The following is a 142,384-nucleotide window of genomic DNA, read 5'->3' as shown; positions in this document are numbered from 1 at the left end:
TGTAGTGGAAAATCTTTAGTAGTTGGACATTTTTGTAGCTTTGCAGCCTATTGAAGCCTGAGACTGGATTTGAGATATCCTTGGGTGAAATCTAAACATTTATTATACGAGACATTTGCTCAAGTGCGGTAATAACCTTTACCAGCACAGTCCATTTTCTACAAAGTGGTGGTTCTGCACTGTTTTCCTCCTGAACCTGACTGTTTCCTCTTATGAAAACACCCCTTTTCATTTTTTCGTGTCTTAAAGAAACTCCTTGTTTAATTAACCACATGTTGGACGAGCTGTCCCAAACTCTGGCCTTTTTGGCTTACGCCAAAGCATTTTCGTTTTTGTGTTAAACATGGTGGAAGGCCACACTCCGAGTTGCTGCCGCTTAGACAGTCACCTCATTTGCACTGTGGGTGGAGTAGCTCTTCTGTCTGGTGTGGTGGTAATAAGTGGGTTGAGATGGATGTTGCCCCTGGACATGTGGCCCCTGGACATGTGGCCCCTGGACATGTGGCCCCTGTCCTGCTCCCCCTCCAGTTCCTCCATACATCCCTCCATAGGGTTGAGTATAGAGATCTGGGACATTCTCTGTGCTCTGCTGCCTCCGGGTTGAGTAGTTGTGTCTCCGGGTGGAGCTGTGCAGAGAGGTGGAAGTATGCGCTGGGGCGGAGGTCTGCCTGTGGACATGCCGGGCGTTTGGCTCCCATGCTTTGAAGGCCGAGTTGGAGAGAAACGGGTGTGTGGTTGTCTTAGAGAGGCGTGATTGTTCGAGGTGGCTGGGGGGGATGGAGATTGAAAGAGGGGAGTGGATGTCGTGGTGTGCTGGCAGGGGTTGGTGATGGATGTATGACTTCTCTTTAGGTGGAATGGGCACAGGCTGGAAGGCAGGCGGGGCTACAGGCTGGTATTGGGAGAAATCCATGAGAGGGAAGCTCTTGTAGTAGCTCCGAGATGCAGTTTCAGCTGCAGAGAGACAGGGTGGAGACAGTCTGTGAGACAAAGACAACCATAACCGTAAAACCTTTAAATACCCGAGAAGTCTCCCCACCCTCCAGGCTTTCAGTTTGATGGGCATCGAGAAAGATCGGAGCTTTAGCCCAACATTAATCTTGTCGAATCTGTTTTTTATTTTCAGACAGATGTGACCATGAACAAAGGTCTAGTTCTATTTTTAAACTTTACACTTCTCCACCACCGTGCTTGACAAGGTTTGGCTGATGTTTGGCTGATATGCTGTGCTAGGTTGTCACTAATCATGGCGCTGTGCATTTTGCCCAAGTATTTCCAGTTTAGTCTTGTCTGTCCAAAGGACACTGTTCCAGACGTCTTGTGGCTTGTTTAGACGCAACTTGGCAAACCTAAGTCGTGCTGCTTTGTTCTGTGTAGAGACAAGAGGCTTAGTTTCTGACCAAATAAGCCATGCTTGTTCAGTCTTTTTCTAATTGGATTACTAAACTGATGCAGGGCATGAGGGATACTATATTAACAAACACCTGAATGCTCAAGACCAGCACCTGGCTGCTTCTGACCCTCTTAATTTCTATGGAAGCAGTGAGGTTGTATTAAATTTTTCAAAGGATTGCATAGAGTCCTTTTCACATGACTGTTAGTGTTGTTATTTTCTATAAACTGTTCAGCATAAACTGTTCAGACTAGTTCCATCAGGCAGGAGGTTCTGCAGTATCCACTCCCGAACCAGCAGACTGAGAGACAGCGTTTTCCATCAGGCCATCAGACTGCTGACACCTCACCGTCACTTACCAGAACTTCAACATTATGCACTCCATACTGTACATAAATACCACTTGTTTTGCGCAATATCCAACTGCTGACCTCTGTATATCCTATTTTGCATCTGCTGTACCAGTGTACCTGCACATGCAATGTGACAATAAAAGTAGTAAATGACCTTTCCTCAAATCTTAGTCTTTATAGAATTTGTCCCAAATATAAAGTTGCCAAATTTATTTAGAGGAAAAAATAAGCACAAATGGCTATTATTACTCTACTCTTTTTAATTCTATTTTATTCCTTTAACCAATGGCAACGCGTGTGTAGACTGTGGGATTTATGTACCAAATTTGGCTACACTCATTCATAGTGTTAATAAATATACCTTTCTGCTCACTTCTTGCTCTGTCACAGTGCAGTGTTACAGTAGAAGTTAAAAAGTTGGGTCGGTAGCGCAAACATGCTATATTTGGCCTCTTTAAACTTGTTTACACTTTGAAATCATTTTCAATTTATCACAGTCTGATGCAGTTCTGAGTCACATGCAGAAGCAGGCTAAGAAATTAACTGTCAATTCACAAACACATGATCTGTCATCATAGGAGGAGGGCTCAAGTCTGAATCACGGTTAATCCATGATGCATTTCTGGCCTCCTGGCTCCAACCTGTCATCAATGTCACTATTGTTTGAATATATCAGAAAGCTTTTATGCAACTCCTGTAGGCAGAATTTAAAAAAAAGATCTCCTCACAAATGGACCGTGTTAGCATGAAAATGCCCTTTTTTATATATGCGTAAAAGCTTTAAAAAGTACATTTAAAGGAGTGGAAAGGAGGGAATCAGAGGAAGGTGAAGAGAGGATCTGAAAAAGATCAAAGGGCAGGCTGGTTGTTTAAGTATTTCCAACTGGCATGCCCTTGAGGTGAGTGAATATTAGTGGTGTTAATCTTTTCTTGAGATACTGGAGGGCAGGAGGAGCAGGAGAAACTGAAGAGTGCAATGGAGATGATGGAGGTAAAGGTATGTGTGTCAGGAAGAGGGGACACAGCGATGGAGGTTTATAAATACCCTCGCCCTGAGTCTGACTCTGCTTGTGCATGTGTGTGCGCGTGTCATCGGCACACACTGCATAAACTAAACACTGAGGTTATCGCCGCTAGCTTCCTGGTTACATGAACAGTAACCTTGTCTCTGAGTGTGCTTTCATTGTTTTTGCTGGAAAATCAGAGTACACCGACAAAGGTTGTTTCCGCTCTTTTCAAAAGCAAATGGATTTAATCTCAACAATGTCATTTTATTGTATTATTTCATAGAAAAGCATAAAATAACTTTGAGAACAAGTGAACTCCTATCATGATTCAGTCTGATATTTTGTTGAGCAAATGGTAACAGTTCCCTGCTTCTGTAATGGAAAACAAGCACAAGTAAAAATGTAATTACACTATGCCTTTAATCTTAACTGCGAATGTTAGCATATCCTGGCAACTAGCTTCAGAGCCAGCTGAGGCATAAGGAGACTAAGGTGCCGCTTGGGGCCCTTATACCAGGAGGGGCCTCCAAGAGCACACGAGACAGGTGACAAATACATGTTTTGTGCTTGTGATATATCAGTAGTTATCATAGAAGAGAGAGCAAGTTATTTAGATAAATGCGTTAACAGCCACTATAAAGGTTGTGCTACATGCATAAGTAACAAATGAACAAGCATGTACAACAAGCATATAACGGCCCTAAAATAAATACAGCCCTGTCCCAACTTCTTTGAGAACTGTTGCTGTCATTAAATTCTAAAATGTGCTAATATTTATCTTAAAATGACATATTTTCTCAGTTTAAAAATTGTAATGTTTGATGTCTTCTACTATGAATAAATGTGGTCTCTGTTTTGCCTTCAGAACAGCCTGAATTCTTTATGTCATAGATTCAACAAGGTGCTGAAAACATTGCTCAGAGGTTTTGGTTTGGATGGATCCATCCTTTCATGTTGTTTCTAAAAAATTCTGACAGTACCATTCAAATGTTGCTGCAGAATGCAATTGCTTTGAAGATGAGGAGCAGGTCTTCAACCATCTGCGGTCTTCAAAGTGACTTTGGTGTCAAAATGGTGATAGAAAAGCAATAAGTCAGAGTCAGTCTGCTATGAGTTTCTGATTAAATGGGGTCAAGTGGTCGATTATGTCCAATTTATTTTTCTGAAAATGGTGCGATTAACTGTGATTAACTTAAATCAGAGAAAAATCACATTCAGTTACTTGCATTCAGAGTCCAGCAATAACTTCACAGATCTGAGGTTCCAACACAGCTGGTGTCGTAGTTGCTGCAGCACGGCAATTTAACTGCAGATGACATAGGAACTCAGCAACCTTGCTTTTATGTAGGAATAGAACAATAATATAACCAGATGGCAGCTAGAAGTCAGCTGCAGTTTTGTAATAAGCAGTGTTGGGACTAACGCGTTATTAAGTAACGCGTTACAGTAACTACGTTATTATTGTGGTAACGAGCACGGTAACTAGTTATTGTGCCAAAATCAGGAACGCGTTAGTCGTTACTGGGATTTAGATAGGGTCGTTACTCGTTACTTCGTGTGGTGGCTATCGCGGAGCTTCCACCACAGATTCTGTAACATTGGCAGTGGTGGAGGCAGCAGGTGGATGAGGGAAAGGGGACGCAGAAGGAAAAGAGACCCGAGGCGGCCGCCGGTCCAAGTGTGAACTGAACTTCAGGTAAGAAGTTATGACCTGCAGTCTATCTGGGTCAGATATAAACCAAGTTTAGGTGGAGTTTATTTTCGTTATTCTGACTTTTTCCATACTGCGTACTAGCTAGCATAACGGAGTTTCTATACAGCTGGGTGGGTGCTATGAAGTTAATGATGTTGAACTTTATTTTGTTCATAAGTTATTAGAGTTGCCAACCGTCCCGTCTGGTATTCAGAGAAAATATTACGCATTTCTTATTGAGGCGAAAAGGAACAGTTTGTCCCGTAATTCAGCTACAATGAAAAAGGCACAAAGCCGGAGTTATTCTGTCTTTACGCTGCACAGCTGCCTCTTCTTCTTTCATTCTCCCCCCTCCCTCTCCCGTTTCTACTTCAATCATGAAAACTGATCAATGATCAGCTGATCGGCTCTCTTGTTTGTTTATCGCCCACTTTGCGCCAGAAAGAGGAAACCAGCCGATGTCGCGCTAAACAACAGCAGCACTTTTAAGCTTGATCAGCTGTTGTTAGAATTGATTTAATATTAATTTCTAGTATCAGCTGATGTTTGCTGGAGCCACAGCTGCAAAAAAGCTGCTGGTCATGATATCGGTTTGGTTATCTGGTGAGAGGGAAACATGAAGATGAAACCAGGAGACGTCCTTACTGAATCATCAGAGCTGAACAGGTGATGGAGAAACAGGTTTACCTTTTAGGTGACATAAATGAGTTGAAGGGAAGTTATGAACTGTTTCTGAGAGACAGATAACCCCAGGATCCTTTTTAGGTAGCTGACAGCTGGTAACTGTGCAGGTGCGGATCTAGCAAAGTTTTGCCAGGGGGGCCAGGTAGGGCCCCCCTGGCAGGGAGAGGGGGGCACAAAGAAATACTTTTCTTTCTTATTCTCATTTAAAATGTCTAGCTTTTAAAAAATAATTATCTCAATCTTACAACAAACGATTGATGCATATATACCATCAAAACAGTGTACATCACTGTCACAACAGCGTTTGTTTTCATTCAAAGGCTTTATGATTTTTCCTATAATGGTGGGCCAGTCTCTAGTCAAAATGCCCGGGCCGATTTTTTGTCCCCGTCCAGCCCTGTATGCAGCTCATCTGCAGTCTGGTGTTACCTACATCTTCCTATTCAGAAGGCAGAATTTCCGAGTTACAGTACAGTAAGTTGAGTACAATCAAAGCATCACGACTGCAGTTTTTGTGTTGGATGTAAAAGGCGCACATGACGCTGTGACGTAGGCTAGAATCATGGCAGCGGTCAATGACGGTCCAGGCGTGGGATTTCTCTCGTGGAAATATGCACATTATCTTTTCCTTTCTATTGGTAGGTGGCACAGTGCACTTGTGGCAAGTAAGCAAGCTAGAAGACTGGCAAAGTTATGGAAGCAACACATTAACAAGAGAATTCTGAGTAAAACCAAAGTTACTTTCCCTAGTAACTAGTTACTTTGAAAGTAACGAGTAACTTGAAGTAACTGAGTTACTTTTGATAGAAGTAACTAGTAATGTAACTAAGTTACTATTTTAAAGTATCTTACCCAACACTGGTAATAAGAGATTTGCAGATGTGGAAAAAAGTGAGGTAAGGTGGTGCAACTAAAAAAAAAAGAGTCTATCATTAAAGCACTGTGTTCTTAGTCTGATATGAAGGAATCTATTGGATCAGAATATCTCATTTTTTAACCGAAAACCTTTTGTGCCAGTCTTGGTAATCGGGGATCAGTCCGCCAGGACCTCTGCTCCTGGCCGCCGCCCGGCTCACAATACAGCCAACCCCTACGGTGCCTCCTGCGGGTGGTGGGCCAGCAGGAAGATGGGCCGATGTCCCTTTTTCGGGCTGTGCCCAGCCAGGCCCCATGGACTTAGGCCTAGCCACCAGATGCTCCGCAAACAGTCTTAGTTGATTAATGTGCCCATTTGTGATACTGAAAACTATTTTGACTCACAGGGAGGTAGTACACTTTAGCTTCAGACTACTTTAACCTATCTTTTACAAATATAGGCTTCAGATTTTACGTGTTTGGATTTTGTATTTGAGGTCAATATAAAATTTAGACATTATACAGTAAGTTAAGAAACTGTATGTGCGCTATAAGTATTTACTTGTCTGCCTTAACACGCATATGAATTTTAGTGACATTCCATTCGTAATCCATAGGGTTTAATATGATGTATGGACACTCTTTGCAGCTACAACAACTGCAACTCTTCTGGGAATGTTTCCAGCAAGGTTTAGCAGTGTGTTTATGGGAATTTTTGATCATTCATCCAGAAACACATTTGTACGACGAGAAACTGATGTCGGATGAGAAGGTCTGGCTTGCAGTCTCCGCTCTAATTCATCCCAAAGGTGTTCTGTCTTGGTATGCTGACCCGAGCCCAACTCGTCCAAAATGTCTTTCCTCCTGAAAACAACCCCACACCGTAATCCCTCCTCCACCAAACGTTACACTTGACACAGTGCAGTTAGACAAGTCCCGTTCTCCTGCAAACTGCCAAACCTAGACTCATCCATTGGATTTCCAGACTGAGAAGTGTGATTTGTCACTCCAGTGACCATGTCTGCACTGCTCCTGAGTCCAGTAGTGGCGTGCTTTACACCACTGCATCCAATACTTGGCATTGCACTTGGTGACATAAGTTGCTCGGCCACAAAAACCTCTCAACGCACTGTTCTTGAGCTTGGCCGCATGAAATTTGGAGGACCTTGGCGACTGACTATGAAGAAAGTTGGTGACTTCTGCCCACTATACTCCTCAGCATTCGCTGACACTGCTCTGTGATTTTACATGGCCTGTCACTTTATGACTGAATTGCTGTCATTCCCATTTGCTTCCACTTTATTATAATACCAGTAACGAGTTACTGTGGAATATTTAGTAGCAAAGAAATGTCATGACTGGATATTATTAGCTGAAATCCTATCATGGTACCATGCTGGAACTCACTGACCTCCTGGGAGCGATCGATTACTTGTTCGTAGAAGCAGTCAGCATGCCTAGGTGATTGATTTTATACACCTGTGCCCATTCAAGTCATTGGAAGACCTGAATTCAATGATTTGAATGGAAGACTTTATACTTTTGGTTATAAAGTGAATCATGGAATAAAAAGATGTAAAGTACTGTGCAACTTTTTAGTGTACATGCGAGTAAGCTAGCTGCACATTTTATGTTGAAATAAAAATCATCATATCTGTATTACTTGCACTCCATATATCATAGAGCTCTGTGCTTAGCAATGACTAGGTCTGTGGGGTCGGATCTTCCTAAAATATTTGTGTACAGTGAGGTTTGTGTGAATCAAATCACACAAAGGCCTCACTGCAATAGCTCATGCTTGTCTGCATGACGTGGTACCATGGGGAAGTAAATCTCCTGTGAAGTCCAGTTTACGTCAATCACTTAGTAACATTTAGATGATTAATGTTACTTAAATGGGAACATGGTGGGGGGCCTCTCTTTAAGATGAAATCTGTTTTCCACGAAGTAAAGGGACCCTTCATCATCTGACAGCTCCTGTACTCTTAACTTGTACTGTAAAGGTTGCAATGTCAGTTGAAATAAGCATCATTTAGCATGTATTTGTGTCAGACTTACCCACAGCTTTGAGGGAGGTGTATTTGTTCAGTCCCACTGTGCTGTGGTTGCTGTGAGGCTGTGGAAGCCCTTGTCCAAATGGTCCATAAGCAGAGTTATTCAGCTGGTACTGTTCTGGTAAGAGATAGACAAAGAGTCAGTTGTAAGTACATGCATGCTTTACCTTTAAAAACAGTCTCACAACATATTCTTGTCTCGTTCAGACAACTTCAGCTTTTTAGTGTTTTAAATTGATTGTAACTGTGCTGCAGTTACCAAATGCAGGCACTAAATACATTTACGAGTCATGGCTTTGGGCCATGCGACTTTTTTTAACTGTGAAGTACAAATTTGCCGGGAGCAAGAATGGCTGACGCATCCTTACAATAGCCTGTCAACTTGAAGCACTGCCAGTGCAAAGTGCCTATACTGTAGCACAGTACATGCGGCAACTTCTTTATTATTTGCCCACAGATTTGTTTAATAGTAATATAAAGTGAAATAATAAAGGTCTGCGTGTGCTGCCTGAAGGTTTTTACAGTTTCAGTTCAGATTATACTAATATTTCTAAACCAACATAATGAATTGTGGCTATAGGGACGCTCTATGGTCTGCAGCAGTATATACCTTTGCCTCATCAGAGGCAATATTGCATAAAAGACTCTGTACAGACCCATTGCATGTTCATCCAGTAAGCACTTCATTAAAGATGTTACACCATAAATGTACATTCAGAACACAGACAGCTACATAATTGTGAAAAATAAAATAAAATTTAATTTGTTGATTTGTGAATTTAAAACCTCATCAGATGCCAAAACAGCATTTTCAAGCTCTGGAAAGTTACTGTATTTTAAAATCTTTGATCATGAGAGTTGCAGGGTAGAAAGGAGAAATACCTCTTTGTGTACACTGCAAAGGAATGTGTCTTGTGTGAACTCATTTGATTGACCAACGGAGGGCCTTGCTGGATGATACTGCAGCCTAAGGGTTATGACACACCCAGCCAAAGCAACAGGCCACAGCATGCTGCTGGGCTGTCATTAATCGCTGATGAATGTAACTTCATAATGGAGAGATTTCACTCATTTAGAGGAGTTTATTATTGTTTTAGCCTCCAGCTTTTCTCACTTTTAACACATGCAATAGATTTCCAAGTAATTGCTTTTTCCCTTGTTATAAAAAGCATTTTTCCTTGTCCATTGTTGTATTTAATGTTAGATATCCATCCATCCACGCATCCATCCATCCATTATGTTATGGGGCAACAGTCTAAGCAGCAATGTCCAGACCAGCATCTCCCTACGCCTCTTCCTCCACCATTTCCATGGTGTTCCAGCCAGCGGTCCCCAACCTTTTTTGCGCCACGGACCGGTTTAAGTCCGACAATATTTTTAAAGGACCGGCCTTTAAGGAGTCGCAGATAAATACAAGAAAATAAAACCAGTACCAGTACCCTTCCAAAAAATGATTTATTCATAACGCACAGGAAACCGAGTTAACGATTAAAAAATAACGATAAAAAGCAATTAAAAACCCTGAAAACTATAAAAGAGTGGTCTAATATTTATGCCACAAGCTTTTTTTTTTCTTTTTTTTTATACCAAAAGCAGCTGGTCATGGTGAAACTTCTTAAGGGACATTTAATCAAATGTTAGTATAGGGGTATGTATATATTTGAGTCTGCATGTATACTTTGGACCCAGATTAGAGAAAATCCAAAATAAATTTAGAGCTTATTGAGCTTTATATTTAAGATGTACCAGCCTGGAAAAAGAACAGTTTAAAAAAACACCAAAATGATAAGTGATTTATTCTCATGATGAGTGCATGTAAACTTCAGAGGAGAACTGTAAATGCAGGATTAACATGAGTTTAAAAAACAAACAAAAAAATATGCCCTTTTACTTTGAGACTGGTGACTTTGGGTGAAACAGCTCCATCCCTGACAGGCAGTCGGTCCAAAGCTAAATGAACCGAGGTTAATGAACAATGGAACAAACTAGGAGTAAACGAGTAAATCCCTGGCTATTAGCAATAATGAAGTCCACTGATGCAGCCAGTGCACTTGATGTGAGCCCCAGGGATGGATGGATACACACGAATGTTCACTCTGACACACACATACCTAAACATCCTTCATGAGGTCATCTGAAAGAGAAAGACAAAATTGGTGGAATATAGTGCTTGTATAGAGTGTCACAGTGTTGGAAGCAGAAAACATGTGAGAGAGGTACAGATGTGTACACTGTATAGCTTTTAAATGTTATTCACTAGTGAGAGAGACAGAGACACAGAGAGTATTACAGAAAATGGTCGGATGTACTAGTCGAATAAATTAGAACATTTTTCAGAAACGGCGCGATGGAGAAATGTCAAGAGTTAGTCATTATGGTAACAACATTAACACAACTCTGAGACTACACACACACACACACACAAGTAAATAACCTGGTGGTACTGATATTCCAGCATTTGCCAGATTAGTGGGGAAAAAAGTCCTTTTTATGCCATCATCGTCGTTATCATCATTATCAATACCTCCATCTTCCTGTCATGAAGCTATTGGACCAATAAATGACCAAGCGATCACAACACACTGGCTATTAATTCAACACTTGATTAACATTTGGTTGTAAAATGGTTTTGATCAGACAGCCACCTGACCTCCAATGGTGAGCGTATTTATAGGATCCACTAAATGTGTGCAATGCTAGCTTCCTTATTCCAAGTCACTGTGATGGACCTGTGATGTGTTGTACAGATTAGAGACTAGCCAATAATCATCCAGTGAACATTTATCCCCAAAACAGAAGTATTTCCAGTAAAAGAATGCATCTGGCACAGATAAAATTGCCTTCTGTTGTGTGCTACATGTGAGAACAGGGAACTTTAGACAATGTCTCGACCTGATTCTCCAAACATTGTCCATAGTTCTTGTGTAGAAATGGCTTCTGTTTGCCATGATTTCCAGATATACTTTCGATCTAAACCTAATGAATCGGTTTAGAGAAGGGCAAGTAACATTATTGTGTTACAAATTGATGGTAAATGTATAGAGTCAAACGTGAGACTGTAGTTCCTGGTGTGGCCATGGCTCTGAAACCAAGTCCGTCTCCATGACCAACTTAACAGTAGAAAAGAACATGTGTACAGCCTGGCACATTTTTTTGTCTTTAAAGCAGTGGCATAGGGTGAGTTTATAGAAAGGCAAGCAGGAGCTCATTTGAAACTTCTCAGCTTGCCTGTTTTATGAAAGTAGAGATGGCAGTATACCGCTCCATTATCCAGACTTTCCTTTCTAACATGCTTAAGAGGTTATTAAAAAACGTTTTCAGACTACGCTCTAATAGCTCTGCATCACACATCGCCAAGGTGGTTATTAAAAGAAAATGTGTATGTTAGGATGACGGAGGGCTTGTTTACTTGTTAATGAAAGCTTTATTTCCACACAACACAGCTCCTAAATAATCTCAGTGAGATTGTCTCTGCAGCTTGTCTTGAATGATAAACATTATAAGTTTAGTCAAGCCTGCTTCCAGAGGCAATAGCCAACAATGGCAACAAGATGGGAAACTTCTCTCGCAGGCAGTGAGAGAAGCTCATGAGACACATGGCTGTTTGAGATGGAAGGAGAGAGATTACTTCATGTTTGTTTTAATTGATGTCTGTATTTAGATTACACTGGGCAAGCAGTGCTGTTTGCCTTGCTTGCCACAACAGAACAACACTGCTCTAAGAACTGATGCTCTCTTTCATAACAACTCCAGTTGGTGGATTTTTTTTAACTTACCTGCTGGGTTTTGTGAAGGTTTAACTTTAGGGCCGGGGTCACTTTGACAGACAATAGTGCCAAGACATGCAACTGTAGCCAGCAGTGTGTCCCTGTACTGTACTTCTCTACAGTCCACATTTGTAGTATTGGTGCCATTTAATGAAATTATCTGTCTAATAATAAACCTGCTGTGTGGTAGCACATCCAAGATGTCTTAAATAAAGATTATTGTTTTGTTATTTAGCATGAACTACTACCTCTGCTTCTACAGAGGTAGTAGTTCATGCTGATGATCAATTAAACAAGTGCATTTAAATAGCAGCACCTCAGTTCTACTTACCCTCTTAATTCCTATTGGTTTAAGGGGTTTACTTATTTCTACAAAGGACTACATAGAACCTTGTGAAAATTGTCTTTTACACATGACTTTAGAGGCATTATGTTAACTGTTGTCTGTATTTTTGCTTACAGAGCTTTGCAATTTGGAACATTTTAGAACCTAATAAGGAACCCCAAAAAACCTAGAGGGCAAAAAAAACATAGCGTTGGTGGCAAATGTTTGTTAGATTTTTCCCAACAATATTGGAGATTTAGATTTGAGGGGTTTTCAGCTAATCTTCTTTTTAAAAAAAACCTTTAGAGCATTTGAGAGTAACTTCAGTAAACTGCTGAGGAGAACAGCACATTGATTTAAATGGTAAAATAACTGGTGCTGGTAATTGGCCATCATTTTAGGTTCAGATGAAGTCTCGTCTGATTTAAATAACCGAGACATTGATTATTAATAACACAGACATTTTCTGATTTGCAGCTTTTTATGATGAAAAGGACGATATGTTTCTCTCGCAACATGAAAAATACTAGGCTATCAATAAATTAACAAGCACGGGATCATAGTTTGCCAGATATCTTCACTTTCCAGAGTGTCTAACTATTTAGCAGAGTTTTAGAAGGCTAATGATGCAGCAACAGGAGCTTCAAATTCATTTTCAGGTCACAAACTTAAAAGCAGTTAGAGTTTTCAAGAAGTTTAAGTGCTTTTTAATGCAAATGCATTCACACTTCTTCAGTTTCTCTCACTCTCCCTCCCTCAATAACTTCCACACACACATTCACACGCACCAATCATCTTCCTGCTGTTTGCACCAGCCTGCAATTGTGAATGCTCGAGACCACGAAACACTGTTTCTGTGCATTGAGCGTGTTTGTGCATCTCTGAGTGTGCGTTGGCATGATACAAATGATGCATAAAAGGAGTCTTATGTGCCGTGGGGAAAGAGATAAAGGAGAGAGTGCATTGCATGGCGTCTCTCATCTCCAAGATAACACAGGAGCATCTTTGTGTGTCCGTGAACAGCAAAACTGCAGTGGCAAGAATAAGGAGACATAAGTGCTGGGAATAAAGCGAGTAAGGAGGGTGGGTACAATGTCTAATAACAGTACAAGAGAACGTGAAAGTCCGTGTGCATCATCACTGAGTGTAGTAGAAGCAGTGTGAACAAAAACAACCTTCTCCCACATCCACTTACTTTATAACCCTCGCTCTGTGCGACTGGCTGAGTCAGGCGTACACGTGCCTTTTGTGAGAATAATAAACATGACAAGAACACGGGAGTACAGATTCGCACTAAGATCATTAAGTAGTTTGCCTCTAATTGACCCCAGGGAAGAGTTGAGAGGGCAGGAAAACATTTTGGATGACACAAGCACTCAGAGTCACTCTTCTGACAGCTGGGGTAACAGGGAAAAAAGAGATGTGGGAGGAGAAGAGGTGAAATTTGTGTTTGGAGTGATTTGTTACTGGGTCACCCTACTTCTGCAGTCGACTTTGATAAATAGGTCATCGCTTTTTGCTTCAAGCTTTCTATCTGCAATGACTCATATTTGTTAGAGACCAAATATTTGCCTCCCGTCTCCAGCTAACATCACGGATGGTTCATGTACATCTCAAAGTTTGTGACTTTAAAGGCTTGTGACTTCTTGACGTTTCTAACCTATAAAGTCAGAGTGAAGCAGAATTCAGAGCTTCTGTAGTGTGACATATTTCCAGATGAAATGTAACGTGGGCGCATGGATTTAAACACAAAAGCTAACCTACACATACTGGTTACTCTGCCAGAACCACATTTAAAAATATTTATATATTAAAATATGCTTGCTGAAAGTTATTGGTTTGCTTGCTACCCAAGAGCTTAATGGCCAAGTGCACTTTTACCACAATCAGAATCAGCTTGATTGGCAAAGTATGTGGACACATGTATGGAATTGGGCTCCGGACATCTTTGCAATGGTGCAAAGAAGTTGGAATAAATGATGGAGTCAGTAAACGATGGATAAGATATTTTATAGACAATGGATAGATGGCAACTGCCAAGATAACAAACTTAAGGCTTTATGTGGGAGTCCAAAATTCAATGAGTGACATCAGGGTGGTAATATGTGTCTCTTACATCAGTGGTCCCCAACCCCCGGGCCACAGACCGGTACCGGTCCATGAGTCGTTTGGTAACGGGCCGCGAGATTTGAGGCTCGGGTGTGAAATTCATGGTTTTTATCGGTTTTTAGCGTTATTATTTTTAATCGTTTTTATCGTTAAATCGGTTACCCTGGGTCTTTTCCCATGTGTTATGAATAAATCTTATTTTTTTTTGGTACTGGTGGTGGTTTTATTTTGTTGTATTTATCCGTAACACCTCAAAGGCCAGTCCATGAAAATATTGTTGGACATAAACCTGTCTGTGGGGAAAAAAAGGCTGGGGACCGCTGTTTTAGATACAATCTGTGGCTTGTGTACTAGAGCAACAGGCTGTAAAGAAGAAGGAGCACAAAATCACAGATCTGCAGAACATCTCATGTTCAGTGGAACCAAGTGGATACTTCAAACTTTTTTAACAGCGTCCTATAGGGCAGGTCCAACGGCAGCAACAATCCCAAAGGTATTTTCTGCCTGGTATAGGTTACACAGCAAAAGAGTGCTGTGTAACCTATATTTAGATTCATTTTCATGTTACCTAATAAGCTATAGTTTAGGATCTATCTGCACTCTCATATAAAAGAATAAAGTCCACATGCTTTTTTAAGTGAATGTCAGCACAAGAGAAAATGGCAGCAGTCCTCTCAACAACCCTCCAATTAGTTCAAATGTGTTCAATTACTCTGTGTGTAATGAGTTTTACTTTTTTCCAAAGCCACCTCTGCTTTCTTGTCTACAGTGGAAAAACCAATAATGTTCATCTGTTTCCTACCCCAGCAATCTATGCAGTGCTCCACTTTGTCCTGTGGCTCAATAACGGAACAGTTTGGATGGTGAATACATGTACATACAGTGTCTGTCAGTTTAGATTCAGTACAAATAGCCTGAAAAGTTAAAAAAAAAAAGAAAAATAAAAAAAAATCCTTGAAACAGATGAAGATGAAGAGCTCAGAAACGAGCGAAGAGCAAATGAATATCTGGGACAGAGGGAGGTGATTCATGGTGCACTGACCCTTAAATGTCATGCTGTGAGTTTGCTTAAAACCATTTTATAACCATATATATATATATAAAAATATATATACACTAGGGGTGCAACGATACTCGTATCGATATTGAACCGTTCGATACAGTGCTTTCGGTTCGGTACGCATATGTATCGAACAATACAACATTTTTAATTTATTTTATCAACTTTCCTTCTGACGGTGCTGTCTGTGTTGAGCGCTCAGTGGATCTGCGCTCGACAGTGCAGCCTAGGCGGAGTAGTCGAACGCAGATTCACTGAGCGCAGGGCAAGCTAGCTAGACAGAAGCTAAGCTCGTTGCAACATGGCAAATTGAACCTCCCCCACCCTCATTCAGATCTGGCGTCTGGAACTATTTTGGTCTTCATGTGACGTATGACCCTGAAGGTAAGCGAGTCATGGACTAAAGTAAAACAGTATGTCAGATGTGCCAAGCAATGCTCAATTACATGAGTGGGAACTAGTGTGTTAGCGCAGTTAGCTCGTTAATGTGTTGACGCTGTCCAGCCCCACACACGGGGCAATCCGCGGTAGCTCGTTAATGGAGATTTGCCATGTTGTGGCGTTAACCTAATTTCAGATTAAGGCTGACAGCACTAGTGGGAACACAACGAATATGACTGCACATTTACCCGATAGCATCCTAGTGCAAAGACAAGTGGAAGCAGACAAAAACAACAAGCACGCATACAAACTTTACCGAGTCATTTAGACAGCCGTTAGCACATGATTCTTCTTATGGGGACCTGATATGTTTAATATGCTGCTGAGAATATAGCCCAGAAGAAGCGTATAGTATAGCTTTTATTTTGGAAAGAGACATTTCTCTGTAATAAACTCTCTTTTCCAAAGATGAGTGATTACTCGATCAGATACAGGGCTCGCAAAATCGCTAGCGATTTTTCCAGTCGGGCTGCCCTGCTCTGCTCGTCGGCCTATCGTAGGAAGGAAAATATATGTCAATGCTTTTGCATTCTTTCGGAAATGTAGCTGGGTAATTATGTCATTGGCATCGGTGAGCCACTGTCAATATGTGACATATTGAAATAGCGTTTGAATTTGCGCTTGTTTTTTGCGTTCACTTTGCAATCGCGCGAACTGTGTATAGAGAGCGACAGCACTGATTGGTGAGTGATGATAATTTGCGCACCAATTCCTCTGGCATCGTCTTATCAATCGTTAGCTTACTATGCAAACATGACAAGTGAAATCTCCCGCAGCAAGCTTAAACATGTGAGAGGTTGATCTCGCAGAGAATCGCTGAGCGTTATGTGAATGTGTGTGTAAAAGCAGCAGGATATATATTTTAGTTCTGCTGAGCCAAACAAGACAGGTCAGGCTGAAGAAGTGACAGCCAAAGAAAAGCTTACCACAAAACGGAAAAGTTATGACAACTCAGACTATAAGGCAAAAAGAAAGAGCAGCTTTATGGTTTCATGGACAAAAGAATTTCTGTGGCTGCAATATGACGAGCTAAATAACCAGGTCTACACATAAGTGGTCCGCAGGTGCGCATTCGCTGTCAAAATAAAAAACGCGCACAAGATAAGAAGTTGCAACGCGTGTTTGCATACATAAGATTTTCAGGAGGAGGACAGACATTTGTTTAGAACTCATAAAGATGTCGAAGAAGCTCCTTTAAGCAATTACTTTGGTGTTCCTCCACCTCCAAAGAAATGGCAGAAGGAGTCCGAACCACAAAAGAAGCGCGTATTCTCGGAAAAGTGGTTGCAGGAGGTGAGCTGGCTTCAAACAAATGATGAACGCACAGAGAGGTGGTGCAGAATGTGCCGTGAAAATTTAATAAATGACAAATTAATAAAAAGGCATGAACATTTTTTTTGTATCGAAAAAATATCGAACCGTGACACCAAAGTATCGAACCGAACCGAACCGTGAATTTTGTGTATCGTTGCACCCCTAATATATACACATATATATATTTGTAGATGGTAGACAAGGCAGTCTTAAGGCAAAGTCCGTATCTCAGACTATCTCAAACAGCCACTGGACATTTTTTGGACTACTATGTACATAAATATGAAACACACTCCTCACTCACACCTTGCCAGAGGTGGAATGGGGCACTGTCTTACAGAAGTTTCACACCTTGGCCCAGGCGATAGTAACCACCTGCACTTTTTGTCACAACTTGGCTAATGTGAAGACTCAAATGATTAATAGTAGGTCAATGACTTTCAGGATCGCCTGCAAGGGGACAGTTGCCACTTGAGGATAAATGCCTACTTAAGACTCTTGAATGGAGAGTAGAAATGTTTTCATGAACGCAAAGAAGTCCAGTTGCCTTCTTTTCAAGCACATGAGACAACAAAGAACCCCACACCTGGACAGTATGGGCCCCTGAAATGACCTCTGACTGTCTAATTGAAGTACAATAAAGAGCAAAAAAATCTGAACACAAGAGGTCTGAACACCTTGGAGATCCACATACATTATATTTCTAAAAGTATTCATTCATCTGCCTTCACACTTATATGAACTCGACTGACATCCCGTTATTAATCAATAGGATTTAATATTATGTTGGTCCACCCTTTGCAGCTTTAACAGCTTCAACTCTTTCAAGATGACTTTCCACAAAGGTTAGTGATGTATAGGAGTGTGTGTGTGGGAGTTTGGGGCCATTCGTCCACAAGCACATTTGTAAAGTGAGACACTGATGTTGGATGAGAAGGCCTGGTTTACAGTCTCCACTCTTATTCACCTGCCTTTATAGACCTTGCTTTGTAGACTGGTAGTCATGTTGGAACCGTTCCCCCAGCAACCACCAAACCCAGACTCATCTATTGGACTTCTAGACAGAGAAGCGTGATTTAGTAGTGATGAAATTTCACCAGTGGACTGGCACGAGTTTCATCCTATCGCTTTACCATGATCCATTCTTTCACAAATATTTTCACATGCAGTCTGCATGCCTAGGTGCTTGAGTTTAGTTTGGCCATGGACGCGATTGGAGCACCTGAATTCAATGACTGGGATAGTTGAGTGACTACAGATGTTTTTTGTACAAAATCAACGGAATAATGAACAACTTTTTGTCTTTCTTCCCCTTTCTTTAAATCTAAATTAATTTGCATTTTCACTTTTACCCCGTTTCTGTCCACACTGTCCAATTCTTATACTTCCATAAACTCACTGAAAATATAAAAACCCAACATCCATTGAGCTGCTTTCAGACAAACTTGACTAGCAAACCGGACACAAAGTTGATATATTGATGCAGCACTATGTAAAATAATTTTAGGTGCACTATTCTCTTTGTTTTCGGTCCTGCATCATAGAAGTGGGTGTTGGGTTGATGGTCGGGCCATGCTAATGGGCATTTCGAGTTCCTGAGGGGGTAAAGAGTGGGCCTAGAACTTGTTAAAACATAACCATTCTTTTTTGTACCCTACATGTTAAAACTAAAATGTGAGATGTGGGTGTGCTGGTTTTGGAGTTGTTTAAAAAAGCTGTGCTGAGTCATACTTTTAGCAATGTAATTTGCAGATGACACAACTCTGCTGGGGCTCATTTCTGGGGGGGGGGGGGGATGAGTCTGCCTACAGGGATGAAGTAGAGTGACTGACAGCATGGTGCACAGACTACCTGATCCTGAACACAACTAAGACCAATGAGCTCACTGTGGATTTCAGGAACATGGCAGAGCTGGCAAAGAAGACCCAGCAGAGACTCTATTTCCTGAGTGTCATCAGGAAAAATAACATCTCTCAAAAACTGTGGGTGTCCTTCTACCAATACTCTATTGAGAGCATCCTTTACTACTGCCTCTGTGTGTGGTTTTCAGCTCCACAGCAGCACAGAGAAAAACACTCCAGTGAATCATTAAGACTGCCCAGGAAACCATCGACTGTCCTCTACCCTCGCTTGAAGAACTGTACAGGTCCCACTGCCGTAGGAAAGCCAAGAACATTAAAAAAAAATGTTCTTGGCTGAACAGGAGTCATAACAGGAGCATTAAAGCAAGTAGCCATCAGGGCATTATACACCACCTAGCACCATGTGTAAAAGACGTGCAATATTGCCACACATGTGATGGTGTTCCCATGCAATTGTGTTACCGCCACCGTAAGGAAGGCACCTAATCTCCCTATATTTCATGTATTTATAATGACAATAAAGATATAGAATGTAACAGCATTCAATGACAAATATATTTTGTTCTTAAGTATATTCTCAAACAATAGGGGGGTTAACCTGTTAATTCTGTTTATGATGAATGTTCTCTGCTTGACTTTGACTCTTCACATGATTATATTATCATCTGGGCTTTTCTTTAGTGATCTCACTTGCAGTTACTGTTTGTATAAAACTAATAGTTTTCTTACTGCTGTCTTAGTTTCCTTGTTTTCCTGTCAGTTTATCTTCATCGTCTCCTGTGTTTTACTTGGCTGTGTCGTTATCCTAACTGGCTTCACCTGTGCTTCACTCCTCAGCTGTGTCTAATTCCCTTGTCCTTTGTCAGAGCATCTATTTCCCTCTTGGTGTTTTCCTATTTTGGATTCTTTTATTTTCTTTGCTTGTGGACCTTTGCACTCTGTGGATTTTTTACCAGCTGTAATAAAATGCTTCTAGTTCATCTACCTCTCTCAGAATCCTGCATTTTGCATTTATGCCCTAATCCAGCAACTTTTGACCTTTGAAAGTGTATAAAAACCTCCCTGGTTACTTTCACTGTCAAAATACTAAATGGCAACGGTGAAAATGCTGAACTCAAGGCTTCATAGCAGACGTTCAGAAAGAGAGAGACAAAAGTCACACTGCAACAATCGTCCTCTTAGATTTCGTTCCAGCCAGCATATTTGTTGCCCTTTTCAAGTCCATATGATCAATGACTGGATTAAAGTGTCTGCCACATACTGCATGTGGCATCATGTCATTAGCGGGGTGTGAAATTCCACGCAGTGAGAGATGCGAGATAGAAGCTGCAGGGTCTCTCATACGAGACGCCTGCCCTCTCCCACCCTTCCACACCATCAGATGCAGAGTACACACCATCACATCGCTAATCAATGTACATGCACCATCAGTTACTGGTATGCACAAACCGAAACAATCCAGGCACACAAGAGGTGGTTTGCTCTGAGTAAAACATGGTTAAAATAGGTGTTTAAATTCCACGTTGCTGTATCTGCGGATGGAAATGTAGGAAAAAGGCACATGCTGCCTTCAGGGTTCAGGCCTGCTTACATTAACATATTAATTAAACAGTGCATGTGTGTGCATATTGAGCACGAGTCACACGTATAACAAGCATGTGTTCTGCCTTTTATTGTTTTCACTTTGTCCTATCCTGTAAATACATCTCATCAACCAGTGCCAGTAATACGTGGCGGTTTAGGACATTCAGTTTTACCGGTAAACAGGCTAACCTACTGTTAGATTTATATTGTTTATTGTCATTTATGCTTAGAAATATTTAACCATATATGCTTAGAGGTGAATAATCGATTGTGTAGTGATAGGATGTGTGATCCTTAATAGTCTGCAAAGGATTTGTGCGCATTCCAGAGTGTTCTGGCATTCACACCCACACTCTGGGAGCATGGGAGAGGGCATAGCTTCTCTTATTGTTTTATGGTAGGATAAACGTGTCTATATCTGTTTTAGGCTAAGTGTTTTGTTTAGATGAACTGTTGGACTTCCAAACCAGCAGGGTTAGGGAAGGTGTTTATGGGGTCACACTCTGACGCCCCCCACCACCACCACCACACACACACACAACGCACAGGCAAGGTACTCTTTGTGTGTATGTATACGTCGTATGTTGATGCACCTATGCATATTCATGTAACCTCAATAAAAGAGCAGTGTTACGGAGGAGCAGACGAGAGCAACTGGGGTCAAGCGAAGGAACGGCGTTTGTCCAGTTCTCTCCCGTGCATGAGAAACATGAAGAACTTTGCCTACTCGTGTCTTGCTTTGCTGTGTAATTAAATTGTCCTTAACGTTCCAGCGAATAGGTTTATGCTACAAACCTATCACCTACCAAATGTCACGATAGTGTCTGAGTAGATGGGAACACATTACTTCACCAAACTTGAGGTTGACAATGGGGTTGGCGTACAGTGGTGCATGTAGCTAATTTGCTTTGATCAGCTTCAAGCTGCAAGACAGATGACTGGCAGTTCCCTGCTTATTGAAAAGGTTCTTAACCTAATAAACTTTCTTTAGTCCAGTTTCAAGTGTTTTGTAGACACAAACAAGCAAAAAGCATCCAATGTGCTCCCGCTGCTGCAGATTGTTCTTAGTTCTGTGACTCTTTTTGTTCTCCTACCTGTCTCCCTGTTAGTCTCCATTCAGTGCATTCATTTTTGCTGGTGGATGAATTTTGTAATTCCACTCCAACCCTGTATGTTTTGGCCAGTACCTACACTTTCAGTAAGTCTTTCATATCTAATATGGTCAGTCTTGATGTTTCTGAGGTCAATAAGACATTTTAAAAAATTGAAAGTTTTAATAAGATTGTATGAAAAATGGTTTCAATTTCATGTCATTGAAATATCTCTCAAAGAAGGATAATGAATATAACAGGAAGTTCAAAGCAACTGGGTGTTGTTGAGCAAGAGGCTTCCTGGTTCAAACCAATGACTGTAGAAAAATACTACTTTTCTGCAGTCATTGGTTTGAACCAGCTGGCTGGTTGGGGCTTTTCTGTGTGTAGTCTCCATGTTTTCCTTGAACATGCATGTGATATCTCCTCACACAGTCCAAACGTGCTTTTTAGGTTAACTGGTGATTCTAAATTATTCATAGGATTTAGTGTGAATTGTTGTCTGTCTCTCTGTGATAGGCCTGCAATAGATGGACAAGCGGTCCAGAGTGTACCCTGCCTCTCACCCTATGACACTAGAGACCGAAACTAGTTATCAATTCAATAAGTTAATGCAGGATATTTCCTGTACGTTCACATGACACGTGAGACTTTACTATTAGAAAAATCTGAAGCGATTAAACACAAAATAGAGATGAAAAACAACACAGCTGCTGCAAGCAAATCAGTGGCATGAGTGCGTGTGAGAGGAAAAACATTGTACAGGAGTCTAGCATTAAAATACCCTCTCATAAGTTACCATGGCGATATGCTCCATAACAAGTGAACTATCTTCATAGTACAGGAAACTCAGGCTTAACCCTGAAATTATCAGGGTAAGATGAAATCTTGCTTCATAGTACAGGGACAGTACTGTTAGTTGGTGAGCCTATAGTCTTGCAGTCTTTGACAGCAGTAAACAAATCTTTTACTGCATTACCTTTTACATGTGCAGGTGTGTTTACATGTGTTTTTGTATGTGCACAATCTTTCTTTGCACTTACCACTCCTGCTGCGCAGCATCCTGGCTGAGACGCCGTTGACTCTCCCTGCACTGGGCGGACTGGCCATGGCATTTTCCACCGAGCTCACCTCATTCCCCTGCTGTTTCAGCAGGTCTGTCAGCGTCCTGGAGACCAACACACACACACACACACACACACACACACACACACACACACACACACACACACACACACACACACAGGTTAAAAACGGTGCTCAACTTATTTTATTTGATAAACCAAGTTAGAGTACAATAGATATTAAATGTATGTGACTTTTTTGTGATATTTTATTAATGAAATGCTTATTTTTCTTTTAAATTTGACTACTCATCCAGTCAATTACCCTGATGAAATCATAACAGAATTCTCAATAAAATATATTGATTATAAAAACTGGGGGCTTGTGTTTCATTACGATGGGTTTTTTTTTTTTACAGGAAACAAAGACAAGCAATACTGTAAGAAAATTTAAGTACTGCGTAAGTAATTTAAAGGAAAGTTTACGTAAATAAATGTGTGTATTTCACAACTTCATGTATTTTACAGAAAAGAAGAAATAATGATATTGTAAGTGGTGCCTAAATTATGGAAATTATACAGCAAAGGAGACACAAATTATACTATGAGTAATTGTAAGCATTGTGTAATTTCATGGTAATATTTAATGTGCGATGTAAGTGGAAAAATATTTTGAAATATAATATAATAATGTTTTTCTGCAAAATGACCATGAAATTGTACACCACCTAAAATTACATATGCAGTATTTCTAGGTAAATATAATTTCATGGTAATTTCATTGAAAATACACTGAAATTCCATTTAATTACAGAGGAATTACACACTTGGTTGTGGGCTGTATTATGAAGTGTGACCAACAAACAATTTGAACCAAGCCACAAACATAGTGTTAAGTACATGTGTGCACAAATGACCATGGAAAAAACATTTTTCCCACTTTGTGTCAGGTCTCTCTGCATGTACATTATATAGCTAAAGATTTGTGTCAGATTGGGAGACATTTGATGCTGCTGCCTGTATTCTGACAAAGTTAACTGTTTGCATCTTGTTACATTTACTGTAGGAAATATGCTTATGTAATTGAGCCTGAGCAACATATTTTTATTTTCAGGCTAAATCTCAGCCAGCTGTATTGACTGGCGGCCTTTTTGCTGCTTGTCGTTTTTGCAATATGTTCACATTGAGACTTGGCTTGAGTTTGAGTGCAAGAAATGCTTCCAAACAAGTGTGAGTGCAAATGTTCATGGACACACACACACACACACACACACACACACACACACACACACACACACACACACACACAGACACACACACACACACACGTTTTCATATCTTAGTGAGGACATCTAATTGACATAAAGGGACAGGCATTTTGTCCCTATGAGTGACTGTTTGTCTCCAAAAGTAAAGTGTCGTGCCAATTTTTTGTCCTCAGAAAGATGTCTAAACACGTACACTTTACACATACACACACACTTTACACACAGATGTATGTTTATGCACAGTTTGGGGGACTTTCCCTTCATCCAACACATATCTGCTGCCTGTGTATTTCCCAAATACAACCACTATTGACTCAAAACACTTGTAGTTAAGCTTTACAAAAGGAAGTCCACAGCACCACTCATACACACACATACACATAAATGCACAGGTATACAAGACACAGTGTTGCCAGGGGCCTCTCGTTCACACCCAGATACCGACTAGAAAAGCATGTCCCTTTGGCCACTTCTCTGATAATCTGTAGGTGTGATGATGGTGTGTGAGTAACCGTGACACAGATGTCAAAAAGTGGCTTCTGCAGGGACTATGTTGTTGCAATGAAACTCTTTTGATGTACATATAATCCCATCTGTCATCACCCACAAGTGTCTGTTATAGATAACAGACACTAGTCCCTAAGGACCCCAAAGCACTTTACACAACCAGTCATCTACACATTCACACACTGGTGATGGCAGCTACATTGTAGTCACAGCCGCCCTGGGGCGCACTGACCACTCATACACAGGTATACAAGACACAGTGTTGCGAGGCTGCCGGACACTGGCGCCACCGGGCCCTCTGACCACCACCAGGCAACGGGTGAAGTGTCTTGCCCAAGGACACAACGACCGAGACTGTCCAAGCCGGGGCTCGAACCGGCAACCTTCCGATTACAAGGCGAACCCCCAACTCTTGAGCCACGATCACCCAAATAGTGCATGTTTGCTTGTCTTTGTGACCCACATTTGACTCCCAGCACTCGAAATGGTGCTGAATGATGAAGCCACTACAAAATATATATGGATGAAACACGTGGACAATGATTTAACAATAATTTCACTGAATGACTGGAACTACAGTACTGTGCAAAAGTCTTGAGTCACCCCTTATTTCTTTATAATTGGCTTCCAAGAAGCCAGACCTTCCTGTCGTTTTCAAAGAGGTCTTAAGCAATAGTTCTCCAGGCTTCCTGAATTGCTTTTCCAATTTCATTGTCAGTCCAGACCTGTACATGACCATTTTCAGATGGACTTTTTTCTGTTTGTTTGCATTTTTCATCCCTTTTTTAAAAGAATTTTGTACCAGCAAGTGGATTCTCAGAGCTGAAAACTTGGGATGTGCAGTGTGTCTTAAATAGTTTGAGAACATTGGACAAGGAGGACAAAACTAATGGCACACCTTAAAAAACTGTCTCCTGCCTCTGAAAGAAAAAAACCCCAGCAAAGATCTGACACAGCACCTGGAATATATACGATCCTTCAGTTAATTCATCTAATATTTGCTGAAGCTTCACTAGAAATGGTCTCTGTGGAAGAGAAGCTGACAATAAGCTGTTCTTAAAAAATGGGGAAAGTTCACAAGAACTGGACTGAAAATCAGGTCTTATGGAGTGATGAATGTAAATTTTACATTTTGAGTTCAAATCATCATCAATATATAAAAGGGGGTCAGGAGAGAGCTACAACAATGAGCATCTACAGCCATCTGTAAAACATGGTGGAGGCTCTGTCACCGTTTGGGGCTGAATTTCAGCCAGTGGTGTTGAGGATCCTGTCAAAGCACACAGAAAAGCACAGTCAGATGTTGATCCACCTTCCACAACTACCCAAAAGCATATGATTGGTTTCATTTTAGCATGATAATGATTCCAGACAGTAAATGGAACATACCAGTGTTGTGTCTACTTAGCAAAGAACCAATTTTAGATTATATTTTGGCTGTGTTGAAGAATAAAGGTGATCATACCACGCTGTAAAACGCTCGACCTATTTCCTTCAGTTCTTCATAGTGAAATATAAAGATATGAGGGGTGATCCATGGCTTTTGCACAGTACTGTAAATGTTTGCACCGGAGTCCAGACACGACTCATCTTCAGTTTTTCATGTTGAAAGCTAAAATGTTAAGGTTAAGACTAAACACACTAGTTCCAACATTAATAAGACCCTTAAAAGACTCATTAATGAGTCTTCCATTCTTGGTTTCTCACTCTGAACTCAACATTTCTCAACATTTGACACACGAGGAAAAAACCCAAACGTCTTGAATCCTTTTCTCTCATCTTCTTTCATTTCTTTATTCAGTTTTCTTTGAGTCTCGTTCTTTCTCTCTCATCCCCCTCCTTTCCTAAACTCAGTCCTAAATCTGACTCTTTGTCTTTTCCCTCCACTTCAAACCATACTGTTTGTCTTCCTCCCTCACCCTCTCTCTGCTCCTCATCCCTTCTGTGACTCACTACCACACAGTGCCTCGGGCCTCTGCGCACGCTTCTCTTGGCTCGCTGCTCAAACAACTTGCTGATTTGGACTTTTAATCTGCAACAAAAACTGCACCTGTCTTCAGGCTATGTGGTGTTTATGGAGCGTTGGCTGAGCTTCATGAGAGTTTCTGTGGGTGCCTTTAAATAATGAAGACGTCTTTGTCGCTGGTTAAGAGGTTAATACTGGAGTGTGGGCTAGATTGACAAGAAAAGTCTGTAGTATCTGCAAAAACAACCCAGATGTGAACATTAAGAGGAACACATTCATTAATGAACCAGAATCAGTTGAAGTCCAGCTAGTGACTACTCTTGGACTTCATGTTTGTTTATTGGTTTACAACGGGAGTGTCAAATTCATTTTACATCCCGGGCCACATACAGCCCACTGAAACCAGGCCAGACCAGTGAAACTCCCCTTTCTACCAGTGTAAAGAAGTTACATATTTAGCTGTTTTTCTACATGATAAAGAAAAAGCTGCTGTGACAAAGACATAAATCTGTCAGCACGACTCTTTCGACTTAAATCTTAAGAAATAAATATGTAAAATTATAATTACAAAAACAGTTACAGAGGTTTTATTAGGGACATAGCTAAGCATTTTGGAATTTGGCATAATTTGTGAAAGTTGAAATTTCTTCGGTATTGAATAGCAGAAACTACGCTTTCTTGTCAGAGGTAATTTTTTGGGAGCGGAGAACCAGCGGCTGACAACACTGTACAAAACGGTAGATTGTTGCGTAATAAGCAAGCGAATAACCCAGAAAATAAAGATTTTTGATGGAAAACTGGTCTCAAAGCTCACTGATGAGAGAACTGTGCAGGAAGTGGGATTTGAATGGAATTCATTACAATGTTATTCAAACATGACGCGTAGTTTTGTCTTCTTTTGGTTTTGGTTCAGTGAATTTTGGTCGGAGAGTGACGAAACAGTGGACTCATCTCTGTGCTTGTCCTTCTTGACCTTAGTGCAGCATTCGATACTGTTGACCATAATATCCTATTAGAGCGATTAGAACATGCTGTAGGTATTACAGGTATTGCACTGCAGTGGTTTGTATCATATCTATCTAATAGACTCCAATTTGTGCATGTAAATGGAGAGTCCTCTTCACACACTGAGGTTAATTATGGAGTTCCACAGGGTTCAGTGCTAGGACCAATTCTGTTTACATTATACATGCTTCCCCTAGGCAGCATCATTAGAAGACATAGCATACATTTTCACTGCTATGCAGATGACACCCAGCTCTATCTGTCCATGAAGCCAGATAACACACGCCAATTAGTTAAACTGCAGGAATGTCTTAAAGACATAAAGACTTGGATGGCCACTAACTTTCTGCTTCTTAACTCAGATAAAACTGAGGTTATTGTACTCGGCGCTGAAAAGCTTAGAAATATGGTATCTAACCAGATTCTTACTCTGGATGGCATTACCTTGGCCTCCAGTAACACTGTGAGGAACCTTGGAGTCATTTTTGACCAGGATATGTCCTTCAACGCACATATTAAACAAATATGTAAGACTGCGTTCTTCCATTTGCGCAACATCTCTAAAATTAGAAATATCCTGTCTCAGTGACGCTGAAAAACTAGTTCATGCATTTATTACTTCCAGGCTGGACTACTGCAATTCATTATTATCAGGATGTCCAAAAAACTCACTGAAAAGCCTTCAGTTAATCCAAAATACTGCAGCAAGAGTACTGACAGGGACTAGAAAGAGAGAGCATATTTCTCCTGTTTTGGCTTCCCTTCATTGGCTTCCTGTTAAATCCAGAATTGAATTCAAAATCCTGCTCCTCACATACAAGGTCTTAAATAATCAGGCCCCATCTTATCTTAATGACCTTGTAGTACCATATTACCCTATTGGAGCACTTCGCTCCCGCTCTGCAGGCCTACTTGTTGTTCCTAGAGTATTTAAAAGTAGAATGGGAGGGAGAGCCTTCAGTTTTCAGGCCCCTCTTCTGTGGAACCAGCTTCCAGTTTGGATTCGGGAGACAGACACTATCTCTACTTTTAAGATTAGGCTTAAAACTTTCCTTTTTGCTAAAGCATATAGTTAGGGCTGGACCAGGTGACCCTGAATCCTCCCTTAGTTATGCTGCAATAGATGTAGGCTGCCGGGGGATTCCCATGATGCATTGAGTTTTTCCTTTCCAGTCACCTTTCTCACTCACTATGTGTTAATAGACCTCTCTGTATTGAATCATATCTGTTATTAACCTCTGTCTCTCTTCCACAGCATGTCTTTATCCTGTCTTCCTTCTCTCACCCCAACCGGTCGCAGCAGATGGCCGCCCCTCCCTGAGCCTGGTTCTGCCGGAGGTTTCTTCCTGTTAAAAGGGAGTTTTTCCTTCCCACTGTCGCCAAAGTGCTTGCTCATAGGGGGTCATATGATTGTTGGGTTTTTCTCTGTATCTATGAAGCGCCTTGAGGTGACTTTTGTTGTGATTTGGCGCTATAAAAAGAAAATTTAATTAAATTGAATTGAATTGAAACCTGCAGTTTTGGAATCTATGAGATGTCTACTTTCAGCACTTGCATGTCCATGCACGCGCTGTCGGGTGAACAGTGTTTTGAGTTTACATCTTTTCATAGAATCTGGCCCTCTGACCACCACCAGGCAACGGGTGAAGTGTCTTGCCCATGGACACAACGACCGAGACTGTCGGAGCCGGGGCTCGAACCAGCAACCTTCCGATTGAGCCACGATCGCCCCACTTTAGCCATTGTTCCAGAGGTTTTGTAGTTTGTAGTTTGTAGTTTGCAGGATCTGACCTTAGGTTGAACTTTCTGATCTGTTCCCTCCTGGGAAGATTGGCAACCACCTTTGTTACACTACTTTTTGTATTTACCCAACAAACTCACATCTAGAAAGCTAATAAAAAAAACATGCAAAAGTATCCAGACTCCCAATGTCTCTATGATATGAAAGGGCGGGCCAAAGCTCAGAAGAGTAGCTTTTACTTTCACTGGATTAAAGTTCCCTCAACAGTGTTCCCTGTGAAAATGATTGTTTCTGATATCTACTCTTGGAGAAACCTTATGGAACCTATATGTGTATTATACTTATATATTCTGTAAGCTTCTGCCCTCACTGCGCTTATTATCCTTTAACATATTATATAAAAGTATTGTGCCTGAGATCGGAGAGCTCATCAGTTCTTCCATCCTATCTCATCACATTAAAGCCACAGTGAAATGAGACTTCACTAATGTCCTGTAACAATCAATTAGTCCTCTCAGGTCACCCAGATTAGAGCTTGCACAGTGAGTCGTTCCAACAAATATTAACAGTAACTCTCGAAATGTGAAATCCTCTCTGCTGTATGACTGCACTGATTGAATGTAAGATGTTCTCAGTGAGTACATTACACCATTTCTGTACACTGCACCTACAAGCAGTAAATATCTACTATGTAAACATTTTTATAAGCTCTTGGTGATTTTGGTTTTACGGCTTTCCCTAAAAAGCTGTGGAGTCTGAGTGATAAACATAATGACAGATAAAAATTCCTTCCAACCAGGTTAGCCGTTGATGAGTAGTGTTTGTCTCTGACCTTTTCCTGAAGACAGCGGTTAAGCTTCATGCACATGGTAACCACATTGTAACAGATGTCATTCCAGTCTGAGTCTTTCTTCCTCCTGCATATGTTCAACACTTGTCTTCTGTTCAAAACCACTTTCTAAAGTCTGGAATTCTGCATGCAGTGCAACAAAATACCTATAACATCGGACCAGAGCTCTTCTCGCAACCTTAGCTGTCACCCCTCCATTCCCATTAAAAAGAATGCATGTTTACAGCACTACCATGCTTTCTGCACTTTTCAAACCTACATCCAAAGCTGAAAGCTACATCCATCTTTACACTGTCTATAATTTTTTTTCCCTTTCAGGCAAGAAGACCTTCTTTTTTTGGTTGCTTTTTTCCGCCTACTACTTTTAAAACAATTAAGCACGGCTCTGTGGAGATGTGTCAGTTTTCCTTTTGTCAGTGTATCTGGTCGCACCCCTGCCACTTAGGCTGGTGCATATGCAAATCAGAGAAGCTGAGGGCACAATAAGCAGGTCAGTATCTGCAGACATCTCTACAATATTTCAATGCAGGAGCACAGATTTTCACAGAAGGCACAGAACTGCTTGAATAGTTAAGACTTTCTGCAAAAAAACTCTTCATTCAGGCTTCCTACAAGTGAATGTTCCCTTCTGTTGCCATTCCGGCAGCATATTTTTCCAACAGCAACATCAGTCATTTAGAAGTGAATATCAGGAAGTCACGAGAGCGCTTTAAGCTTTTGTGTGTAATGACCAATACACTGAGCGATTCTACAGGACTGTAGAATCGCAGGACTTACCCACCTCTTGTGGGTAAGTCCTGCTTAGTGCTCAGTGCTTTTGCACTGAGCACTGATAACAAGCTGGAGTGTCATCATCATCGCTTTAGTCTGGAGAATGCAATGTCTGTGTTTTCTGCAAAGAATTTCAAATTCCGATTTGTCTGACCACAGAGCAGTTTTCCACTTTGCCTCAGTCCATTTGGACATTTTGCTTCCTTTCTGCATGATAGAGCTTTAACCTGCATTAGTGGATGGCACTGCAAACTGTGGGAGTGTTTGTAATTTTTTTCTTTGACACGCTGCCTGTCTAAGATATCGTTTTATACCCAATCATGTTACTGACCTGTTGCAATATTTTTCATGACACTGATACTTTTTCTATGATCTATTGTGAATAAAATACAAGATTATGTGATTTGGATATCATTGCTTTCTATTTTTAGTTGCATTTTACACGGTGTAACAACTTTTATTGAAATTGAAGTTGAAGTATAACAACAACAAGCAAAGGAAAACTTACAAGAAGCTGTGCCAGTGTCTAGACAAGCACACTTCATGCAGTATTGTTTTTGACTGCTTCTCCTTTTTGGCCTGTTACCTGTCAGTCAACTTATGCATAAGGACAAGAACACCTTTCAATTTAGGAAATTCAACATGTTCCTTTATCAACATTAAACCTGCGGAAGTATTACTAATGGACAGACAGCATTTCTGCTTCATAACCCTTTTCAGTTCAAATTTTTCAAAAAATGATCCAAATGTAATAAAATAAAACTTTAACAGACAAACAGACAAAACTCTCATTGTTACGACTCAATATTTTTTGAAATGCCTTGTTCCAGACATGAGAGATGTAAGGATGGCTATCTTTGATATTTTCAATTCCCAGCACCTTTACTCAAAAAAAGGGGGGGCGACCACAAACACAGAAAGAACACAGTGCCAAACCCTTAAGTCAGTGTGCGTTGACCCACATTTAAGTGCGTGTGGGCCCAGTGAAACCCGGCAGCGGTGAGGAGGAGGAGGAGAGAGGAAGGTAAAGTAGCTGCAGGGTGAAAATTGTCACTTTTGATGGAGCCAGGAATCTGTCAGCTTATATGTTCTTTCACTTGGGGAGGAACTACGACGAGTGATGACGCAGGCACATGCATATGCACACTTTATCGCATTTGTTTGCAAGCATGCATGCATGCAGACATGCTCACGCAAACAGTGGCGACAGGTGATAGAGAGTGACAGCTCAACCCTGGAGGTACTGAAAAAGTAGGAGAAATTTTGGAAGGTGGGGTTATGGAAGTGTAGGAGAGAGCGGAGGAAACTTAGTAGTAGTAGATATTTACAGCTTGTAGTGGCTTCACTTGCTTCCTGTCTGCAGTTCGTGTACGGGGCAGGCTGCAGGGATAACTTCACATCTATCTTTTCTAGTATACCTGTTAAGCTGTGAACCATGATGCTGTTCATGCAGGTTTCAGGGTGCTTTTCCTTCACAGATTAAGCACCTCCAGTATCAGTTCCAGAGAATCCAATCAAGATCCTTTTATTAAAAGCTAATTAAGAGAGAGATCCCTTATATCGTTGAGCCCCTCAGAGGACAAGCTTGTTTAAATTGTTATTTACATTATAAAACTGCAGATAGCTGTAACGTTATTACTAGTTTCTTGATTTGGAGCCCAAAAATGTGAGCTAAAGTACTGTTGGGTCACTCTCTTGTGTCTTTTGACCATTGAGCGTAGAGCCGTCTTTGTGATGGAGTTATTTATAACACTGGGTTAGCAGGGCTCTGTTAGAGATCGCTTTCAGCCAAACGATGGCCAGGATTCTCCAAAGGCTTTTGGTGTGAAAGGTTGAAAGTTTGTTGAGGTCGCTGTCTGTCACCTCCCATTACTCTGAGCCGCAGAGCAAAGAGAACGGCACACAGTGGGGATTTAACTTCATTTGGTGTGGTTGTTGTACTCTGATGACCTTAAGACTCTGTTCATCCTTGATCTTTTTCGTTGGCCCTTCTCTGTCCAGTTATGTGAAATTCTCACTGGTGAGACCTCTCAGTTCACCGGGATTAATGCTGAGCTGTTAATAATCAAGGGCATCTCCTCAAGTTTGGTCTGGTTCAGGTGTGCACAGCATTGTGGATGCAGACGTCTTTCAAATGCCAATATCTATTGATTGGATTGAGTTAAAAAGTATGAGACACATCTCATCCCCCTCTTTTGTCCATCCATCCTTTTTCTTCTGGTAATCCAAAATATTTCAAATAAAAGATAAGGAGCAACTGGGTCTGAAAAGTGAAATCATGAGGTACCTGCGTTCTTTGTAATGGCCAGCAGAGAGCAATAACTCTGGTTGTAAAAAGAGCAGAGAGAGTTCTCTCTCATTGTAGGATCTCATTAAAAACATTTGTGATGAGCAGATGTTCTCAGTTGCTAATTTCAAGTCCTCATTAATATGCCTTAATGTTCATTTTGTACACTTTTATCCCATTTAGAGTTGAATCCATGATAAAGCAGGGCATGCTTTAAGGTGTGGGTATTTTGCATGTTCCTGAGGTACCAGCTTGTCAATCACAGTCTCCTGTTAGCAGTTTATCAGTAACATCTTCACCTCCCTTGTGACATCTGGCTTAAAAACCAAAAAAAACAACAACAAAGAAGTGTCCATAATGCTTATCTCAAGGCTTTAAAATAACTTGAGGTACAGCTCTTCTCTCGCTCCTCTGCTTGACCTAAGAGGTCAAACACACTGTAACTTAAAAAAAACACTAGCAAATAGAAAGAAAATGCTGCAAAACCACACAAATCACAGCAGAAGTAATTTAGTGAGTCAATAACATGATTTAACAGAAGTATTGAATAGTGAACATGTAGCTGGAGCTGGAGCCCCCTGTTGAAGTACTGCAGGTTGGTCACAATAATAACAGAAACTCAGTCTGACATTAGTAACAAATATATATGCTTAGATATTAATAAAAATATATTAATTTATATGAAAAGGGAATTGAAACTGGTAATAGGAGGCGAGTCGTCCCCTAAATCACTTCCGTTGCGTAGTTTTTTTCTTTTGTTTGCTTCTTTTTTAAATTCCGTTTTTCTTCTCTCTGCTTTTTGCATTTCCTATGTTTTCTCAGATCGTGTTTTTGACCTCTCAGGGCCACTGTACATTTTATTTTAAAAAGTTTACATCAACGTGTCAGTAGTGCCCTTGAGCTACAAAATGTGACTCAATATTTTCTATTTGGAAGCGAGAGAAAGGGTTAATAGAAAAGTGATTCTATGTGCTTTGTGTGCGTGGTGATGGACCCATATATATGCCCATGCTATATTGAGTATCACTTATTTGTGGATCTTAATACAGGGCAGAGCAGTCAAACCATTTAAGCAATGGCGTCCTTCGTTATGTAATGCAAGGACTAAAAAAGCAGCTGGCTTAAAAACACACCGGATAAAGATGACATGCCAGAGCAGTCAAAGATGTAGCTTTGATGCTGGAAGGAAACCTCAAGAACAGAAAGGATAATGTTGTGGAAAAAGAATTCCAACAGAAGCGTCCTTTGATGTAGGAAGGGTTTTTGTTTGAGGTTTCTCCACCAGAAAAAGTTTTCAATCTTTTAGGGGCACAATTGTCCCCACATGGGTTCACTCTGAGTACTGCCTCTGTTCACGCACACTTGTTAGCATTAATCAGCGATTATAAACTGGTCACAATTGTGAATGAGAGCATGAATGGCTGTCAGTCACTCTGTATTAGCCCTGCAGCGGCAGTCTGTCCAGGGTGTACGCAGCCGCTTGCCTGAAGTCAGATGGGCAAGGTTCCAGTCCCTGTGACCCTGAACTGGACAAGCAGTTCAAAAATACATGAATGAATAAATGGGTCTCTGATGAATGGATCTTTAAATGAACAACTCTGTGTATGTGTGTATCTTGTGACTGTTCCCCTGATTGTTTCAGTCTTGGCAGTGTGTTGGGACAAGAGTAGGTGCAGTGCTGTATTTGACACATTATCTCTGATCAATGACGCCAGAGAGACATCACGAAACTAGCATTTTTGGCCACTGCTATTATTTAAGACTAAATGAATATTTTATAATCACTTTGGCAACAAAAAGTCACTCATACGTTAAATTAAAAATTCCTGTCATTATTGTTGTGCCTTGACACATAGATTAATTAACAGTGGTCACAGCTGTCTTGTCTTCGAAACATGCTAGCTGCTAGAAATTAGTAGAATATAAATAGATTTCGGAAGCGAGGCTTTTTCTATCCACCCAATCTTTTCCTTTCTTTTCTGAGAGCACCCGGAGCGCTGTGTCACACACACTCATTAATGTACTTACTTGTGCAAAAACACAGCCCTCCATCCCAACCATGTGACCTCCACCATGTTGTTTCCAGGTTTCTCCCACTTTGCTAGCTGGACGCTATGTTGCAACGCATCTCGCCTCATGGCTGTTCTGACCTCTCACTGTGGTGATCTGACCCATGCACATGTAACCCAAATGCCACCGCTATTATTCTTGTTGTTAATTGAACTATAAATCCAGACGAGTGTGAGTGTATGTGTGCGTGTACACGTAAAATCATGAAGGTCATTTGTGTTTGTTTACGGTGTACAACCGGCCCCGCTCCAGTTGAAGCCTTTCATTAAACACGACACGCGTGACCTAAGGCGCTCTCCATTGTTGGCTGGGGATTAGTGCGGCTTGCAAATACCCCGAACCTTGTGCGGCTGGAACGAGTCGAGGGGTATTAGAAGGTGTGTGTCTATGTCCTTGTTTATATATCTTTGTGGTGACCAGAAATTGGAAGTTTACGATGCTACGGGGACAAAATCCCGGTCCCCACAAGTTTGAAGGCATTTTTCAAACTCGAAATGTGGTTTTAGTGTGTGTGTGTGCATGTAAGGAGAGGGGAAGGAAGTCTGCGAGGAGGATCACTCTGGATTTTAACTTTCAAAGGTGATTTGGGAAAACTGTTAGGATTTTAGCCCGCTAATCACCCTCTGCTTGCAGGATGTTAAGAGAAAGAGAAACCTGTGGTGGGAAGCAGGTGCACAGCACGAGTTTGAGAGCTGCAACAGCACACGTGCAGATTGCAAAAGTCCTGCTTCGTGCTTGGCTGCTCTAACATCCGTCTCTAAAGCGCATGCAGAATTTGTGCATCTCACCTCATGAAGTGTGTGCGCTGTATATGAAGTCCTGGATTGCACGTACACTTTTATAGCAGGGATTTATGTCAGCAGGCTAATAACTAAACAAGCAAGCAGGCAGAGCAACCCAAAAACGGTAAAGCTGTAATCTCAGTGAAATTTGTTTAATCTCAAAGGGGAGCAGTAATCTGTCAAGATGGGCTCACGGAGGGAGGATGTTTATGCAGCCACAGTGTTTCTATTTCAGTTTAGGTGCTACCCTGCAGAAAACGTTAATCCTAGTGGTTCGGAATCTGCAGAATGAGTTTTGCAGTTTGAGTTAATTGGAGACACACAAAGACGACTGATGGTCAATGGAGGTTTTGGTGGCACCAGTGCAGCTGTCCTCATGTTTAGCTTCTCAATAAAAATTCAAGTGAGAAAAATGATGTGGGAGAGATGGGATGTTTGCAAAGTGAAAATGGAAAAGGGGGGAGGAATGCATGAAGATCAGAGTGACTGAAAGTAGCTGCTGGTTTCACTTCTTATCCTTTCGAGTGAAAGGGGGGATAAAAAGCAAGAGAGGTTGATAGAAGGACATTTGACCTGGTAAAGAAGGAACAGAGGAGATGTGGAAGAAGGCTGAAGGAGAGGACTCTTACGAACCAAAACAAAGTGATTTGTGGTGAAGAAATTCAGGATGAGAGGGACAAATAGCGTGTGATGAAACAGATTTTCAAGCAAGAAAATGAGATCAAAAACAATAAGCCTGGAGAGATAAGAAGAACAAACTCTATGGAGAAAAGAATGAGAAGAGGCAGCTAGAGAGTTGGTTCAGGATGAAAGCAGAGAGATGTGAGCCCATGCTGCGCTGTAATGATTTCCTGAGGCGAATAGACTGAACTTTGAACCATGTATTTAACTCTATACTCCAGCTGGAGTGTATGCACGAATGCATTTGTATCAGGAGAAAAGCTAAAACTCTAGGTTGTGTTTCAGTAACTCAGTTTAAAAGCATCACATTCACAGTGTAAAATGTGACTTCATGTGCTCTTTCTGAAACCCTGACACATTTGTACACATGAGACATTCTAACACAGACGCACAAAGTTAAAAGTGCTTAGCTGCAAAAAAGAAACCCCTCAAAAACTAGAAAGTTGATTTCTCTGTTTCATGCTTACAAGAAAAGCAAACAGTACGCAAAGAGCTGAAATATAAAAGAAAAACTGAAAAAGAAACAAATAAATGAACCCTGAGAATAGACAAGAGAATAAACAAGAATAAATATGTAAAGTTTTAGGTGTGTACACTGATGAAGCACTAGCTCAAAGCTTAGTTAACACAGGTGAAAATAAACTAGTTCACATCCATAGCTGACACTTTAGACTTTAAACTGAAAATTAAGCCTCACCCACATATAAAGCAATTTGCTCACAGCACATTACTTTGTAGCTGACAGCTGGTCACTATTTTTGACATTCCACCCTCATGTTTGTTTACCAACCCCCAGTTATGTCAATCAACAATTCGCTTCACTCCCATTGGTGGTTGCCTCAAAGCCGAGATAAGTTTAACACTGTGTGTGCCCATTTTGTGTTGTTGCGATGTTGTTTACGCTATTTCACCTCTCAAATAATACTGACATTGTATTTCTGCAATTGCAAGCGTCTTTCTGTGCTATTCTCTTTCAGCAGAACTGTCATTTTCAGTAGTGCCATCCATGGAGGCCCAGTTCAGTGCCAATTCTAATCTAAACACATCCCTGTAAACCTCTGTAGGATCCTACATCAGCATCTCTAAAAACCAAGAAATAAAAAGTGCTTTTACTGCACAAAATGTAATCACTTAAATAATGAGATGCGTCATTAAGTAGATTCAGATTCAAAACTGATGAGTTAACGAATGTTAAAATGTTCTTTGGGAACTTTTGTTGATGTTCGCTTATGTCATTAAGCTTTGGTAATATTTGCAAGTGAACTTCATTCATGTGCAGATATTTCCCAGGACATGCCATACTCATTATAGCTTTTCAGACATGTCAATAATGTGCCTGATGTTTGGACTGAGAAGATCAAGTTTTTACTGAATTTGTTCAAATTTGCACTCATAAAACTCAACTTCAGGTTAAAGCTACATCGTCTATTGGATGTTTGAGGAAAAATATTTGGTGATTTAAAAATACAGTATTTAGTTACTTTAAAAAAAAAAAGGATAAACACATTTTCTTAAAACGTATCAAGTGCATTTGTTCTGTTTATCTACTCTCTTACCCTCTGCCTGACTCTGCTCAGATCAGCTGGTTGTGATGCTTGTGGGGAAGTTGCCCTCTGGTGGACAGATGACCCAAGTTTGTAGTTGGAGGGCATTTCTCCATTTCTTTACTTTTAAATTTTAATTTTTCATCATAACATTATATATGTTGATACCAGTAAATTGCCAAATAGCTAATATTACTCTCCTAATTAATAAGTCAGACTCAGTTTCAAATGGTCAGATGGACTTTCTTCAGCAGCGCCTAGCCTAGTATAGCGATTTTGCACATCATGTGATACACACATTGCTTGACTCACGTCCACCATATTGGACATTATGCAACCAATGGTTGGGTTCATAGAAGTTTCTGGCTGTCTGTTGATGAAATCAGTGGCAAAGGGGTATTATACTAATAGATATCCTAATGTTTCCTTTAAAGGCAGGTTTTAGTTGCACTTTTCAGTTTTATGCTGCTTGAAGAATACTAGTGTTTGCAGACAGACATGCTCCATGCAAAGTATGGGTGACCATAACAATTTGATAGCAACCAAAGCAAATGGGGAGTCCCATATTTTTGCCTGGAGACCAGTAATTACCAGGGGGTCACAGACCAGTCTCAAAGGTCTGTGTGATGGGGGCCTTATTCATTTGACCCTACATTATTGCCATCATTGCCACAAGTGGAAAATTTTGGACAACTTAATATTATGTATTTAACATTCATGTCTGCCGGGGTTTGAAATTTAATTTGAGCACATTCACATATTATAAGGCCTCCAGTAAAAAAATCAAAGTCTGACACTGAGACACAAAATGCTATCTTGGAATTAACAATCTGCTAAATAAATAAATGCAAATCTGCATTTTGTCTATTTTGAGTTTTCTGCTCAATATGCTAAGGTAAGCCAGAGCAAACTCACACATAAGCAGCATTTATTAATTTCAGGATGTTTGTGTCATTTGTCTGAGGAAGTGACCTGCTCAAATGTACATTTAAATTCAAAAATGCTTATATTCAAAATGTGCATTTGTTAACCCTTGACTGTAACTGAATGGTTTTTGCACGCGTCTGTGTTTTGAGAGGATTTTTAGGTATAAAGTATAAGGGCTGGGAACATTGTCTTCATTTATTAGCAATCTAACAATAACCTCTGTAAGCTGGAAAAATGAATCCTCACGAATAACCTTCCTCCTCCTTTTCCCTCATGACTACTGCTTGGTTATTAACCTGCTGGTGTGCACAGAGTGCCAAAGGAGAGGAGTACCTCTCCTGTGTCTGTGTTTGGGCTTACTCCAATACAACAAACGATCTGTATTCATATACAACAAGAAAAAAAGACCCATCGATAAAGAATAAACATGTCTTTTGTCATATGTTTTAATTAGGGGATAAATTTGCGTTTTCTAGAAATTTGGAAACCCGTGGATCTCTCTCTCTCTCTCACACACACACACACACACACGCTTCTTCACCTGGAGTTGAGGTCGGCCTGTGCTGCCCCTCCTACTCCTCCTCCGCTTCCCCCACGGCTCTTCTCCAGGCCCAGTTTAGTAAAGATGCCCACCAGTACCATGATGGCCACCACCCCACAGATGATGTACACGATAAGTTGCGTGCGGTCCCGGTCCAGGTCTCCCTGTCCCTCAGTAATGGTGGCGACTGGTTTGCCAGTGTTTGCCCAGATGGGAGTGTCATAGTTGGAGCAGATGCTCTGGTCCAAGCTCTGCTGACGGAACTGGCAGCAGAAACGGTAGAAGCAGGTACCGCAGCAGTACAGGAAGACACCGGCGTTACAGTTGAAAGGTGGGTCCCACTGACCCATGACATCATAGTAACCCTGGCAACGTGTCCCACCAACAGGAGGGAGATCCTCATCATCTGTATCTCCACCACTGTTGGGAGTGGAAAGTCCTGTCTCTGGAGGAGTGTTTTGGGTGGTCTCTGTATAGCTGGTAGTTGTCTGGTTAGTCAGTGTGGTAGGTGAATCCTCATATACTCCTTCAGCTGTAACTGATGGACCCTGGGTGAAGGCTGGCCGGATAACAGAGAATAAAAAGAGGAAGGAGAGAAAAAAGGGGCAGGAGAAAGGGTTGGTCGCTGCCATGTTTCCTGGAGAACCCAACGTCCCACCTACAGGCTTTGAACAGGAGGGAAGCAGAGTGTTAGCAACAGAGAAACAGCACAGACATCAAATAAGGTAGAAGTAGTTTTACTGAGAAAAGCAAACCAAAAAATCCCCACAGTCTAAAAAAAATTCCCAGAAGTATCTCAAAGCATGTTCCTGTTAAAACACATGACTTATCTATTGATCTGACACATTTATGAAATCAATAATGAAAAGAGGGCAGAGTACATTTTTAAATAGGTCACTATCGGAGACTTTTGTCATAAAATGCGATGTGATACACACTCGCTGCTCTCTCCTACTCCCTGGGTGTTTGGTATGCAGGGGAAACAACAGGAAGGCTACGCAAAGGCTAATTAACACTACCCCCCAAAAAACCATTGGCTGCCCTCTGCTATCACTTGAGCCCATCACCAGATCCTCCTGTCTCAGTAAAACCAGGGCCATCACAGGTGACCCCTTGCACCCCGCTCACCACCTGTTTGACCCACTGCCACTCCGGATGTTGCCTCAGGTCAATCAGGTTCCACACCTGCAGACTCACAAACAGCATCTTTCCCTGGGCCATTGCCACTGTTAACATACAATATTCTGTCCTAATCACACACCGACTCCACTCAGACCAAGTGCATTACACTACTTCCAAGCACTTTGCAACCTGTTCTTCTATTGTGTTTCTTCCTCCTAAATTCCTCGTGATTATTGATATTTTTCATGTTTGTTATTTACTCATGCTGTCTTACTATTTAATATTTTATTCCAGCACAGTTGGTGTAGAGCATTCACAATTTTGTTGTACATGTACAATGACAATAAAGGGCTATTCTATTCTATTCTATTCAATAATCAGCTGGGAGAATCAGTTTAAGGTGACTTCTCAACTTACTTCTCAAAAATATAAAAAAAATGCAGAAAAGCAAGTGACAGTTCAATTTTGTTTAGTTTTGAAAGAGCTAAATAGGCAAGTCATTTCATGCTTGAAAATCATTGACTGGGTTCTCACCTTCTTCGCAGTCCTCCGTCGACCCTGTGCGTTTCTTCCTCAAAGTTCAAGGGCAAAAAAACAAAATCCCTCTAGAAATATCCACAAACTTTAGCCAGCAGCATTTTTGCCCCAAGTTTACCCTCGCTCCTCTTTCCCTCACGTGTTCTCCATTTTCCGCTGTTGATTTAATTGAACGACTTAAACAAACCCAAAGCGATGCACTCCTTTGACCGTCTTTACACTCTTCTTTACAGTCCTCTCTATCACCTCTTGCTCTTCTTCTCTTCTTCAAACGCTGTGCAGACAAAGGCGGTCAATGACTTTTAGGCTCCTCTACTGCCAAGATCCCCTTTGCGCTGTGTGTGTGTGTGTGTGTATTTGTCCATATGTGTGAGAGAGAAATCAAAAGAGTGTGTGTGGTGGTTGCACCGAGCCCTGAAACAGTTCAGGAACCAAATGCGATCTCCTCCTCTGTTTACTTCCACTCAGTGCCAGACGTGAGAGAGGAGAGATAGGAGAGAGCGTGTGTGTGGGGGGTGGGTGGGGGAGGGCAGAGGGGCGCTATATCCAGCTGCATTTCCCATCATTCCCAGAGGGAAAAAGGACTGGAGGGAGAGAGATGGGGAAAATATAAAGAAGAGGAGAGGAAAAAAAACTCAAATGTTTGTGTGTGTGTGTTTACTATATGTTGAAATCTTGGCCCCTATCATACTCCCCCCCCCCCCCCCCCCCCACACACACACACACACACACACACACAAGCCCCACCTCGTCGTCCACCCACCCTGCCTCCCCATCCTTATCCCTTATCCGTCTTGTCATGTCTCTTCCCCGCCCTCCTCTCCTGCCGCAGGCTTAGGTAACACACTTGTTTGTGGATTTCTGTGTCGAGTGTGTGCATGTAGGTGTGTGCGTGTGTGTCTTGTAAGCATCTGTTTGTGTCAGATTCAGGAGTCAGGAAGGTCCAACTCTAGCTTTGCCTACTCCTGTGTTTCAGTACCAACCTGCGCAGGAAATACCAAAACTGGGAGCTGAGACTGGCACACACAGCTGAAGACTAACACACAAACGCACGCACACGCACTCGTATATGCTCTGATGGACACATGCATGAGAAAAATATGTAAAGGTTCATGTGTCTCGCTCAAACCTTTGCACTTACTGTGCATGTATGGCTTTGACGCGCACTCACACACATATTCACATGCCTCCACTGAGGCCAATTATAGGAGCTTTTCTCAAAGTAAACTACCAAATTTACAGATTTTAATGGAATTATAAGCCAGATTGACAAGGGGCTTTTTGTTTTGCTTCCCGCTAATCGCCTGTTCCAAAAATCCCCCTCTTTATGTCCTGTCATTCCAGACTCAATGCTTCCCTCATTTTCCTCCGATTCTCACTCTATTGCGTGCTGGATATCAGAGGGAGAGGGCGAGAGAGAGAAAGAGAGAGGGGAGAGAAAGTGTAACAGAGGGAATGAAAAGAAGAGAGTCAATGTAGGGCAGTGGAGAGGAGGCTGATTGAAAAGAAAGAAAGGAAAGAGAGAGAAAGGAAGGAAAGGGGGGATGGAGAGGTGGAGTAGCGGAGCGGGGAAACGACCGGCTGAAGATGAGAGGCGAAACACTGAGAAAAGGAAGCGAAAGAAGGTTTTAGAGTAAGGAGTTGGGTGGGGGGTGTAGAGGTGAGAGTTTTGAGAACAAGGGAGCAGAGAGGTGACAGGTACAGGATGCAGGACTGAGAGGGGGGAGGATTAGAAAGGACTTTCTTTTCTGGATGAAGTCCATTTCTTCATCATTTTCAGACTCATGATGGTGACAAACTCAGATGCCTGTTATGTGAGAATAGGACTATAGCGCCGATGGGACAGTGATTTGCAGGTCATCGAGCTGGGAACAGCAAACTTTTAAAGCAAGACGCTTTAAAAGAGAACCAGGATGGAAAAGAAAACCTTTGAATACTGTAAAATTTAATTTGTGTGCTGGGGATGTAAAAGCCCAACCAGGGACAAGTGTTGGAAACTGGCAGTGGCTATAAACTCTCTGCAACATCATCAGTTTCATGCTCTGCACTGGAACTGTGTTAAACTCTCTCATCCCTCTATTATGTCATAAAAATGTAATAAATTAACCCCATAAAGCCCAAACCATGAAATAATTGTCAGATTTTCTTTTTCATTTTTCAAACTGGAGTCTTTATTGAACCATGTGACCATTTTTTAAAGGAACTAAATAATAATTTGCATATATGAGTTTTAATTTAAATCATTTTTGCTATATTTGCTGTTCAGTTTGTTCATGTTCACACTGATGATAAAGAGATCTTATCAAATGTGTTGTATTTGGCATTATTTCTTTATTTCTCTGTTTGCAAATTTGCATCATCCTCAGAATATCATTGTCATGGTTCTGGCTTACTTTGATCCAGCTTTCTTAGGTCTGTCATGTTTCCACATCTTTGTGTCTAGTGTGCATCTTTGTTAATTGTCTATTGTTTCCTGTTTTATTTTGACAGTTCTGCCCTATGTTCAGCCTCTGTTCCCCGTCTCGTTTGTGTCATTAGTACCAGCTGTATTTTAGTCCTGTATTGTCCCCTGCTTGTTGTCCCTCTTCCATGGCTGTGTGTCTCTTTGTGTGCCTCTCTGTGTGTTTAGTTCATATTTTCCCCTTGTAGTTTGTTGTAGTTTTCCCTGCCAAAAATAAACATGTTTTTGAGTTTACATTTCCGACTCCGTGAAGTCTGCTTATGGTTCCTTTTCCTGCCTGCACACAGCTGCTTCATGACAGACATTCCCAACATGAGTAATCAAAAAATAACATCAGACTTTGTGGATGACTATCAATCACTATGTGATGTTAAAGCTGGGTGACACTTAAAATACCAGACTATACACCCAGCTGACGAACTAGTGCCGCCTTAATCTTTCTGCATAATCCTGGCTTGCTTTTACACTAAATAGTGAATTTTGACAAGGCAGTACTGTCTTTGACCCAGTGTTTTGTGTTTTTGGATTGTTATTAATTAGTGTTTTGATCTTAAAGAGTGTTCAAAACAATAACCTGGCTTGAAAATGCTCTACAGGACTGCTTCACACAGACAGACTGGGACATATTTGAACACCAGGACCAGAAACCTTCACAGGATCAGTACTGGACTATATCAAGTTCTGTATTGGAAATGTGACTGTGGACAAAAGCATTCGGGTTTTCCCAAACCAAATGTGCCTGGATAAAGGACTTTCTCACAAACTCTCATCTCTCCTCCACTCGCACACTGAGCACCGGCTCCCCACAGGGCTATGTGCTGAGCTCCCTCCTGTATTCTCTCTACACCCACGACTGCAGTTCGACCCACAACAACAATATCATCATCAAGTTTGCTGATGACACTGCAGTAGTCGGACTTATCTCAAAGGGAGACGAGGCAGAGAGTTCTCAGGAAGTACAAGCTGAACTCCAACCTGCTCCTAACCTTCTACTGCTCGTCCATTGAGAGCCTGCTAACTTATTGCATCACGGTATGGTACGGCAGCTGCACTACGGCGGATACAGCGAGGCTTCAGAGTGTAGTCAAGACAGCACAAAAGATCATCGGCTGCCCTATCCCCTCCCTGATGGACATTTATTCCTCCCGCTGCCTCAGCAGAGCAGCAAACATCATCAAGGACAGCTCCCACCCTGATTTCAACATGTTCAGCCTGCTTCCCTCAGGGAAGTGCTACAGGTGCATCAGCACAAAACCCACAGACTCAAAAACAGTTTCTTCCCAAAGGCCATAACCACCCTGAACTCACACATGCACCGATAACACAGCTCAGATGTCTCTCTGAGTGATGTATATATAGTTACAGAAAATCACCACTTTGCAGATGTTTATAGCTTATACGTGCCAACTGCATTTTCATCCCGAGTGCAAAAGTGCAAAAGCAGCTCGCATCCCAGTTGGTGTTTCTACTATCGTAAAACCTTTTAGGAAAATTGAGGTCAAAATGAGAACTCTCTTAGCTTTTGTTAAGCGGTGAATGGAAATATAAAAATGTGTGTGTGCGTGTGTCATACAGTTAAAACACAGAAGGGCTGTTGTTGAATACTAAATTATCTTGTTTAATTAAAGTTCATTTAGAGATGTGCAAAGTGGCTGCAGGTCTCTCATTTAATGCAGCAACATTGCCCAGATGTGTTGAATATTTAATGTGATGACTTCCCAGAATCTATGAATATTTGCATTTTAGCTCTATGTGCCTCTACTGACAAGTGTTACTCTTAATTCACATCCATACTACTATACAATATTCTATACCCCAAACACATACGCCTAGAGACCGATTGATAACCACCAGTCACCAGAGAAAAATGTGTGGAAAATGCTTGTTTGAGATCGCTGGCAGTCACTAGGAGAAATCAGTCACACAGACGTATACAGTGCTGCAGCAGTAACCTCCTTTCAATAACTTTGATCACTACTATAGCTGTCTGTAGTTTGTACACTCACTGTAAATCCACCACTTTGAAGGCAAATATTCTCTGGATCACATTTTTTAGTGTTGTCTTTACTGTTTGATGTCAGTTTTTATCACTTGGACAGAAAAAAATGAATGAACTGGCGCTGAAGCTCCATGTAGGGAAGAGATGAGAAGAAGTAACAACACGGCAAGTGTAACCGAGTCACAAATCACATATTGTTATACTTACACAAAATGTGTTCTAGACCCCAAACCGTTCCTTTTATACCTGACTTTTAGGACTTCCAGGCCTGTAGTTATGTTCATTATCAGTTAGAGCACCTCCTCATTCTTCTTCTTCTTCTTTGGTGCAAGCCTATAAATATTGGGTAATCCTTTGGCCTTTCCCCTTTTCTACAATTCTCCTGTGGAGGAGGTTGGTGTCATTTCTTTTCCAACACTGTAAAACACACATATACTGTATATTTAGCCACCCTGATGTTTCTGATTGTGTGTTTTCTACTTCAATTATTGTCATCATTGTGCCTGTCTTTGCTAGATGCTGTAAATATGTAGTATGTGTGTGTCGCATATGTGTTCTAGGCACCGTTAATGCATTTGGTTGTAGGAGCTGGAGCAGGCAAGTTCATGACTTTGAGGTCTTTCTTTCTTTTACCTTTCATTGTCAGACACAATGCAGGAACACACTGGTAACACAAGCTACTCCAGATATCTTAGCTAACCATAGATGGATGCATGAATGGATGGATGTACAATATATGCTGTTGAGTCACTTAGTCCAGTGATGGGTTGAATTGATTTTATGGTGGATATCTTTTTTTGCTTTAACCCTCTCAGGCTCAAATTAAGTTTTAGTTGCTAATGCACAACCAAGTCCTGCAGCGGTACATCTGAGTAAAACTCATAAAATATGTATGTGTGGTAATCAGGTTGTTAGTTTTTAACTGTTGCAAATCGGCAACGCCTGCCTCGAGAGGGTTAATCAGGAAAAAACAAAGTGGATAACTGAAGAGTCATCACTAAACATGCTAATCCTTATATTATAAATAGTTTTTTAATATGCAGTGAATGCAGTTTGAAAATAGTACTACTGCCAGTACTACTGATAGTTGCCTGCTACCCCAATGTCGCAACAACCCTGATTGTGTCGATCTTGTCTGCACATATCAAAGCTTTAGAGTGCTTCTGTTGTCTTCTGTTTCAGGCTATAGGTCAGTCCGTGTGTGTGTGTCTCTCTGTGACCAGCACTTGTTTCTAGCTTTCCAGCTTTAATTGCATGAGAAATGATTGTGCATCTTGATGTTTGACTAAAACAACTGAATCTAAATGTGTGTGCATCAACACAGCCTTAAGAGTAAAGGTTCTTGAGAGAGTTCGCCAGAATTGTGCCACAATCATTGATTTTTCAAGCCATCAAATTTTGTTTCATGCGCTGTTATAAATAAAGTTTTTGTAAAGGTCTGTGACAAGTTGGCTTTTTCTACAGTGTGGCTCCATAAACAGCACTGCAGTATTCCATACATAATATCTGAGAGTCCATTTTCACGATGTTTTTAAAGGTTAGGTAACCTTTACAGGGTTTAGCTGTTGTGGAGCTAAAGCAAACATTAGTTTCGCTAATGTTTTATCATAGAAATGTATATACATTACATATATATAGTTATATATAGATATAGCATTCTAGCTGCTCAGATATTCCGGCTTTTTGATGTGCCAAATGTTTTCAACAGTGCTGAAATATGCAAGGCCTACCTTGAAGAACAATTTCAAATTTCCTTTGTCTGACCAAAGAACAGTTTCTCACTCTGTCTCAGTCCATCTTTCCAGAAAAGATACAATTGTTTTTAGATCTTGCTCACATATCGGTTTTCTTTATTAGCTTTAACCGGCATTGGGTGGCAGTGAACTGTGTTCAGAGACACGTCCTCTGAAAGTGTTCCTGAACTCATGCACAGATTTCCACGGCAGAATCCTACCTGTTTATAATGCAGTGCTGCCTAAGGCCTTGAAGATCACAGATATCTAATATTTATTATCAGATATATCCCTTCCGCACAGAGATTTCTCACGGTTTTTAAGATTATTTTGATGATATTTATGTACTGTAAATGATGATATATTCAGTCTTCTCAACTTCATATTGAGGGACATTCATTTTGCAATTGTTCCTCGGCTTCGAGAGAGTGGTCAAGCTCTGCTCGTCCTTACTTCTGAGAAACTCTGCCTCTCTAAGTTGCATTAATGACCTGTTGAAAGTTAAACTAATTAGTTGCAAAATTTTCCTCAAGTTGCTTCTATTTTGCACCACTTGCTTTTCCAGCCTTTTGTTATACCAGTCCCAACATTTTTGAGATGTGTAGCTGCCATTATATTAAAAATTATTTATTATTAGCAATTAACAGTTTAACAATTTGCTATGTTTTATGTGTTCTATTATGAATAAAATATAGGTGTGTGTGACTTTTCATTGACTTTCATATATATATATATATATATATATATATATACACACACACACACACACACACACACACACACACACACATACATATTGCTTGCGAATGAATGTGCTACATAAAAATTATTTTACTTTATTTTCATGACTAATTACATTGTAGATTCTCACTGAAGGCATCAAATCTATGGATGAACATTTCTGATTATGTAGTATTTTAAAAAGTGTGAAATAAGTCTCAACATGTTTTATATTTCATATTCTTCAAAATAGCCACCCTTTGCTTTGATTACTGCTTTGCACACTCTTGGCATCTTTGCTCAATGAGCTTCATGATGTAGTTACCTGAGCCCTTACACAGCCTGGAGGTGTGTTTGGGGTCACTGTCCTGTTGAAAAATAAATGATGGTCCAACTAAACACAAACTGGATGGAATGGCATGTCTTTGCAGGATGCTGGTTCAGTGTGCCTATAATTTTGAATAAACCACAACAGTGTCACCAGCAAAGCACAGAAACACCATCACATCTCGTCCTCCATGCTTCATGATGAGAACGATGCATGTAGAAACCATCAATTCACCTTTTCTGTGTCGCACAAAGACACGGCGGGTGGAACCAAAGATCTCATATTTGGACTCAAACCAAAGCACAGATTTCCACTGGTCTAATGTCCATTCCTTGTGTTTCTTGGCCCAAACAAATCTCTTCTACTTGTTGCTTTTCCTTAGTAGTGATTTCTTAACAGTTATTTGACCATAAAGGCCTGACATGCGCAGTCCCCTCTGAACAGTAGATGTAGAAATGTGTCTGCTACTCTGTCTATATGGGCTCTAATCTGATGTGCTGTTAACTTGCGATTTCTCAGGCTGGTGACTCGGATTAATTTATCCTCAGCAGCAGAGGTGAGTCTTGGTCTTCCTTTCCTCGGGCGATCCTCATGTATGCCAGTTTCGTTGTAGCGTTTGATGGTTTTTGTGACTGCACTTGGGTACAGATTCACAGTTTTAGCAATTTTCCGGACTGACTGACCATCAGTTTTTAAGATGGACTGTCATTTCTCTTTACTTACCTCACTGGTTCTTGCCATAATATGAATTCTAACAGTTGTCAAATAGGGCTGCCAGCTGACTTCTGCACAACACAACTGATGGTCCTAACCTCATTAAGAAGGCAAGAAATTCGACAAATGAACCCTGACAAGGCACACCTGTGAAGTGAAAACCATTTCAGGTGACTACATCATGAAGCTCATTAAAAGAAGGCCAAGTGTTTGCAGCGCTGTCAACAAAGCAAAGGGTGGCTTCTTTGAGGATTCTAAAATAAAAAAACGGCTTCCGGTTCCGGGTCGCTGGTCGTGCGGTTGAACAACCAGTCAGCTGAGCAGTTTTGCGTTCTTTTTCTAACTTTAATGCTCTTTTCGTTGTTGTATTTCGCCATCTACCACAGGGGACCTCCACTCAGCCTGGGCATCAAAACCATGGCCTCTGTGAATACTGCGGTCACCGCCCCCAGAACCATCCAGGTGGAGGGCAGCAACCCCTCCTCCCCCCTGACAACCTCAACGCTTTCTAAATCAAATCAAATCACTTTTATTGTCACATCACATGTGCAGGTACACTGGTACAGTACATGTGACTGAAATTCTTGTGTGCGAGCTTCACAAGCAACAGAGTTGTGCAAAAATACAATAACGTAAAACTAGCAAAATATAAAAATGGCTAAATCTGAGACTAATAAATATATGTACAATATATAATGCAAAACAGTGGCATTAATGTACAGTATGTAGTGCATAATGTTGAAGTTCCAGTAGTGGAGGTGAGGTGTCTTATGAAGTGTTCAGCAGTCTGATGGCCTGATGGAAAAAGCTGTCTCTCAGTCTGCTGGTTCAGGACCGGATGCTGCAGAACCTCCTTCCTGATGGAAGTAGTCTGAACAGTTTATGGCTGGGGTGACTGGAGTCCTTGATGATCCTCCCCGCTTTCCTCAGGCACCGCTTCCTGTAGATGTCTTGGAGGGAGGGAAGCTCACCTCCAATTATCCGTTCAGAGCACCGCACTACTCTCTGGAGAGCTTTGCGGTTGTAAGCGGTGCTGTTGCCATACCAGGTGGTGATGCATCCAGTGAGGATGTTCTCAATGGCACAGTGATAGAAGGTCCTGAGGATGCGGGGGCTCATGCCGAATCTTTTCAGTCTCCTGAGAAAGAAGAGGCGCTGCTGCGCCTTCTTCACTGTTTTGTTTATGTGTACTGACCACGTAAGATCCTCAGCCAGATGTACACCAAGGAAGCGGAAGCTGCTCACTCTCTCCACAGCAGCGCCGTTGATGGTGATGGGGGTGTGTACTTCTCTGCACCTCCGGAAGTCCACTATCAACTCCTTTGTCTTTGCGACGTTGAGGGTGAGATGGTTGTCTTGACACCAGTGGGTCAGGGCGCTGACCTCCTCCCTGTAAGCCGTCTCATCACCGTTGGTGATAAGACCCACCACTCTAGTGTCGTCCGCAAACTTCACAATGATGTTGGAGTTTCTAGTGGCCGTGCAGTCGTAGGTGTAGAGTGAGTACAGGAGAGGGCTCAGTACACACCCCTGTGGTGCACCAGTGTTCAGTGTGATGGGGGATGAGGTGATGCTGCCCAGTCTGACCACTTGGAGTCTGTCAGACAGGAAGTTAAGGATCCAGCTGCAGAGGGAGCTGCTCAGTCCTAGATCCTGCAGTTTCCTGTCCAGCTTCAAGGGAACGATGGTATTGAATGCTGAGCTGTAGTCTACAAACAGCATTCTCACATACGTGTCTCTCTTCTCCAGGTGTGACAGGGCAGTATGTAGTGTCAGGGCTATGGCATCATCAGTGGACCTGTTGTGGCGGTGTGCGAACTGTAGAGGGTCCAGTGAGTCGGGTAGTGCAGAGCAGATGAAGTCCCTGACAAGCTTCTTGAAGCATTTGCTTACGATTGGGGTCAAGGCTACAGGTCGCCAGTCGTTTAATGAGGAGATGGTGGAGGATTTGGGTACAGGGACGATGGTGGCCATTTTGAAGCAGGCTGGGACTACAGACAGAGACAGGGAAAGGTTGAAGATGTGTGTAAACACTCCAGCCAGCTGAGCCGCGCATGACTTAAGGACTCGGCCGGGAATCCCGTCTGGACCAGTAGCTTTGCGCGCGTTCACCTTCCTGAAGCACCTCCGCACATCCTCCTCAGACACAGTGTGCGCACTGACGTCATCCGCGGTGCGCACACTGTCGAGTCTCATGGTTTTCGCTGTGTCGAATCTAGCGTAGAATACGTTTAGATCCTCACACAGAGAGGCCGTGGTCTGCGGTGTGCTGGTTTTCCCTCTAAAGTCTGTGATTGTGTTTAGTCCCTGCCACATACTCCGAGGGTTGTCACACTGTTGTTCTACCCTGTCCCTGTACTCACGTTTGGCTGCTTTGATCGTCTTCCGGAGTTGGTAATGTGTGTGTTTGTAGTCCGATGTGTTCGGAGGCAAAAGCGGTGCTCCGTGCCGCCAGTGCCGTGCGAACAGGCGGCACCAGGTTTGAGACGGACAACATGGCCCAGCTTGAGGAGTCCGGATCCTCACTCAAACCTGGCAGCTCTGCTCTCACCTTCAGGACTGAGGACGTGGTGAGAGTCCTCAGGAGGACCAGGGAGAGGAGCTCACCCAGCCCTGACAACATCAGCAGTCAAGTTCTGAGGCACTGTGCAGGGCAACTAGGACGTGTGTTCTGGACTCTATTTCAACACTCAATTGACAGTCACCACCACCATCCACGGGAAGCCAGTGGAGGTAGTTGAGGAGTACAAATACCTGGGAACCATCTTTGACAACCTCCTGAAATTCTCTGTCAACACAGAGGAGATTCTCAGGAGGTGCCACCAACGGCTACACCTCCTTAGGAAACTCAACTCCTTTGGAGTCAGCACACCCATCGTGATGACTTTCTACTATGCCTTCCTGGAAAGCATCATGACCTTCTCCATCGCCTGCACCCTTCCACTCCCTCAGCCTTCAGAACAGGAACAGACTGCATCAGTGTGCCCTAAAGTCATTGGCCTGCCTGTCAGATCTCTTGCACAGGTTTTCAGCCAACAGGCCCTTAGACAGGCAGCCAAAATCATCAACGACCCCACTCACATTCTTCACCCGCAATTCAATGGCTCCCCTCTGGGCGACGCCTCTGCTGCATTTCCTGCAGGACTGAGAGCAGGAGAGCCACCTTTGTCCCCAAAGCCACTCTGCTTTTTAACTCCAGCCAATAAGAACATTTCCCACACCCATAAACATAAACTACACTCTTCCTACACCACTGACACTTTATTCACTTTTAGTCACTTTTGCAGTTATTTATTCACTTTCAGTCACTTTAATTTTAAAACTGTATATACTGTATATTCTGTGTATTTATTATTTCACTCCTATTGCCTGTTCTTATTGTCCTTATCTTCAACGTATGCTGCTTGATTGTTTGTTAATTGCCTCTTGGGGATAAATAAAGTCTTCTGATTCTGATATTTATCTTTTTTTTTTCTTTATTACATAATTCCACATATCTTGCTTCATATATTTGATGTCTTCAGTATGTAGACACGACAGTGTAGAAAGTTATGTGTGTACAAACTTTTGACTGGTAGTTTAAATGCAGAGTAAACTCTTTTGAAATTAGACTGAAACACTTCTCAATGGATTTAAAAAGGTCCAAATGTCAAAGTAGGCTTTTTTTTTATGTTCGCTGAGAGTAAAGTTAGAGGTTTGTTAGTCACATGCTAATAAGGTATATTTTTGGCAGGGATTATTCAGAAAACCAAAGTGATCTAAATAAAGACTTAGTCCTTAAGGTCATGGACCATTCTCTGATTGTCACAGTATTTCAGAAGGTCTTTTTCAGCTACATCATCTTCAGAAATTTTATGTTCTGATGAGACAGAAGTCTGGTTTTCCAGCATGGAAATAACAGCATCCCAGAAGAGACAGAAAAAGGTGTTTATTGAGGGACAGTGAGTGAGAGAGCAAGAGAGCCAAGTTATTAGAGTCAACTAGGTGAATGATTAGTGACATTTCTCTGAATGTTCAGCTCTACACAGTCGGCCAATTAGAAAAAGCAAAGACAAAGAGGGCAGCAGAGCCCACAGGGCCTGAATCGGCCCGCGTGACCACAACATCCCCAATACGCACACAAATGACTTTAGTTATTGTAAATAGACTTTGCGGCCCCCCCCTCACTAAGATATATTCACAAAAATTTTAAAACTACTCTAAATTTTAATTTTTTATGTATTTTATTGCTGCTTATCATCATTATTATTATTATTATTATTATTATTATTATTTGATTTGTCTATTTATTGACTTTAAAATAATAAAAAACGATGGTTATGGAGATTTTTGTGCTTTGGGATGCAGAAAGGATGAGATGTAAAAAGCTGTCTGGAATGAACACAAAGGAGCGGCGATTTCACAAAAGGTAAAAAGAAAGACTTGAGGCTAAATAAGTACTAAATATGTAAAAGATAAGTGTGTGCAGTTTAAAGAGACTGTATGCTAATTGAAAAGGAAAGGCACAAGAGGTCCAAAAGAAAAATAAAACGATGCAGTGGCTCCTTTTGGATGATTTAGACACAAAGCAGGGGCAGCAAAGAGAGTGAGAGTATTGGGTCCAATCAGGGTACTGTGTACATCTCTCTCCTCAGTACCCCCCTGGACCTCCCTGTCAGCAGTGACCTTTACTAAATCAAAGGAGATGCTAATATCCAGCTTCATTTGGGCCTATTACAACTGCACATACAGAAACGTATAGAAGTGAATGAGCTCTGTGCAGACGCCCTGTGAGAATAGCTGTCAGTCTTCACGGCCTGCTTTGATTAGCAATTTGAAGGGCCTCGGCCCCCAGCCCTCGACTCTCCTCAACAGACACAAATCAGCCCTGACGCTGCCGCGTCCATTACTGGCATCATTTCTGGAGGGAATTGTAATGAATCTCATTTCCCCACAGCATTCACGTCTCCCTCCGCTGCTTCTCTCTCCTCTCATATAGTTTTAACACCATTATTTGCTACATTTTTACTTTACACATTCATAAACAACTGTGTTCATTCTGTTTAAGTTTGTATATCCAACAAAGTGCATTTAATTTGTGGGTGGCATGCACCTTTGACGCAGAATATCAGTCATGACACATAGACAAATGGACAAAAGCTGGTAAAACTGAATAGATAGGTGGGTGAAAAAATGGATGCAATAGATCAGCAAATGCCCAGGTACCTGGAAGGAAGGGCATGAAATAAAGTTTAGTAAATTGCTGCCATTCTTCTTAAATAGGGTAAATACTCAAATGCTCTGCAATGTTACTAACACAATATTTAAGCCATACTTACCAGTCCGTCTACTTCACATAGTACACACAAAGACAGAAATGTTGAGGCATTTTTACAATAAGGGTTCAAATACTGTAGTTACAAAATAAGGTTTGTTTTTCAGATTGTTCCAGTTCTGCAATGCAGAGCTCAAAGACTAATGGGACTGTCAGAGGCCACTAGTGATGGGATTTCCGGCTCTTTTTAGAGATCCGGCTCTTTCGGTTCGGCTCACTAAAAAGAGCCGGCTCTTTCGGCTCCGAACCGGCTCTTCAGGTTGTTTTTTTGCTTTAATTAATTTATTATTAACAATAATATAAAATTATGCACAAAAGGAATTACTAACGTTAAAAAAAAAGTGGTTTTATTCATATATGTTTATATATAAATATATGCGGTGGCCCCTAGAGACAAAACACGTACAAACTCCAAAACACATTTCTAGCATGAACTGAACTTCCAAAGCAGAGCTACTAGATCACTTAAATTACACAATTGAAAGCATGAAAGCATGTGTGTATTGTTTGTGTATTTATACACAGGCACTCATATATATTCAAATAATTAAAAAAAAAAAAAGTTCATTTACCTGTTACTACCACACACCAAATCCGGTCGTTGGTACTTGCTGGCTTGTGTAGCCATTAGGTAACAAAAGCTCAACACTGCGCCCTAGCATCCTGGAGCACTTCTGTTGTCTTTTGTACGTGTTTTGAGTTTTTACATGCTTCTGAGTTTTTACGTGCTTTTGAGTTTTTACGTGCTTTGGAGTTTTTACGTGCTTCGGAGTTTGTACGTGCTTCGGAGTTTGTACGTGTTTTTACGTGCTTCGGAGTTTGTACGTGTTTTTGAGTTTGTACGTGATTTGAAGTTTGTATGTGCTTTGTCTGTAGGGGCCACCGTAAATATACTTTTATTTATTCACTCCACATAAAATGTAATAAGTAAATCATATAATACAAAAATCAACTATTCACATTTCAAATTTTAACTATTTAAATTTTCAGCTTTTTCCTTTTACAAATTTAAAGTGAAACAACACAAAACACTGCAAACCACAACACAATTAAATATAAATTAAAATATGAAAACAAAAAGAAGATGCATATTCTCTGTCATATGGACCTGCATGAATAAACTTTCTGAATCCTTTATCATCTGCAACCGAAAATAGTTGTGGATGATTACTATACCTTTCTAATGTGATGTTGTTGTTCCTGGCTCTCTTTTTCTTTCTCTCCCTCTGGCTCTGTTCCTGTGCTACTGAGTGTAACTACCGCCCCTCCCCCCTCTGCCCAGCGTAAAGCACAAGGCTCGCGTGCAGAGTGAAGCGGAAAAAAAGTGCGAGAGAGAGAGAGAGAGGGTGAGAGAAAGAAAAAAAAACCCCACGTGACGGCTCGCGATAAGGAGCCGGCTCGCGTCGTTCACGTCAAAGAGCCGGCTCTAAGAGCCATTTCGTTCGTGAACGACCCATCACTAGAGGCCACCAACAGGCCACAATAACATGTAAGTGTAGCATAACCTCTAGCCCTATCAAAATAACTACACAAAACACCAAGAACAAGGCTTTCGATATATAGATGGAGAACCTTATAAACTGTATTTTTTCACTGTGCAAAGTGATGCTGGAGTGACGTCTTTTATAAGTCATTTTTGGACCCCCAGTTTTGGTTTACTGAAGGGGTTGTTTTGTAACTCACGTTACCACTGTTGCCTCACAGCAAGAAGATCCCAAGTTCAGTTCCACCACCTGGCCAGGGGCTTTTTATGTGGAATTTGCATGTTCTTGCTGTGTTTGCGTGGGTTCTCTCCGGGTACTCCAGCTTCCTCCCACAGTCCAAAGACATGCCGTTTGTGGGGTTAGGTTAATTGGTCGTTCTAAATTGCCTTTAGATGTGAGTTGAGTGCATGTCTGTCTGTCTCTCTGTGTTAGCCCTACGACAGACTGGCAACCTGTCCAGGGTGCACCCTGCCTCTCACTGTATGGTAGCTGGGATAGGCTCCAGTCCCCCTGAGAGCCTGACAAGGATAAGCGGAAGATGATGGATAGAAGAAGGCAATGGTTTGTGTTGCCATGGGATGTCTTTTTTTCAACGTCTGCTAAACGTCTTGGATTGACGTTGGTAGGACCTCCGTGTATGTGCTGTGTATAGTCCAAATAAATAGCGAGTGGCTGGCTGTGGCTCAGGAGGGAATGCAGACTACTTGCTATTTGGAAGATTGGTGGTTTGAGTCCTGGCTATCCCAATCTGCATGCCAAGTATCCTTGGGCAAGATACTAATCCCAAGTATGAATGTGTGTAAATGCTTATGTAGAAAGCACTTAAAGCATAGAAGAAAGTGAGTGTGGCATGTTGTATAGATTGCTCTGGGAGAGTAGAAAAGTGCTAAATAAGAATCCTTCCATTTATCAAATGTGGTTGTTGGGGATGTCTTTCAAAGTTCGACTCATCTTAGATGTCATTTTTATAATGCTTCTACACGTATAGGCTCTGTAATGTTGTGTTTTTATGGAGTGGAGGATATGTTTTCTGCACAGGAACAGTTATGTGTGAAGGAATGCAGAGTGATCAGCGGACATCTCCAGGATGGCACGGGCTCTTGATGCTAAAACAAAAGTGAGCAGCTGCACCGTGGATTTCAAACAGAAATGACCCCAGCTTCTCACAGACGGTTTGCAAAATGTGCTAATCGACAAAGACTATTAAGCAGATAGTCCAGTTCATACATGCTTCTTGTACTAATACAATACAAACACAAACTTCTTATATTTTCCATCACAACTTCTCTCAGAGCAGGGTTCCGATCAAAACACCACTCACTTCCTCTTACAAAGCTTTTCACAATAAAACAGGATACTTGTAAAAATGAACCATAGATAATGCAAATGCCCTTTCAAACTTATGAAACACATTTTTTCATAACCTTAAGCTTCTGGCACGAACTGAACACCCAAAGAAGACACCACAGTGAGTTGTCTTATACTGTCAGCACTTAGAAATCTTTGTGACTCTTGTCTCTTTAACATATTTTCCACTTTACAACACCAAAAAAAAGTTTGGAAGGAAGATTTGGAAAGTTTGGTTGCCACATTCATTTTCCTTACAAATGTAGCACCATTTAAGGGGAAATAAACCAACTTACCAACAGTGTGATATTTATTGGAAGAAGCATTGTTACAAAGAACAAAGAAATAATCAACCAAATACAAATTTCCTTACTTTTCGTGCAACGTTTATTATCAGGGTCATTTCTATTGTAGGATTTTTTTTTTTAAACTAGCTTGTAGCTGTGTTGTCTTGTAAAGATCATAATATAAAAACAGTATAAAATGTAGGACAACACAATCCCTTGCATTTTACTGTAAAACCCCATTATATAACAGAATGCAGTATTTATAGTTCAGTAACTGTTAACAGCTCCGGAGGCAACTCTCAAACCATGGATGAGTATATGTAGCACCTATTAATGTTCTACTGAATTTTTGCAGTAGTATTTGTTACAGTGCAACATTTATTAACTACATTTATCATAGACTGTAATAATTTAAAAAAATATCTATATGTTGATTTTCTCTTGTTTTCTAAACTAGACACACTATAACAACATGTAAAAAAAAGTGCAAATCTTGGAAATCTAAGGTTTTATGTGTCAAATGTAATTTTAAAATAAAATCACCTCGTCATTACCAGATTCTAAAATTATTTATTGTGTTATCTTTTCTCCCCAAACTTAATCCAAAATACATAGGCAGTGTGAAATACTAAGGACTTTGCAAAACCACCTTTATCACAGCAGAGTATAATCAAGACCTAACCCTTCATAGATTGATGGGCCAAATAATTTTCATCATGTCTAAAATCTTAGAAGTAAAAGAGAGCCCACTTTCTTTCAAACATTTTCTGGAGTTTAATTTTACAATTCAATAAACAACTCAACGCATGAGACATAAAGTCCATTAATTGTGTCAAGTCATTGATTTCTACTCAGCTAAGGACTTTTCTGGGCTGTAGCTGGAAAAGGTCAAGGTGTCAGCACTTCCCATTACATCAGCCAAGCTTAGAACTGTTTTTTTGCTTCGGGCATCTTGTGTCAGCTGTCGAAAAGACACCGTTTTCTGTCATCTGAACTGATTTGAAGTGGAAGCTAAGTTGCAGTAGAGAGTTTTAATCTCGAGAGTTTAATAAATACATATTTTAAAAAAATTGACATGAAACTGCTGCCTAGCGTGTACAAATTCTTTAGTGTGGGGAATATCAGGGGTTAATCTCCATCACTCATCTAAATCACTTAACCCAATGACAATCTTAAACTGACTATCTAATCATGTTCTCACGTAAATGGAACAGAAACGCACGACCGACTGAGAATCGGGGCAGGGATGTGAGGAAATCTGTAATCTGTGTATGAGAGAAAATGCAGCAGAAGAATGAGGGATGGCTTAGTGGATGAGTGCAAAGCCTATATATGTGTGACAGAGTACATTGTGATGAGGTGTGAAAAAGAGGCAGGAGCCTTAAAAACGCCACACACTTCAGCAGAGATTTGCTGCCTCTGCCTTAAACTGTTTCATGTGACAGTCGTCAAGTTTATTTTGTCTGAATCTGAGAACACTTAATGTGCCACGAGAGTGATCAGTAGTTTTAAATCATTGCAGATACACTGTTAAAAACTGTCCACGTAACACCACTCAGCAATAGTTGGTAAAAACACATTTTTTTTTGGTCAAAGACTATACGAGACCACTTTTTAGCTTAGTGGAAGCATCCAGTCAGATTCATGCATATACACACCACAGTGGTTATTTTGGTGTGCTACCTCCTAAAGACAAGAATAACTTAAAAAGCCCTAAAATCCCTTTTTCTTATAGCAAGTATTAATGCATATGTATGCTCCAGGAGAACGTGACATCATTAAAACGGAGGTTACTGGCACATTGAAGGCTTTTTGACTTTCAGACTTGGACTTTTAGAGACATACGGTGCAAGAAAATATCAGAATACGTGAAATAACGTGGCTTCCTCTTGCAAAAGGATTACTAATACATTGATAACAACATTATTTTTACACTGTTTTTTAACAGCAGATCTAAACTAATCCCCACCTCTAATTTGACTTTTCAGAGTAACTGCATCATGAATGAGCATGAAATTAATGCAAGTTAATCAGTTTGTAGCTATGAAGAAATGTAAAGTGGGAAATGGCAGACAAAAAGCTGATCAGAAATAATTATTCAGATGTGTATATTATTAAAATGTAATAAATATGATGCACAGACACAGTGATGTCACGCTGTAGTGAGTAAATGCTCGTCCTACTTTATTCCCACGCCAGGAGACCACTGGCTTGTGATCCTTAAGGTTGAGCTTACCGGAGACGTTTTGTTTGTCAGACAAATGTGATTATCACCAGACTGTGGATGCAATATTGTAGTAAATAAATAATTTACACACTGTGTTTGCAGGATCGATAGAAAAAAAAACGTAATATCCTTTTTAAACTTCGCAAATGACTTACTGGTCACAAAATAGTTCATGGTTTGAAATGAATACTATGTATTTTTTCTGCCATTAAGGTATAAGCAATCACCTCTATGTTCTCTTTAATGGGTGTGCCAAACTAAAAACTTTGCAAGAACATCATCACACGTATTAACATTTATATATTTCAAAAGAATCATCATCGCCTGTGAATGTTGTGTTATTCTCTCTGTTTGTTTCATCTTACGTTCCACATATGTTGCCCAAATTTTACTTATCGGTCACCAAATTTGCAACACTGATGGAACTGTTCACCACTGTTCACCACTAAATGCGTGGGGGGAAAAAAATTAAATGTCTTTTTACTGTATTAGATGGTATAATGTCACAGATGGAACCAGGAAACACTAAACACACAGGGCAAAAGAAAACACAACATTGACAGAAGAATTGACAACAACATAGGGACAGAGGGAAGCTGAGGACTTAAATAGTGGAGACACATCTGAGGAACACAGCTGAACAAAATCCAGTGTTGGGAAGGTTATTTTAAAATGTATTCCATTACAGATTACAGAATACATGCACCAAAATGTATTCTGTAACGTATTCCGTTACGTTACTCAATGAGAGTAACATATTCTGAATACTTTGGATTACTTAATATATTATCATGCTTTTTACAACTACGTGAATGTACTATTGCTGTGATTTATTACTGTTACTAAAGGTCTGCGGCTCCGAACCTGTAGTAAAGGGACCTCTGGCTAATACAGTGGGTTCTGTGTCGGGCTCGTAGCCGAAAAAATAGCTTTGCTTTGTTGTCTGGGTCAACTTTGCTAGCGAGAGACAGAGAGAGGCGTTGAAAGGCTGCTCCAACGGAACTTATTGTTTCGGAGGAAAACACGAACACGGTGTACAGTCGAGTCTTAATAGCTTACTTACAACTGGGCTCGTCAGGCACTCTTCTTGGCTGCAGTGGTTATTATTATATTTACACGCTTCCAGCTCCCGTTTTTGCTTGATGACAGCTCATACTTTTCCACTCGCCTTTTTCTCCCTCCTCGCGCTCACAGACACATAACGGGTATGTCAGTCCATTCTCCCTGCAGCACGGACTACACTGCCCATGAGGCTACATTCTTTAGAGCTATACCGGTAGCATTCTGCCTATTAGCTTAGCACAACAACAACAACAACAAAAAGGCGCTCTCTCACCCAGGAAACACACAGAGAGAGCATCACCCTGTAACCATGGCAACCGTAACGCTGCCGCCTGGAACTACAGAACGTAGCTGTCAAACAAAACCCAAACAGGCCTGACCGCCACAATATGAAACAGGAAAGTACCGCCGTGTAATCCATTTATTTCAACAAAGTAACTGTATTCTAAATACCACCTTTTTAAACAGTAACTGTAACAGAATACAGTTACTCATATTTTGTATTTTAAATACGTAACGGCGGTACATGTATTCCGTTACTCCCCAACACTGACAAAATCCAACTAATGAACCAAGAGAAGCAAAACTGAACACAACACACTCAAGCTGAGGGACTATCAAAGTAAAACAGGGAACACTTTTTGTATTCACACTTCACACTACCTGCTGCAATTAGACTCTGCTAAAAAAAAAAAAAAAAGCCATCTTTCTGCATGTTTGGTGGTTCACCATGTGCAGTGCAGCTTTAATGGCAAAACAGGCTTGTCAGAAAAGTGTTGTTTTTTTCTCAGCAATAACGTAAAAGAAGATGAATTTAGTGACAGATCAATATTCTAAACATAAACATGGTCACCTTTCCATTTACCTGTGTTCAATCAGTGCACCAGGCTTCCTATAGGCACTGTGAGCTACTGTCATGTCATGTGGATCTGCAATGCTAAACTGCAGCAGGTGAGTGGCAGCTGCCGTAGTTGACTCTAATAAGGACTCGCTATTTCAGTAAGTCCTCCAGCAGGCTGCTTTCTCTGGAGTTAATCACACTGAACAACAGTACTGTAGCTCCTCTCTCCTCTCTGGGGTCACCGCTGGCTCTTCCCTTATTATTTTTTTTTTTCTGGCTCTGCTCTCTTTTTCTCCTCACTGCAGCTCCTTGTTTTTATTTAGATCTATATCTGCACATCCTTCTCATTTACATCTCACACTTCGCTCTGTTTCCCCCCCACACACACTTTTCTCAGTTAATCACCCGGAGCCTCTCTGGGATGTTCGGGTTGAATGTCATTGCGCTGCATGTATCACTCCCAGGCCACTAATACACAGAACAGTTTCTTTTGAAAAGCTGGATTTAGAATTAGATTTTACACACATTCGTAGCTGGTAATTAGTTAAACTGCTTTGGTTTTACAGTATTTGTTTAATCAATCGTCACTACTTTGATCCAAAAAAGAGACTCCATGTGCTCCAGGTCTGTCCAAAGCAACAGATAGCAAGATTCAGATGTTTGTCATTTTAATACATTTTGCAGTTTATTGCACAGAAGTACAAACTCAAAAGTTGAGTTTGTGTGATGATCCAGCTGCTGGTCTTTGTTGATGTGATGGTGAATTAGTGACTGAATGGGAGGGGCATAGGGTTGCGCCCTTTAAGCTCCCACAGTCAGTACATGGTTGCTGTTGTCTGTGCAACCCAACTTCTCCATTTTGTGCAGTTTTCACATTTTTGACCTATTGCCATTAGCTTGAAGTGATGGTGAACTGCCAGAGGTTAAAAAAAGTTAAGGTTACCCCAAACTGAAAAATAATGTACATTTCAGAATTATAATTTAAAGCTGTTCTGCAGCAATGGAGGTTGATCAAGCCTTGAAACCTGGTGCTACTAATTCCTACAGGTGTTCCAAACTCTTCTTGAACCTCCTCTGTCTGCATAAAAGCAGTGTTGGAACACATTGTGGTACCATATCCTCGTGAGCATCAGCTAAACAGTGCTGTACTGTGTGTTGCTACAAAATTGGTGAGAAAAAGGCAATGGAAGAGAGGCTGTTGACATGACAACAGCTTAATAGTGTCCGTAGTAAACAAGTCCCAGTTTCAACTGTGAAGAGAAGACTTCGAGCTACAGGTTTGACAGGATGAGTTGCAGCAAGAAAGCCATTACTAAGTATTTGTACTATGCTTTTATTTCAGAGTGCAATGAGACATTAAAAGCAGAACTTCTGATAAAAAACTGGGTTGTTTTCAAACTTTTGACCAGCAGTGTATGCCTTTGGAAAGCTGAGTAGCTCCCAGAAAAAGCCATATCACCAAGCATAAATTACTGCAGTGGCCACTTTATAACTCTCTATCAGGACAACAGAGCTCTAAAAACATGTTAACATGGTCATGATAACGTGCTGAAGAAAGTGATTAGCGTGACTTTGAATCAAACACCTTAAAGTAGATGGGCAACAGCAGCAGAAGAGCACATCAGGAGTCAAACTGAGGCTACAGTTCGCACAGACTCTACTTAACTGGACAACAGAAAACTGAAAACCTGCTCTGGTGAGATTTCTGATGCAAAAACATCACAGAATCCTTGCCTGACGGATCAGTGATTTTGTCTACTTTCTCACACTGTGTTATCTACTGCAGCGGTCCCCAACCCCCGGGCCTCGGACCGGTACCGGTCCGTGAGTCGTTTGGTACCGGGCCGCGAGAGTTGAGGCTCAGGTGTGAAATGTATAGTTTTCAGGGTTTTTATCGGTTTTTAGCGTTATTTTGTTATCGTTTTTATCGTTTACTCGGTTTTCCTTGGTCTTTTCACGTGTGTTATGAATAAATTTTTCTGTACCGGTTCTAGTTTTATTTTGTTGTATTTATCCGCGACACCTTAAAGGCCGGTCCATGAAAATATTGTCGGGCATAAACCGGTCCGTGGCGCAAAAAAGGTTGGGGACCGCTGATCTACTGTACCCAACATCCCTCTGACATCACTGTATTAATGAATGCCAGTGACTCCGAGTACAATCTGATTACTCCTCTGCAATCTCGCTCTCACCAAGCATCTGAACGAGCGCTTCCCTCCAATTAAACTGAGAGCTTAGGGCTGTTTGGGCTCAACCAGTCAATTAATTGATGCTTCCATTGTAATAAGCTTGCTTTCATATTGCCCTTTCATCATGTCCATTGAGCATTATTCACTGATCCTGCATCAGATCACTGAAACAAACAGTGATCTGATGTTTGTGATTAAAAAAACAGAAATATAATATTAGACGGATTTGACACCTGTGATATATGCATGTGTTGTTGTTTAAAAAAAAAAGAAAGAAAAGGGGGGGGGAAAGCCTTAAGTTAATTGTGGTCCGATGATGATGGAGAAAGTGGAGGGCCGTGCCTTCATATTCATGCTTTAAGGTGAAAACCAACATCTGTGGAGTTCGACAAAAACATCGAAACCAGGCCATCGTGAGTGCATTACATAACTCTGCCTCACACAGTTTAGCTGTCCCAAGGTTATGTTAAAAGACACCGACCTCGATTATATGATGTCCAGTGGACCGTGAGCCCAGCTGTCCCTCCCAAAGCGCAGTCAGATCCTGCTAAATTCATCATGTCAGATTACATTTTCTCTGAAAATTAGAGAAGGTTTTGCCTCCCTCGACACTGCCAGTTTGTCCTGTAGATGTTATATCTTCCAGTACGTTTTTTTTTTTTCAGGTAATACACAATAACCTCCTTTTTCTTTCTTATTTTTTTAGGGAGGGGCAGATTTGGACTCAGCACTACATGTATGAAAGACGAAGGATGAGGTTTGGAATTGTCTTGCTGAAATAAGCAAGACCTTCACTGAAAAAGGTTGGCATCCATTCAATTTAATTCAGTTTTATTTATATAGCGCCAAATCACAACAGCAGTCACCTTAAGGCGCTTTAAATTGTAAGGTAGAGACCCTACATAATAAAGAGAAAACCCCAACAATCACACGACCTTTGAATGAACACTTGGCAGTGGGAAGGAAGAACTCCCTTTTCACAGGAAGAAACCTCCAGCAGAACCAGGCTCACAGAGGGGCATCCATCAGCCACGGCTGGTTGGGGGGTGAGGATAGGATACAAGTTGTGGAAGAAAGCCAGAGATCGAATAGATATTTTATTCGTTTATTTATATTTTGGCAATAATACCAAGCAGCAAAAAGAAGACTTTAGTTTGAAACGTTTGCAAACCATTCTCTGTGACCGCGTCACTCTCTTGTCGTTTGTGCCTCCACACTCTGTTTTCCTTCAGACAAGCAGGTGTAGAACAAAACAGTGTGTCTATTCTCTCAGCACCTTTCTGCCTCCCATTTTCCTCACTGATCCCCTCTCCGTCTCCCCCTGCCCACCCAAATGTCAGCCCTCACATCTTCTGCTATCAAAGGCTCTGCATTCGCAGCAGGATCCACCCAAACCTGACTGCTCCTCTCACATCATCCAGCTTCACACGAAAACAAGTGAAGACAGGGGAACAATGAAAAAATAAAAGAAGAGTGTTCGAAACACACGATCGGTTCAACATTACGTGTGTCGTGATTTGGTTTTCTGTAATTTTGTGGCTCAGCGTGATGTAATAAAGCAGCACTGGGACGCTTCAGAGGCAATCTTCATGTTAAGTCATCATCATCATGAAGCGCCTGGAAAATAAAATCCTTGTTCTGAGTAATGACAGGCGACACCACCACACAGAAACACAGACATCCTTTTTGTGATACTGTGATTATGCAAATCAGGATTTCTATAGTGCTGTTTTCCCAGTACATAATTTCATCAACTGTATAACGGTGGGTCAGTTATAGACTCCAAATATACTGTCTATACACCCTATGCAAGCATCAGGTTAGCCCCCCTTTTACCGTCAGAACTGCCTTAATTCTTCATGGCACAGATTAAACAAGGTTCTAGAAACATTCCAGAAATTTCTGTCTATATTTGCATGATAGCATCGCACAGTTGCTGCAGATTTGTCAGCTTTCGCGTTCATCGTGTAAAATTTCCTGTTCCAACACATGAAAATGCTGCTCTAATGGACTGACATGTGGTGACTGTAGAGGTTGTTTGAGTGCTGTGAACTCACCGTTATGTTCTTAGTTTTCTTTTTATAGCTGCCACTAGGTGGCACCTAGTGGGGTCATCTGCTGCTCACGTCCTTTGATGGTTGATGTGCTGCGCTTTCAGAGATGCTCTTCTGCATATCTTGGTTGTAACAAGTGTTTTTATCAGCTTGAAGAAGTCTGGCCGTTCTTGTCTGATCTCTGGCATCAACAAGGCGTTTTGTCCCAGAGAACTCACTGGACATTTTCTCTTTTTCAGACAAATTTCTGTAAACCATAAAGATGTTTTTATGTGGGGCAGTATATCAGCACACGTGACACTAGCAACCGTGCTACATTTAAGCTCACTTAAACTTCAGCAGGTCATCATATTCTCTATAGTTTCTGTCACGTGATCGGTTAACTAGATATTTATGCTAAGGAGCAGTTGAACAGGTGTACCTAATAAAGCCTGTGCTGAAACTATTTCAAAAGTGAAAGTTTAGTTTTGGGCATGTATGATAATTTGGTGGTAAAAGGCTTTCTGAGGATGTGTGACTAAAAGTCCTGTGTGATGGCTGGCTGCGGGGTGGCAGGCTCCTGTCAGAGGGATGTGGGATACAGAGGAGATCTTTAGTCCTTGTGGTGCTGTAGCCCTTTAGAGCTCACTGTAGCTAATTAGAGGCATGGCCTCGGGACTTTTATCTGCTCTGTCTGTATATGGGTGAGAGAGAGAGATGGTACTGATGCTTCTCTGGGGAGCTGCGGCGACCTGTGTGTTTGAGTGTGAAAGGAATTTGTAAGAGCACACTGAGCTGGCTCATGCTTGGATCTTGTGCATGGTTTATCTGCATGTGTTGCAGTTCCTGTGTGTGTGAGAGAGGACGAGATCTCCCAAGAGCTCATAAGAGTCATTGACAAGGATCCTCTCATATTGAGTCAAACTGGACGTTAGAGGCAGAAGTTAAAGAGAAAAGAGAAAAGAAATGATGAAGGTTCAACTTATGGATGCTCCAGACTCCCAAATATTCTTGATCAAGATACTAACCCCTAGTTGCTCTCTGATCCATCGGTATATGAACGTGTGTGAATTTTTGACAGAAAGTGCATACACATGGAAAAAAGTGCTTGTATGAATGGGTGAATGAGGCACATTATATAGAGCGCCTTAGCAGTATTATATATTTTCTATCATAATACAATATTTTATGTATTTTTTATATATAGTACAGTTTAAAACACCTGTGGGTTTTAAACTGTTACAGTCTGACCCAGAGTATTTGTATAAGCGACAAAACGTATTTGTCAAAATTACACTGTAATCTAGTGGCTTTTTATTAATGCCGATAATTTTACACCATTACTTTTTGGTCTGCAGATCCACACATGCCACAGTTGAAGCCTTTATTAAACAGCTGATGCTGGGCTTTTCTCATGTACTCTGAAACATATTTAAAGATTCAAAAACCTGCCGACTGTCCCACAGAAATGATCTATAGTGTTCCTTCAAAATAAATTGCCCGAGATGATCAAAAGTAAACTTTTCAGGTGGTTGAGAGAAGCCTAGTTGTTGATCCGTCTAGGCAGGGGTGTGTTTTCATTCAGAAGCAGCTGTGGGGGAAATGCAGCTTGAAATTTGTGACAACTAGCACACAAAACCCTTATGTTGTAAAGTGAGGCTTTAAGTAGCACTCAAAAAATCCAGTTGAACGTGTCTTTCAGCACCAAACAAAGAACTGGTAAATGTGCTCAGGTGTTGTTTAGCACTACAAAAAATAAAAAATGCAAGGGTAAGCAAATTTCTGGAAAATACCCTCCTGTTCCAGCTGCTTTCTTTATTCCTTGAGCAACATCGCCCTCTTGTGGGTTTAATTTCATTAGCAGGCTTACTTAAATCACAAAGCTGAGATGAAATAAGTGTATCTGTTAATGTGAAAAATCAAAAGGAAAAAGAAACACATCTTTAGAGGTTTTTTTAATGGTATGTTTATTTTTTTAATGTTTTTTTTCTTTAAAAAAATGACAAGGTCCAAGTTCTCTTGGAAGCCCCGCCCTCCCCCTCTGTCCCCCAGCCGGCTAGCTTGACTCTAAAGCAACCAGCAAAGAAAAATAGTCATATGGACAAATTGTAATATACACCCGATATACAGCAATACATAGTGGTCTACCATAATGTTACCAATTATACGCAACCTCCAATGAGGCTTCAATTCAAACTGTTGCCACTGATAAGGTTCATTTCAACAGCAACTCTCAACCAATGAAGGTTGTATCTTTGACTAGTGTGGGTGGGGTTTAGGTTGGCATGGTGAGGCCACAAGCAGCTGCCTTTTTTCTTTTTTAAAAAAAAAACAAAAACAATCAGTGGCTCAGCTGACCATTGTAACATTAGGTGGCTTTCACTCAGCTGTTGACCTAAACACCCACCCTTTAAACCAATCAGATTCAGCATAAGTGCAAAGTTTAGGAGGCACTGACACACACTGCTATCTCTAGGAGCCCAGGAAAACATCACGGACAGTCCCTTCTCGCCTCTGATCTGTCCAGCTGTTTACTGAGGGTTGAAATGGGTTGAATGCGACCTGCAACTTTCGGCTGGTTTACTTAAACCTGGCTTTAATGCAGGTCAAGACACGGGAAATGGGATTTTATCCGTTTTGGTTCCCTGTAGAGTTAAAATCTTTACAAGTCCACTTCAGGTCCACCAAGTAATTTCAATGAATTGAACACCACCTCACCTTGCATACAGCAACAGCCAGTGAAAGACAAGACAAACTGAGTAAATGTGTGAGAGTGTGTGTGTGCGCGTGCATGTGCCAGACACCCCCCGCAGTGGTAGAGACAGCATAGAGTATGTGCATGAAATAAAGACGGCGCCTGTACACAGTGTGAGCGACCATGTGTTCATCTGTGTGCGTCTGCGTGAGGTGCTACAGACGAGGCTACCAGTGCAGCTGCAGGTCCGTATTGTCCAGAAAGTCGGCTGAGAACACGCTTTGCGGAGTGTGTGGCGCCAACGGAGCTAAACTCGTCCCTCCGTCTCCACCTCCTCGCTCTCCTCTATTGCCCTCGCTACCTCCACTTGCGCTCCCTACCATGTCCAACCAGTCCATGCTATCCAGGTTGGGGTCGCCAAAGTCCAGCCCTGCAGAATGCGGGGAGAAGCCCAGGTCGGACGTGTCCATGGGGGAGGGGGGGTGGTCCAGGATGCTGGGCGTGCTCAGCATCTGGCTGTGGAGGTCGTCGATCAGCGCCAGGCCGCTGTCGGACTCTATGCCCAGCAGTGGGGTGCCCGTCGTGCTCTCCAAGAAGTCCTCCAGACGCCCGCTGCCTGAGCAGGGCTCTCCCACCATAGACTTGGGGGAGATGAAGGCCTCCGTGGGGGTGGGAGGAGACAGGTGGAGGGGGGATGGGGCAGTGGATGGAGAAGGTGGGTCAGAGTGGAGAGGGGGGAGGGAAGGGTCCGGGTTGGCCTTGAAGCCGGGGATTTCTGGGGGAGGACAGAGAAATAAAGGTCATCAAGACGTACCGACCTGTGATGTCTCTCTCACATTAAACTGAGATCTCATCATTACCTCCACTTTTGAGCAGGATGTCAAATAGGTCGTCCATCTGCTGGCTGTTCAGGCCATTCTCTGGCTGTCGAACAGAAACACAGTATTCATTAGCCATCGTGTAAACACAACACTGCTTTCTATACTGTAACAAACTCCAAAAAATGAAATCATGGGCTATTTTTCTCTTACAGTTTCAGTTTAATTAGGTCAGTGAATAACCGGTCAGGTGTAGATGCAAAATCTTTCACATTGGCTAAAGAATATTATTACTTGGCCCTAGCAACAGTGAGGTATCATGTAGTTATTTAACACAAAAAACAGCAGCAGGTGCTCTTCACTGGAATGTTGCAGGGACGATTTCTTTTAGATAATTGGGTCTGATAGGATGACAGTGATCTAATCTACCACTACGTCCTAACAAACCCAACACCACTGCCACTCCTCTGCTAAAAACATTAGAGACCAAAAAAGTGAGAAGATGGAAAAAAGGAGTCGAGACAGGGAGAAAGGTCAATACTGCAAGGCAGATGGAAAGACAAGACATGCTGGAGGACATACTCTGAAGCGCTGAGAAGAAAGGGAGGTGTTGGGTTTAGGAGAGGGAGGGGTGAACAGCGTGTGTCGGTCGTAAGGCGGACACACCTCCTGTCTCTGTCAGCGTGGTGCCATGAAGTGATGAAATGAGAAAAGAGAAGAAACAAGAAGACAAATTTAATGAACATGTGGAGAGAGCAGGACCACCATTAGAGATGACATGCTGAAGGTAACTCTGCCTGGAGGGAGAGGAGGAGGAGAAGGAGGAGGTGCTGCTGCTGGCGTTACCTTGAGAGATGACATTAAGTTGTTTTGGCTTTCGTTGTCTGAAATGTCGTCAAAGAAAGGCTGCAGGTTGGGTGGAGCGGTGACGGGCTGGCTGGGTTGTGGATCACCGTTGGCGTCTAAGTGCAGCCCCGCTTTTTGTCCCTACGGGCAAAGAGTGGCACGTTTAGAACGGAAGGCACACTTGCATATGTTAATCATGCAAGTCTTATTCTGGGATAAGATGCTGTTTTTTAACATTTGTTAGTCCACAATCTAACTTGGATGATTTTACAGTGTCTCAGTGGCGACACCTTGTGGTACGAATCTGTTGCTATTGTTGTCTTCAGGACTAAATTAGTAAACAGAGATCAATATATTCTCTAAGGTTAAGACCCTACAACAATACAAATGAAATGAAGAAAAAAGCTAAGTAAAAATGTTGGGAAAGTTACAATCTACACCATGCTTACATGTTTTACTGAGAAAGAGTTTTTGCTGTACCTTTTTGCTTGGTTGGCTCACAGGCTCGGCCTCTGCCTGACATTTTGATTGGCTGTCGGTGCTGGGCAGTTTACTTGGAGTTGAATTCAATCTCTGAAACGTTACAAGTACACAAACATTCATATTCTGTCAAACCATTTAATATTATGTGCTTCCCATATATAAACAGTACATGCAAGACTAACCCTATCCTACAGAAGTGTATTTTTTATTTTATAATTTTTTCATCCATGGACAGTAAAGGTTGAAATACTACAGTAAGTCAATGACATTTGGCAACTTCAGGTGACGATGGGTGGGGACAAAAGAAAACAAAACACCCCACCGGCAACATGAGATTACTAAATTAGTAAATATACCCTGGTGACCAGCTGTCAGCTTCAAAGCAATTTGTGATGAGCGACTCACTCAGAGTTTTGACAAAACTGAACTAACATCGTCAAAAAGACACTGCTGTTGTAGGCTACAGCTGGTGACAGTCGCTCTTGTTCTGCTCAGGAAGCTCTACGAGCTAAGACAAGGAATCTTAAGAAAACCCACAGCAGGTGGAGAACGGTTACACATGCCACTACAACAAACACAAAAAGGCTGCAGAGTAATTGTAGGGCTAAGTTTACTCGCTGCTGTTCAAAATACTGACTGAAAGTGCAACGAATTATTTGCTACACAGTATATATTCATTATTTTTGTATAATATACAAATAGTCTAATTTAGAGGGAAACACTTAGCATTATTATCATTATCATCAGAATACCATGTTCCCTGTACCTGCAGTGTGATGCGTCCGTTGGTTTTGGCCAATGAGGACACTCCATTCTGTCCATCTGTGGTGTGACTGGTGAGAGCGATTAGGTAGTGGTTCCCATTGGTGTCTGTCACCAGTGTAGGTGTGCCGTTGGCCTTAAGGAGGTCTAATGAGATGGCCTGAGTGTGCACTGGTGTGCCATTCTGTTGCTTGATGATGACTGGAGTCATCTGGAAACAGAAAAGTTGCGTTAGCATTTTATTATATGCTATATAGTCATCGTAAAGACTGCAGCGTGTGTGCTTTCAGTCTTTGAAGTTCACAGCATTACCTGTTGTGTTGAGGCTGCTGATGTCTGCTGTTTCTGCTGCTGCCTCTGCTGAGCTTTCAGCTGCTTCCTCTGCTGAGTTTGGCTCAGTGCGGGTTTCTGACTTGTCACCGTCTGGTTTTGGATCTGCAGCTGAACCTGCTTTAGCTGAACCTGGTTCTTCTGCTGAGCCTGCTGCTGCCCTTGGGTTTGCTTGAGCTGGTTTTGCTGTACTTGCTTCTGCTGGGCCAGTTTCTGCTGCGTTATCTTCTGCTGAGCCTGGAGCTGTTTCTGTTGGGTCTGCTGGAAGATGAGCTGCTGCAGCTGCTGCTGCTGGTGGATCAGGAGTTGAGCCTCTTTCTTTTGGTGATGCTGTTTTTGAGGATTCGGTTTGGGTTCTGCGGCCTTCGTCGGCTGCGCCTGACTTTGTTGCTGTTTCGGTTGTGGTTGCTGTTTTTGTTGATCAGACCGTTGGAGCTGCAGCTGCTGAATCTGCTGCAGCCTGAGCAGAGTCTCCTGGGAATACTGCATCGTCGGGACCTGCTTCTTTGACAGAGCCTCTTCTGTTACTCCCTCCATTCCTTCCTCTGGCTCTACCTCCTTTTTGACCTTCAACACGATGCCATTAGGGAGCGTAGGGGGCTGAATGGCTGAGGCTTTTATTAGAGTTTGGAGCTTAACCTCTGGGGATGTTTTGCTCTTATCGCTCCCTTCCCTCTTGACCACTATCCCACCTGCCATCTTGCCTTGCTCCAGCTGGGACCTGAGAGTCTCCACCAGCCTCTGCTTTTGCCTCAGCATCCTGGTGAGCTCCTCGATCTGTTTGTCCTTCTCCTGGAGCATCTGGTCTTTATCCATAGATGACGTGTCCATGGCTGCTCCGGGCTCGGGGGTTTGGACAGATGCAGGTGAGGACCTGGACAGACTGCAAGAGCTCTGGATCTCATCTTTGACTGCGAGTGGAGAGACATTTGCTGGGTGCTGAGGAGAGGGGTGCAAGGTGAGCTGGGTCAGCGGAGAGCTCACCTGAAGGACACACACACACAAAAAGGAGAGGATGTTAGGAAAATGTCTGGGCAGACACAAAAATGACAAAGTGCCTCTAACAATAACATATGAAACATAAATTTCACCATTTCTCCAAACATGTCTCCATTGCAGCTGGTCTCATCTGGACTCATTCCAGCTAACGACCTCTCCGACGGAGTCGGCGACACCGGAGGGCTCGAGCTGGTGCTGCCAAACCGCATCACCCGCCCTGGAACCGCCTGAGCCAGTGAGGACAGAGACAACTTAAACCCACCCTCTACTGACTGGTGGTCAGAGGTGGAAGTTGTGGTGAGAGAAGATGTGGTGATGCTAGCAGCTGAGGTCGTGCCCTGCAAGCCGGACTGCAAAATGCCATTCTTTGAAACAGTTGCGGTTCCCCCATTTTGTTCTTGGTAGTTACGGAGCCTCTCAATTAGGTCATTCTTGGTGCCTGAGACGGTCAAACCCCGCAATTTCAGTTCTTGTTTCAGCTCAGCAACCTGGAAGATGGAAACAAAAGTGGTATTCATAAAACAAACACTGACTCAAAGTGAGAATAGACTCTAATTTAAAACGCTCAGCTCAAAGGAACTTGATGCAGCTGGACCTTTAAAGGGTGCGTAGGTGGTGATGTACTGATAAAAAAAGCCATGTAAAAGGTCGCCTCGGACAAATTCAGACAAGTGACTCTTAAAAATGACACCAAAATAAAATGACACATTATTTTAAAGCCAAAACACTAATGAGTGTGTGTAAACCATTCACACACACACAGAACTGCATGCAAATCAGGAGTAAAAGCAAAGATAAAGAGCTCAACTCTTTCACCCAAAAAAGACAACTCCCTTGCACCCTTAATAATGAGTTTTGACACCTCAGTAAATATCAACAAAGATGTGATTTGATTACCATCTGAATAGTTTCCAGCTTTTTCCCGCACAGACAGAGACGACACTCACTAACTTTGAATGCAAACCAGGTGATTTTGTTCTATAAGCAGGCTTGAAATATGATAGAAAGCACTCAGGGCAGAGAAGAGTTTCAAGGGTTACTCCTAGTAAGGTTTCAAGGGGTAAAGAAAGAGCCTTAAAACATAACTTTGTGGGCTTGTGGATCAGTGCGCCACAATAACTGTCTAATGATCACGTCTTTTATTCTCTGGCCGAGTGAGTTTAACTATCTTTCTTAATTTGGCTTTGCAGTTATGACAAAGCACAAACAATACATGAAGAAAGTATAAGAACATCTACACGTCTGTAGAGTCCACCACCATATGAGGGGTGTCTGCGCAGATCTAATCCTTACAGCTTAGACTGCTGCAGACAGATTCCCCTTTGAGAAAGGACCAAAATCAGAGCTCTATTTTAGAATGGGCAGGATCAATGCTGTTGTCGTTTGGGGCCGTTTTGCTGAGCACAAACTTAGATCTTTGATTTGAATTACCCAACAAAATGAGCCACAACACTGTGTGCAGTAATGATCTCATAAGTTTGTTTTTGGGTCCTGAGTTAATTACTTTGAACTCATCCAGGTTGGCTGGCAGAGTAGCTGGTTTGGCTCCTCCCACTGCGGTTTGGCTGTGACGGGCCGTCCCCGTTTGACTCGAGGAAGCTGTGGTGGTTGTTGTGTGAACGGTACGGGAGGGGGAAGGGCCAGCGTTGGTTGTGGGAAGCTGCTCCGTTTGTGGCCTGAAGGAAGACAAACAACAAAGTTGTAATATAGATTATCGAGCATGTTTTTTTCTCCGGCAGACCACGGGGGAAATTATGATGAGAGATCAGCTCTAAAGATAAAACTTGTGAATTTCTAAATAAGTTTTCTAGAATTTTAAAATGAAACATGAAAGTTTTATATTAACTGTAAAGTATACTCAAAGTAAAAAGGAAAAAAAATACTGTAAAGCTACACTGCAACTACTAGCTTAATGCAGGAAAAAAAATAAGGGTGTTGAACTTGTTGACTCTCAGCAAAACCCCACAGCAATTACTCATCCTCGCTTCCAAACCATACGCACACATACGCAAAAGTGGTTCGACACTCACTTGGGAGGGGCAGGCAGGATGGTGTGGTAGTTGTAGTGCTGCTGCTGCTGACTGAGAATCTGCAGCTGCAGGAAGAGCTGCTGCTGCTGGAGCAGCTTCGCATACGATGAATCCATCTGAGGCGGACGCTCCTTGTCAGCCTTCTGGTCGGGGGGGATGTACTGATGGTACTTCAGCTTCTTCACCTTCACGCGACAGGAGGGAATGTTTAAGAGACAGACATGTGTCAAGTGCATGGGCATTCTGTACATGTAGGCCAAACGATGCATACTAATAAAAACTTAACTGAAGTAAAAGCTAACGCACTTCCAGTTAAGAAAAGCAAGTATATATTTCTGATGTGCTGAGGCCATTGTGGCTTCATAAAATGGTATCTCTTCCTCTTTTACAAGCATTTCTCCTCAGTATGATTGTAAAATGTCAGAATAAAGCACTGAGGTTAGAGAGAAGCCCCTGCTCTATGATTTAATAGAGACGACGCAAAAACCACAAAGAAGACTTTTATTGGCTCTTTCAAATCTAAGGAGTAACTTTTAATATTTGTCCCTCAGCTGTGGGAGCAGCAAGCCAGACAAACACAATTTGAAGTCGTAAAATCTTTACTGCAGACAAGATGTCATCAAAAAACAGCCTTTACCCGGTGACTGGTCGTAATTTAAAATTGGCCATAAATCATGTGCCGGTGTGCGAGTTAAAATGAAAGCAAAACAAAGACCTCTGACCTTTGGTTTGCTGTCCTTTGCTTTCTTAGGTCTCTGTGGAGGGCGGTCTGAACTCGTCTTGGCCTGAGACTGCAGTCAGAGAACCATGAGAAGGGGGGGGGGGGACGAGGAAGGAAATGAAGAGATGAGGAGGGGGTTTTGGTGAGCTACAGCGTTCCCATAAATAGAGATTAAGGTCAGAATTATTTTTAAGTCATGAAAATCAACAGGAAGTTCGAGCGAGAGCCGTCTGAAAGAACGATCGGCGCACCTTGACCTGTCCAGCAGAATGGCGGGAGGATCCCGAGGTCACCGTTGTCCCGTTTGTCATTTTAGGTAGAGGGGACGAAGCGGACCCATTCAACAAGGGAGGGGGCGGCGGAGGTGGTGGTGGAGGTGGAGCAGGAGGCTGTGTGAGAAACTGGTGAGATGATATCACTGTGGTTAATTGCATGATCCTGCTGAAAAACACTTGCTTTTGTTTCACTAACTGCTCTGTCCAGTTCTTTCTGTTCCACCTCAGTAATACCTGTGTGGGGGAGAGGTCTCCGTTCTGGGTGAGCACGTCTGAGGGGGAGACCTGAGGGACAGCACTCAGGGGAGAGTCCTGATTGGTTAGCTGGTCAGGTGACAGAGCATCGCTGCTGTCTTCGTCCAAAGATGAGCTCTCTCCTCCGTTTCCCTTTGGAGAATCTGTGACAGTGCACAAACGTTCACACATTTAATGAAATCGCAATTTAATGGTGGCGTCTTCTGGTGTAGCGGTTCAGTGGTGCGAAAGGGGGGTTGGCGTTGTCTGGAATTTCCAGAGCCGCTGGGAAACACAGGAAAGGACAGCTTAATTCCCAGCTTCCCCTGCAATTTTAACAGTCAAATAAAGTTTCTCTAAAGTTAGTCGCCGCTCTTTAGCAATCGGCACTAAGCAATTTTAGAGAAGTTACAACACCGCGTGTCTCATGTTTCAAAACAGCGCCGTGTCCAAACAAAGCTTCTGAGTCACTTCTGTTTCAGAGCTGCTTGTTTTGTTTACACACTGACCTGACTGTAAATACGTGAATGGTGTAACTGCTCAGGTGTTCAGTCTGAACGGAAATCAAATTGTAGAGGTGGCGCAACTGCACACCAAGTCACAGGTACAATAGCACCGCGAACAGTGGAAGGGGACGTGTTTGAACTTGTATTCATCACACGCCTGAGGCTCAGCCTGAATTCACCATAACCTGTCCACTGTCCTGTATTTACAAGTCTTGCTAATTCCTGCAGGTACGCTTGTGAGTGTTGTGCAACGTTGTGCAAAAGTGTGTGTGTGTGTATGTGTTTAAATCTCTTAACCAAGTGTCATAAATATACAAGATTGCACAATTTTTCTTTTAAACAATAGCCTGCGGCACCTTTTCAAATTCTTCATTTCATTTTTCCAGGTGAGTCCGACAAAATTTCATCAGAGGTTCAAATTTTTACAAACAGAGATTGTAACATTGTATTACCAGCAAGATGATGAAATAATAAAGACATATAAAGAATGAGCAGTTTAAAAAAACGAAAATACAGATCTTAATGATCGCTATACGTGTGACGATGTTGTGTGGGCCTACTCGTTAAGGAGATGCTAGCCTGCATGCAGACATAAATAAATGCATACAGTACGATCGTTATCATGAGATAAGATTTATTTTTTCAGGCATTTATTTGTAAAACTTGTGTATTTCGGGACTTTAAGCATCTACTGATAATGAGCACCAATCCTGCACCAGTGATTATTCCTCAGAAAGAGACTTTTATACAATGCTCATTTATTTTCACTCGTTTTCACTTCATCTCAGTGTCGTTACTGTGCTTTACTGTCATTTAAGGTCACCCCAGCTTTTCCTTTTCCTGCTCTCAGTTTAACTGCGGGTGCACGTTCTCACACACGGGAAGGTGCAGCAGATGAAACACAGGTGAAACGACGATAACGTTGACGAAGTTGATCGCAGGTGCAATCAAACCTTCCCAACGACTTAAACTTGTGATTACATTAGAAAGAAAGAGCAAGGCCATCAATGAAGACATTTTCTTTTCCCGAGCTGAGACGCGTACAGGTGAACGCTGATGAGGTGTGTGTTATTACCTGGGAGTGAGTGCTGCAGATGGCAGTTAACAGACAGGATGTTCTTGTGGACCAGCTCGATGGGACCCGGTCTGTGAGAGATTTTGTCATTGAGGTCGTCGGCCAGTCGTGCTCTCTTCAGCTGCAGCTGCTTAGCCTGCAGAGACGGCTCTGCCGACGTCTCTGCAGAGGGCACAGCAGGCCGATATGGATACATGTGCATTTATTAATCAAGTGATTCACACACATATAATCCTCTGTGGATCTGTTAAATACGTTACAACAGGTTTTAGCCTATTTTAACACTTCCTCAATTTGACTTCAACCTAATTTAAAAGAAACTAAACCAACAGTCAAACCAGCTGCTTCAAAAAAATCATAACAAACACAACACTTTAAACCACAAACACATATATTAAAATGAATGTGAAAATGTGAAGATAAGCACCTTGCCTCATGAAGACAACATGCTGAAACACATTTTATAAAAGAGTTTTCACAGCGCCTGAACCGAACTACCGAATTTTAAGATACAGAAGCAATACCCTCAAAAAACACGGAATTGCTTCAAGCAGAAATATGAAGGAGGAACTATACATTAACCTCTTCATAAAGATTTGGTTCTGTTTTTGTCTAGGTATTTTACAAAGCTTAAAATGTGACTTTTTGACAATACTGGCACTTGCCGATTAAAAAAACAAATAAAAAACACGCACCCTCCAGAATGTGCATCCTGACCAGCTCGGAGCGCTCAGGACGACTCCGGATCTTCCTCTTTAGGTAGTCCTCAGTCTGGGAAGAAAACAAGATGCCAAAATCACATGAACTCCAAATTGCTACAACACCATTAAGTATTATTCTGTCAGTTTAATATATGCTTTTGTTTCCATGTCACTCTGATTAAACTGTGATTAACTTGTTTTCATCATTTCCTGGCTCTGCAGCTCACAACAATTTTGCAGAAACGTCAACTAACCAGAAATTATCTGTACGATAACCCAACTACAACCAATCTGTATCCGTGGCGTCCAAGCTTTCAATTTTTTGGTTCTTGTGGGCTTTTTTTGTTTGTTTGTCTTTTGCCTCTCTGAAGAAAATCCACTGAGACTGCAGGAGACTCATTGTTCTTATGGCTCTCACCCTTGCTCGCTCTAGACTCCTCCGCTGTTCGTGAAAGGCTGCTGGGCTCTTCAGTGCTGCATGGAGAGGGAGGGGGAACAGGAGGAGAAACAAAAAGCCAAGATTAATGCAGTTCAGACCGACTGTGAAGGAAGTCGTGATGCTCCTTTCAGCAAGCAAAAATGTAAGAACCTGTACGGCTACAGTCAAAGACAGACTCAAAGCAGAAGTGGCTTCTGGCAGAGAAGGTCAGGAGTGCTATTCTAAACCACACACTCTGATGACAACTCAGTAGGCAGATCAGCCTCTGCTGCTGAGTGTGGTGCACATCCACCTCAGTTATCACCGAGAAAACCGTTACTGCCAGCGTTTCCTCGGCCTTTCACTACGCTTTTCACATCAGTCGTGTTACGTTTATTCTCATTGCAACTCAAACACCAAGGCAGCTGCAGGAAGTGTCGCGATGTGGTCAGTGGTAGTGAAGTAGTTTAGATGAGCTTGATTTAATGGAACAATATGACTAAAACCATGAGCGCAAACTGTACCAAACATTCACTCAGCAGTTTCATTAACCTAAATGAGAACACACTGTTCATTATTCAGCAAGAGTTTTCCACGTATTCCAAAGTTTCCAAATGTTCTTTCTCATACTTTGAACTGACGTTAGACACTTTTGGACACATTCAGCTTTGTTTTGATCTGTTATTTAGAATTACACAGTGTTAAAAAGGGAATACAAACACTTATAAAGATTACAGGTTACATATAGCCCAGCTTCATTATACTTTTATTGGTATTTTACACAGAAACGTGCTGCAGATTGTGGTGCGTTCTAAGTTTTTCCATGACAAAAGGTAAGTCTAAAGAAACTGCATTTCAGAGGTCAAACTATCTGCAATAAGTCTGGCAGATGGTCTGTAGCTGAGGGACATCAATTCTTGATGAACAGAGTCTGGAATGGCTCTTTAAAAAGGAGCGAGCAGCAGAAGAGAGGCTGATGAATAGAGTGCAGCACACCCAGCGAAAGTCTAGATTCATCACTTCATTGCTCAGCCATGACCAGTGTATGGGGTGGGGGAGTGAACGTCTATGCAGTATTTTTGTAAGAGGGAAATGCATAAAAGCAATTTCAGCTGGCTAAAATTGTGTAAAAAGAAAAAAAATCTGTATTACCTTTGAGGTGAAAGAGGTGGTCAACATGAAAAATGAGTCCAAAGCGTCATATATTTTGCATTTTATCTTACACTTTTATAATTATTCAGTTTGCAGAAAGGTCCGGTGCAAGGAAACAAAAAGTTTTACAGTCCATCTCCCATCACAGATTTTTTGAGCCTAGAAGATCATTTCTATCCAAAAAACAAAGCGCTAGACATCAAACTCTTTTTAACCACAAATATAAAGTCGAGGTTTTAGAAAAGCTAAACAGACAGGGGAGATGCCCGCTCCGATTTTGGGGAAGGATATTCAGAGGACAGCGGCAGTTATAATGATGTAAGACAGCGATCGTCTGATTGGTCAAGAGTTGGTGAAATCCCTGCCAAGGGTGTTTGAGATAGGACATTCTGGCTACAGCAGGGCGTCAACTGTATGTGCACCACAGATGACTGGGTGGGGGTCGGAAGCATTCCTTGTGTCACAACCCCTGGCGTTCAAAGAATACCAGTTGTAATATGACCAACGAGTGGTCTGGATCACAATAATAACACCACAAGGACAAACTGGGCCCATAAACTACTTAAACACAGATTAATTGCTTTAATATGATGTTCAATGAAAACAACATTTCCTTGGGGAAGGGAAGGCTGGGCTGGTTTTATTTTAATCATATCAGACTCTTACTGGCATTCATTGGGAAATAAATGTTAGGTTATGACCTTGTTCACCAAATGCATAAAAGAATGGACAATGAGTCTGTTGGCCTGTGAGCCATTATGTCATTGGTGCTTATTGGTGCGGCCGTCCCCACCAGTCCCAGTTTCTCATGTAACCCCTGCAGTTTGAACCTTCTATTTGCAAGAGGCAGCCAATCAGAAGAAAGATGGCTTAAACGGAAAGAGAAAAGACCCAAAGCAGCTAGTTTTTTATGATGTGTAAATGATCATTGCATATGTAACCTATAACTGGATATACTCAAACATTAAAAGAATTAGAAACACCAAAACACGCACACACCAATAGAACTAGGTGCAAATTAAACTCCCAAAACGAGCTACTGGATCAACAGTTCTTCTTTCACGATGTTGCTCCTGAAGCACTTTTAAACTGAAACTTCATGGGGAAGAAAACACTAAACAGTTATTTGAACATGCCAGGAGGAAGTGAAAACATTCGGCTCAAAAACAGCATTTTCAAGCCTATTCTTATAGCTGGGCACATAACACTGTTCAGAACTTTCCCCTGTGAAACACCACAACCTCCCTGACCCCATTAGCTACAGTTTCACTATAAAAACATTGGTGGTTTCTTCTCACATAGCCCAGTTTTTCATACAGCGGAGCAACAAAATATGTTAATGCTACAAAACTTTAGATTTGATGGCATTCTTAAATGACGATTAACTGACTTTTGCTCACAGCTGGACAGTCAAGGTCTGTGTTCAGGAACCTCACGAAAGTGTTTGAAAGTGGAAAGTTATTCATTCACACCAGCTTCAGTTGCAAAACCAGTGTGAGGATTTGATACCACAGGAGGAACTGACCCTACCTCAGCACTCAGACATAAAAGTCTTTTTTTAGTACCAGAAAACACAGCACAAAGGACATTTAAATGTAAGAATTAGAGAAGTGACAGAAAACACCGGATCATTTATGTCACCTTTGAAGGTTCTATGTTGACTAAAACAAACCATGTATTGACATTGTAAGTGAAATTTTCAGATTTTGTTTTTTTATGTTTCAAAAATCCAGCAAACAACAGTAATTACAGAGTCATTAATAAATATAAAGACTATTTTTTCTTTGCTGGAAAGTGATCAGGGTGTGGAGCAATGTGGAACTACTTGGCAAAGTTTGTTCCTGTCAACAAGATACAGTTACCGTGAAAATTGATCGAAGATGAAGCGAGAAGTGAAGAGAACGGTTCATATGATCTTTACTGAACTATAACACGACAGCGAACCTGATGCCTGAACAACCTTTACCCCATCTTTCTGCATCTCGGAGAAACAATTTAAAAGAGGATTTCTGTAGTCAACAAAGTCATCGACTTGGGAGCAATCTAAAATCTCATTTAAACCCACAGCTATACTTTTTTTTTCTTTAGGAATCTCCACAGAGGAGAAGCTGGAAAGCGAAATAGTCAATCCAAACATGTTGATCCTAAATCTGCAACAATCTGGCACGAGGCCTGTTGCAGAAAAGAGGACACAGAGCGATTTACTAGACTACTTAAATGGTTCACTGGAAGGCTCCATGCTGCCCACCAAAACAAACCCTCAGTCATCACTTTATGGTACTCTTATGTATCTAACACTTAAACTGTTATGTAAACCGAATGTGCAGCACTGCAGGCTGACAGCAGCTTGCATGGTGTATCTTTTCAATCGCATCTGCTTTTGTCAAAAACAAAATATGACAACAGCTGTGCCACATGTTACCATCTATTCACAGTTACTTGTTTCCCTGATACCCTTCTTAACACACAGCTAACATAATCTGTACGTCAAAGTTTGTATGTCTGAACAGGCCTATTGGGCAATCTAACAGGTATTTAATCTCCATTTGAAAATCTACTCAGTTAGAATGAATGTTGGCTACCACGTCTACAGTATGAGGGCGAACACTCGCTTGCACACTTTTAATTCAAACCAAAAGTCTTCTTGGAAAAACGAAAAAGCAGAGTGCTTTCGGTTCTACACAGAAACGGAGGGAAACTTTTAAAACTATATTTCTGACTCTTGTGATGTGAGGAACCCTGAAACAGGAAGTGGATAGACATAAAGAGGAAGCTGCCCTATTTGATAACACAAAGTGGTGCAAAGATACAGCTAAATATGACACTTGCAGAACACACATACTCATACTGATAATGCCGATAAGAGACGACATTTTCAGCAAAAAACAAGAAACGACATTCCAGACCTTCACTATGCAACCCATCATATGACAGCATATACGGCACAGACTGACAGACGCTATTTACCAACATATCCAGGTTCTGTTGTTGAGAACCAATATGTGTCAGCGGGATGTGAATTAAACGACATTCCAAAAATACGTGAGTATCGTTTAGCATCTAGCATCAGGTAGCGACTTTGTTAGTGGGTGACTGTTTAAGATTTGGTGTGTAATCCTGAAACAGGAAAGGGTTAGCAGTTTGACCTCAGCTCACAGCCAAAGCTCCTGTTTTCTGCTTTCTGCGAGTTTCTAAAAACGAGATGATACTGTCTGTTCCAGACAATAAAGAAGTGCTTTCTTTGGGTAAAACTCGATGAGTTGAGCGTCTCAAAGCACACTTAAAGTCAGACTACCGTACATTGACGATATATACTTTGGTTCATGAGCTTAAAAAAAGCAAAAAAGCAAGTAAAACACACTCAGCAGACTTACGTGGCATGATCCCTTGGCTGACCAGCTCCTCTCGTGTGCGTCTCTGCTGAAGTTTGAGCTGGAGGACTGCATGGAGACACAGGAGGTAAGAGGAGAAAGAAGAGAAGACAGTCAGTGACGGCCGGGGAGATTAAGAAACTGCAGCGGTGAAGCTCTGTGCCCGTAAAGCCTTACAATCAGCAACAGATCCACAATATTTAGGTAAATAAGCACATAAAGGAACATATATGACTGACACGACGAGGACCTTTACTCTGTGGCAACCGGTTCATTCTCCAGTCTCCCTGCCTCGCATGCATCTTTTTTTTTTTTTTTGAAGTTACAAAGGAGGCGGGTACAAGGTGGTTGTGTGTGTAGACACACTTCCTGTTTCTGAGCACAGATGTGTGAAAAAGCAGCAAACATCCATCAAAGAGTGAGAGATACAGAACACTAAGGCATAATGCTGCTATAAGAAATTAAAGAAAAAATTAAAAGAAATGAAAAAATAAAAGCTCCGATGTGAAGCTAAATTACTTTTTTTTTCCTTTTTCCTTTTCAAATGGGCCGATTGCATCGTCATTTCAAAACAGGAAGCTCTTGTTACATAATGGAGAGGCGGGGTGGGGGAGAACTGTAAGGAACACAAAGCTGGACAGAAAGAGTTGGACTATGTCTGACATTTCTAAACAAATAAAATGTCAGTTGTTGAGTGCTGTGTGGCACAGTCCTCCTCATCATGATACTTTTTTAAAGTTTTAACGAGCCCACATTGTCTGGCGTCATCATTGTAACCGGATAATAAATTAGAAATGAGCTGGCTATCGTTTAAACAAAGCAAAGACACAAATATAACAAACTAACAATTACATATAGACACCTGCAAGATCACAAGTACACAGCATTTCATCACTGTCATGTTGGCTTCGTTGCAACACGACAGCAATTTAGGGAAGTGACCTGAACTATTTAGTCAACCATCACATCACACAAACATACCACCCATGAAAAAAGACACACAGAATGGCTGCAGACACTTGTGTGTGATGATTTTTTTTAGCTTGTAAGCAAGTAAGTAAGTGACAGTGCATGATGTCTTTCCATGTCATTGTTTATCTTTTATTTCCAAGAGATTAACAGTATCAGAAGAGGAAGCAGTATGTTGTTATACCAAGTAACTTCACTACTGATGTAAACATTCAGCTGACGCTCCTGCTCAAGTTGTCCCAGCGATCCTTACTGAAGGGCTACGTATCTATTTGTGTGTGTGTGTGTGTATATACAGTGTGGTGCAAACCACTGAAGATTCCCAAGCATTTCTAGCTAGGGTTGTGTTTGCTTCTTCAGTCAAGCAGCACCTGTTCTTCCTCGCCAACAAAGTGACATCACTGCTACTCTGTCTAGCTCACGATATAGCTGTTGCTGCTGCGGTGCTGCCTCTGTGTTATGACAAGGAATCCTCGCCTAGACGGGAACGCCGCAAGAGCCATGAATTAATGTCAGAGCCTGTGCAACTAAATGTCACTCTTTGGCTCCAAATTCTTGCTGGCGATCCTGGCTCCCCTCTGCAGTGTGTATGCTCCAAGTCTGAAAGTATCAGTCTAACACTACCGACTCCTCTCTAGAAGCAATAACTTGCCATTTGACATTTAACATTATAAACACGCACGCCTAAACACACTTAGGCGAGTCGATCTATATGGTCTTGCCTGAACAGCAGCTGACAGCACTCATTTTGTCTCAGTAGCAAACGCACAGGAAAACACTTTCAATAAAGGAACGTGCACACACAGACACACACTGATACAGACTGACCGTGCCATGCGGCATTAGATGCCATGCCACACGGGGCTTCCAGGGAAGGAAGGTTTATTCTTAGAAAGAGACTCTTACACTTTCCCTCTATCCATAATCCCCTCCACATCTTCTATCCCTCCCCCAGGATACTCCAGTTTTCTCCCGCCCTCTCTTTCCTGTCCCCCCTAAACACCAAGCTGATGAGCTCAGTACAGTTGCAACACTGGCTCCAATGGTTGGCTATAATAATAAAGCGTCAGCTATCAATAAACCTCCAACCCCAACATTGCAGAAGTCTCTGGCAGACAATCATGGAGCGAAAAATGTAGCAGTGCTGAAACTGTCGATTCATGTGCATAAAATAATCATGTATGCACCACTGCCTGTTATTTTGTCTTCTTTCTTAACTTTTCTTCTCATTTTGTATCTACTTTAATTCCACTTTTCCTAATGTTGCAGTGCTTTTAATCCTAGTTTTTGTCTGCTGAACTAAACTGTCATGTGTTTTGTACAGCACTTTGTGACTCTAGTCCTACACAAATAAATACTGCTTGCTTGCAGCATAGCAACAAAGACAGGAGTATAACAGACAGACAAAAACCACTTGGAGGCTGTGAACTGTTTGTTCTGGATTAACCACAAAACAAACTTTAAATGGGTGCCAGAAAGACAAATGAAAACTTTTGCACTACGACTGTGGCTATGGTTACATGCACTGCAGCAAGAACTTATAATAAGATAAGATAGTGGACAAAAACATAACCAACAAGGATAGTGATGTTTTGTTAACTGTAAGCAGATTCCTGCTTGGGAAAAAAGAGGAGGGATGTGTCTTTGTGTTTTGCGACCAGGACATGCTCTGGGACTTAAATCAGGTTTGAAGGCCATTCTGGTTAATTTAAGAAAATGGATGAAAAGGCAGGACAGTTTTATTGGGATACTAGGCCACAGCCAAAGCTTGCTACTACACTCATAAAAAGTTAGAGCAAAGAAAGACAAGGGAGAAAGAGAAAGACAGCAGAGATGCAAGCGTTTGAAGATTTTAGATTAAGCAGAGGAAATGACAGCAGGTGGCTTATTTGAAGACAATTTGCTTGTTCGATCTTTTGATTAAACTCGTCGTTGCAAACGTCAGAGAACTAACACTATGATTTGCACATTGATTTGTTATTTCTAAGATCTCTGTGTGGGTGTACATAAAAACCCCCAAAACAAAACACTTTTTCTCCCCGGCAACTAAAGTCATGGCTTTCTTTAAACCTTTCACAAGCTTAACTTTACAACAAATCACCAATAATGAAATCTTTACCTGAACTTATAGAGCTTTTATTTCCTAAATGTCAAGATCAGATCGGTTTCAAGTCATCATAATTGTCTAAAAGTAGGCTGTACAGGTAAAAAGTCACATTAGAAGAAGAACGAGGATGAATTGGGATGCTGGTGGCCAACTGGGCTAAGCCTGCTGTGCTCATGTGTCAGTAGATCTGATTAAACATGTCTGAGTTCGTCACTGTCCCCAAAGACCCCTGGCTTGGCACGACTAAGCCTGCGCGCACCAACCCGAGTGACACACATGAAGGCAAAAGGCTTCAGGGCCCACAGAGCGTGTGCCACATACCCACCTAAAGACGAGCCCTGCAGACGCTTTGAACAGACGTTACGCTTGGCACTGGCTTTGGAAATGTTTTTTAATCGGGAAAGATGTTCTCATCTTTCGCACGGTAGCACCGTTCAATTGCATGTGCTGAACGGAGAGGCGAACGCAGCGCATGACCGCAGCGAATGTTTCGCACATCAGTGAGAGTGGAAAGAAGCTAGAGAACTAAAAGGGCAGAAACAATGCAAGGTTAAGGCCATTCACACCTTGGACTCACTCCCGCTGCCTTTCCTCTGCTGCGCTGTGCCGAGAAGCAGGATGACAACACGGAGAGGTGCGGTGAATACTAATCATCCTTAAAGTTCAAGTGAGAACAGACGGATAATGGCTTTTGCAGCTTTTGCAGTTTGTGTCACTCATACTTCAGAGTAAGCAAAAAGCACACCGGGATTAATAATTTTTAACTGATGGCTTTTTTTAATCCCTTTGCTTTTCTCTAGACTCCATCCATCTTCAGTCATTCTAACCTCACAGGAATGTTTTGTTTCATCTGCAGCCAGTCATCTGAGACTCTGGTCCATGCTCGTAACGCTGGTTATAAACAAAGTGAAGCCTTTTTACTGTTGCACGGACCATACCAAATTAGGCTAATTTTTGATAGTATGTCAGTGTTGGATGACTTCATTTTTTTGGAACGCCATGTTTTTTTGAGCCTTTTGCACACCACATCTAAATCCCAAACATGCACAGTGGCAACAAGTGTCACACAGTCATATTTAATACATCCCAAAATACTTTAGAAATAAGACACTACTGTAAAAAGATAAAAGCTGAAACTTGCACTGTAGGTGAAGTAAGGTGCATGGATCTCCATTTCTACAATCCACTTCAAACTTCCAATATTGGGATGTGGAGATCTCATATTTGGGCTAAAATCTGTTACTGGTGTTTCCCTTCGAGTTACTTGCCCTAATCTGTGTGCAGTACGGAGGGCACACATCCACACAAAGCCATGTTTTTTGGCTCTCACATTCACATTAACACATTCTCAGGTTAATTAATTCCACGTTTTAGCATCACAAATAAGTGCTGAACCCTCAGTCTACCTCTTATCCTATAAAGCTTTTGTTTAATCTATTTTTTTTAACGTAATCCCTAAAACCTAGACTCTAGGACTTAAATAATCTTTTCAATATTATAAAAAAATAACAAAAGCCATTTCATTGCACTGTTGGTCTAAAACCCAAGCTGAAACTCACAACGGCACCTGGACGTGTTATATTTATTTATTATTTATGTTATTTATTTATGCTTTTGGTTTCCTGTGACAAATGTGTTGCTCGCTCATTGAGTTTGGAGGCGGGGCTCTAGAGAAAACTACAACCCACAATCTGCCTGTTATAGACACACTTTTTGAACAGACATAAACATGCGCACACACTCAGAGTGTCTTTATAGCTGTCTTCCTTTGAAGTCTGTACCTTTATGAATGTGTGGAGCATTTATGTGACATTTGTAAATTTCCACCACAGTTACACTATTTCCAAATTCAAACTACACTAGGGAAAGCGGTTTGTGAATGAACGCACGTCAACACATTTCTTTCTTTAAACATATGCATGATTTTTTGGGGTGAACACTGACTATTTTAAACATTAACTTGACCTTTTATGTTGAAATATTATTTGGAAGCTTTAACCTTGAAGAAATGAGCAAAGTTAGCCCGACGTCACAGGCCCGGCTGTCAGCACTTCCTGAATTCACAGTGGTCAAGTCTGCTCTATTGAAAGGGTTTATCAGAAAGAACCTAAAACCTCTTCAACTTCCTTCCATCTTACACAAGCCAGTAAACTCTATCACTTATCTTTAGCAACACCCCATTAGCTATTTATATTAGGCCATAAAGCCCTGTTTTGAAAATGTACAGTGAACTCAGGAACAAAAACACAACACAGATCTCCAGATCCGACTCTAGATTGCCCACCTTCTTTCAAGCTGTGATAGACAAGTCTGTCATGATCCATCTTCAGTCCTGCCTTCTCCATGTCATCTCCCATTGGAGGAGAGTCCAGGAAGGAGGGTTCAAAGGACAGGCAATGGTTGGTGTCCAGCATTATCATTCAGAATAGGGATTGATTATTAGGTAAACATTGAACACCACGGTTTAAAGTAGATTTCCTCCCAAGTCCCAGATTTGACCGTATCCCTGAAGAAGGGCACCCTTGACGTGTCAAAAGCTGTCCTCTCTTCTCAAGGGAAAGATGTGATTCAAATGCTTCAGAAGACTCCGTTCCAAGTTAACAAATATCTCCTTTTAAACCAAAATGACAAAGAAAAGCACAGCTACCGCCGTTGCCCTTCTATCCCGGCGCTTCTTCTCTGTATCAAAGAAATCGATTGGGCTGTCTCAGCTTTGCTCTCTCTCTCCTGCCTCCTGTGCTCTACTTTCCTTGCAGTGACAGTCGGCGAGTCACGACAGCGCTGTTCTGCAGTTTCCCAATGAGCCGGGGTAAAGAAATCCACAGGACGAGTCGTGGATAGAAAGAACAAGAGAGCTAAAGGGAGGAAACTGAAAAGAGGCCAGCGGCTGAGGAAGGGAGGACAGCAGTGAGCTCAGCAGAGAGATTCCCCAGTGAGACTGCTCTGATTGCAGCTCCTCCTGAATCTCACACACATGCAGGGAGACGCGCACACACACACACACACACACACACACACACACACACACACACACACACACACACACACACACACACACACACACACACACACACACACACACACACACACACACACACACACACACACAGTGAGGGCTGCTGATAAAGTTTTCCTGCTCAGCTGTTGCCATTCATTCACAGTTACAAGCTCAGAGGGGCTCCAACATGAAAACCTGCTCGCCGTTCAACCCAAACACAGCAAGCTGATCAAAATCAAAGCAACAACACGGAAGATCGGCTCATAAAAACTTCCTCTGGCTAAACAAAACAATGACTCAGACAAGCTATGGACAGTTTTTATTAGACAGGTAGAAATGATTCCGTGCACCATAAACGACCTTTGCCAAAGATGCTTGAGTAAATCTGATACCAGGATGAGTCACAGGCTGACTTTTAGAGTGGCTGATTTGATACCCAATCGCAAACGAAATTCTGAAAGATTTTCCAAACGGTTTGCCCTTCAGGGAAGACAGCGAACACAAATCTGCACTCTTACTGGAAAAAACATTTTAGAAAAGCAACAACAGTCTAATTGGTCTGGTGCAACCAACGACTTATCCAAAAGTCCAAACCTGGTCTTAAAATGTTCAGATTCTTCTGAAGTTCAGCACTACTGTCTGCTGACGGTAAACGCCGGCCACGGCCACAGTCACCCTTCCCCCTCAATCTGTTTTAAATAGCAGGGCCAGCTGGCCATAAGGGGGCTAAATACAGCTTGGTATCACCTGTGCACTCGCAGGATAAGGTTACTCTGAGACAGGCATGCACATCTCTAGCTCCAAACACATACAAGAAAACCATTTCCTTGAACTAAATCAGTTTTTTATGATACAAAAGAAGACTTTACCATACATTCAGCACAGAGAGGCTTCAACCGCAGCCGGTTTAAACACCAAATTCGAAATGAACAGCATACTACACTGATATCACACAGGGCAGCAGTGCACCTAAAAACACAGACAACACCTTAGACAAACCCTGTCTGGTGACTACAATTACTGTGCGTTATGAGTGTGAGATTAAAGTCCACCTGCTGTTATGATTCACAGTCTGGGCAGGAAACACAGAAAAGACAGCACACGCTGGGATTAGGACATGGCTGTGTAGGCTGAATCTCAGCACTGCACACATCACAAAGCGACACAGCATGCTAAACACATATTGGCTTATTTACACCTCCACAGCTCAAAATCATAAATCCTTCGTTACATTAACATTTCAACTATTCGTAACCAGCTTTCAGCCTCTACAGTCCAGCCAGCTGTATATTTCACATAACTAAAAACCTCAGGGGCAGTGATTCCCCTGTAATAACAGTACTGAGCGAGCCAGTAATGCAGGCAAATATTTTATGGTTTTAAATCAGCTTGACCACAGTGTGTGGAAGGCACGTTTCACAGTTTCCCAGGATTTACCCCACTAAATAGGATTATGTAGTAACCAGTAACCCACACTAATAGATGAGTTATGATCTTCTTTAGAATTACTTTGAATTAGTTGATACTAGGATCTCTATAACTACACAAAAAACCAACAAAGCACTGCAAACTCCAAAGGGTCTGATTCCATCGAGAGGTGAAAGCTTAAAATGTGTCCAAACTGTACCGCTGCTCGAGTAAAGTATTAGACTCTACAACCTTTGACCTGATGGGTGTTGTTGGGCGTCAGTACTTTCCACTGAAGTTATTTGGCCTTGGGTATTTTCCTTTATCCTTCACTAAAAACATTTCTGTGACTTTATAATAGAAAAAGAGACGCATTTTGTGTAGAAGACAGAATGACTTGAAGGTCTCACCTTCTTCAAAGGTTAAAAGAAGAATATAATGTTGAACTCTTGAGTGTTTAATATTGAAGCCTGCTACTTCAATTCTGATCTCAAAGCCTGATTTCAATTTTTATTTGAAAGTTCAAACTATAAGTGGTAATTCATATTTCTGGGACTTCCTTTGTTTAAAGACACGTGTCTGTTTCCGCTATTCTTTGTCCACCGTGGTGTTTTTCGTTCAGTACACCGCCTCTCTGTGGTATTTTTAAGTCTTTTTTAATTAAATAGAAATAGCTGATTTCAGTCTGATCACAGCGGCTAGCACTGCAGCAGCCTTTTTATTCAAAATTCCCTTCATGACACAATCCAGAAGGGGTTTGTGTCTCCTTGTTGATTAATCACAAACTGATAGCAGACTGATAGCAGACTGACTCTATTTTATTGCCATCTTATCACTGCCTTGATGCCTCAAAATCACTTTGAAGACAGTAACCGACTGGGCGATTGCAGATCTGGTCCTGGTCTTCAAAGCAATCATTTTAGGCAACGAGATTCCAAGTATGTTAATTATCGAATAAGAGTTAATGAATTCTGACTGAATAAATACATCCTTGGGAACTAGCACCTCTTCCACAAAGTGGCAAAGACCTCACCTTACAAATTTGCCGTCAACTGGATTAACTAGAATGTTTTGGCATGTTTATTCACTAACTGACCACCAGTGTTTAAGCTCGCTTTTAACTTCAGTGTTTTATTTAGGCAACATTTTACACCAAACACACATCAAATAGTTTGGGATCATTTGTCCAGTGCAAAAGGATTTACAACATTATATAAAAACTAGACGCAACACAAGTAAATTTAAACTTGCGTAACATTATCAGCACTGAGCCAGACAAAACTCCTCACTTGTATCTTTTCACGATGTCCGAATGTTTGAATTGATGCCTTTGTAGTCAAAGGCAAGTTTACAGATGGACAAAGAATGCACTAAACAGATGAACTCAACAAAACCCGAGCTGCCAAGAAACAAACCAGGCCAAGTGACAGGCCACCGTAGGTCAGACCAGCCATTAACATTCCAGCAAGGAAAACAGGCAACAATTTTTTTTCCTTTTTACTCCCTGCTCTCCCCCCACCCACTCGCTCTTCTGTGGAATTTACCAGCACTGTTTCCTGGGACTCACTGACATCAGGCAGGGGATTACTCAGCGTCATCCTGAACCGAGGAGACTTTTAGCCATTGTAGCAATGTGGGTAATCATTAGGAAAAGACGTGGAATTTTTAACAAACCACCAAATGCAGCAACAAGGCTGAACTTAATCATTTACTTTGCTTTATAGTTGTAATTAAAGTAGCAAACTCACAGGAAAAGGCAGCTCTTTACATGTTTGGGGATGAGGGAACAGTAGAAGTCCCGGGTTTATCAGATGCATAATCCCTGACTGACCTACTGCTGAACTTCAGCTTCACTCCAAAGAGGAATCAAGTTTTGTGCTTTTGTCAGCTGTCAGAGGTAACAAAACTTCAAAGACAGGTTATACTTTGCAACGTACTTATTTGGTTATTTCTACTGCAAAGTGCTACAGTCAGATATCCAAATGCACGGAATACTAATTGGTTCAATTAGCACAAGTGCAAATAGAATAATAAAAAACAAGCACAAACCTTTTCCCAGATCCTAATCAGATATAACCTCAATATGATCTACCTGAAATACCGCCGATAATCCTCAAATGTCACAGCTGGAGCAAGTCATAACTAGTCTGTACTACTGAGCTGCATCTTTACAGGCTGGTTTGGTTTGTAGCTTTGACTTTTCACATATGCGTTAAGGAGCTCAGAGGTTTGAAGTCCTGCCTATTTTAACTACTACTACTTTATTTGATTTGACTTCCTCACATGATTATTCATCAGATGGCCGAAAGAGAAAATTAATTCTGCTTTTTAAAAGCAGTGGAACTAATTAAGCCCACTCCTTTTAAACGCAGTCAAAGGTTCTTTTGTTGACCAGCTTGCAGCAGCACCCCTCACTCTGTCACATCATGTCAATGAAAAGTAGTCTAAACGAGCTCTGATTGTATGCTGTTGAAGGAAACAGAAGCATCTATAAGTGCGCAAGCACCGAAAGACCCACAAGCCAGCTGGCAGCTGTTAGCATCTGGTTCTGTGAACCTTTATTGTAAAACAGAAACGACTGGGTAAGGAGGAGGACGGGGGGTGGGGGTTCAGGTCGTGTTCAGCAAAATGAGACTTTCAGAGAAACAGAGGGAAAAACAGAGAGCAAGAGCAGCAGAAAGGGAGCTCCCAGTGCTGGGATGACAGCTTCGTAACACTGTTACATAACTCCAACATCTGAAAATAATTTTTATTGTAGCAAACCCCCTAACCTCCTGCCCTAGTTGCAGAGGAAACAACTTTTTTTCTTCCTTCAGATGTACAACAACAAACTCCTGGGCAGGCCGTCAGCAAACAAAGACAGAGTTTTACAAATTTAAAAAACTGTTGGACTGAGTGCACATTACAGCACACAAGCATCTGATAGAGATTTTTTTTCTGGCTTGAGAAAGTCTTTTTAATACTTACTGATTGTATTCTTACAAGTCTCTTTCCTTCAGGTGCTCTTTAGAGTTTTATAGGGCTCTTTCTGCTTCATCCTCTCCTCTCCTTTTTCTGTTACTGTATATAACATCTAATAAAAGCCTGGCTCTTAATTTGCTTCAGCAGAGTTTTTATTAGACACAGACCTTTGGGGACACAGGTTTCTATTTATTACAAGAGTTTAAGTGACATGCAGGTGCAGATCCAAGCGTACGAAACGATTGAGCTTCATAGACAGCTAGCTGCTAGTGCTACCCATTCTTCTACCTTTGCTTTCAAGAAAACTCATCATTAGTCACATGACATATTTGCAGATGTGTCGCGATGCTGATTAAAAAGATCTTTCATGTTCTATTACAAGGCAGATTTTTTACAGGGACTAAACAGACACACAAAACTTTAAATGTGGTTTGCGTTCATTGCAAAAGCAAAAGACATAACACAAAAGCATATAAACCTGCAAGAAAGAAATGTGTCAAAATGCAGAAACCTCAAATGACTTTGTAAAGTCTAGAACGAACTCAAGAAATTCAATCCAGCCACACACAGCTTTGTTTTTAGTCGAGTGTAGGAATGCTTGAGATGTGACGTAACCTCTACGAGAGTTTCCCAATCTCTGCAGATTGGTGAAAGGTTTGATGTTATCGAGCGTTGTCAACAGATATTCTTGTTTGTGCAGAAAGACAACTCTGTTCTCACACTTACTGGAACTTAAAACAATTTTCCAGTTTATTTAGCTAAAGAGGTGACATGTCAGAGAGAAAATACTTAAGATTTGTCATTTGTTATGACAAATGTTGGTGGTTCTTCTTTGTGTGTTTCACATATAGCTTTAATAATGTATGCTAGGCACATCCTAGCCTACAGCCCCGATTTTTGATTCTTGTGACTCGTGTCTGAGTCATCCTGATGAAACAGGAGTCCTGCCAGTTCACGGTGACCTCTGTTACATTCATCAGCGAACACTAAGTGCGCCACATTTGGTGTTGGCAGGTGAGTCACAGGCTAATAGGTCTTCTATTATTCAGAAACACCAGAGCACACTGGGTTGGTGATGATCATAGAGCACATGTCTTCTGTTTGTGGGCCTACTTGTTCCCACAGCCTGCACCTGTGACAGCAGGTGCAGGCCTCCTGCAGCTAACCTTCAGTTAGCTGCAGGAGGTTTTGAAACATGACACAGTTTTTGTCTTATACCTCTGTACACCACTACAGTGAATTTTAAATCAAGAAATCAAGGCATGATTGAAGCGCAGACTTTCAGAGGCTCAAAAAGAACAATTGATAAAAGATGCCTGCAAGATCATTGCAACTCTAGATATAAGTTCTTAGGAGATGTGGATGCAAATGAAGGTGACCATAAAAAGGCTGAAAAACACAATGCAACTGTCCAGATATTTATCTGTACATGTGCAATTCCATCCAAGTGTAGCAAGAAGGACCGAAATTATTGTTTAAAATCATAATTATTTCTCCTGCTTGCAGCTAGTTAACAGACTGTCTTTGTTCAGGAAGTAGTAGATGTAATAGATTAGAAGAAAATGTGACCTAAGCTACGTGCTCGCCTCGTCTTCTTTGTTTGTTTTCACTCTCACAGTTTCTTTTTTTTGTTTTGCACTTGCCTGGAACTCTAAGTGAGGGACTACACAACCTGAGCATAATTTTAGAGATTCACTGATCAATTGATTGATGAACAGAATCTGCCAGTTTTCAGCTGACTGGCCATGATCGGTGTCGGGCCAGTCAGCCTCAAATCTATGCAATTCTGTGCCAATTCCACTCCAACTTGACTTTTACCTTCGCAAAAAAAAAACAACCAAAAAACCCAACACATTCTGTTTGGTAATAATACATTTTTTTCACATTGATTTGGCTATAATTCTGTCAGACTGCCTTATAATGCTGATGCTAGCACAACAGGCAATAATTTAACAGTGTAGCATGAGCAGTTTCCTCAGTCTGTCGTGAGTAAACTCAAATTGTTCAAAAATCTTGTCTCTTCTTTGCATTGCAGTCATTTTAGCAAAGATATAATGTATTACTCCTAATTCTGCATGAACTGCTGGGTTCATTCAACTCTGTTTGCATACAAGAAGAACCTAAACACAGCATTGCCATCTAGCATATTAGGAAGTGTAATTACAGAGACAAAGACATGTAAAACATGTTAAAGTGTGACGCATGCAATTCTTTTCAGATTGATTTTAAATTAAAATAAATTTGCAGAAAAATAACCTTTTTCTTTTATTAAAACTCCTAGAAAGAAAATTTGAACAGGCCAAGAACTGAATTGTCAGGCCAGATTTTTCTTATAAAAATTGTGTGCATCGTTTAGTAGTTTTCCATTGTAATTTTCTAATTAATTCACATCCAGTTTACTGAATGTATTCAATACATTTTTTAAAAAAAAAGGCCAATTTGTGGTAGTTCGTAAAGAAAAGAAAAGAAAGATGTAAAGATAAAATAAATTAGAAATTTGTTGCTGCGCTGAAAAACAGCAAGATTGACTGTCACGGTCCATCCACTCATTCATCGTCTTAACCGCTTACCCAGTATACGATGACAGGCTGGAGCCTGTTCCACCTGCCACAGGGCAAGAGGCGTGGTACAGCCTGGCCAGGTTGCCAGTCTATGGCAGAGTTATTATTGCATAAATAAAATAGCCAGTCAATTTATTTCCTATTGCACTGGGATTACCTCGTTTCCATATTTTACACTTCCAGTTTTTAAGTGGATAACATTGGGTTTAGTATGTTTGGTACCATGTTAGTAATATAGTATTATTCCAATACTATCATTCCAATACAGGATTACAATTACCCCTGCCATATAATGCACAACTATTGCAGTAATGTGAAGGCAGCACACATTCTCATTAATAAAGCACTCTATTGCCTTCATTTTCTGTCTTGCTACTCACAGCACCAATTATAAATGTGCAAAAGTGTGCTGTAGCTGTGCTCAAAATACACACCGCAGCATAACTGTGTTTGTGAAACAGAATATCAAAAGGTTTCATGTTGTACACAGCATGTTGCATTCAAGTGATAAAAAACGGATATTAGCTGGGGTAAATGTGTGTCCATCTGTCAGCTTTGAAACTGAATTGCACGTTGCAAGATGTGTGCTTGTGTGTCTTTAAAGATCACTGAGCTACATGAGTGGGCTTGTACCTGTGGGTGTGCAAGCATTGTGTTCTTGTTGCTACGAGCAGACCTGCGAAGTGTTTTTCTTTAGCTTTAGGCAACAGATCTGAGTGAGGTTTTTTTGGATATGCTCTCACACTTCTCATTATCTAACAGGAATTTGCAGGATTGTAAATCAAACATGTATGTGTGTGTCTGTGCTTGTTCAAATACCTTGCTCTCAGGACACACAGTCAAAAAACATTTTTTTAATGAAAAAATGGAAGGCTACCAATTCCCAGAAGAGCATGTCCAGATTCTGACAGTGACACCAGTTGTGAAAAGTGTGTGTGTGTGTGTGTGTGTGTGTGTGTGTGTGTGTGTGTGTGTGTGTGAGGGTGAGTCACGGGTAGCCTGTGGGTGTGTGCGTGGTGTGCTGGACACACTTAAGATCTAAGCTTCTTGCAGGACTTGCCTGTGTTGCATAAATATTCTCCAGCCTGTGTGTTTATTAGACTGGATGCTGTTTACATTCACCAAAAGCTACGACATTTGGTGTCCCGTTGTTTGGACTCAATCTGTTTTGCCGTGTTGCTAGGAAGCACAGATTTGTGCTGCAGTTTCATAAACTCCAATGTTCATAGATCTATCTATCACCACATGCATAAAGATATGAAGCATGTCCAGTGAAAATATGACCAAAAGCGTGTTGTTGCAATTATGTTGTATCATTTCATGTGTGTTAATGATTTTTTGGGAATTATGGAGAATACCTAATGCCATGAAAGAATTACTGTTATAAAAGAAAGAAGACATGCAGCTGGATTGTGTCGGTTGCAGCTGTTTGCAGGGATAAGAGTAAAACAACTTTTCCTTCCGTCCCTCCTCTCTTTAATTTTTATATTTTTTCTACCTTTTGGAATATTCAGTTCTTTCTGCATTTCTTCTTCTTTCTCTCCACGTTAATTCCTTCGCTTTCTCGCCATCTCTCAGTCCCTCCATCCTATTCTTCCCTCTCCTTTTCACTCCTACTCTCAGCTTGACAGAATGATCTGGGGTCTCTGCTGCTGGCAGCATCCCAGTAGGTTACATAACAGTACCAGCACCTCCCCTGAATCACTGCTGGGCTAGGCTAGCCTCAGCAATGATACATATCTTAACTACTACCCAAAAGCATGAGTGTCTGGCTGTGCAGGGATCACATTATATTCACATTTTTAATTTTTCACACTGATCATTTCAGCCTCATGCAAACGAGACCCTTGTCCTACATCCCGATGTAATCTATAGCCCGTCATGTGTCGAAGATGAAGAAGCATGTGATATTTATCTGTCTTTGTTTACAAGTCTGAATGACACAGGGATGCAAATCCAAAATCTCACTTCATGGAATTTCAGCAGGAGGCTATCAGCTCCACTCTTACATTTCACCCTTTTCGTGACCATGTTTTAGTAGACAGCCTCTCTTAGTCTGCAACTACCTCTAGTTTGTAAAGGGGTCATTTGCAGTCAAGTCCTGAAGGTCAAAACGGTTTAAGTGACCAGAAAGTACAAGAGGTTATTTAAAAACATGGAGGCTTTTTCTGGATCAGACAGTTTGAACTCGCCTCTGTGCCTGTAACAGAACATTCTGCAGGTTTTAAATTCATAGCAAACATTGCAGCATCTAGTAGTTGCAGGTATATTGCTTCTTCAATCAGCTGTCAGCTGCAGACAGCGCTGACACTGTCTCATTCCATTTATCATTTAAAAACCTCTTTCTACTCTGAGTGGCAGTAGACATAGTTTACATTGTGATCTGGAACAATCTGTTCTGACTGAGCAGGTCATTTCTGCTTAAATCGAGAGCAAAATCTGTGACGCCTCTAACCTAATTTCCCCCCAGCCTCAGTCTCCGTCAGTGAGCCCGACATATGCCTCTATCCCTCCTCTCTCAGCTAACCTCTGACTCTCCAAGTTCGCCCGGATCCTGGCCCACTGCCTGCAGTCACTCCTCGGGCAGAACTGCTGCCCTGGCTGGACAGCTCACAGCTGCTGAGTGACGGATAGCCTTCCTCCAACCCTTAACTACATCTTCCAACCTGCACAGCTCCCTCACCCCCTAACTTCCACTTAGGACACACTCTACAAACCTGGCCTCACAGCCCCGCCTAGCTTCTGTGCCCTGCGGATCTAATTTACACACATGTACTGTATACACATGATTATATATATTCAAAAGGTTGCAGCGTTGCAGCTAAAAGCTAAGGTGGCACTTTGCATGATTAAAGATTTCACATGTATTTCACCTTAAGGTCCATCTTAAGGTAGACCAAACTTTCAATTGTTTCCTTAAGTTTAAAACAAAATGCACGAGGACTAGAGACTCAAATGGGCTTTACCTGACTGGATAGTCATATCCCTCTGCACCATGCTGAAGGGAGACTTCACCTTCCTGGCAAGATTATGGATTCATATTCCAAAGACAGCCAGCGTTGTTCATTTGAGAAAACGCGGGAGTCTGAGGAGAAGTCCGACAGCAGAAAAGCCACAGCAATGCTGTCACAGGGAGCTGGTACTCCACAGGTACTCCACCTCACAGTCCCTTTCTCTGAACTACAAGTGCATGCACGCCCCAACAGAAAGGGCGTGTGTAGGTCTGTGCGTCTGTGTCTTATTGCTCCTTGGATAAGAACAAAATCCACCCATACACTGTTCCGTGAACGAGTTTTAAGCTCTTCTTAAAAAGAAAAGGGAAACTTTTGGTCACTCCTCTGCACTCTAAAACAAGAATAAAAACAAGCCGATTCCAAGCCTCACCTCCTCAAGTCCAAGTGACACACCCCCTCTTCTCTTCCTTTCCACTTTCCTTCACTATCCTTCTGTTCCCTCTCTGGGAAATTATGCAATACAGCCATTTCAGACATGACCTCCCTTCTTCCCCCCGCTCTTTACGACATCCCCATCCTCCTTCTCATGTTGCTCTCGCAGCCCACACTCAAGCAAGTTTCTCCAGCTCAAAGTTTCAAATGATCTCAATTCCATTATCATAGCATAACCAGGTTTTTCAGCACAGAAAACCTCAGAGACAAGTTTGCAACTGGGAAGGCAGGAAATGTAAAACGCTTTCAAGACTAGTCTTGGTTTATATCAGCCTTCCACCTTAAAAACAGAGCTGGCTCCCTATTCTTCTCTCTTGCATAAGCATTAATGTATACAGACCTGACCATCCTGAAAAACATGCCACCAATCTCTACGGCGTGTTTAACAACAAATGTCCCAGCCTTCATCCAGTACAGTTAGCATACTGCACAACCTGGTATCAGAGATAAAGCTTTGATAACCTTCCCAATGCAGGTTCTGCGCTTCCACTGCAAGACATGTGCAGAAATGTGCATGCAATCACACGCAGTGCTGTAAAGGCATCTAGATAAGCTGCAGGGGTGTCTGCAGCAACATGTCTGCTCCTGGCTGCCACACTGAAGTGTAAGGAGAAGGCCAAGAAGAGCAGGGGTTGTTTAAATAAGGGAGTGATGGCCTGAGGCTGTGAGACGGTGAAGTAAACAGGGTGTTGGGACAAGCAGCCACAGAGTCACTCTTAAATACTTCCGTAACGACATAAACATATTTGAAATAATGTTCAAGAAACACGAAGTTTCTTATCTTATTGCTTTCAGTGCACTCTAAAAGTTAGCCGTCTACTGCCTTAACTGTTTTCCATTGTACTTTGTAACTCAGATTTTTATTGTATGTGTTATTGTGCATTGTTCTCTCCCACTGGTGATTTATAAATCATTGACTGAGCCAACCTTGCCTAACCTTCATATCCATACAAATCAACACCAAGTCAACTAACTTTCCCTCCAAGTAAATGGGTGACCAACGCCCAGCTGGGAACAATGGCCAATATGGCTGACAATTCTGATATGGCAAGATGCATGTGCATGTGTGAGTGTGTTTGACTGACCTTCTAATACATTCTGGAAACAAATGTTGTGGACTGATGAAGCTGAAATAGATTTTTTGTGGGGCTCTATGATCAAAGGTAGCGCTGTGCAATCAGCCGATAGCTTTCGTTTTGTTTTGCATTATAAATTAGATACTTCCTCCTTCCTTTTATAGCACTGCGCTCACAGCCATCCCTATAAGTTCAACCTTACTCACAGCGCAGTTCAGCTCAAGCCAAGATGACAGAAAATGAGTCTTTGGTCAGCAAAATCTTTCTAAAAGGCATAACAAGGTGTTTGACTACAGCCGCCTTTGCTTCCACAAGATCTCAGATGAGTTGGCTTCAACTCTCCCCATAGCTTCCATTCTGCCCTCCACAAGAGCACAAGCCCACTTTATGGTTAAAAAACACCAGCTAGTCTAGGCGTACTCCCTACCAGATGACCAGCTGCATGTCTTCGCTTACAAAGTAAAATCCACAATGGACTATTTCAAGAGGTGCAAGCTAAAGGTTTTGCCATTTCCCTCATAGTCCACTGAGGACTATGGACATAAATAGCACTGCGTACAAGATGGGTCAAGAGAGAGCAGAAGCCCTTTGCAGAAAGAATGGATGAAAAGGGAGAAGAACTCGATGACTCTTAGCTACAAAAATGTTTTAACAAACTTTGACTTTTGCTAAGTATTTTCTGGTTACTTCTGAAACTGTAACAAACGGATACGTTTTTAAAGACATTCACTAGAAAAATTTTACTCATACCTTTTTGGAAACAGCTCAAGTTCTGCTCTCTTAGCTACCAAGCATTTTCTTGAAACTATGCCACTAAGCACTGCTTCACTTGTAATTTAGCATTATGACCTTAAACAAATCAAAGACATTAATCCAGCAAATGTAACCTTTCCACTATGACTAAAGGAAGATGCTCAAGTAACTCAGAAGAACAAAGTACTCCAAGCTCTATCCTAATTCCATACATAAAAAGGGTCTACAGAGTGTTAACTCCACAGAGCAAACATGCAGCACACTCTAATCTACTGTAGCGGGAGGTCAAAGCTGAGGAGCAAGCAAATTAGGCACAGAAGCTTCTTCACTCCCTTCTTTCTGGAGACTTCAGCGCACACAGTCTTTTACATACACGTAGTACCACGTCAGAACTTAAATCTCAGTCTCTCGCTTGCCTTTAGACGCCCTCGATGGTGAGCTAATCTCTCTACTGACTAATGAACAAGACGTACAGGCGCATCTGACATTTAACTTCTGCCTCCCAGACAAGTGCTTTCCACACCTTTCACGTGTCCTCAACTTACGTAACATATTCCCCAAGCACACCTTTTCTTTGCTTGGAGGATTTTATGTTCACTTCTATTAGGCATGAGAAGTGTTCGACAAAATCTTAACTTGTGGCAGAAGCAAGAGTGCTGCTGTTAAGCGTTTCCTACACATCATCCTAGAAAAAGGACATTTCTGAAAAGCCAACAGGGATAACTGTAAATACAACACTTATTCATTTTGACATAATAGTAATGTATATAATGGCAAACATCTAATGGCAGAAAACCCCAAACAAACAGTGTGACGCTACAAGACGACAGAGGGACAAAGTGTTTTTAAAACTGCTTTACAAAAACTCGTGGTGAGAGCCAAGAGTCAGGCAGTAGTGCAGAATACTACTTCATTAAAAATGAGCAGAAAACATACATGTTGAAAAGCACATAAGTGTGAATTTTTACAGAAAGACCCAATTACTGAAGCAAACCTGGTGTGACATGCTCAAAGGAAGTGTAGCTAGACAATGTTTATACCAGGTTTTTCCACCAGAAAAGTTGTTAGACGCGGTGGCTGCAATATGACTGGGGGGGGTCAGGTGGGTCTGTTCACTAAAATTTAATCTTGCACTCTATCAAAGCAACGCTATCCATCGACTATGTCACTAATTGGCGTTTCAGAAACTGCAGGGCTGTAGCACAGAAAGAGCAGGCAGAGGTAAGTTTATGAAGAGAAACTGACGTGTATAAACCACAATCTTACAGATCTGAATTACATTTAACTCTGTTTACATGCAGCTGTGAGAAAATACTTAGTGTGTGATTTAATCAAACATCCTGGCACAGTGAATGGTAAAATGGTATTAATTCATAAAAACTGGATTTTAGAACCTTTTTAACTTCTTTATCGTTTTGGAGAGCAAGCTCTTATGTGTAAAAACGTCTAATTAAAATAACAGTCGTAGCTTTGGATGTATTTGTGCCACGTGACAGATGTCTGCTGTGGTTTCTTTAACACCTATCCAAAACCTAACATCAAACTGAAGCGGTGGTGGCTGAAAAACACAAAGGTCATGCGCGTCACTGTCTCACCATTCTTGCGCTCCTGTATAGGCAGCAGATTGGGAGCAGGCTGAAGGGAGAGCTCCTGAAGCTCGCTGGTCACGGCGTCGCTCTGGGGGCTCGAGGCCGAGCCTGGCACACTGGCAACTTCCATACTGCCAGGATTTGGCTCCTCCCCTTTCTGTGAGTCCATCGATGCCAAGGTGACAGAAAGACCTGGAATCGTTTTTTCAAAAGGGAAAGAGAAAGTGTAATGTCTCGTGAAATAATCAGAGGACACAGAGTTGAAAGCTCCATATAAAGGGACAATGATTACTGCAACTAGTGCATATTTATCCAGTTTTTATTTAGGAATTGACCAAACAGGATTATATACACACACATCTATTTTTTCCATTTTTTTGCAGCATGTAGCTCTACACAGGAAATGAATAAACAAATCAAAGTGTGGCTCATAACTGAGTCAGTTTGTACTTTTCTGAGCTATACTGACTATGAAGCGCTGTTGCAACATGAATAATATTCCCTTGGTCTAATTGCTGAAGCCGCAGTGACCTCCATTCTTCCAATTGCAATTTATTTCCCCATTAAAAACAAATCTATTAATGAATTACTAAGAATTGGATTTAAGAAATTCCAGTGTTCAGCTTGTCCTTTATGTAGTTAGAGGAACCCTCAACTATGCCACGCTATAAAAACAAAACAATACTCCAGACATGTTCACAGGCTTTGACAAGTCTGAAAAACATAGTTCCAGGAACCTGAGTCCTAGTCCCAGAAACCGTTCAGTCTGACTGTCTCTTTCATACACAAATAACTTGGGAAAGAGAAAGAGAATGCTGGACTGTAGACCAGGGATTAAATCAGCCATCGCGGAAGAATTTGCATGTTTCAGCTTTTACAACTGTTGCTGTGGCCGCTGTTCTAAAAAGGCAGCTTATGTTTTGTTTTGTTTTTTTACTTCTTAACAACCTCAGCACAATTTCCATACATTTAGCCCGGGTAACGAGTCGCCATCAGAGCTCGAGGTATCTCATAAAGGAAGCTATTAAAGAAAAAAAAGTGCCTGTCTAGCTGTGTGTTGCCTTGCACTTGCAGAGAGACAAAGTCCCTCCATGGGAAGAGTTAAAGTAAAGTTGAACGTTGAGTTGAGGAAGTGTATAAAAAACTTAAATGCTTCCATATAGTCAATTTGGACTAAATGGAGCCTCGAGACAAAGAGTTCAGGAGACACTTCCCTATCTGAGGCTGCCCACTCCCTGTAAACCTGTAATGAGCAATGGGAATAACGCAAATGTAACCTAAACTAATGTGCAGGTTTAAACAAGCTAAACCTGTTTTTAGCAACAAAAGTGTTCAGTTTAGCTCAGGCTACTTGGCTTTAGTGACAAGTGTCACTATATAAATGCAATTCATTATCATATTATTAGCATGGATGTCTTCTAATGTTTCCATGGAAATTTTATGCAAAGCACAAACACATAGAGCATTAAACTGCTCCGTAATGAGCCAAAAGTCGTACATGTCACTGACTTTTGAATAACTTTACTCCATTTCTGGTTCTTAGGTGATTATTGCTGTGTTTACAAAAAAAAAAAAGCCCCAATAAGCCATCACAGTGTGAAAGTGATGCAACAGGTGCAATTGTGTAAAATGTGCTCTTGATGCGATTAACACTTCATTGGCATAATGGTTGGGGGCAAAAAAAAATTCTTAAAATCGTTGTTGCTTTCTGACTGGCAGGTACATTTATAACGCAAACTGGTTAAGCGTGTGAAGAAGCGAAGCCTGAAGGCTAACCTTCCTGTGAATAGTCAAACCATTCAAACCCATGTTATGGAAGAGATTTTCCTGATTTGCTGGCACAAGCCCAGTTTAACTGGTTCCTTTCTCAAGCACTCCTCTGGACTGAGCAGGCCCGGTGACTTTTGACAGCTACTCGCTAATGGTTGTTTACAAAGGCTCTCTCTGCAAATATGTGTTTTCTTGCTGTGGGGTTCTGATGGGGATTCTGTCATTACTGCACAGCGGGGCTGCAAACAATGAGGCAGTGTTGTCTGAGATGCTGCTCCTCTCGTTCTCTCACAATCAAACACAAGCTCACACGTCTGAATAGCGACACACTAACCGCACGACACTAAAGTTTCTCTTGATCTCACTGGATCACTGCACGTTTGATCGCGACAGACATAAAACATTTAGATAACATTTGTGTTCTATCAAATGCTATTTTTATGTCAATTAAAACAGAGAGATAAAAAAAAATATGTGAACCTATCAGAATGTAGGTGAATAGTGTTACTTTTTATGGAAAATACTAATAATTTTGAGTTGTTAAAACTTGATTGAAAATCAGTCTTCTCTCATCTGTGGGGCTGAGTTTCCTCACAAACTGACTTTAATTTACTTTTTATCCATCTGAGAATAGGAGCGGGTTCACGTTGGCAGCTACTGTCCAAGATGGTAGAGTCGGGGGTTCAACAAATGGACAAGAGATCATCTAAAAAAACAACTAAACATATTGTTCAGTCATTTATCTGGCACAAGGCTTTTACTCAGTAAGTATCTGCACCTTATGCAGAGCATCCATCCATCCAATTTTAGGGTCTAACCCAGCTGTGAAAGGGTGAGAAACAGGTTACCAGTCTATCACGAGGCTAACACAACCCGCTTTTACAAATTATAAACCAGATTCTCTCATTACTAGTCAATGACGGACCTAATTAAATACAGCTAAAAATTGGCAAAATATTATAATTAAATATGAACAAATTACATAGCTGGTCCAAATAACCCTGTATCAGTGTGTATACATGTTACAGACAGAAATCAAACTGCATAAGCATTTTTTCACCATTCTGTCCATCTGTCAAAATCACCTGATATTTAACAATGATTTTTTTGACCTGATCACGCAAGAGATTTGTAATCATTTTACAGATGACAACAGCCAAAACTAGTCTAGCTAGACAGCCTGACTGCTCACCCAGAGAAAACAAATCCGAAAACTGGTTTAGAAAGGCTCAGAAAACCTTGACAATGGTGCTAAAATAACATTAACTCAATAATTGAGACTAAATCTTGTATTGTAGCTCAATAACAGCATAAGCCAACATGATGAGACATGCAAGATAATGCATGCACTTGCTTCTTCAATCTGATGTGTGATCTTTGTCTCAGCACACCACTCTGAGATGCCTATCTCCTCGACAACAGGTGAGAAAAACTGCGAGGCGTTATGTCTGCAGCTTTTGTCGAGGCCTCACACAAAAGCTAGCTTAATACAATAACAGCCAGTGACCTAAATATCAAGTGTCACACATTAAATTAACCTCCAGATCACAAATGAATACGACAGATCTTCACAGTTGCCTCATCCCTACTTTTCCCAACAAACAGCTGCTGTTCAAACATGCATAATGTGCTATTCTGCTGAATAGTACATTCAAATGCTGAAACACACTGGAAGCATTCCTCCCTACACGCCCACACTAGCCTTTCAGATATGCATCATCATTACACTGGTACACACTGCGAGGCACACACGTCCTGACAGCCAGGGCTGTTTCACCATCAGTCACAGGAAACCAGCAACCAAGAATTACAAGAGCTTTTCAGTTCCCCAGCAAACAGGTAAAAGGAAGTGGTTGCAACCTGGCTTATCATAAACTAGGCCAGATGTGAACAAGGCTTGTTGCTTACCTGTGTTACAAAATCTGGAAGGGGGGTTTTCCCATTTCAGGAGGACAGAGCTTTGAACGGTCCTGTAAAGCAAAATAAGAACAAAGCTTCAGTACAAATAGTCTGTTATACCCATTTGCTCTTCTGATCCACTGCTTGTACGTACTATGATGCTGAGCAGCTGTATCACAGTAACCAGGGCATGTGCAGGAAAAAAAGAAATGAAAAAAGATCTACAACAGTACAAGACTCATGACAACTGATAAGATGGGCTAAAGAAATCCACGTTTCAGGAGGCCTTTCCACAGATGTCATGGGGCCGCAGCCTGCAGCTGTCACTGTCCAAAACACACAGGCATGCTAAGCTATTGTTAGCCTGTCTGGGTGGGAGTAAACCTAAACATTCAATACGCGAGCCAAAGTCGGGCTGCTATAGAAAAGCGGACACACGCACCATACTGGACGTGAAACGCTATCAACTACAACAATAAAGTATTTAACGCTGACACCGGCTTCAGCTGAAAACTCTTCGGCTCCCCTGCTGACTGCAGACAGACACCCCAAGTTAGCTAGCAACCGTTAGCATGCCATAACAACATCACCCCTAAGTGCCAACGCCTACGATCAGTTATCTGCCAGGCTGTTACTCTCGCTGAATAGAAATTAAGCTGCTGCTCAAACTCCGAACCATGAATTCGTATTTTTATGCTTACTCATAATGTTCGCCACTTGTGTGTTGTGTCTGTGAGGATAAACGCCTTTGGCATCACAGCGCCACCCCCGAATCACAAAGGAAACTTTAACCGGAAAACCCTCCTCTGCGTGGGACGCAGAGACCCACTTCCTTCGCTACGCCGTTCCCACGGGTTCAGCCCGCTTCGGTAACAGGAGAAATAAGAGCGGAGCTTTGCCCGCATATGCCTGTAAAACACTGCCCTCGCCACAAAAATAGGTATGCTGTTTAACTTGAAGTGTTTGCACTTCTGAGAACTGTTTCTGTCACATGCGCAGTCTCTGTCTCCCTCTAGTGTTCAACTGCGTGTACTTCAGGACACACGGAGCTACAGGTATTACAGTATATGTCTCCAAAATAAAGAAGCGCGTTTTTCTATGTGATTTTCACTTCGGTCTGATGTTTGCAATACTACAGTCTTTTTTCTTTGTAATATAATTAATCCAATAAAGTATGTTTTATGTGATTTTTAATAAAGAAAGCCAAACTGACATGCTAATTCTTAGTTTGAAAGACAAACAGAGCATTTAGGTAAAAGTAAATTTAAAAAAGTATTTATGGATGTGTGTAATGTAGTTATTGATTCAGATTATTTAGATTTATATTTGTAGAGTGATCAGTGTTTTATTTTATGGTAAAGATTTTTCTGCAAACCAAAAAAAATAATAATCTAAGGTCAATTTTCATACATAGCCCCGGATTTTCTGTTTGGTGCACTTAGATTTCTAAGTCTGGGTTTCTATCTAGCTTTCCTTTAAACTTTATACTTATTAGCCCTCGGATTGCCATTGTTATTCAAATAATGGCTGAGCAATCAAAGGAACCATAAGTGATTTCATGCACCATTCACAGTTTTACTGTAATCACCACATGTACTTAAACAGAGACAAGCACATGCTGCTGGCAGGATCAGTCAGGTTGTTCTTTAGGTACCCACCCGGCCAGGAGACACCCTTCAGTCAGGGACCCCAGATGGATTTTAAGTTCTTCCACTTTACCTTCAGTGTGTATTGACATTCAGAGGTTCATAGGTAATTGGACGACAATTACTTCAGTTTCACGGAAAGGTGAGGACTGTTCTGTTATTTCATGACAAATGAAGCAGACATAATATATGAAGTTGATTCAGAGTCTTGAGTTTATATTTTATAGGTTTTCACTGTATAAGGCTCCCTTAATTCCTGCAATGTGAGGCTACTAGAACTGGAGCCCCCTACTGCAATAAAAACAACATTACCCAAAATCCTCTGGGCCTCCTTACATAACCAACATCTCACCAGCTCCCTTTTTAAGGAGAACATAAAATATTTGACTTTGGATTTGGTTACTGTTGAACAGATTCTTAACTTGAACGCTGCTTTGTTCTTTTGTTTCTTTTGAAGATAACAAACTTTTTACCCCAACAGCCCAACAACAGCCCAAGTTTCATCATAATGCTGCAGCTTTCCCACTGATTTCTATCTTTCAAACTAAGGATAAGCTCTTGTTTGCGCAGTTGTCTACAAGTTCAGTCCAGTCCTGTGGTTTCAAAACTGCTCTGCCTGACTTGGTTATGGCTGTGGGGCTATTTGGAAAAGTTCCGGGTGTTGGTTTTTGTAGGGAAGGAACTAGAGTGCAGTTCAACCACGCCTGTTCCCACGTGGCGGGATAACTGAACTCCTGTGCACAGTGATGCCTGTTGAAGAATCTCTGATGTGAATTCATTCTCTCTTTCTCATTTACAGTGACCGCTGCGCTGTCGGGAAGCACTGCTGGGTCAGCACAGTGTAACCAAGCTGGCACCAAATCAAACGTTGAGCTGGGCTAAAACACATTTTTAAGTGGGACGACAAGATATGCAGAAGTACTGATCTGGTCTTTTTGAACAGCCTGTTTAGCCTCCCCGTTGGTTTGTGGGTACTGTGCACTGCTGATCACATGTTTGAAACTGTATGTATCAGCAAAGTTTGGCATATTATCCGCTGAGAACTGTGGGCCATTGCCAGTCCTTAAGATCTCAGGCACCCCTTCACATCCCAACATGGATTTCAGATGGACAGTGACATCAGGAAACTTTATGTGGTGGACGTTGGCCATTTCCACATATCATTTCAACTGTCCACTACCTGCATGCATTTAGCTTCCCCTCATGTAGCCTGCTGAGGACACTGTTTCTTAAAGCTGCAGATGACCAATTATGCCCTTTTTAACTAGAGGCTATCGTGCACAATAAAGGAGGCATCTGCACAGTGCAGCTTTACCAAGCTTTAATGATCTGCTCTCTGGTCATCCATCCTGATACATTTTCATGACTTGGGGCTGTTAGCCACTAGCGACTAGCTGAGCCCACTAGCCCTGAGCAGGAGAGTGCAGGTTACTGATCACAAATATTGGTTTCTCTCCTTTCTGTAGTGTTAGGTTTGTGAACCCTAGCATGCCCAATGGTATAAAACCTTGTACAAGTATGGGCATCTTTTCTTTCTAAAGAGCTGGTTTTACATCTGTGAACATCACATTGAATACATGGTCAGGAATGACAGTCATATCAGCACCAGTGTCAATTTTAAATGTGATAGTCCTGTCCTTGGGCTTTAGATTGCAGCATGTTGTTGCTGCCTGTCAATGTGTCGTCCGCTTCATCACCTATGCAGTACATGGAAATATTTACCTGGATGTCTTCCAAAATACTTTCTGCCAAATGCTGCCATTCGGCCAAGCAGATAGTGATCCAAAGCATACATATAAAACACAGAAGGGGATTTGTTAAAGCAAAGGATGAAGACCGTGAATGTGTTAGTCCAGAAACTTCTGGCAGATAGAAGAACTGCATCTGGCGGGGCCTCCCTGCTACTGCAGATAAGGAGGTGGTCCGCTTGCCTCCACTCCAGAGAGAAAGGTTACATCTCCTGGGTCTAGGTGCGGCTTGCCCCTCTGGGGGCGGGGGTACCTGGACCTGGGATATAGAGTATGTTTGGGGAGTGTGACTGTCTGTGCAGTGTCTATTTGTGTCTGTCTATACGTTGGGTGAGTGCCGAGTATTTGGTTGTGTATATGGTGGTGGGAATGCACGTTTGTGTCCGCATGCGCCTGTTCGTCTGTGTCTATATGTCAGGTTGGGTCTTAGACTCAACCTCTCTGGGTACATCTCAGGCCCTCCAAAGTACGGAGGCCTATCTCCCCTCACCACACTCCCTGCCGGTGGCTGATGCCCTCAGACGTTGGTGTGTTAGTGGTTCTTGTCGACTAGGGCTGGGCGCTCATGTATGTACCAGCTCACTCCTGGTGGCCGATTGGCGGGGCCTGGCGCCTGTGGCCCGGCTGGGCCCCTTCCGGGGGGTGGGGTGCCCTCAGACCTCTGGCCTCTGGGCCTGAAGCTCGGTCCTCTCTGGCACAGCTGGCTGCCAGCAGAGCCCGCGGGCACGCCACTGCAACCCTCTCTGGCCTCTGCTCCGTAGCTGCTGAGTGACCTCTCGTTTGGGGCTCTACTCAGCTCTTCCCAGGAGGGTGGCACGGTTCCCCCCCTTTTGGTGGTCCTCCTCAGGTCCTCGTACTCTAGGGCCTCTGGATGTCTGGGGCCTGGATCTCCTCCATACCTGCTTCATGCCCTGGGGGACGGGGCTATGGCTCCCCACACTCCCTAGCAGATCATTACATGGAGAAATCTTTGGAATACAAGCATGCTGATCCACATAGGTGTGCACACAGGTGTACACACAGGTGTACACAGACGTGGACTACACCTTTCTTGGCTGCTGCCTCAAAGCACATTGTGCGCTGTCTATCTTGCGTGCTGCACAATATCGTTTAATATTTAGTATCTACTGTTATCTACTGCTAGCTAGTTTATTGTGATGGTGCTGTTTTTATTATGTTGCTCTTTTTTTGTTTGCTTTCTCTTCTGGGTTTTTTTCTCCATACAGGTGATCCAGGTGTTTTGTTTTTCTTTCTTCCCCCCTTTCTCACCGTCTCTTCTCCCCTCTGGTTTTCTTTCTCTCCCTCTCTTTCTTTCATTCTTTCTCCCTGTCCTATCCCCCAGTCATGTCTGTCCCGAAAATAAAATAAATACATAATTATAATAAAGGTCAATCAAATGGACCAATATGGCAAGGCCATGATGATCCACTTGGTAAAATAAATCCGCTTGGCATCTTTCTTGGCCTTAAGACAACAATTCTGATGGCTAAAGATCCAAACGGGACACAAAAAAAAAAAAAAAAGAACTGCATCTGAATAAAGAAGTGAGAGAAAAGTATAAGGAACTGCAGCAAAAATATGAAGATGGGAACGTACGGTAGAAAGAACGTGAGCATGAGAAGAAGTAATTGAAAAGGAGAAGGAAAACCTGAAGCAGAAGAATCAAGAGCTGCAGGAATGCTGCTTAAGAAAGAACATCCCAAAAAAAAAAATGCTCCAGGGTTTTCAAAATAATGGCGATAGAACAGATGGAGGTGGAGCACAAGGAGAAAAAAGATAAAAGAATGCATAGTAATAAAAAGAAAGAATATAAAGAAAACGAGATGAACAAGATAGAGAAAGATGACAGTTAAGGTTTGTGGAGCTGGATTCACAAGAATAAGAAGTGTTTGGGCAACTGAAGAGCAGAAGAGGCTGCCGCTTCCTCCGCCTCCCTCCTTCTCTCAAACATTTCTCAGTCTTTCATTTTTACCTGTGCCTCAGGTTCAAGTTCTTAACCTTCACCTATTGTAAGTCTACATTTATTTGTATGTATTTCTTTTAAAACTGTATAACACGTACACACTTATTGGAAATTTGTTTGCTCTTTGCTCTGTAGCATTTCTCATTTTCATATCCTCTCTGAATACAAAATCAGCAAAGCTAAAAAGCAAGAGGAGAAGCACCAATGTTATTCCACAGTACACATGCAAATTCGAAAACAGACATTCGAAACTGACTTTTACAGTAAATGCCAAGTCATTCACCCAGCAGACAATGAGGTCTGTATTTACAGGTGAAGAACTCAGTATATTACCGTTACAAATTCACAACATAGACACCTGATCTGTGTCGCCAGACTTCATTTGTTAAAGTCAATGGTACGGTCATAGAGTTTCCAAATTAAATTCAAAAGGAACAAACCTTCCATTGCCAGTGGATTCATTATGGTGCACAGATGTTTAGGACCTCAGCACTAGTTTTAATGGGACGGTGTTTGGGACATCGTTAAACAGTCCTCCAGGAACCCTAATAATCAACAAATACATTTCTTTATTTTGTACATAGGACATATATGACTTCACAAAGATTTTATAGTATGAAACTTAAGGCTGTCATTTTCCAACCCACCTTTTATGACATGGTATGGGAAAGTCCTGGAGTGTCCACGTTTTGGAAATGTTTAAAGAAAATCTTTCTACTTTATAACATATTTCAGTTCCGTTTCCCCATTTTTTTTTCCATTTTAAGGGATTTGTGTGAATTAAGAGTGCATGATGCTCAGAAACGTGTGTTTTTAGCTGGTTTAATAGCTGCTACAAAGTTGATTTCCACACGGAGGAAGCTTCAGTTGCTCACTTGGCAGCAGTGGTTGCTCATTTTCATGGATGTTGCTTATCTTGAACTGTCCACAGCCCGAACCCACAAAGCTGAAGAAGATGTTGCGTAAAATTTGAAGTCTTTATTGTACTCAGTGCCTCTCTGTCTGTTCCTCTCCCCCTTCTTTCTTTTTTCCCTCATAACTCTTTTATTATATTTTTACATTTGTCTAAACACAATAAACATTTTATCACAAAAAAACTTTGTTTGTTAACTCGGGGTTTCTCCTTCACACATCATTTCACTCTTCCTTCAGCACAAACTTAACGGATTGCCCTCCGCTTTAATCAAACATTATCAGAGGAACAGATGATAAAATTCTGTAAAAATTCTGATAAAATTCTATAAAGAGTAACAAAACAACACGTATAAAGTGAAAACTGTGTTTACTGGCTATTCTCGGTGATAAGCAAATATACAAATGAACTGATCAGCTTTCTAATGGGTGTAGTGTGAGCTGCAATTCCAGCAGCTTATATGCAAATCAGGAGGAAGCATGAAAATATATATATTAAGGTGTCCTCTGCTTCACCAACTGACTATGCAAATTCCTGTGACAATGCAACACACTGTCTGCACTGCTTTTACTTTAGAGAGGGTGTCCTTTAGTGGGGTTTTTTTGAGGTATAGTTCAACTGGTATGTGTTTAACGTCATAAATGTTGGTTTGACGCCTCGTGCTTGGTGGTGACTGCGAAAGAGTAGCTTCAAATCGAAATGCTAAATTAAGAGAGAAAACTCCTGTGTCCCTTGAAATGTCAGTAAAATAAATAAAGGGGTGAGACAGTTCTCTGTCTTTTCTTTAATGAAGGACAACACAAGAAGGCCATCATGTTAAGACTGCTTCAGAGGCAGTGTTGTGTTTCACATCAATTGTTTCCTGTTAATTTGTTGCACATATAGTTTTCAGTTGGAGAAACGTTTCGTCGCTCATTCATTTTACTTCTTCAGTCTCAGCTGACTGCAAGTTTTCCCCAGCCAGTGATCAAGGAACTGACCTCACAGCCCATTGTTCATTCAGTGGTGCTAGTTGCAGTCATTGTGAAAAGGTACTGTTCATAAGGTTGGGGGAAACTGCAGTCAGCTGAGACGTTTCTCCCACTGAAAACGCTACATCCAGATGAACAGAATCAACCTCTTGGGAAGATTTTGTACCAAAAACAAATTTCAAACTTAGCCGTCCTATTAATTCGCTCAACCAGTGAACATGGACATAGGCATATGGCATTAGTTTGTTTAACTGAAATAGACTTTTTTTTCTTTTTAAGTTCCCACCAAGTGGAAAATTCTAACTTTTAAGCAGCTTAAGTATTTACAGACTGGCAAATTTTATGTTGTGAGACTAAATCAAAAACGACAAAGCTAAACAATAAGCTAAAGGAGGCTAAAGCAGTCCTCATTTGTATGACCCATTCATGAAGTGAAGTTTAAGAGTTGGAACTGCTTTAAGAAGACAGCAGGTGATGTTTTCTATTGTAAAACATATTTTCATACGCATTTAAACCCTTTGTGCAGCAGTCATGTGATGAAAAGCGCACTACAGGTGAGAACAAAGTGGGAAAGGTAGGCTTTGGCAGTCTCAGGGGAGGATCTGCTCCAGTCTACTGACGCAGGCGGTGACAGCAATATGGAGCCAGGGAGGCGCTACTGCGCATGTCCGCGACTGCACGGACGGAGAAAGAGACAGGAGAGAGCCACAACAGGAAAAAAGTGGCAAAGACAAAGGTCTGAGCACCCTTTAGGGGGAAAAGGACAGAGGAGACTCGGGTTTTAGACCGGTTTACGGCAGCCCAGCTGTGACACCAGCGGCAGGTAACGGGCGGGGAAGTGGTCGGCGAGAGAAAATGAAGTTATAAATCATAAAAGGAGGCGTTGTGGTTGTGTTTGCTGGAGACACGGAGTCACGTAGAGCAGCAGTAAGAACAACGCCAGATATCTGCTAACACGGATTAAAACCTTCTTTTCCTGCTATTAGGGGAATATATTTGCTATGTCTCCTTAACGCTGTGTAAGCTTCACATTAACGTGTAGCTCTTGTCAAATGTTGCTAGCTCACTGAACAGCTTGCTTCCTCTATCCAGTTCAAAGCTGCTCGAAATGTTTACCTTCCCTTCATTTGAGCTCTGCTGACCAACTGAAGCTCTAAATAATGTAACAGCGTATTCAGTGGTGCTTCACCGTGTTGTTTAGGCCGATTTGGCAGCTGTTCTTTAACCAACCATATCCGAGGTGTGATTTGGGGACTTGTGTTATTATGTGTAATAGCTAAATTATGAGGAAAAACACGTGACCTTCCTTTCCTTTTTAATACAGTGTGTTTATTTTTTGCATTTCAGTTGCTTATTGACTGTATTTTTCTCCACAGTGTGTGACTCCTCTGTTCCTGTGGAACTGTAGCTTTGCCGTCAGCAAGTCTTGGAGGATGGAAAGACCTGCTAAGCTATAGGCTTTAGATGGAAAGAGCTGTCAGCACATAGAGGATGGAGGAAGTGGAAAACGCAAAGAGTGACGGCACTATGATTGATGACACCGTTGTGCTGTTGGAGGACTAGTCTGTCATTTTGGAGCATCTAGAGTATCTTTGCTGGTTATACTTGGTCACTCATAGCGATCTTTCTGCACATCTGTCCTTTAGTGGGAAAGAGACAGAAAGAAGGTCGCGGCGTTTGAGAGCCACAGGTCTCATTTACCCTCCCTCCAGATACAAGCTCCTCTCTTCCAAGTGGCTGAGAGGTTATCACGCAAATGGTTGTCATGATGTTCATGTAGTGTCCTGACATTAGTAGTTGTGGAGCTGAAGGAGGTACCGGTGGAGGTGGGGGCGGCGACAGCGCTGGCGGTGGTGAACATCCAGGGATGGGAAGTGCTCCGTATCCAGCCGGTGAGTGGAAGGGGAAGGGGCGAGGCAGCCTGCAGGAGCTGGGGTGCATGCCCTGGAAGGTCAGCAAACAGAAAGGTGGTGGAGGAAGTGGAGGGGGAGGAGGAGGGGAGGCAGTGGTGGGAGCAGAGGAGAAGAGGTCCAGGGATCCCAGGGAAACTCAGCAGCAAGATCTCTCATCGTCCTCTTCTTCACTCACCTCGCCAGCTCCTCCCCAAGCTTCTTTGGTGCCTCCGGCCATTTATCACGAAAAGCAGCGGCGGGAGCTGTGTGCCCTGCACGCACTCAATAACGTCTTCCAGGATGGGACAGCCTTCAGCCGGGACACCCTGCAGGAGATCTACCAGAGGTGAGACAGTATGTGGATTAAAAGTGTTATGGTGTGCATAAAATGTTTCGTAAATACAATCTGACTAAGTGATCTGTGGACGATCCCTTTTGTCAACTTGTTGCAGGCTCTCTCCCAGCACTATGGTGACGCCTCACAAGAAGAGCGTGCTGGGAAACGGGAACTATGACGTCAATGTCATTATGGCAGCCCTGCAGACCCGTGGGTTTGAGGCAGTTTGGTGGGATAAAAGAAGGTATGTAGGAGTAGCAACAAAAGAAGCCTTAGCATTGATAAATCATATTTAATCTAGTAGAAGTATTGATTTAATAGATTTATTTCCATTTGCTTACGTTGTAACTGCAATTTGCCTCATGACTTCTACCCCTGATTGTTTCCCAAAATAGTCAATGTTAGGCTGAGGAAACCCAAACCAAAGAAAAGCAATCAGTCTATTGTTGCTTATCTGTACTTGTTTACACTTGTTCCTCTCTTATCTCGCTAGAGTGCACATATATTGTCAATACTAGAAGGAGGCACCCCTTGTTTTCATCTGCACCTCAACCACCTCATCAGCAGGGTCCTGAGTGATCCCTGTGATTAGTCAGTGCTTCCTGTGGTTGATAAAGTTTAAGAGTCAGTTTTATCAGCATTCCTGCTTCCTTCATTATCAGTCTTACATGACTATTGACAGCAGCACCAAACACAGACTTGCTATATCGATAAAACCCATTCCTGTTTTTCTCTTTTTGAGCTCTGCAGATGCACGCTGTTGTTGTTGTTTGGTATAACACAGTGGAGATTCACCCCTTTTTTGCATGTAACTAAGGCTTTACATGCTTGCATGTTGTAAACATTCGGTTGCTGGCATGTTAACCGGAGACTGAGGCGAGAAAACAACGCGATGAATGGACTAGCACTTAAACGCTCTCTCATTTTGGATTTCTCGACAAGAGAAGACATGACTTCTTTTTATTCTTTGGTTATGTTTATGAAGTTCCTGTGACCTGAGGCTGTTTTTATAACTACTCACAGGGGATTTTTGATGCGGTAAACACTTGCAGCCAAGATATTTTTAAGTATTTGGACCACGGTGAAAAAAGTGTGCTTAAAAGCTCCAACCCACAACTGGAGTATTTATAAATATCATTTATTTTTGGAAGGGAGCAAAATAATAAGGTCACTTATGAGAGGACAAGTGATTGATAAGACAAGGAAATCTGGTGCCCTGATCCACAGAGCAGGTTTAAAAAAACTCTTGAGTTTTTTTTCTAGCAGTTCAGCATGTGTAATGAAAAAAAAAGGTACCAGCATTGGGTAAAGAAAATGCAGAGCCTTCGTTTTAATCCAGAAATGTGAATGTCCCTCAACGAGAACCCTGACCAGACAGCCTCAGAGATGATTTAATGTCCACAGAATCACAGATGAAAAGATCAATTATATAAGCACTCAGGTTAAATAGAACAAGTACTAAGCAAACATATCAGTGGGATTATAATGTTTGTAAACTTCTTAAATTAATACATTTCAGTATGTGCTCAGAGTTTGTTGAAGAAAACCTGCCAGCGGTCTCAGAGTCTGTTACTCCAATAATAGACCCAGAGTTTAAGTTAGCTCTCTTTCTGGAGCAGAAAACCCACAAACTCTGAGTTTTTATTAAATCTGATTGGTTGATCGTTGTCCTCGTGTAGTATTATCATCAGTGTACACTCAACTGTGTTTAGAAGTGTGCTCTGATACTGGAGCGTAGGTGTGGCAGGCATTCAAGCACTAAAACTTCACAGTCTCCACTTCAGTCTTCGTTTGCCAGTTAATGACAGTTTTGAATTTTGACAGATGCAAAGTTTGCAACACATGTCGCTACACAAACTGCACAAAGGTCAGCGCAGTTGAGTTACACGGTGTTCGTTACAGTCATCAATGGGAACTGACAAAATCAAGAGTGCTTTGAAGTGCCGTAAGCATGTATGTCATATAACCTGTTTGTTTCATTTGAAAATGAATATTCCTCCCTGGTTTGTTTAAACTTCTGGCTGCAAGAATGCTTCTCTCTGGTATTCTACGCAGTCTCTTGCGATGTCCTGTACATAGCTGAATAGCTTTGCTTGTGATTGTTACTGCGGATGGTTTATCACAGGGTTTTTTTTCTGGACTTCCTGACTTAGAATGGACCTTTGTGTTGTGACTACACTTGTAAGTGCATTTTATCTGAACGTAGCTGAAAGTTTCAATGTAAAAAAAAAAAAAAAAAATATATATATATATATATATATATATATATATATATTTTGCTCAAGTAAATGCAAGCCCAAATAATATAATGACAGGTAACAAAAATGCTGTATGGCTGGAGAGCAGTAGGCCCGGGTTCGAGTCCAACCCGCAGCCCTTTGTCTTCCCCTCTCTCAATCCCCACTTTCCTTTCAATCTGCACTGTCTCTATCCAATAAAGGCCAAAAAAATAATCTTTAAAAAAAGTTAATACAAATATTTTCAAATAGTCATGTAATATATATGTATTATTAGTGTTACTATTATTATTGTTGTTGTTATTGTTGTTGTTATTGTTATTATTATTATTAAAAAAATAATATTTTTTAGGGATGTTGGCAATATTGAACTGTCCAACGTGGAGGGCTTCATCCTGAACGTACCGTCCAATCTGCGCTGGGGGCCCCTCCGGTTGCCGCTTAAGCGCCAGCACTGGATAGGCGTCAGAGAGGTGGGAGGAGTCTACTACAACTTGGACTCCAAGCTACGTAGCCCTCAACCAATTGGCAATCCGGATGAGCTCAGGTGAGAGGGATGGGGAGTGTGTGCATGTGTAGCAGCAGCAGCTGTGTTGTTTTATACTTTTGTTGTCATAAAGTTTTAAAAACTAGTAGATGTGCCAGTGGAGAGGATCTAGCCGAGAAATGTACAGTTAGCTCCATGTTAGAAGTAAGTGTGAAGCCTTGATGGTGCTCTGCATGTACATGGACAACTAATGCATCACAGCTGAGTAGTTATTCCTGTTGTAGTTCTTTGAAGTCGGCTGCCTGGGGTGCATGCATAGTTATTGCATTGTATTGTAAAATCTGTGGACGGTAGAGGCACGTGGACAGCCGCACGGACCATCAAGCTCATCATCTCATGACAAAATGTACCTCATAACGATTCTAGATGACTCGAGGATCTGTAAAGGCCCAAGACAGCCATATTGATCCACAAAAATGTTCTAGCCATCTATTATAGTGATAAAACCTCATGCTACTTAGAATGACCTAACTTTACCATATAGTCTTAATGTTTTATTACATATGTCCTGAAATGAATGAGTGAGATTATAAACTCATCAGAAAGTGTAGACAGAGGTCAGGGCAGAGGGCTGTGTCTTGTAGACCAGTGTTTCCCAACCACTGTGTGCCGCGAGAAATGATCAGGTGTGCTGTGGAAGATAATCTGGTTCCACCTGATTAGTACTGGTGTGAATAACGGGCAGAACAGGTTCATTCTCTTCCACTTGAGGGCAGTACAACGTCCTGCTCTAATTAAATGGGCTGCCAACTGCCAGTAAAACAGAAGAGATAAAGAAGAAATTACATAATAGTCATGTGAGATAATGCAGTGTGTAATAGCAATAGATAAATATTTTAAAAGAAAACGTAGTCAATCTGACCTGCATCCTGGAGAAAATTACAACCCAGATGAAGGCCCTAGCATGAGTAGTGGTCAGAAGAATACTGGGGACAAACCGAACCATTCTGCTATACCTGGTGCACGCGTTGCAGTATCTTCTCTCCCCTAAGCAATAAAAATAAAGAGCCCTGCTACTAAGAAGAGGTACAAATAATTAACTAATAAATAACTTAAAATGGGTTGTTGTACACCCACTTTTACCTGATATATTTGATATGTTATTGATATGTATATATTAGGGCTGTTATACCGGATGACGATATAAAAACATCTATCATTTAATTTTAAGCTATCAGTTTATTTCGTGGTGTCGCAAAACTGTTTACGGCAATATTTGTTCATCGTTTTGATGGTCACTGTAGTGGCTATATTAATTTCTTAAAGTTCTCTCTTTCTCTTATATTTAATATAACCACACTACGGATGGACAAGCGCCTGTATTTATGCGTTGACATTAGCAACAATGACGGTAAAACCATCACGTCACGTGTCCGCTTGTTTATTTTCCACATAAACCTTACACAATAAAGCTCAAGATCCTGTTGATACTTTTCAAAATAAACTGAATCATGTGAAAGAGCAGATTATTTACGGATGAGAAGCAAAAAAAAGAGCGGCCAGGTGCCAAAAAAAGAAACCTTAGACTCAAACGTTAGAACAGGCTTTTCCCCGCAGCACGCTGTGTAATAAATACTCACAAAGAAAACGGCAGCCGTTACAACTTATGTCTAAAAATGTGTAGTTTCATGCATCAGTTAAAACACTCGACTCCAGGTACACGACGCCCAGCTGGAAACACTTCACACAAGTCGAGCTGCCCGAGATTCACAAAATTTACAGAAAATGTTACATTTTTGTGATTTATATCATTATCGGGACGATAGAAGCTTATATCTTATATCGGGATATGAGATTTTGGTCATATCGCACAGCCCTAGTATATATCATAACAAATATTCATATATATATTATATATTTAACCAAACAAGTTTCCCTTGTTGGCTGCTTTAATAACTTTTTTTAACCTGTGGCAGTTCATTTCAAGCTATTCACTGAACTTGAACAACTTGAATTACAATAAATAACTGGAAAAATTGGGGTGTTCTAAAACCTTTCACGGTAGTGTATGTGAAGCTGACTGGCGGGTCACTGGTTAGGGCCAAACATGCTGGTCTATCGCTACATCTCCAGTTTGTGGTTTACAACTTGTTCTGCTGGGCTAAAAAATAATTCATTGAAGCTTTACATCAGCGTACACCTTGTTAATTTTGTTGTTGTTGTTTCACTTTAATCACTTTCACTTTAATTAAAAAAAAATGTAATTCTTTGTTTGATTTTTATCACATTCTCAGGAAGTTTCTCCACCAGCAGCTACGAGGGAAGAACTGTGAACTCCTGCTAGTCGTCTCAGAGGAAGTGGAGGCACACCAGACATGGCGATCTGATGGCTAAGGGTTTAACCAGCCTACCACAGCTCTAACTGGGCCAGCAGTCCAATCGCAGAATAAACGGAAGAGGAACTAGCATTGTTGTGCTCAGCCAAATCCCTTTGATGCACACTTGCAGATATATATCTACTACACACACACACACACCTTTTTTGGAGGTTTTGTTTACACAGCCATTGCTGGACAATTATCTGGCGAGATACAATGCAATGAAGGAAGCAAACACTTTACATACAGGGAGAATCAAAGAATCACAGCTCTTTCTCACGACACAGCTAAGACTTCTGAAGTGTTATCCTGTTTCTGCTATTCTTGTGGATTTTTTTATATTGATGCATATTTTCAATGTCAGTTTTGATCTTTTGCTTTTGTTTTTTTCCCTTTTTACTTTTCTAGTTTCCAAAGTCATTCGAGTTCAGGCTTTATGAAAAATGCTATGTTCATGTGCCTGTCTCCTTCAGTGATCCTCCCCGCTTCCGTCATGACGTTCACTGATGTGTCTTTGTGTTTGTGTCCCTCCCTTCGTGTTGTAAAGCTCTCTTCCTCTTTGTCCGTATCACTTTCACCAAAGCGTGCCCTTCGTTGCCTCAGCGTGACTCCATCTCTGTCTTTTTCACGTCACTGCTAAGAATCGGTGAGTGATCACGTTGCCAACTTTGTATACTTCAACACCTCCCGAACATTTCTGGCACAGACAGAGCCTTTGCTGCGGAGGCTCTGCCAACACAACACTTTTATATGGCAACAAAGCAATGCAACAGCACCCTGGCCAAGTAGACCCTCTAGTGGATGTTTGCCTAATTTTCAGTCAAGCAAGGCATACCATCATCACCTATCCAGTTTTTCTGAAGTCTCAAACTTCTTATGGCATGCCTTGATTAAGAAGCCAATGCCCCATGACTGTTTTTTCCTTTTAAATCAATCATCAATCAAAATGGGTCCAGCTTTAATTTAGCTTAAACACTGGTCAGCACAAGAGTCATCAACCTTCAGTTTGTCCAGTTTCCCTAAAAAAACCAAATCACATTTATATAAGTTAGTTTTAGTTTGTATCTTTAACCTGGCTGCTCCCAAAGTTAGATTTAAGTCTGCATATCCGAAAAGGTGGTGTTTACCTTTAGCAGGATTCTTTTACATCAGCATATAATAATCAATTTAGTGTGACATTTCAAATGTAAGTCTAAAGGATAGATAAAAGTGTACCAGCAAAGGCTGTTCCATATTACAAAATGAAAAAACTTCACCATATTTTGTGGAGGCCGATTTGTTCCTGATGGGTTGCGTTTTTTTATGTATATGTATTCTACATATACATATACAGCATATAAATACATGTGTCAAATTAGAGGAGGAATTGCTTTTGTTGTTAATTCAGATCTGCTGAGGTGCAATATGGCATTGTATTAAAGGCAAAAGAATGGGAGCGTGTAAAACTCTGTAATGTCGCCGTAATTGCCCGACACATCCCTTTCTCCATTATTTTCCTTAAAGAAACAGTAATATTAAAAAAAAACAAAGGTTACTGCACATATCAGATGGCATTTATATACTGATACTGAGATATCTGTAATAGGTGTCAGATACCAGTCGGGCTCTGTACGCCAGTTAACGAGAGATCATGCATATGAGGAAATAATTTTGTTTCCCTCTGTCACCGACTTCTACTCAGAGCCACCAACATTTGTTAAACGTCTTCAAAGTGATCTTTCACGCAGATGACACAACAGTTATCAACCCACTGTAGCCCCCACCCTACCTCTTGCTTTGGCTTGTGAGTGTCCCCACCACAGCAGTCCTCAGTAGCACTGGAGCTCAGCCTATGCAGAGATTCTCTGTATCCTCTCATAAATATCCTGCCAAACATTGCCAAAATACAGCTCTGAGAGAATGTCAACGATTGTCCCACCAAGTCTTACGCAGCTGCTTCTGTTGCGTGAAGTTTCAATCTGTGGAAGATTTTGTTGGTGGCTTAGGGGAAATGAAACTTAAAAAAAAGCTTGAAGATCTGTAGGAGGTGTCAGGTAAAGAAAGTGTAAGTCGGAAAGTGTCCCAAATTTCCAGCCTTTACGCGTGCTGTGGGAAATTGTAGTGTAATGAGCCTAATGAGAGATTCTGCTGTTGTAGCTTTCGTATTTATCAACTGTTAAAACTGTTTGCTACTATAAATGTATTGTCTGTTGACGACAATATTGGCCTTAACTTGTTTACATTGAAAGAAACATATAGATATACGTTGCTCTGAAATATTGACAGGGGGGCTGTGCAGTTTGGCGCCACTTCAAGAGGTTAATTCCAAAGCACCGACGAGAAATCCAGTACGCAAAGAAACTAATCTGTAATGATATTTTCAGTTTTGCCGCCAAGGACTTTATGTTCTTTTATAGGAAAAAAGATTACTTTATTTTAATGGTGCATGTCTTATTTTAGAGTGACTCCAGCGCAGGCTGTTGGCCATCACCGCCTCGTTATATCCAAGCTGAGCAATCGTCAGTAATTTGTGGAGAGTTTTCAGCCCAATCACGTCATGACTAGTGTGGCACATTTGCACTCAGCATTTGCCTTTTTCTTCTTTTTTTTTGCCATGACAATCCATTTAGCCCTTCCTATTAAAGGACCCTGATTGTCACTGTAATTTTCTTTTCAATAGAAATAAAATGCTTATATTGGCACTTTATGTATAAGCTGGTGTGTGGGTGTATTTGCTTTCAAAGGGTCATTGTTGGGTTACATGTAGATTATAATGTTGCTATTCTGGGCCTCAGTGAGTGTGTGGAAAGTATGTCTCACTTTTACAGTGACATGTTGCTCTTTAGAACATTTGTTCATTTCACAGGGAAATTGTGGTGCGTCAAAGAATGTAAGCCTTCATACCTTATATATTCATCATAATTCAAGTGAAAGATTTCAGACCTTTTTTCCCTCCAACTTGATGATCTTCATGTAAGCTTATGAAAATCAGAAATCCAGTTTTTCAGACTATTTTTCTCTTGAAAAGTTTGTTCACTTATACTCAGTTTTTTGTTTGGACTCCTTTACCAAGAACTGCTGCATTAGTGCATCGTGGCTTTGCTGAGGTGTTATTGAAGCCCAGGTGGCTTTGACAGCAGCCTTCAGATCATCTGTATTTTTAATCATGTGTTTGTCATGTTCCTCTTAACACTAACTGAACCCTGTAGATGAATTCTCTACAGGGTTCAGGTCCGGTGAGCTGGCTGGCCAATGAAGCACAATAAGATGTTCAACATTCAGTAGCAGTTCTGGCACTGGAGGTAGATGCTAAGTCCTACTGGAAAAGGAGATCTGCTTCCTGTTTCCATAAAGCATGTCAGCAGATGGAACCATGAAGATGATTGTGTTGACTTTGGACTTCATAGCACACAGTGGGCCAGCCACCAACAACATCAGCATCATCACAGACCGTGGAAACTTCCCACTGGATTCTGTGCCTCTCCCACTCTTCCTCCAAACAACTATAAGGCCCAGGGAGCAGGATCAGCCCAGCAAAGACTTTGGAAAACATTAAGTGGAGGATAGTTTTTGAACTTTTAGTTTGAAAGCTTTTCCTATTGGTAAAGACCTCACCACCACCCAAAATAAATTACCATTAATACTACACCAAATTATTAAATTAAATCATGTAAGTTTTTTTAAATTTTTCATTTATTTATTTATTTTTCTGTGAGTCCACAGTAAAATAATTCACAGAAGAAACATTTCTGTGAATTCATGATTTAAAAAAAAAAAACAGGACAGCCTGGGCAATAAACTACCCAAACTCTTTCTGTAATTTTACACATTCATCCTGTAATGTCACTGCGCCATCGCACTTAAGATCAAAGTGAGTTGTATGTGACTCGTGTGCTCTACGGCCTTACTTTCAAAATGAAGTGCAAAAAATTAGTGTGTGACTGTTCCCCGCTATTCCTAAAGATGTCTGCTTGTGGTGCCTCCTAATGCACTAACACCAGCTACAGTCCACTGATTGCAAAGCTCTTCTAACGCACAATCATCTGAAGACTGGTCATCCTTTTTGCTTGTCCACTTTTTCCTACAGACAGTCTATGCAGCAATGACCTTCTGTGGCTCTGGACAACTGTCAAATCAGCAGTCTTCCTCATGATTGGGGAAGATCGCTGAGCTACTGAACAGTGGTTGCATGTGCTGAACTAGACACAGTATTGATACTGGCGGACTCATCAAACTCAAAAGATTTTTGTGAGTCAAAAAACACAATAATATAAATTATAACAGAGAAAAGACTTAATATATTTCACCTTACATGTAATGCATATATAATAAATGAAAGTTTGCCTTTTTGAACTAAATGTGGGGACATAACAAACATTTTTACAATATTCTAATTTTCTGAGATGCACTAATAATGTTGTTTTAAAAAAATGATAACTGCATCTGACAGCTGTATCCCTACCTCCTCTCCAACATGAAGAACATGAAGGTTTACAGTTAAACATTAAACATTTGCTTTACAAGCCCAGACCTGCATAAAAGCAAAGTTTGGTTGGGCCCCCTATTTACACGTTAGACAACTGAGTTGTTCCACCAAACACTAAAATGACCCTCTCACCAAGATCAACGTCATAATTCTGTGATCAGATATGTCACAATAAAATCACAGATTCAAGAAATGCCAAGCTAATGTTCGTTTATTTCTCTACACCTCAGGTACTAACCCTTTGAAAGCTGGCTTTCAAAGGCTTACTTTAAGTGCATACTTAAAAATGAGCAGCTTCCATACATGTAATAACGATATTATATCATAAATATTATAATAAAAGAATGACTACTACGGTGCTGCTGCTTTAAGGGAAGCAGAGGAGGAAAGTACTATCACCGTCTTTGGTATCCGTATACACGCTGCATAATAAGGATGATGGGGAAGCTGGTGGCGCGCGCCGGAAACGCGCTTTGGGCCAGAGCGGGCGCGCGCGAAGCGGTGTGCAGATGTGTCGCAGATTTTGTAAAGTCACTGGACGCATGGAAAGAGCCAGTAAAAGGAAGTCGCTCTGGATAAATGGGCCTTTAAACTTTCAGGAAAACGAGGCAGCCGAAGGAGACACGCGTGGAAGAAGACGTATCCGAGGGAGGGCTGTCATACGCAGTTAACGTTAGCTTAGTTTGTCGGGGAGAGGGACGTTACTTTGACAGTTAAAAGCCAGCGGACGGCGGCGTGCGAAGAGATGGAGCTGTCAGCGATCGGAGAGCAAGTGTTTGCAGTGGAATCAATCGTCAAGAAAAGAGTTAGAAAGGTAAGCGTGTAAAAAACAAAATGCGGCCAAATTATCAGCCTCTCTAGCTCTCAGCACTGGAGACACGCTTTTTTTAATTTTTCTTTTGGTGAACCAGAATGCTACTTTAAAGATGCTAATGAAAGCTTTGGAGATTAAACGAGGAGAGCAGCGTTTCTAAGCTGGTTATCTAATTGCGGAGTGTATTGAGGGAGCAGGTGAGCGGAGGATGTCCCTTTAATTTGACACAGGGACTGTTGTTCCTGTACTACAGCTTAAAGTGTCAGGTGTTTGGCTTATAAGGGTTGAAGGAGGACGCGCTATCAACCCCAAAATACTCTGCCTTTGGGCCCATTTGCTCGCTAATTGTGTTTGGGTCTAAGTTACCATGTTGTATTGACATGTGCAGGCGCGACGCCTTTGTTTACTCGCAGGGCACGGGAGGGTGGGGGGGGGTTGGGGGCTGAAACTAGTGGTTTCCACCAGTGTCAACAACTAATATACAGAATATAAATACAATGCTAAAGATCCACTTACATACTTGTTTCCCAAGTCTTACGCAACCCATAATATTAAGTACAAAGAGTTTTATTAAATGGTGGGTAGAGTAATGTGAACTTTCATATGTAGTTTTGTAATGGGCCTTAATATAAATTTATATAACTGACTGGTGTTCTGTATAAATTTTTGTTATGCTGAGCTTAAACACAGGCTTTACAGAGTAAAACTACTTTTTTGTTTTGAGATTTGAGGATGCCAGAGTTCACAGAGGAATCTAAAATGGAATTGCTCTTTGCATTTTAGCAACAAAATACATTTTCAATACAGTGAGTATGTAATATTTACATGCATAATATTTATTAGAGCCCCTGCTCATACATCAGCTGAAATTAGCGATTTGCTGATATGTCAGAATCAGCATTTATAGCAGTCAAGAAATGAAAATGTAAAACTGTTAATGTTGCATAGTTTGTCCAACAGAGTTCTCTGCAACATCATAACAACAACCAGCAACCAGTGGATCTGAGTGCATCAGGCGGGCAGCACATGTATAATCCCCAACTTGTTGTGACAATAAAACAAGATTATTTTTAAACTGTATTCATAAATAACTACTAACATTAAAGTCATTTCTTGTGTAGTATATTGTAGTAGTATTAGTATAGTAGTCGTATGTTGATATGTTAGCCAATATATCAGATTTTTAAAACATCAAATATCAGTATCAGTCTTTAAATTCTATGTTGGCTCTAATATTTATGTGATCTTATTACAAGGTTTAGAAATGATAGCTAATAAATGTATTTATTACAGTCAAACATATGAGGTGCTTTTAATCATACAGTCTTCCTTTGTGTATGTGTAACTGGTGATTAAAATGAAGTCGGGGAAAAGCGGTGATTTCACCGACTGAGAATACCGTTGAGAGCCTGGAAGTTATTATTGGATGATGTCACAGAGGATGACTAATCTGAGTAGATTAGCTAGTATGTGGAAAATACAATACATTTTGAATTGTGTTAATTATAGATATCTTCTGATGACATCATGGAAACATCTTCTTGCACATTTAACAAGAAGGCGACGAGGCCTGAAATAGAAAATCATTAAATAAACTAATTTAAAGTTTGATTTGTTCCATTTCAGATTTGTAGTCATACTACTGTGTTACTGTGTTTTCATGTGATATGCTTGTATAATGTGTTACATTTAGGATTTCTAATGTTGTTTATATAGTTTCACACATAAAAGCTTAAAAGAGACTAACTTACTATGTACCACAAAGAAAGAAACCACCTCTAGTTGTAGCAAACTGCACATTTCAATGAAATCCAAGTCACTGATGGAAAAGATACTGTCACGGTTCTGGGTCAGGTTCGACCCAGCATTTTGACTTCTTATGTTTTGGTTTATTTTTGAATGATTGTTTTGTTTCTCTGATGCTATGATGATTATTATTATTAGAGTTCCATGTTTCTGTTTATCCGTGTTTAAGGATTTGTTGTTTCATGTATTGTTTGAGTTGCATGTGTTATATTCTGTCCGGCTCTCTGTCTGCGTCTTTGTTTAGTGGTTTCTTGTTTCCTGTTTTATTTTGAAGGTCTGTGTCTCATGTGAGTGTGTTCAGTTCTACTGCTCCCCTGTCTCTTTAGTCCAATTTCTCCCAGCTGTGTCTCCCTCCTGTTGCCCATTCCCTGATTACCACCCTGTGTATATTACCCCAGTGTCGCGTCGTACCATCAGATTATGTCTGTGTGTTTCTGTTCTCAGTATTCACTTCATATTTTGTCTTCATGCCAGCAATAAAGCTGAGGTTTTGAGTTGTATTCGGTGTCCGAGTCTTGCATTTGGATCCTCCTCTCCATTCGCCTGCACACAGAGCCCTGGCAGAACGACACGACCAGTAATGGATCCAGCGGACTCCATGTGGTATCGGCGACCCGCAGTTTCTACCTTCCTCAAGGAGAGGGAGAGGCAGGAGGCTAGGTGTGCCTGGGAGCACGAGTCACCCTTCGATGGGTCTCGTTTGGCTCTTGGTGTGCCCCACAGCTTCCAAACCGCGATGGCTACCGCCGTTCCATCAGTTGTTCCGTCAGGGATGCGAGGGGGCAAGAGCTCTCTCTCAAAGGCAGCAGCTCCTCAGATTTCTGGTGTCACTCCGCCGCTGCTCTCGGAATTCAGGCCCTGCAGGCGGGGCAAGCAGCGGCGAAAGAAGGATTATGTGGTGGAAGACACTGGGCTTACTCCACTGCAATCCTTTGCTTTGTTTTTGGGACTTCCACGTTCGGAGCTACACAAACGTCCCGCTTCATCGTCCCAGCCTGGCCCACCGAAAGACTTTCGGTCTGGTCTGCAGGAGGATTTGCAGTCTGGGTTACCTCCCTCCTCCCAGAGTGAGCGACGCTCACGCAGCCGTCGCTCCGCTTCCTCTGGACAATCAGCAGTGGTGAGCAACAAAGACTGTTTTTCTCATGCTCCTCCTGAACTCATGAATGTAACGAACAATAAATCCACCCCTAAGACCCTGAAGGCTACCTGCCATGCAAGTGAATCTAAATCTGCTGACTTAGAGGTAGTTGAGTCTGCGTTTTGTTAACCCTGTGAACTACTCTGAGGATTTAAGAACCGGTTTTCATTCTGCACAATCTGAACCCAGTGTTAAAATGACTAAGACTACTTTACTTGAATCTGGGGGGAGAAATTTTCGGACTGCTGTGAAATTTCCGGAGGCTGCAAGTTCTGTTTTCAAGTCAGCTGAAAGGGAGGTGGTCAATGTTTCTAAGCCAGCTTTTCAGCCATGTACTTTTCAGCAAGGGCACAGGCAGTTGGTAGGGACGGAGATTGTAGGCTCTAACTTAGGCTCTCTGAAGGAAGAGGCTGTCTTCTCCCCAAGGACATTTAAGGACTCTAGTTGCCCCTCTCTACAATCTATTAAGACTGTGGCTCCTCCTAGGGACTGTTCTGTATCCCTGTTGGATGTCTGAGGTTGCCCACTCTGCAAAGACTATATGCCCAGACCCACTTGGCAATATTGTGCTTTTTGAGGCCGTTCCTGAGCTTCTCTCTCCTCCTGTTCCTGCTCCCAGGGTAGCTCGAGCCCAGCGTTCCCCTCCACCCATTTCAGTTCCTCGGGTGGGAGGGGCTGGTGTTCAGCTGGTGCCAGCACCTGTTCCTGTGTCCGCTAGAGGCTCAGGTGAGCCCGTCCAGCAGTTTTTCTCAGGCCCGAGGAGCCCGTCCAGCCTCAAGTCTCGTCAGCTGGGGGTTCAGGAGAACCCAGCCAGCTTCCTGCTTCGTTGGCTGGAGGGCCCGAGGAGCCCGTCCAGCACCACGCCTCGTCTGCTGGGGGTCCTGGAGGACCCAGCCAGCACATCCTCATGTCTGCTGACGGTCCGGGGAAGTCTGTTCAGCCGTCACCTGCTGTATCATCCCCTGCGACTTCTACACCGTCACCTGCTGTATCATCCCCTGCGACTTCTACACCGTCACCTGCTGTATCATCCCCTGCGACTTCTACACCGTCACCTGCTGTATCATCCCCTGCGACTTCTACACCGCCACCTGCTGTATCATCCCCTGCGACTTCTACACCGCCCGGTCCAGCCTCTGTGGCCTCATCCACGTCGGCCTCATCCACGTCTGGTCCTGCCTCGTCTGGTCCTGCCTCGTCTGGTCCTGCCTCGTCTGGTCCTGCCTCGTCTGGTCCTGCCTCGTCTGGTCCTGCCTCGTCTGGTCCTGCCTCGTCTGGTCCTGCGGTTGCCACACCGTCATCGGATCCAGCTCTGCCTATTCCACCACGCCTCTGCCGGCCACTTTCCAGGCCTCTAGTTGTGCGTTATGGCCGTCGAGGCCGGCCCCCGGAGAGAGTTCGTCGCCACCGCTGGCTTCGCGGTTGGCCTCCGGACCTGCTTTGTCGCCACCACTGCATTCTGCGTGGCTGGCCCCCGGATTTGCTTCATCTGCGTCACCGCCGCTGCTGTCTGCACGGTCGGTCCCCTGAACTGTTTTGGCTATCGACCTCCGAGTCGACCCTCTGAACTTTTCATGGACTCCAGTTGAGCTCTAGTTTGGTTTTGGTTTTGATCTGTTTTCCTGTGTTCTTGGACTCTTGTGCTCCTTGTTTTTTGTTTTGGACCCTCCTTCCTGGACCCCCTCCGCCCGCTCTGGTCTGGTGCTCTGTTTTTGTTCTTTTTTTTTTTTTGTTTGTTTTTTTGTTTTTGTTTTTTTTTGTTTTTTTGTTTAGGGCTGTCGGGAGCCAACCCTTGGAGGGGGGGGGGGGTACTGTCACGGTTCTGGGTCAGGTTCAACCCAGCATTTTGAGTTCTTTTGTTTTGGTTTATTTTTGAATGATTGTTTTGTTTCTCTGATGTTGTTATAATTATTATTATTATTATTAGAGTTCCATGTTTCTGTTTATCCGTGTTTAAGGATTTGTTGTTTCATGTGTTGTTTGAGTTGCATGTGTTATATTCTGTCTGCATCTTTGTTTAGTGGTTTCTGGTTTCCTGTTTTATTGTGAAGGTCTGTGTCTCATGTGAGTGTGTTCAGTTTTACTGCTCCCCTGTCTCGTTAGTCCAATTTCTCCCAGCTGTGTCTCCCTCCTGTTGCCCATTCCCTGATTACCACCCTGTGTATATTAGCCCTGTGTCTTCCTGTGCTCAGTGTCGCGTCGTACCATCAGATTATGCCTGTGTGTTTCTGTTCTCAGTTTTCGCTTCATGTTTTGTCTTCATGCCAGCAATAAAGCTGAGGTTTTGAGTTGTATTCAGTGTCCGAGTCTCGCATTTGGATCCACTCCATCCGCCTGCACACAGAGCCCTGACAGTTACAACCTTTATGAGTTTGACATTTTGACCTGAACAACCTGATGCCATCAAATCTAACTGCCTCGCCCCGCGATATCACATCCAGGCAGTTAAATCAGTTTAAATGTGAAAATGCTGCACAGAATAGCAATGCACTCCCTTAAGTTGCATCAAAATGAGACATTGTGCATCTGAGAGATGAGGTAATTGTTGGTGGGCTGATTTCATTGTGCTTGGCAGTGGTTCCCAACCTGGAGGTGAAGGTGCTCACAGTAGGTCACAAGATCCACTGTGAGTGGAGGAAAAAGAGATGAGAGGAGCAGGGAAAAAAGACACATTAGTTTCCAATAGGTATCACTTTTTTCAGACATGACTTTGTGCCTTTTATTTTGTTTTTGGTTGTTGTTTTTTTGCTTGTAATTTGTTTCTTCAATAACTTAAACAGTTCAAAACAAAAACTACTCTATATTTGAAGCTGCTCTGAAACTTTGTCTCCACAGGGGAATGTGGAGTATCTGCTGAAGTGGAAAGGATGGCCTCCAAAGTGAGTATGTAGATTAGAAGAGTAAGATGGATAACATGAAATGGAACTGAATGTGACTCACAGAGTGGTCTGCAAAAGTCTTGAGCCACACCTCATTTTTTTTTTTTTTTTTTTTAAATTGTACTTAACAGGACCCAGTTTTGCCTGTAACTTTTTGAAAGTGGTTTTGAACAGTAGTCCTTCGGCTTTCTGAAGGTAAAACACAACTAGCATCCAAAGAAGAGCTTTGGAGTATCCTTCAAGAAGCCCGGAGAGCTATTCCTAAAGTTTAAAACATTACAAGAAAGCATGCCTAAAAGACTTCAGAATATATATGGAATAAAGTTGGTCATATTATATATGGAGCTTATGGCTTGTTAAGTGTGCAAACTGAGATTTTGATTACAGACTGAATTTCTGTGCATTGTTGCACATGTTACAATAATTTCCAGCACCTGTTTCTCATTTTCCTAGCAAAATATGAAGAAATGCCAGTTGGACCAAGACTTACTCTCCACATAAACACACTGTTCAAAATTGCAATCAATCATATTTATCTTTTTAAAAGTATATAAACAATGCATCAGATGTTGTGAAATTAGAAATGTAATAATTTGTTGAAAAACATGCCCATTTTCAATTGGATGCAAGCTGCATCTTTCAGAAAAGTTGAAACAGGGACAACAAAAACAGGATGATCTCATGACAAATCAGTTAATGTACAGTAGCAGTGTGATTGGATAATAGGACATCCTATAGGCGAGGTCTGTGCTTTGGCAGTTTGACAATGTAAGAATGTTTGGCAGAGCAAAATTGCAGAGAATTAGAGGGTTTCATCACATATGGTGTGGCGTGGTGATTAGCACTGTAGCCTCACAGCAAGAAGGTCCTGAGTTCCATTCCACCAGGCTACAATCTGGCTCGGGCCTTCCTGTGTGGAGTTTGCATGTTCTCCCTGGGTACTCTCCCTTCCTAAGAATGCAGTTAGTGGGGTTAGGTTAATTAATGATTCTAAAGTGCCCATAGGTGGGAATGATTGTCTCTCTCTATGTGTTAACCCTGTGACGGACTGGCGATCTGTCCAGGGTGTACCCTCCCTCTTGCTCTATGGTACCTGGGATAGGCTCCACCCCCTACGAACCTGACAAGGATAAGCAGAAAAGAATGGATGGATGGTATTCAGAGAAAAGCTATGCAGCGGAGAACCTGTATTGAATGACCATAGATATCAGGCTCTTAGATAGCTCTGGATTAAAGATTGACACAGTCTTATTGTGAAAATCTTCAAACTGTCACTTTCTCTAGACGTAAACTCACTTTGGATGGACTGAGGCAAAGGGAAAATTTGTTTTACGGTCTGATAAGGCAGAATTTAAAATTCTTTCTTGAAATTATGGCTGCTGTGTCCTCCAGGCTAAAGGGTAGAGGAACTGTTTGGTTTGTTATGAGCACAACAAGATGTACAGTGGCACAGTTAATCTGCACTTCTGCTAAGGCACCATTAATGCTGAACCATACTATAGATTTTGGAGCAATCTATGTATACTACCATCCAGACCACTACTTCTTCAGGGAAGGGCTGTTTTATTGTAGAAGAGAGTAGCAAACTGTTTTGACATGTATTACAGCAGAATCAGTTTCTAATAAAGAGCCATCATTATTAAAGAGCCATAGAGACATATTAAAAAGCAAGAGGAAGGAGTTATATATCAAGCAACAGTAGGTAAATACTTTCCTTTCTTGACTACAGCAGCTGCTTTTCTCAGTCCCTAAACAGTTAGTGTTGTTAAAAGAACACAGTGGTGCTCATCCTTATGATCCAGCTTTTATTGAAATATGTTACTGACACCATGCATTAATTTAGAAGAGTTTAACTGTGGTTAATCTCTCTTTAAAAACTCTCATGCCACCCATTGGGGCATGGACACAGGATCCCTGGGAGTGTCCTTCTTTGGGCCCTGTTTGGGTTGTAGGGTAGGTCCTCTTGTTTGATTGTATTGAGATCTTGGGAGCATGGAGGTCGGGTCAACACTTTGGGATCTTTGTCGTGTTCCTCGAGTCAATTCTGAGCAATTTTTGCAGTGTGCACGGGCACATTATTCTCCCAGGGTAAGCCGCTATCATCAGGGAGTGTAGTTACCATGGAGCAATATCTACGTGGGTGGTACGTGTCAGGTAACATCCATATGAATGTTAAAATCTAAGGGTTCCCAGAAGAACTTTTTATTGTATGCAGACGATCAGTGTTTTTCACTTAAGCTGTCAGTTGTTTTAATGTTGTAAATATCAACATACTAAAAAATATAGTAATGCAGTTTTGAAAAGTTACACCAAGGCAAGAATTTAGTTTAACTAAAGTTTGTTTTTCTGATTTAGAAATACAATAAAGACACTGTGTCAGCACTTCTTTGGCCTTGTTTTTAAATGAATCAACAGACTGATTTTAATTACCTAAATGATTATAATAATAAATTATTTATGGAGGTCATTGAAAAATGAAGAAAGCTTCTATATATGTTTTGTATCCTCCTACAGGTACAGCACTTGGGAACCTGAGGAACACATTCTGGACCGGCGCTTGGTTCAGGCCTACGAAGAGAAGTAAGGCTGCCTTCAGCCACCATTTGTCATTCATTTTTTCACCTTTATACTTTGCTCCTTTATTTAACACAAACTGACATGCAGAGTCAAATCTTTGTTTATAAATGTGTGTATATATATATATATATATATATATATATATATATATACATATATACATGCAAATTATATTATATTTTTAGGGTTTCCCCTTGGAGGGAGTGTGTTATCAGTATGATATCTGTCTGCAATTGAATGGGGTCAAGTTGGCAGTTGCATACACTCTGAATCTGAATCAGTTTTACTATATTGCCAAAAGTATTTGTTCATCTGCCTTCACGCACATATAAACTTGACTCACATCCAATTCTTAATCTATAGGGTTTAATATGATGTTTGCCCACCCTCTGTAGCTTCAACAGCTTCAGATCTTCTGGGATGGCTTTCCACAAGGTTTAGGAGCGTGTTTATAGGAATTTTTGATAATTCTTCCAGAAAGGCATTTGTGAGATCAGACAATGATGCTGGATGAGAAGGCCTGGACGTTGTAACTTGGCACAATGCACAAAGTACTGATCTCCAGGCAGTCACCAAACCCAGACTTGTCCGTTGGTTTACTAGACAGAGAAGTGGGATTTAGAGATGCAAAGGTCTGGGCTGCTCTAGAGTCCAGTGGCAGCGTGCTTTACACATCCTTATTCAACGCTTTGCATTGAGCTTAGTGATGTAAGGCTTGGATGTAGCTGCTTGACCCTGGAAAACCATTCCATGAAGCTCTCTACACACTGTTCTTGAGCTCATCTAAAGGCCACATGAAGTTTAGAGGTCTGTAGCGACTGACTCTGCAGAAACTAGGTGATCACTGCGCAGTATGTGCCTCAGCATCTGCTACCGCACTGCTGATTTTTCTTGGCTGAGTTGTCATCGTTTCCTCCAGTCGCTTCCACTTTGTTATAATAACACTAACAGTTGACTGTGGAACATTTAATAGCAAGAAAATTCCACGACTGGACTCGTTGCACAGGTTGCATCCTATCACAGTACGATCCTGGAATTCACTGAGTCCCTGAGAGCGACCCATTCTTTCAGTGTTTGTAAAAGCAGTCTGCACGCCGAGGGGCTTGATTTTATACACATGTAGAATTTACTTATTTGGATTTACAAATCATTATAAATCATCAGAAAGCACATATAAAAACATAGGCAGAAATTTGCATTTAACTATGACATTTGAAATAAAACGTAAGATTTCTTCTTATTTGTTTGTATAACCTCTAAATTGGTACCTGGTTCTATAATCATATACATGTTGGTGATTTCTGAAAGGAGAATTGCTAAACAACACACTCACACACACATATATAATTTTTTATATAATTTTTGGACGAATATTGAAGTAAAGCATGTAGGTAGTCTCCTTGGGCAACACTGGAAGACTATTTTTAGAAGCCTCCTTGAAAGCCCCTCTCTGACCATTTACATTTGTGCGTCTGCAGTGATTCCAAAATGTCACAATCGGAACCTTTCAGCTTGAATTAATTAGGGAGGGGCCAAGTTGTTCGGTGGTGAGCAACAGTTGTGTTGTTGTTAATGCACAGTGTCCCTATGTATGATGGCACACATGGTGTAGTTTGAGTGGTTGTAGTACCTCAAAGCTTCCCAACATTACAGTACAGCTCTTTTCAGACTTTCTGACCCTGAGTCATAGCGCACAATTTGGCTTGGATGCTTTTCCTGCCTGACAAAGGTCTGCTTGGTTTTTCCAGAGAACAGAGAGAACGAGCTCTGGGTCCCAGAAAGAAAGGATCCAAATCCAAAAGAATCCTTCTGCAGGTAAAGTTTGGAATTTGATTAAAAATTATATACATATATATATATATATATAAAATTCAAACTGTGTTTCTCTCATTGGAGCCTGACAATGATGTTACTCTTTTTTCTTTTTCTGTTTGATCTTGATTCAGAATACTGTCTACACCATGGATCTCCGCAGCGCTCACAAGATTCCCGAAAAACCTGCACCGCGCCTGCGTCTGTCTCTGACACGCTCCCTGCTCCCCGAGGATGACCATCAGCCGTACAGACAGGAATCACAACACAGACTGAGGAGGAAGGAGTTCAGATGCTTTAACTCAAACCCTCCAAGTCCAAGACACGAGAACTGGGAAGAGCATGGAGAGGAAGACGAAGAGGAGGAGGACGAGGAAGAGGAAGAGAACAGCATGGAAGAGGATGAGGACAGGGAGGAGGAGCAAGAGGAGACTCAGAAGAACACAGCAAAGGAGAGCAATGGCATTTTAAATGGTATGTGTGTCACTTGGTCAGCCAGTGGACTCTAATCAGCATCACGCGCCACATTTACTTGACTCTCTTTGTCACTGGGCATCCCACCAAAAATATTAAAAGTCCCTCATACTGAGCTCATTCTGAGCCGATTGAGGAGCAAATCCTGCAAAGGGTGGAGTATAGTCTCAGTTTGCTTCTAAATCTAAGGCAGCCGTTTATTCAGAGCTGCGTTTGCCTCTGGGATGCTCTCATGAAATGACAGGAGGTCAGGGGCCAGTTAATAAACAAGCAACTGTATTTAATAGATAAAAAGAATGACTTGTCTATCTTTGTTATTGCTTTTTTTAATTAACTGACTACATTAACTTGATACAACCATTGACACCGGGTTGTTTTTGTCCGAATCAACCCTCACTGACTAGTCCTTTTCTAAGGTTTTAAGTAGCTTGTTCTGCTGTTTGGAGTGCAAAGACCCGAGTCAGGGGGAGAGGGGCTTAAGCCCATCAATCAAGTGACTAACACAGAGAGAAGAGCAACCACACACTCACGTTTACACCTCTGGGTGGCTGAGAATCACCTACTATACATGTCTGTTGTTGCAGTTCCTGTTGTTTCTACCTTGCTGTCCTTCTGATCAACGATAAGTCCCATCCACATGCAGTTGTTTTTCAATATGAGATATCATCCGTCCATTTTCTTCTGCTGATCCATATCAAGGTCACCTCTCCCACCCATCATAGGCTGGAAGATGGGCTACACCACCTTTCAGCACTTCTAGTGTAACTCTAGTCTTTTTTCTTCATCCTCCATCTCTCTGTTCTGTAAATGTACTGTAGTGACAGAGCATCTCCCAGCTGTCAGCAGACTATCATGCTGTTCTCTTAATGCTAGTGTTATCCAGAAGGGTGTCCAGGCCACAGTGTAAGTCTGTGAATGCACAATTGTTTGTGTTACAGATTTTCACACATCTACTCAGGCTATCTCCTGGGCTCCTCCCCACCCAGCTGCAATAACACATACACAGGGTAGACCCAGAACTTGCTGGAGAGAGTATCTTTAAAACCCCACAGCAAAGTGGAAAACAATAGGGGGAAAAGACATCTGGAATACCCTGTTTATCCTGCTGCAACCCTGATCCAAGCTTGAATAAGTGGAAGAAACTGGATGGATAAATTGTTTATGTTTGATAAATATTGTTTTGCCCCGATAAAGAGAGATGGTTTGGGATGATTGATTTGTCATTTACTCGCTATGAGTCATTAGTTATTATAGTAATTAGTGATCATTAGTTATTATTAATCTCTCTTGTGTCTTTTGTCGTCTCTCCAAAAACTGTCTTCTTTCTACCCTCACATTTTCCCCTTTCTGTGAAAAGGGAGTTTTTCTTTCCCACTTTCGCCAAGTGCTTGGTCAAAGGAGATTGTGTGATTGATGGGGTGTTCTGTATTATTGTAAGGTCTGTACCTGACAATATGAAGCACCTTGAGGTGACTCTTGTTGTGATTTGGTGCTATTTGAATTGAATTTAACGGGGATTGCCTCCTCTCCTAGTTCAGTAACAGGGAGTGGTCTAAGCAGCCACGTGCACTCTGTCAGTTTATAACATGCATCAAAACAGATCAGTCAAGGCAAGCTAACTCAGAACTCGAGTGGCAGCCTTGATGCATTAGTTGTCTTAGTGTAAATGTACACTTTTCACCTTCTGCCTTTCTCCCTCTGTGTCCCTGCCTCAACCAGGACATGAGAGGACAGACGGCTGGAGCTCCACGGGACCAGACGAGGGCGCCACATCAGAAAATATCTGGAGACCCGTCATATGTCCGGGAGAAATAACTGTCACAGACATCACCCTGAACTCCCTCACAGTGACTTTCCGAGAGTCAAGAGTGGCCAAAGGCTTCTTCAGAGACTGGGGCCTGAAAGTCTGAATGCTGGAAATGGGGTTGGCAGGTTAGCAGTGGAGGCATGGCGAGAGGGAGCTGGAGGCACCGACACAGTGGGTAAAAGGTGCCACAGTAGGTGTTTTCACTCTCTCTCTGCTTGTCTCATTGCCAGCCTCTCCCAACTTTCTGAGTGGTACATTTACATGCACAGAGTCACCTGAATATAAGCTGATCTCCAGGTAAAGTGTTATTTTCATTGTTCTTGACACTTTTCCTACAATCAGACTGAGTTGCCTTGAATAAGAAGAGCATTACATCAATGTTTATATTAAGAACAGGATTTAAAACTTGAGTAAATCCTGAAGGGAAGTTATTTTGTTGTGGTTCCAGTAGAATGAAAGGCTTACTAACCCAAATTTAGCAAATAAAGTGATGGCCACAGTAAGGACCTTCTGACCAAAACTTAAAAAATGGCCACCATACAACTTGCGTAGCATTCTCACTTAAATAAGTGGATCAGCCACAGAAGAAGTCCACGTGGCACTTCATGTGGACAACTGCAAAAATCTTGCTCTGCTCCATTTTTCTAAGTGAATTTTCATTTTTTTATGACAACCAAGACGACAGAAAAACATGTAAAGCTACATCTCCACAGAGAGAGATGAGGTTATCCAAACACAGGTCCAACACAAACGTGATGAAAAGACAGTGCTGGATATCTGTGAAGGCATTGAATACTGGCAAAATCATTTTGGTATCTGTTCTTTCCTTTGCCACTGGAGCAAAGACTGGGACACATTAAGTATTTCAACTAATCATGACCAAGGTACAGTCAGAAACACTGACAGATCAAATGTGAAGAATGTCCAGACATCTGGAATCAAACAGCTGGAAATGTGTGGAGGTAAAATGGCTCAGAGTTTACTTGTATTGTTGGCATTGCTTAATGCATAGATGTCCAAAGTAAAGCTCTCCTCTAGAGATGTCTTTCAAAGAAACACAACTACAGTCGCACAGTAGTGGATAGGGGTTTTCTTTGATACCCCAAGGTATAATAAAGATGCAAAACACATTTCTGCCACGACAAACCATTTGAAAAGTCACCTGCTTCATAGTTAGTTTACCAGGTTTGGCAGAGCGGCCAGATCGCACCAATCCATCCAAGCTGTCAGTGGTGGGTCATTTAAACTGAGATTGGTTATGGCTACCTGACAGTACTGACAGGCACCCTGAAACCAAAAACTTAGTTGCTTTGAGAATGAAGTATTTCTTCTCTTTGATGTCCCAAATGTCCAAATTATTGACCCATGTGGATTTAAAATCCATGTAACTGTTTGAAATTGCATAAATGTTCATCCCGGAGGCATTTAGACAATGATGGAAAACAAGTAAAGTAGCGCTCCCGCAGGCAATTCCATGGTTTTAGTGATGGAAACACAGAGCTCCGTACTTTACGTGGATCCCAAGTTATGACTGAACACTGTGAATCGAGAGGGTCTTACCTTTCATGCAGAGTCTTTATTTTTGAACTCCAGCGATGAAGTATATGTAGTAGTTTCACAGTTTAAAGTAGCACAAAACTGGAAAGTCAAACAGCCAATTCCTTTCATATTGCACTTTTCATTAGCGCCTGAGCAAATTTCTTGGCTAAATGTTTGACCTTACATTAGATCTTCTTTGTCCTCTAAGCCCATTTGCCCCATGACGAGCAAAATCCACTGACAACTCCCCACCAGCGTGATCTGAGTTTGCCATTTATGTTTGTGTAATAGTTATGGGCTTGTTTTTTTGCTTTAGACATGTTAGCTTTAGAGGTGGTTCAAATTTGTCTGGCCTCTACCCTTTGACCTGTTCAACCTGGGTATCCCTACCAGGAGCCTCTGCTCCCAGTGGCACAGCTCTCCTGGTCATTGAAGCACACAGGCTACATTAGTAAACATGTGAGGAAGAGAAGGGAGGAGTTCTCTGTGCATGTAAACGGAGCCACACTAAGCCAGCCTGACTGGACTCAAACATTTTGTACATACTCAGTGAGGTGGGCTTAGGTGTCAGACCCATACTAACACACAGTGCTGTACCTGTAACCTGTAAACTCATAGACTGTTACTGCTGTACAACACGTGGCTTTAGTCTTGTATGCGTTTCTAAATCCTCCGAGAGAAGATTTGATCCGCCTGCATGCCTTTCTCCTCCAGTACAGTTACTATAGCGATATAAAGACGGTGTAGTCTTCTCTGTTCAACTAGCTCTTCATCTCCGCACATATAGCCCACCATACAAGTGACAAATTTGTACCAAAATGAGAAACTAAATGAGAGAATGTATTAAGGAATTGCACTGTATTAGCATCATAGAGGTTTGTGTGTCCACCGGGAGGCTCTCTTTGCAAAGACTGATGGGTAGAGTTTCAAAGGCAAAGTTTTAAAGCTGCTACCAGCTGATGTTTCGCACCAATATTCAGTCCCTTTTAATCATATCATTTGCACTGTCCTTATCCATTAATGCGATTCTTTTAAAACTGGAAATGCCTCATTAAGTCAATTACCAAACAAGACTCTCCGCTAAAAGCCGGGCTGATGCATTTAGTTTTGTCAACCGTGTAGCGTTCCAGCACAACTTTCAGAAAATGTGCTTTTCGGCTAATAAAACAGATAATATTAGTAACCCATCATCCAACAGCCGGCTAAGGCTCTTAGCCAGTGATAATGTCATTTAGTAATGCAGGAAAACCTTTCAGTTTTAAACAAATGGTCTCTGAAAACAAAGAGGGACTAACGTGGACATTAACATGTAAAACTGGGAGAGTCTTATACTTTAAAATTTGAAACGGTGTAACTACACGTAGAGTCTCTTATGTTGGAAGCTGTAACAGGTTTTATAAAACACTTTTGCAAACTGTATAAATCCCCAGTCACACCAGCCTAAAGACCAATAGGAACCCAAAGTAATGTGCGTAGAAGAATGCACATTTTTCCAGAGGGACCGGTGGTGTCTGAGGGGCCGCCAACTGATCTCTAGCAACCTATAATTGGT

The 142,384-nt window shown here is 41.7% G+C and overlaps 4 protein-coding genes across 10 annotated transcripts; 2 read left to right on the top strand and 2 right to left on the bottom strand.

Annotated features, from left to right (window-relative positions):
- Positions 1 to 376: 376 nt before the first annotated feature.
- On the bottom strand, positions 377 to 40,239 carry shisa8b (shisa family member 8b). The gene is made up of 4 exons (XM_035915103.2): positions 39,597 to 40,239; positions 22,636 to 22,760; positions 8,044 to 8,157; positions 377 to 954 (listed from the first exon to the last, which is right to left on the bottom strand). Exons 1-4 carry the CDS (start codon positions 40,226 to 40,228, stop codon positions 377 to 379), a joined length of 1,449 nt encoding a protein of 482 aa, XP_035770996.2. The 5' UTR covers positions 40,229 to 40,239.
- Positions 40,240 to 67,953: 27,714 nt separating this feature from the next.
- mrtfab (myocardin related transcription factor Ab) lies at positions 67,954 to 107,914 on the bottom strand. 6 transcript variants are annotated; one of them, XM_006807276.3, is made up of 20 exons: positions 107,648 to 107,914; positions 106,956 to 107,017; positions 103,284 to 103,469; positions 83,414 to 83,479; positions 78,888 to 78,943; positions 78,464 to 78,539; positions 77,769 to 77,930; positions 76,188 to 76,351; positions 75,930 to 76,079; positions 75,680 to 75,748; positions 74,958 to 75,142; positions 74,432 to 74,603; positions 73,020 to 73,415; positions 71,911 to 72,912; positions 71,603 to 71,809; positions 70,834 to 70,926; positions 70,354 to 70,494; positions 70,090 to 70,182; positions 69,550 to 69,613; positions 67,954 to 69,464 (listed from the first exon to the last, which is right to left on the bottom strand). In XM_006807276.3, exons 3-20 carry the CDS (start codon positions 103,444 to 103,446, stop codon positions 68,917 to 68,919), a joined length of 3,807 nt encoding a protein of 1,268 aa, XP_006807339.2. In that variant the 5' UTR covers positions 103,447 to 103,469; positions 106,956 to 107,017; positions 107,648 to 107,914; the 3' UTR covers positions 67,954 to 68,916. The 6 variants fall into 6 exon arrangements, with proteins under 6 accessions (XP_006807339.2, XP_006807340.2, XP_006807342.2 ...); XM_006807277.3 differs by lacking the exon at positions 107,648 to 107,914 and adding an exon at positions 107,101 to 107,618; XM_006807279.3 differs by lacking the exon at positions 70,090 to 70,182.
- Positions 107,915 to 114,869: 6,955 nt separating this feature from the next.
- Positions 114,870 to 124,211, top strand: josd1 (Josephin domain containing 1). Of its 2 annotated transcripts, none has more exons than XM_006807282.3 (5): positions 114,870 to 115,010; positions 115,564 to 116,425; positions 116,532 to 116,660; positions 119,006 to 119,200; positions 121,435 to 124,211. In XM_006807282.3, the coding sequence occupies exons 2-5, from the start codon at positions 116,055 to 116,057 to the stop codon at positions 121,532 to 121,534; spliced, it is 795 nt and encodes a 264-aa protein (XP_006807345.1). In that variant the 5' UTR covers positions 114,870 to 115,010; positions 115,564 to 116,054; the 3' UTR covers positions 121,535 to 124,211. The 2 variants fall into 2 exon arrangements, with proteins under 2 accessions (XP_006807345.1, XP_006807344.1); XM_006807281.3 differs by lacking the exon at positions 114,870 to 115,010 and adding an exon at positions 115,012 to 115,114.
- A 2,219-nt stretch (positions 124,212 to 126,430) lies between these two features.
- Positions 126,431 to 141,486, top strand: cbx7b (chromobox homolog 7b). The gene is made up of 6 exons (XM_087845340.1): positions 126,431 to 126,797; positions 132,580 to 132,623; positions 135,138 to 135,203; positions 136,949 to 137,015; positions 137,147 to 137,486; positions 139,206 to 141,486. Exons 1-6 carry the CDS (start codon positions 126,729 to 126,731, stop codon positions 139,394 to 139,396), a joined length of 777 nt encoding a protein of 258 aa, XP_087701466.1. The 5' UTR covers positions 126,431 to 126,728; the 3' UTR covers positions 139,397 to 141,486.
- The last annotated feature ends 898 nt before the right edge of the window (positions 141,487 to 142,384 follow it).

Source organism: Neolamprologus brichardi, chromosome 8 (assembly GCF_056152115.1).
Source record: "Neolamprologus brichardi isolate AB-2024 chromosome 8, ASM5615211v1, whole genome shotgun sequence".
Taxonomy (NCBI): Eukaryota; Metazoa; Chordata; class Actinopteri; order Cichliformes; family Cichlidae; genus Neolamprologus; species Neolamprologus brichardi.
This window is presented reverse-complemented; position numbering and strand designations above follow the sequence as displayed.

Coding starts and splice junctions, on each gene's coding strand:
- mrtfab (XM_006807276.3), bottom strand. CDS start 103,446: ATGGACTCACAGAAAGGGGAGGAGCCAAATCCTGGCAGTATGGAAGTT. Junction 78,944..83,413: donor CAGCCAAGGGATCATGCCAC/GTAAGTCTGCTG, acceptor CTCTCCATGCAG/CACTGAAGAGCCCAGCAGCC. Junction 74,604..74,957: donor ATCCTGCCTGCCCCTCCCAA/GTGAGTGTCGAA, acceptor GTCTTCCTTCAG/GCCACAAACGGAGCAGCTTC.
- cbx7b (XM_087845340.1), top strand. CDS start 126,729: ATGGAGCTGTCAGCGATCGGAGAGCAAGTGTTTGCAGTGGAATCAATC. Junction 126,798..132,579: donor TCAAGAAAAGAGTTAGAAAG/GTAAGCGTGTAA, acceptor TTGTCTCCACAG/GGGAATGTGGAGTATCTGCT. Junction 132,624..135,137: donor TGGAAAGGATGGCCTCCAAA/GTGAGTATGTAG, acceptor ATCCTCCTACAG/GTACAGCACTTGGGAACCTG.
- shisa8b (XM_035915103.2), bottom strand. CDS start 40,228: ATGGCAGCGACCAACCCTTTCTCCTGCCCCTTTTTTCTCTCCTTCCTC. Junction 22,761..39,596: donor CAGGCCGACCTCAACTCCAG/GTGAAGAAGCGT, acceptor GTTGGTCTCCAG/GACGCTGACAGACCTGCTGA. Junction 955..8,043: donor CACCTCCCTCAAAGCTGTGG/GTAAGTCTGACA, acceptor GTCTCTCTGCAG/CTGAAACTGCATCTCGGAGC.
- josd1 (XM_006807282.3), top strand. CDS start 116,055: ATGGGAAGTGCTCCGTATCCAGCCGGTGAGTGGAAGGGGAAGGGGCGA. Junction 116,426..116,531: donor CTGCAGGAGATCTACCAGAG/GTGAGACAGTAT, acceptor AACTTGTTGCAG/GCTCTCTCCCAGCACTATGG. Junction 116,661..119,005: donor GTTTGGTGGGATAAAAGAAG/GTATGTAGGAGT, acceptor AATATTTTTTAG/GGATGTTGGCAATATTGAAC.